The 144179-nt window shown below is 41.4% G+C and overlaps 1 protein-coding gene and 2 long non-coding RNA genes across 3 annotated transcripts; 2 read left to right on the top strand and 1 right to left on the bottom strand.

Moving 5' to 3' along the window:
* The first annotated feature begins 33854 nt into the window (after nt 1-33854).
* Nucleotides 33855-143590, top strand: LOC115334560 (phospholipid-transporting ATPase VA-like). Its single transcript, XM_029998900.2, is given in 18 exon segments — nt 33855-34545; nt 79746-79950; nt 99614-99699; nt 105419-105525; nt 105631-105762; nt 108214-108347; nt 109891-110143; nt 120235-120452; nt 121975-122169; nt 123586-124107; nt 124109-124148; nt 129684-129787; nt 129959-130085; nt 132293-132477; nt 133818-134139; nt 136087-136163; nt 139932-140057; nt 143201-143590. Coding segments are annotated over 18 exon segments (3336 nt in total). The 5' UTR covers nt 33855-34105; the 3' UTR covers nt 143264-143590.
* LOC115334561 lies at nt 45787-59740 on the bottom strand. The gene is made up of 3 exons (XR_003921153.2): nt 59626-59740; nt 58510-58615; nt 45787-46687 (listed from the first exon to the last, which is right to left on the bottom strand). It is a non-coding gene; the product is annotated as an uncharacterized LOC115334561 (long non-coding RNA).
* Nucleotides 54282-74229, top strand: LOC115334562. The gene is made up of 4 exons (XR_003921154.1): nt 54282-54293; nt 70007-70013; nt 72284-72287; nt 74068-74229. It is a non-coding gene; the product is annotated as an uncharacterized LOC115334562 (long non-coding RNA).
* Nucleotides 143591-144179: the final 589 nt, after the last annotated feature.

Genomic DNA, 144179 nt, shown 5'->3' with positions numbered 1-144179 from the left:
CTGTGACAAGATCATTCTGCCTCAAAAGGGGAAAACCAGTGGAACCAGAAGTGTTCTCAAAACAGAAAGGTTTTTAAGTCTAAGTCACTGAAGACATGACCTTTAGTTCATAACAAACCATCACAACAGGAACTGTGAGTCTGAAACCTAAAATTCAAGATTCATATATGGTGACTTAAAATAAAAAGCAAGAAACATGAGTTCACTAGGACCTCACATGTAAGGGTGTCAGCAGGTGAACAGCTGATGACCATACCCCCAAATTTTTCAAGACATTGGGTAATGACCACCTTATTTAGACAGGAGAGCTGCTGGACAAAAATTTCCTTTGTTTTGAAATTGATACATCCTCTTCTTTCCAATCTGACCCTCATGTGCACATCAGACAAGGGAAAACCAGACTTTGTAATTGTCAGAATCCACAACAAGAACAATGGACCAGTGTTCGGTCTTCTTTAGAAGGCCTTCAAAATATAGAGCAATACATCAAGACATTTTCTTGAGTATAACTTAGTTTGGACCTGGTTAATTTGACTGGCATCATTCACCCCGCTTCCACAACTTGCTGGGAAGCTGTGTTCATCCTCTTTTACCCATCCTCTGAAATTTCTCTGCTCTCTGAAGTGCAGCGCTGGTGTAGAAAGAGCATGAATACAAACGTGGGTGCCTTTTCTGCAGCTCAAGTCTGTTCTTCCTCAGGCTATGGAACCATTTCGTATATGGCAATAATAGGCTGCAAACATTACATGTACTCTGACAGCTGTAAAACCACATTTCAGAGATACAAAATTTTCGTAATTTATATATCTTTTCCCACCTCCTACATATACATGTTTTACCTTTTGATAGCAAAATGGGGCCTGCAGTCTATGTAAAAGCATTGCTCACTAATGCTCTGTGGCAGGCTAGCATATGACACATATTCAGTAAGTACACACATATCCGCTCCCCTGGTGTAGAGCAAATCAGGATTCTCAGGCAGGGATAAGGTTAAATTACTCTAATGGCAAAGGGAAAAACATCTAAAGAGAACTAATCTAAAGTGATGGTTTGTCTCTTGCACAGTGAGAGGCATATTTAATTGCTGCACACAGAACTGCATGCTTTTCTGATCCAATAAAAGGAATAACTTCCTTCTGACCAGAAAAACTCAGAAGCCCTTCCCCAGGCAAGACTCCCACTGAAGCAGACAGTTGCAGAGGGAAGATTTGGCCGTCACTGCATGAGGCAAATAACCCATCTAATTCTCTAAGCAAGGCAAGCACACATGAAGCAAGCCTCTCCCCAAGACTTAGTTGTTCTCTTAAATTTCTAGAAATGTTGATGCTTTGGCATCATGTCATAGTAGGGCATAAAGATATGCAGATTTCTGAGCAGTGTTCATGCCTAATGCTGGAAATAACTAGGAGAGCATTATAAAACACCCACATCATTGCTAATGGTTCCTCTGTATTTTAAAAGAAAGCATCTACCCATATTGTTTCAGTTCTGACTATATTGTTAATGTATCAATAGACAATGAGAGAATATACATCATTTGAAACTAGGACAATCTCTAAGAAAAAAAAGTGCTTTGCACATAACATCTCCTCACACAAAACATCTTTAATTTGTAGATCAAATGAATCAAGTTGCTTATATCACTGCCTTGAGGGCAGTGTTTACTTAAAGACATTGCTTGGGTAAAATATTAAGGTGCAACCTAGTGCAAAGGTAAATACGTAGGACTATATGGTTCTCTTCAAATTGAGGTTTTTGAACAAGTAAACATGTAGTTGATCTCACACACTCTCACTATGGTCTCCTATGGAAGTAAGAAACAAACCCTTACAAAAAAATAAGTTTCCACAGTTACAGCCATGAAAAGAATACACAGAAAAAGGAATGAGCTTCACTGATTCTACATAACAAGAGAGGAGCAGCTGAAGATTACCAGGGGTAAGACTGATAACTGGAGAACCATTACCTTAGCTGATCTTTATGAATCTATGAGTAGCATCACTCACACAGTCAGACAGAGTTCAATGCATAGAAGTATATCTGCCACAAATACCAGTGAAACACTCAATTTAAAGTATTTCTTAAGCACATGAGAACTGACAGGGTGTGGGTACTTGAGTTGTCCTGGGAGACCTAAGCATTTTATATAATATGGTCAGAGATGGATGGTTTATCTGGGCTATGCTAAGCCATAAAATTAGAGTTTAAGAATTAATTTCAGGTTTTCTCCACTTCTACCTGAGATAAGGCATTAAAAAGAACATTTTTCTATTACATTTCTGGATGCATTAGAAGTCTGAAATGTAAAAATTTGCACTACTTAGCCTCTAAGTGCCTAATCATTAGAACAGACAGATATCACAGGGGCAGCCTTCTAAATGAAGCTGCTGGCAGAGAAGGAAAAGGAGGCTGTATCAGAAATTCTCTCTGTCAACCTCCTACTGGAAGAGTGTTTCAGAGTAGGTTTTTTTTTCTTTCACCTCAGAGAAGAATGAAGGTCCATTTGCCCAGATGGTTTATCCTTCACCACAGGTAGGACACTATGTTTCTCCCAGTCCCAGAACTCTATGCTTGCTTCTTCATCCCCAGATGCTCAGGTCACAGTATCACCCAGCCACCAGGTTTCCTGGTAAATCTACCCCTTATAATAACTTGCTGAAATACACAAACCTGGAGATCAAGCTGGAAGAAATCCTGAATATTCTGCCCTGTAATAGCCACAGGGAACAGAAATTTTATTACAGTGGCGTGGAAACAACATAACTGCTTTTAGGAGCTCTAAACTTGCTATAAAAGTATTACAAGATAAAGCTGCACATGACTTGTTACCATAAGGATTTAGCACTCTTATTAAATTATCCACTAATTTAATCCAACCACCTGAAGCGAATGCTAGGACTCGTTCTGAACATCTGGGGTGAACCCAGCTATAGGATCTGACTTGCATCCAGACTTGAAGGGCCTGGGTTAGCACCACAGGAGTGCCTACCTCTGCCCACAGCAACAAAATGCATGGCTTCCAGTTGTCTGCAACAGGGGGGAATGAAAGAGTCATTTTGAAAAGTAAATACAAAAAAATCCGGTCACAAAGTGAGCAGCAAGAGGTGTGAATGAGGAGAAAGCAGCAACACTTCCCCTCCCCGTGGCACACCAGTGCCCCTCCAGGAAGGTGAGCTGGGAGCAAGGTCTCCCCCAGTCCCCATCCCCAGGCTGGCCTGGGTCCCAGCTAACATGCTGCTTTGGTGGATGGCAGGAGCCATCCCAGCCCCAGGGCTGGGAGCAGGGATAGAGTGGTGCCCCTTGTGCCCAGTGACCAGAGGCTCATTTTACAGGCAACGGGCACTTGAGGTTATGGGTTATCAGACTCTACAGGCTGCTGAATCACGCCTCAAAGACATTTTCTATCACCATGGGCCTTATAGGGCACCCGCAATGTCTGTGTTTGCTCACATAAAAACCATAGTGGAGCCCACCCCTGCCCTGGTTGTGGACTTTCTGTTTTGCATGTAAGTGACAATAGTCTTGCCAATAAAATCTTGCCAGTAACGCACCAAGTACCTCTCTCACCATCCCCATCACCCTTGCCGTGCTGTGGACAGTTCCCCAGTCTGCCACTGAGCTGTGCTTGTGTGTCCACAGACTTCTCAGAAAGGCAAGCGATCCATGTTGCAGGGACAGCTGAGGACAGCAGGGATGGAGAGGTTCAGTGAGGGTGAGAGACAGGCTTTGGTCCAGACGGTGTCCAGCAGTGAATGAAGCACACGACTGCCTGTCCGGAGAGAGGGGAGAGCTCTCCACCCTCCCCCTGACACAGAGGGCTGGTACCTGTGCCATGCGAGGGTCTGCAGGCTCATCTCAACTCAGATGTGGAATTTTAGGAAGAGCAACTTTACCCCTTAGCCCCTGTCACAATCCCCCATAGTACACTAGCACATGAAAGTAGAGCGAAGAAGAGCTGTGGGAAAGCTGGCAGAGACTGCTTGAGCAGCTATGCAGCCTTTTCTGAGAGAGCAGGGAGAAACTAATGCATTAAGATTTCCCAGCAGATAACAAAGGCAATCTGACTATAAAAAGGTTCAGTTTCTACACGTTAAAGGCATTTTACAATTGTAGGTAGTTTCACCAGCACTCCACAGATGCAAGAAGTTGCTCACATACATGAACATGTGCAGAATCAGAGCCCTCCTGCTTTTTACAAACCAAACCACATGCAGGCTGGCATATGCTTATTTTGTCAGGGTTTGCAAGAACTTGGCCAGTACCAAGACATGCTTGGCAGCAGACTTGCTCTTGTCTTCTACACTCTGCATTGGGTCCCAGTTCCTCTATAAGATTCCTTTTTTCTTGCCTTTTTCATGCAGCACAGTCCTTAATTTAGGCAAAAAGTTTTTGTAAGGAAAGAGAGGCTTTATCTGGAAAACTCAATAAAATTGGTGCCCTTTGAGCAGAGCATATGAAGTGGGCAAAGTGGTAGGGCAGGAAGGCAGGGTGGTTCCTCACCCCTGCAGAGGCACAGCAGTGAGGGGCAGGGAGGATTGGAGGGATGCTACTTGAAAGCCCTGTTGTTCCATCCATGTGGGAAACTGCTCAGCCTCCACATTCACTCCCAATTCACACCACTTTCTGTTCCCTGCTCGTGATAAATGGAGGTCTCAGGTTGTTTCCTTGCACTAAGGTGCACCATGGCAAAGCACAGGGCACAGGCAAGCTGGGGTCTGCTAAAAAAGCTGAAGGCACCAGTTCGCTGTAAAAAAGAACAAGACCATCCCTGATCAATGCTGCTAGATCCAGCTTCCCTAAAACACAACCCCCTGCATGGCCAAGCCCTCCCTCATGCAAGCACCTTCCAGTTCCTCTTCAACTTTTATTTTAATCCATGGAGGCTTTTCACACATGATTTTAAATAAACATCTGTGGCTGTATATAAGCAATCCACATCAGGTGCCTGGTAGACCGAAACAACTCCTTTGTTGCTTTTTAAAAAAATATTAAAAGCAGCAGCTCTAATGGAGCTGATTATCATAAACACTCAGGCCCTAAAATCCTAACTAAAACACTTGACAATTAAGCATCTCATGCTGTGTCACTCTATGGTCTGATTATTTTATTGGGGTTTTGTTTCATTTCTAGTGAAACTGTTCTTTGAACTGTAGATAATTTTATCTGATCTGTTATTTACTGCAAGTGCACTCTCTAGACCTAAATAAAGTCCGCCTGATACTTATTACTGGTTTCATTTGCACTTGCATATTAATACCTTGGGGACTCAATTGAAATTTTTCTTAGTAGGATATTTGCACTTATATTGTTCTGCTTAAAATTTAAAAAGTGTTTGTGATTAAACTGCCTGCCTTTTGAACTGGTTCCCCTGGAATAAAGTTCAAAGATCCTTAACAAGACTGTAAGACAGTATAAGGTTGTAAAATACTCCACTCAAGGATTAAGAATGGAGTCTGCTACCAAATCACAGTCTTCGTAATTAAAGCCAACAGCTGTGCCTTGTGTTTGCATACTGACTTAGGATAAATAAATATTTCTGTGGAGAATGACTCTTGTTCTGCTTTCCTGTGCCACTCTCCTGGGCACCAGCTCTTTCCCTCTCCTTTTAGCTAGCCTTGCACCTCCCCTTCTTGCCCTCAGCTGGACGATTTTTCAAGCAGCCACCCAGAGTGAGGAAAGTCTTTGAGCAACCACCAAGAAAGAGTAGGAGAGCCATGTCCTCTTCAGCCCGAGAGGAAAGAAGGACATTACTAAAGCATAAGGACCAGACAACAGCTAAGTGAGCTTATGCTCTCAGGAGGGGATTGGCTTCATCTAAATTTATCCTTCCAGAAATTGCTGCCTTCTCTAAAGCAGTCAGCTGGCATCCCTCCGCAGCCAGCAGGGAGAGACAAGGCACAGCAGAGAAGGATTCCTCTGCAATCCATGTCTAAGACTGGTGTGAAGGTTCCCTGCTCCCAAAGGTGTTTATCTCTCCCCAGTGATTTAGAAGAAGCCTTGTTTTATGTGTCCCAGGGTATGGCTGCGGACACAAAGCTGGGAGCATCCCTGTCATCATGCCGGGTGAGGTTCCCTTCCAGTGCCTCTGAGGTATGACACTGTGGGACATGTCCAAACATCCTCCTCAGAGGGTGGTGAAAGAACAGAGGAAGCAGGAAGGGTGGGCATTAAAACAGCAAGCAGCAGCACTGCGCTTTGCACCCATGCAGATCGCAAAAGTCACTTTGCCTGTAGCCTGCTTCAAGAGCTAAGGAAGCCAATGGGCATGCAACCATACAGCTGTAGTCTTCTCATGCACCCGTGAGTTCAGCACGGGGTGTGAATTAGCTTACAGTCACTGCTGTAAAGGCCAAAGGAAAAGCAAATTGCCCTTTGTTTCTGCACCAGTTTGTATTTCCCTTGCTCAGGATGGCGTTCCCGCAGCTGAAGGAAACAGAGCAAGTGTCCAGAGAGCAATTGTTGCTTTTCTCCTGCAAAGTACTGCCCACTCTTCCCCAGCTGACAGAGCAATTTATTACCTCCCTTGTGCTGTGGCCACTGGGCTGCATAGCTCAGGGAGAGCTTTAGCAGTCTCCTGCGAAACTGGTGGAAGCCACCTGTCAGAGGTGGCCATCTCCACCCCGCTCACCAGAGCACGGGCCTAGCAACAGTCTGTCAACTCTACGTTTTCTGACCAGCCGCAGCTCAGGCCCAAAACATGCGCTTAGTGAGAAACAAGCTTCCTCTGCATGCAACAAGACGCAGTGCTCCCACCAAAGCCAGCCCTACCAAACCCCACCAGTTAGACGCCCGGCAGCCTGAGGAGTGGGCTAGTACGTTCAGCGAGAACTTCCCTGTCTCAAGAAATGCTACCAGCCTAGCAGGGGTCCAAAGTTCAGCCCGAAACAGGCTTAAACAAACAGTGGCTAGGATGAGCTCCTGGGAGGGAAGGCCATGGCTGCTGCCAGCGTTTCAGGGCAAGCTGAAGCACTTTGAACATGCCAGCAACCCCGGCAGCACCCCACGGCTGCACGTGCCCAGCGAGTGTCTCAGGCACTTCCCCAGTGGAGCAGGAAACCCTTCTCGGTGTACTGCTAACAGCCAGCAGCATGCACAGACAACACAAGCCAGGGTGCAGGACATGTAAAGCCACCCTGAGTCATCCCAATCATGGCGCCCATTCGCTTCTGCAGCTCCTTCTCCAGAAGGACACTGCTTGTTGTGCAAGACTTTACATTCATGGGCAGAATGAAAAGCCTGAAATTTCTCTTCCAAACCACTCAAAGGCTGAAAAGGAGTCACACTTTGCCATCTAACCGTTTGGGAGCAGGAGGGCTGGCGGGCAGAGCTATCTCCTCCTACCCAGTTGTTGTCATGGGGCTGCAGAGGAAGAGTGTTCTGTGACATCCTGACCTATTGTCCCATAAATGCAAAGTTCTCCTCAGATTAACTCATTGCCCCTCCATGAAAAGTCAGTGCCATCAGTGTAAACAAAGAAGAAAGATGGTCTGATTTTCTCAGCATCAAGTTTTCTTAGAGAACAACTTGAGAAAACATCGAGGTTTTCACTCAGTAGTCCTGACAGGCATGTGCTGATGAAAATGAGTAAAACATACTTCTCCATTGAAACACTTCTGTGAAGGAGCTATTTATTCATAAGAGGTTGCAGCTCATCACAATTTAAAGGAAAAAAGGATTTGGTGCTTTACAACCAAATTGTTGTAAACATTAGGGGACCTCAGAGCCCCAGGGACACTGATGATTTGAAGGTGAGGGTGAGTGCAGAAATAATCTAAGTTTACTGAGCAACCTACAGCCTTCCTGCACTGTTTATGGCATTGTCAGTGGTGCTTTCTTTGCCCGGAAAATTACTAAGACTTAAGGAGTTGCATCCTTCTTTCCTGCATCAGCTGAGATGCTTTTTCCCAGTGAATTGCAGGGTGACTTTCCTCTCCTCCTGAGAAAGACTAGATGCGCTCCAAGAGCTGCCTTTGTCCTCACCACAGAGCAAACCACCCAAGCATAAGCAGTGCTTGGACTTACGCCTGCACTCCCAGAACAAGCCATACAGTTTGACTATGATGAATGATGATACTTAGCTGCAGGTAAGTGTGTATATGTGGATGAGCACTGCGGGCGTACCAGGGGCAGCTGGTAGCTCTGTGCGTGCTTATGTTGCACAGTGAAGTTTAGCACAGAGATCCTTAGGCACAACACAGACAGCATGAAGTGAGTAAGGTTTTTGCATGGTGCTGTGCTATGCCAGAGAGACATCACTTGGGGTAATCTTGGCTGCTCTTCTCCGTGTGGCACTACACAGTGTACACTTGCTGTCAGGCATGCCTTCACATTTCTGCCTAGCCCAGATGCTCTCACTACAGGCTTGAACAGATATTTTTATATAGTTCTGGGCTGTGTAAAGTTCCTTGTCTCAGCTCCTTCACCACCCAGAATCCAAAGAAGAGGCTGAAGAAACACAGAGGGTCATGGGTTCAAAATACAGGTAGTATCAGCTACAGTGCTTACCCTACAGAGCTATTTTAGAAGGCCACAGTGGAGCCTGTGTGCTGTTACTTTTTTTCAGGGAGCAGAAAAATCTGAAAAATGCACTTTTTCCAATATAACCAGCTCTTCAGTGCCCAAAGTGGACCACAGCTTCATGGAGACAGTGGGGTCTTCAGTGGGTGAAGCACAGGTTTGGATCTTGAAGGGAGGAGTCTGGGTTCTGTCCTTGGCTTTATCAGTGTACAACATAGGTCAAACCCTAACTTCTCTCTGATTCAGTACCTTCCGTCAGTGAAACATGGGTGATCATGGTTTTTAGCAAAACTCTTCCAAATGTACTTGTGAACAGCCTTATACTAGACCAAGGTGTTAATGTGCTAGCTCTGTTCTGGGAGAGACGTCATTCTGGTGATCTCTCTAGAAAGTGTCTTACTGGTTTAGGGGAAAGACTGCTCAGTTTAGGTTTTGTGTGGCCTATCTGAGGCAGTACACAGTGAAAAACAAGGCAAGGGCCCCAGTGCTTCTTCTGAGATAGCTCACCCAGCAGGACCACTTCCTCCTAGGGGCAACGCCGCAGCAGTGCTGAACAGGGATGGTAGGGAAGGCTTCAGTCCAATGCAGTCTGCTGCTGCTGAATGACGAGTGACAGCCAAGCGAGGACCACTACCTGGAGCAGCTGGACATGGAGTTGGAGAGAATTATGGCATCAGTTCCCTTTTTCCCCTCCTCTCCCCCAATTCTGCCATTAGTCTGTGCCTGGATGTTGAGGTTCTGGATCTGCAGGGATTTTTTTTTTTTTTTTTTTTTTAAAGAAATCTGGGTTTTGGACTCCTGCCCCTTTGTTGGCTGGTGAAGGTGGATGCAGAAGTATGGGATTCTTTGCAGCACGTCAGACAGTGCTGCAAGCCTGTGCTTGGACAGCTGTCACTTGAGGTTGACAATCTGGCAAGGACAGACTGCACAAACTTCCATATTGTGGTTAAGGCTGTGATGTATTAGAAAAGCTAGATGTTCTCATCTAGCTGGCTTCAGCTTTGCTTACATCTCTGAGATTACACAGATGGCACTGACTTGCAATCTGCTCCAGGCTGTATCTGTGAATGAGCTCCCAAAGTGGTATCTGTAGAGCTCCCTGATGACTTTGGCATCTTTGATCACCAGGTGCCATCACCTGTCTGCCTTCCCCTGAGCAGGAATGCCTTGCAAGGACAGTTGGGTTTGTTCCTTGGAGATCCCAAAAGGCCATCAGGGATACATCCACATTTAAAATTTTCAAAGCTGACTAAGATGCTCAGCCAAGCAAACACCACTCATTTCAGCTGGGAGCTGCTATTAAATCCCCAATTCACAGTGAACAGTCAGGGCTGCTTAAGTGACAAATTAATCAGAAATATACTTTAACCTACTAGGCTCCTAAAATGTTATGTGACTGCTTTTTTACTATAACAGGTCTCTGCATCTTCAGATAATTGTGTTGGAAGAAATACAGTGAATCCACACTTGCAATGCTCAGGTTATATTTCCACTCTTGGAAACTGACAGCTGTTTTAAATACACACACACACATGCACAGACACACATACACATAATATATTTTATATATATATACACATATACCCTGTCTAAAATAGGTTCATCCTGAATTGTTAACAGAATGCACTCTCAAAGGCTGCACCATAAAAAAGCAATCTCTAAGCAGACAGAGCTATAGAAATAAACCATACAGACACTTTGGAGATCAGATGGCACCAATGTGTACAAGTTAAAACTTTATGTACTAAGCAGCATCAGGAGAAAAGTGGGAATAAAAACATGAGCGACATCTGTAGTTTAAAGATAATGGTGTGTTATTCTTTGATTTTAGCAAAGTAAAGAACCAATGCCCACACAGGCAGAATGGCAAATTGATGCACTAACTTTTGGTTTCAGAAATAATTGTTTCCTCAAACAGTGCTGAAGACTTAGATATCTAAGTACTGGGAATACATGTATATATGTATATGCACCAGGAAGAATCAGTGGGCATTGTTTTTACTGTGTGCATGATTAGAATCTATATGGCAAGTCTAGCCAAAACAAAAGAAAAAAATTAAAACATTAATTTGGAGTGGGTTTGCTGTTTTGGTACTTTTTAGGGTAAGGGAAAGGTTGTGAACTGAAATCTGGGGCTCAACACAACTTAAAATGCTCCGACCCTTTTCTCCAGAGCCATGTTGGGCAGCTCAGTAATCCCTCTCCAGGCCCCAGCCAAATGGCATTGGCTATTTTACCCAGTGACTGACGCTTGAATCCTTCTGGGGATTCAAGAGAGCTGCCAAAACCCCATAGAAGGTGCCCCTTATTGCCTGGGTTTAAGAGGCATCTCATTTCCTGTGGCAGTTGTTTCGATCCCCAAGATCAATCCTCTACACTTCTGTAGGGAGCACAGGTACTCAATACAGTGAAACAGCCCACATCGCTTTGGCACTTTTCTGGATTCCCCCTTTTCCCATGCAGTCACAGCAAACAATTATCAGAGAACCATACACGCCTGCTTTGCAGGAGCAATGCTGCTCTGTCCAACAAGTAACATGCATCCTTTCCACTATGTGTTCAAAGATGCTCGCCTTTGCCACTGGAAGGATCTCACTCTGATCCCAGAGACTATGCTGTTGCCTTCAATTGCATGTTTTCTCACTCAAATCTGCATGTGGGACACAGGTCAGTGCTGTGAAGATGTTCCCGAACTTCTGGACTAGCAGAGAACTCAGAATTATTTATGTATCATTAAAAAAAAAGTGACCAAAACAGTAACGAAGCATTTTCTACAGTTTGGCTTCCCACTGCAGACCAACTCAGCAGCAACATTTGTTTCTCATTAAGTTTCTGTGGTTTGTTTTTTTTCTTTTTAGCTCAATGAATAACCAGGCGGAGGAGGGTACAGAATGGAGCTATGGTTTCTGAATGAATCACAGTCTCAGATATCAAATTCTTATACTGTACTGAGTTTTCCTGCTACCCAGACCTCTGCTATAACAAACTAAAACCATGATTTTCAATCTGCGATCCTGTCAAGGTGCAATCCCATTTAGAAATTTCCCAGACAGACTGCTTTGTAACCAGACCCCTCAGCAGTAAATCCACAAACAACAAGGACTGAGGTTTCCAAGCCGTGAACCAGAGCCAGGTGCTTCTGTGGCAGTCAGACTAAGAGGGCAGTTGGCAATCCTGTCGCCGAAGAAGCCAACAAGGCAGGAACTGGTTTTAGCGTTCATAAAAGAAAACTCCTGAAGTTGATAAGCACACAGGGCAAGCAGGCTGAACAACAGAAAATCTTCTCTTAGATGGTGTTTATTTTCAACACCATTATTCCTTCACTATACTAGCCGTGGAAAGCATCTTACACCAATGGGTATTTCCACTCACTCTATTTCCAGAGTTTTTCTACGTGCAATCTCCATACACTTACCTGGACATAAAAGTTATCTTCTTTTATCACTCGATACGGCCAACTGCATGGATCTGCAGATCTTGCCATTGACAGTTTATTGTCAAATGCATTTGAGTCTGTTTAGCCCCAGCTAGTTTGATCTAGAGTTTACTTCCTATCTACTTTAGTGCTAGCTTGCTTATCAATATCGGAAACCACTCAAAGTCATGGAGACATGCCTTAAAGGAAGGCACATACACAGTATTATATCACCCAGCCACAATGCTATTGAACTACCTACTTGGTTAGGTAGAGAGAGCTTAAGATCAGAGTTGAAAATTATATTCTTTCTTTCAGGCTCTCTTCTGGCTAAACCAACATTGTATTAAAGCACTTAACATTCCCTTCCATGCTGAAGGGAACCACCCTGTTCACTGCCTCCCTGTGTGGCTTCACTTCAAGCTACACAAATTTGCTCTTCCTTGTTTGCTTTGGAAACCCATTGGCCGGAAGCCATCTCCAACTGTACATGGCATCTGGAGCTCAGGCTTTGATTCAGTGCATTTGTCTCACACTACTCTGGATGAAAAGGGCAGCTCAGTCAAGCAGGTATTTTCTTCTTCAGTTCCCAATACCATGACAGCAGCCTCCTTCTCCTTTTGTTCAAAATATATCCTTAAAGGTGCATCTTCAGATTTCCGTGAGGATCCCAAAGGGACAGGCAGTTAAACTTAGCTTCTTTATCAAACTCCAGAACAAACAACTTAATTCAAAACACTCAAATTTGATGACATGCAGCAGCTGCACTTTTTTTAGGCGGTACTCTTAATTTTTCATTCAACCTCTAGTAACTGAATTAAAATGAAACAGAAAAATGCCAAGAATCTAGCAATAATGTTCTTTCAGAGCTTGTTCCTATCTATTTTTTTTTTCAGCCTGGTTTCTAAAGGACACAAGACTTCTGCAGTCGTCTTGTATCTGAGTGTTTGGTCCTGTGTATCCCCTTGTTCCTTACCACCCCCCACCCCCCACCCCCCACTAATTCTTGAACCACTTAGTTAATTTCAATCAGATTTGATATGAAGATCAAAACCGCAGTGATACTAAGACCCAACCAGTTTTTATGGGAATAGGCTACCACGTAAAGGGAGAGATCGTTAAAAACACACCCATCAAGGGAATGCCCCTAGCATTAGCTCAACCCATCAGTCACAAGAAATCACACATGATAGAGAGACATTATGAATAGCTCACCTGAGAGCAAAAAACTCAGATCACTCACTTTATTAGACACCTGATAATCCAGCCACGAGACACAAGTCCCTAGGCAAAGCACGCTTTGCTGCTTGTTCCACTGCTAGAGCTGTTCGTTTGAAAACAAGTGTTAAGAAAATTTCTCATTCCTTTCATCCGTGTGAGTCCTTTGACCTCACTGGATTCCAGCATCTGCATCTATCCTTCACTCTTTCAGGCTCATTTCTTTGCCTGATGCCAGCTGATAATGGTTAGGCGGGTAGCAAAGCAGATAAGGCTCATTTCTTTCCCCAGTGCTTACCGCTTAATGAGGGGCAAACCAGACAAAAAATGTACAACATAATCTTTGTTAACAAATTCTGCACTCAGATATCCTGTGTAAAGAAAAGGTGCTATATGCTTATGAAGGGTAGGTGTAGCTTTTCCCATTTAATTTCTTTTTGCAGGGTTTTTCTAAAACAGCATCTCTTTTTTGAGGAAAAAAAAAATGTTCAGGAAAATATTTCCTTTGCATTTAGCTTTTGTACACGCATTTTTAATTATTTCTGAGTAACCTACCCCCTTTTCAGCTAAGACTTGGTTTGTTACCATCTTCTGTTCTCTTGCACATTTTCTGGCTGCTTTTCATGCCTGTTATTGACATCTTGACTTCAAACCAATGCATCTGTCCCACTTTTAATTCCTGGGAAACTCCAGTGCCACAGCTGAGCTTCCCATGTAAACATTTAATTTCTGGGCAGCACCTTGCTCACGAGGCCTCAGGGGTGCATCTGTGTTAGCACTTCAAATCCAAAGTGTGCTTTTGGAGCTAATCTCCTGGCCATCCCCACCAACCATGCTTGAGGCATAGTGATGCCTCTAACAGGCATTCAGACCGTGGAACAAAGCTAGAACTAGTCCAAAGTAAAAATTCCCTGCCATGTGCCCTGAGTGGGTGTCATTTCCTCAGGACCAACTGTTTTGCTCTACAAATGCATTTTAACACCCCCTTTTCCAGTGATGGCAGACACCATTGAATGCGAGAGGAGAAATTGCCCCAGAATCTCTGAGGAGAGTTTCTATAATTTCAATGTATCAGTGTTTATAACTAACCCAAGTGCATCCTCAGCATTTTTTCTCTGCTCATTTGACTTGTTTGCTGTACATGAGGGTGAGTTTGCTGCTGCCTGAGCCCATTTTGTGACTAAACTGCTTTCCAAGTTCAAGTTCATTAATAACAGTCAGATTTGAGATTAATCCAGCTGAATGGGATCCAGTCAGGCTGGGAGGGTTAAAGCTACATTGCCTCCAGGGGAATAAAATACAGAAAGCAAAATACCAGAGAAAGTTTTCAAAATTGAGGTTAGCTCTGCAGTTTGAGGATGTAAAAATGGCACCCTTGTTCTATACATCAAATTGACTGACTGCATAAAAGATTGGGCTGAGTTCTGTTGTCTGCTTGATCTTGCGGCAACTTGGATGATCACACATGCAGTGAGTTACACAAAATAATTAAAAATGGACTGTCAGAAGACCAAGCTATGATACCGGGACACTACTTTTCTGTTACACTTGTGATACATTGAGACCTAAATTCTCTTGACTTCACTATTACTAATTCTGACACTCGTTGGACTACAGTGATACCTAAGTGAACAAAACCAATCTCAGTAATCTCTCTGGGTATTCTTGGTTTTGCTTTGTTTTTCATTTGTCAGTGCTGTGATATTTCTGTGTAATGATATTAATGAAGTTACAAGGCTGAAGACAAGATACGAAGAGACATCAGTATTCTTCAGTGCTACTGCACAGAAAACCAACAAACTCCTGAAAGCACTTACTGTGGTTCCTTCTCTGAGGTTTATTCTGGTTTAGATGGAACTAGAGTCTGTAAATAACAATTCAGCAAATCAGATTAATGACATCAAAAGGAATTACAGAGGCATCTGGGTTACACATTCATCTAACCATATATGAGTTCCCCTTAAATGGCACTTTATGTTTTTGCAAATTCAATTAGACACAATCTCATAGTGTACATTAGCAGGAACTGAATACTGCATTAGTAGCATACTGAACTAGCACCAGAGAAGCTACATCCCCAGCATGCCCTCAAACCCATTTTATTGATGAGTATGAAACAGTTTATGTAGGCTCAACAATAGTTCATGCATCTTTATTGAGATGAGTGAATTTTACATGGGAAATAAATCACAATTATAGCAAACATGAATGCTCATCATTCTCTGACCTCGTCAGCCTGACTTCCCCAGGGGCCCATGAGGTTAGCTCTGGGTTGCCACTGAGATTCACGTAATGTAAAAGCCAGACAGGAAAGAGATTTTTTTTCCTGGCTTCAATCACAACAGCATACGCTTATGGACTGTGAGCCAGGGAAATAGCTGAGAGACAGAAACGCTTACCACAGGTCCTTCTCCCTGAAGCCGTGTCTGCTCACTGTGGGGCTTATGACAGTTTGGCACAGAGTTGCTATAATTAGCTAGCACTGACTTGGAGAAGTTACTTTCTGTTGTGGCTTTTTTTTGTTTGGTTGCTTTGGGGTTGATTTTTCTTTGGTTTTGTTTTTGTTTTTTTCAGAAACCATCCATGTGCTCTATGTTTACAACCCTCAATATCCACCAGCCAAGGAGCACAGAAGGGCAAGAAGAACACAGCAGCTGGCTTCCCCTCCTGCTTTCCACCCCTCTATGCAGGTGTCATGCTCGCTATCACCACGCTCTGAAGTTTAAAAAACATACAACTCAGTTTGATAAGAATGTGGATGCACTGAAGTGAGCACCTGCCTCCCAGCAGATGGTGGCCACTGAGAGAAGGGAAGTGACCTTTTCTGTTCGGAAAGCCCCTTGGATATAACTAACATCCCCTTACATTGAAGCCCACTATGCCTCCATTCTGGTTTATTTGTTTTGCATTTGTCTGGATTATGAACAGATGACCACTGCAAGGAAATACTTAAGCTGGGAAAAGAAAGGGCAGAAGGAAAAAGGTGCTTCAGTCAAGATGTGCTAGTCAAGGCGTTAACTGAAGTGAACTGGAACTGCAAGGTAACAAGAAGCATCTGGCATTTAATGTAGCCATAGCGATTTTGTAATTAAAGGAAAATAGCTACTGTGCTGAGGCTGTAAATATCAAGGCACTCTGGCCTACTTATCGTTCTAAATCGCAGATTATTGCCAAGCTGGCAAAGCTATATGGACTTTAATGATAACAAAATAGCTTGTGTCAGCATCCACTGACTTTGTGGTAGAGGTGTCTGACAGGAGCGGAGGTGTGTTGCAGCACAGCCTCCGTACCTTGGGCAGGAGGAATTACAGCCACGGTAGAAGAAAAGACAGATGCTGATTTCTTTGCCCTAGCCATGCCCAGTGAGAATATGAGAGCTTGAGGGCTTCCTAAGTGCAACAGTTTGTTCCTTGAATGACACTTTTTCCTTCTAGTGTTTCAGGTGTGGACATAAAATATTTGAAGGAAGGGGGAATGCTAATAATGTCCCATCACACGTATTTTAAGACCAGTGTGGTCAATATTCTGCTGTTTATACCAATCTAAAGGAATTCAAATCAACACAAGGTTATAAGTAGTTATTAGCTGTCTGACAGCTTTTCCTCCCAAACCTCATTATGGGAAACTGCTCCAAATGAGGCCATTCATGCTACACTGCCTCCTATATAGACAGCCTTGAATTTTAAATGTTTCATTCTGGAGCACCTCTCCTATGAAGACAGGCTGAGAGAGTTGGGGTTGTTCAGCCTGGAGAAGAGAAGGCTCCGGGGAGACCTTATAGGTGCCTTCCAGTACCTAAAGGGGGCCTACAAGAAAGCTGGAGAAGGACTTTTTACAAGGACATGCAGTGATAGGACAAGGGGTAATGGCTTTAAACTCAAAGAGGATAGATTTAGATTAGATGTAAGGAAGAAATTCTTCCCTGTGAGGGTGGTGAGGCACTGGAACAGGTTGCCCAGAGAGGCTGTGGATGCCCCATCCCTGGCAGTGTTCAAGGCCAGGTTGGATGGGGCTTTGAGCAACCTGGTCTAGTGGAAGGTGTCCCTGCCCATGGCAGGGGGGCTGGAACTAGATGGTCTTTAAGGTCCTTTCCAACCCAAACTATTCTGTGATTCTATTCTCCTTTGTATGCCCCCACATTGCAGCCAACACCTTGCACAAAACCAGCTATATTCCTGCATTATCAAAGCAGATCCTGGGTGATGTATTGGAGGAATTCTTAGCTCTGCCCACTCTTGTCAATGGATCAGATTCATATGTACATGTCTCCTGGTGGCATTTCTCTACAAAAGTAGCTGTCTGAATGGGTTTTTCCCTATCATTGTTTGGACCACCACTGCTATACATTTCTCTGTTCTCACTGTTGTTTGCTAAATTGCCACATCCAATACATTATTACTAGTACTACTCTGAAGTCAGTGGTCCATGTGCATGCAAGAGGTGCAAAAGGGGAAAAAAAGCAGAACCTTTTTGTCTGAAGTACTTGTGGTGGCTTCTCTGGACCACTGTGTGAGGTGTGAGTTGTGATTCTCTCCAGACTTCTGCTGAGTGCTCAGCTGGCTTCTGTGCTCTCCTGTCTGTTTTCACCTTATGTTTACAGGTGACAAACCACTGGTTTGAGTGCACCAGAAACTGATTTGCTATTGTAGCTGCCTGAAGCTCTGAAGGTCTGCTGCTCCACATGCTGCCTCCAGCCTACAAACACAGCTAAAAACTATGTCATAGGGCTTAGGTACCAGCTCATGTAACAGCCAGACATAGCTACCTGGGATGCTCCCACCCCCCCTTGCCCCCAGTGCTTGTCACCACTCCTCTGCTGAGGCTGGTTAGCAGAATAAAGCACCAGGGGCTCCCCTGATGTATCAAGACAAAGGCGGCTGCTCGATTGGGGGCTGAGTTACATGACCAGGCTTCACGCTGAAGCTCACACGCACTGCTCAGCCATCTCTGCTTTGGGGCCCGTGACCTACAGCAAAGGAGCAGGGACAAGAGCAGCACAAATGTCCCAGCTGAGTGCCGTGTATGAGCATGAGCACCTACATGCTCTAGCAGCAACTATGTTTTTATATTAATCTCTCAGGTTGGTGTAATGTGGTACTGAAATACAAACGAGAGGTACCAAAGAAGATTAAGGACCCTTTATGCAACATGCTGTTACGCTCACCCACAGTGAGAGCTGGTCCCCATGTCAGGCAACACCTAAGGAGCTAATTAGGAAACCCGACGAAGTGGGTAACTGGGTGGAGCAGGGAGATGATCCAGTCCCGGGTAGACCCTGTCACTAGTGACAGAGCAAGAACATACATCCTCGAAGTGATCCATGGTGAAAAGAAAGAACAAAACTCTAATGAATTGCTCTACAAAACCTCATCCACTGCTGTGTGCAGGTGGGGTCAGGTTCAGAGCTTGAAAGGAAGAGTCCCCATTTGATCTACAGAGCAGGCAGAGGTTAAAAGCAGACTTATTGGAAACTTCCTTGACTGTAATTATCCAAACATGACCCAGAAGACTCCGTTCCTTGGCAAAGGCCGTGTTATATCCTGCTGTCCTTGAGACAGGCAGGTAGCTTGCAAAGCTTGTTCTTGAAATTGAGGCAGGCTATAAATTGAGCAAGGATTTCATTTTTTTAATTCTGTGTGCATATAACTCACTTGGTCACTAAATTGATTTTTAAAAATCACCTGCATTTTTTTCAAGTGAAGGAAATGTTGGAAAAGAAATCTCAGAAAATGAGGCATTTTTATCATGAGATCTGCCACACTGGATGCTAGAAAGATAAGGAAGCTGCACTTTCACTTCCTAGTCTAATGTCATTTGCTAATTCTATTCCAAATGCCATTTATGTTCACCTTTAGTCTTTGACAGAAAACTGGAGTGAAGCTTTAAATATTCACTATAAATTATTATTCTCTACATTACTGGTTTTCAAAATACTGTGTATTTGTAGGGATTTATTTCTAGCAGCAAATTCAATTATAACTTAAGAAATATGTGTAAGCAGTCTATCTTGTGCTAAAATAAGCATGCAGTATGCAAGAGCTAATCCTTAAAAACCTATCAAAAGTATGCTGAATTGTCCAAACTTGCAAACAATGGTGTATTGGTAGAAATGGAAACATTTTTTATTACTGAAATCTTTAAAAAGAACAGCCCGCCACAACAGACACAGGCAATGACGATGAATGAACTGTGTTGCTGGACAGAGTGCACATCTTCTATTCTGGATAGTTATTTTAAATGGAAAACAGACAATTTAGACTAATTTTGTCCCTGGTATAAATATATTAGCATTAATGGTGCTGTGACTACTTGTACCAAACTCAAATTTGTCCGTATCTCTTAAAGACAAAACCATTTAACTGTGGTTTTTAAGGCTGTTAGCTGAACTAGCTGCTTTATGAAGAAGAGGTGTACAGGTACAAGCTCTTGGGGGCTTTTTCTTCAGGATAGGGGGAACAAAGTGAACTCACTGAGTTCAAGAGAAACAGGGACTGTGAGAGAAAAAAGGAGGCTGGATCCCTGCAGCCTTCAGGGAGAAGCAAACTGACTCATGGCTTGGGTTGTATCGATGAGGATGAGTGAAGTGATTGTGGTAGATGGAAAAACAAGGGAGCTGGGAGGAAGAAATGGAAGAGAAAAAAAGACTGCTTGGGGAAGGCCGAATGTGTTCAGAGCTGGTGGCCATGCCTACAGCACTTGGGGGCCAGGATACCAGCACAGCAGAGCTGGATATCTAGGGAACAGGGAAAGGCCCTTCCATTTTGGTTCAAGGCCAAGCAGCACTTAGACCAGGCTGTGCTGGCTGAAATACAAAAATGGGTCTGCGCCTTGGCATATCAAAGGAAAGTTCTCTATTGAACATAATAGGGAGGGAAAAGTAAATTTAATACAAGCTCTTCGTTCTCCAAGAAGAGAAAAAAAATCAACCCAAAATGAGATAACCAGTTTCTGAATCTGAAACTTGCTAGGGCTGCAGAATTGGTGCTGCTTTTGGGGTCCGTGCTGTCTCCTAAGACCACAGGACAGTGAGGAGGGAGGACTCTCAGAAAGAGGAATGACACTTTTGAACAAGTATCTTTCAGCTTGACTACAGGTCTTTCAAATTGTCATATTGTGGTTGGCTGGTTTGGACATTAATGATTCAGACATTTCTAGGGCTTTCTCCTAAGAGCTTTGTCTAGCCTGTCAGAAAATTAAGAATTTGGGTATGTAGCAAAACTATGTTAGTGTGGATGAATGTTTCATTTTTAACAATGGTAAGGGAAGACCTTCAGTTAACAAACCCTTCTGGAATAGCTCTGTAACGGCCTCCTCAGCCCCATGGTTGTTAGTGGGCAGTATTTGCTCCTTAGCAAAACACTACAGGCTCTGCAGCAGTTCACTGGAGGCAACTATAAACTCTGAAATTTCTCTGCAATATTATGTGCCAATAATTCTGACAGATTTTCACAATTAACCAAAACCATTTCAGGGAACCCAGTGTTAAACTCCCATTTAGATAGCAGCAATACCACATTTCTTGCATCTGCACATTTTTCCAGTCTTCTGAGGAAATGATGTCTCGAATAAGATAAGTGTATTACCCATCATGCTGCTTACACATTTTTCCTACGCCTTTTCCTATGTATGGCTTCTGTCATAGGTAGCATGACCAGCGATAAAAGACATTTATAGTACAGCACTTTTCCATGGTAGCTTTTGGCTGCAGTTTTGCTTCCAGCCATACCGTCCGCATTGGACACCTTGCACTGCATTGAAGCAGACGAAGTGGTTGAGACTATGGGACTGGTAAACGGCAGTAGGCAGGTCTAAAGTGTACTGTTTTTAAGCAGCTCACTGCTCAGAATGAAAAATGACACTGGGTATTCAAGTGTGAGCCAAAATAAATCCATTTTTAAATGGTGATGTCTCTCACTGAATAAAAATTGAAGGACCTTACTCTGACAACAGAGTACAGCCACCTACTTATGGCATGTCAGGATAGCAATAAGTGACTCACCCGCCCACCTACACTCCAAGGACACCAGAGCCTGATGTCTCTATCACGAAGTTGTCACAACACTGAATTTAGACAAACAGTTTTTCCTACTGCCCACAGTCTGTACAGTACTCACCGCTTGTTCACTTTTCCAGGTCATCAACACCTAAAATATTTCAAGGTGAAAATGAGTGGAAGTGACATTACACAAACACTTCCCTTTATTAGTAAGCTTGTACTAATATTTGCTTTAAAATCTGTTTGTTGATAAATGCTAATTAAATACCAACTCAAAGCTTTATTTTGACCCTCTCTTGGGGTCTTTTGGACTCCTTAATTTGTGGGGCAATCAACAAATCCCACCTAATGTTTTCTGTAAGGTGATTAAAACCACCACTAGCGAAAAAAAAGATGACGATTTTATATAATGGGAAGAAAGTGGAGAGAAACATCTGGAGCAGAGAGATTATAAGAGTTCCCAGCTGTGCCATCAATTTGTTGATGATGTGAAAATGAAGCACAGCAGTGGCTTTTTCATGTGATGGTCAATGAGCTGCAGAGAATATTCCATCTGTGAAGAGATTCAAGAACTGGTTTGTCCAACAAGACATCAGCCAGTGCTTCCTGAGCTTTCTTCATCCTTTGAGGAGCAGGTATCAGCTAGGGGTTAGCGCACTACCTAATTTTGCTGTGTGTTGCATGGACATGGGAAATAGAGTGAATGTTGTCTGCAGGTAAGAAAAATTACTTTCTTGGTTCACTGTGGGGACAAAGAAAGCTAGTCAGGTGGAGAAGATAATATAAAGGGAAGAGATAAAAATAATGGGTTAAATGGAAGTGTGAAAGGACAAAATTTCAGCCTCAGAGGCTGCTTGTATACTAATAAATCAAATGGGCCAGGGCCCAATCTCTGCAGGCTATTAGGATAGTACTGTTCACATTTGAAGAGCTAAGCTATCTCCTTCACAATCCCCTCCCAAATACCTAGTACACGTTATGCTCCAAACCATTGGCCAGACATTGCCTGAAAGACTGGCAGGTGGCACAGACCAAAACAATATTGGGGACCAAAAATTGAGCTAAAAATTAAGCATTCTAGGAGAGTATATGCTGGTGCTTGTGCCCAAGGTTTGCTTCCGCTTTGCTTTTAAGAATGGAAGAGTCAAAGAAGACAGAGTTCTGCCCCAAGGATTGCATATGGGCCCCTTACCCACAGAGAAGCTTGAGGTGCGGGGGAACAATTCGACTGAACTCCGTACTATCTGCATAGTCGCTCTATCTGTTTTATCAGTCAAATTGAGTTACTCGATATTTAAATAACATATTTTCACATAAGTTCCCAGTCTCCCAGAAGAACCTCAAGGCTTTATGCACACTTGCTAAAAGACAGGATCTCAGTCCCTGCAATCAGTGACCATGGCGATACCTGAAGCCCCTTCATGAAGCATCCTTTACTTTCTGGGTTCTTAGATATTTACTCAGGAGTGATGTTAATGCCTTAGTATACCAGCACAAGTGTAACTCCCCCAGTGTCACTCTGTATGCACAGCAGAACTAGAAGCTCCTCTGTCCCTTTTATAGGGTAAGACATCTTTTCCTTCCCAAATTAGCTGCCCTGTGGTAAATGGAGTCTTAGCACTGAAGTTGAAGGGTGACCATTCAGGTCTGATGGCATTGCCTAAGTTGTTGATCATTTCAGCATAAACAGCCACCGGTGGTGGAACCGCAGCTTAGGTCTGGGCGCTTCCTTTTGCCACCCTCTCCCCCCATTGACATAGCCTGAACTCTGGGAGCTGGGGAGGGGGTTAGGTGTTTTTCACTGGTTTTAGGCAGAGAACAAAGAAGTATTGTAGGATTTGAACTAGTTTGTTCAGCAAAAGGCAGGTGATAAAAAATAATAATCCTTAAACCCCCAGATACTCAGGTTGCGTTATTGAGAATCTCAGTTTTCATGTAAAAACTAAAGCAGGAACTTAGTCCTGATTGCCTGAAAATGAGTCCCAACACTCCCAATATCAGAGGGCAAATAAAAAAGACCCAAATGTACTATTTTTCTTCTGTACATTAGAGGGGCTTAGGGAGCAAAAAGATTCATTTTTAAATGCCTTGCATTAGCAGTCTGATACAAAAATGCTCATATCTCAGTAATAGGAAGATAATTTTCTGAAGGCAGGCATGAGGTAGTAGAAAGTGTGTGGAGAATGTAACAGTGAAGATCAGACTACACAGAATAAATGGTGGTCAGGTGAAATACACGGTCTTGGATATGTTTGAGAGGAATGATACAGGGCAAAGCAGGATGATGAGTGAGGAAGTGGGCAGAGAGAGAGCCAAGGCCATGGTTTAAGTTTAGGAGATATTCTTATTAACATTGATGTCTGGAGTGCAGAAAGCCAAATTTATGCTATGAGTGCTGTATGAGGTAGCTTGGTATTGATAGGCTGCACTTCGGCAAAGTGTTTATACTCCAGTTGCAGGTTAGACTGGGAAAACTCCACTTATGCTGATAGAGTTTGTTGCAGCCTTCTTGAGAAAAAAAAGAAAGTCATCCTGTAAAAGAGCACTTTTGCTGATATGTCTTAATCCATACTAGGGGTTTCTGCTGGCACAGCTATGCTGGTTGCAGATCACACTTCAGCACTCCCCTGATTGATGTACATACCTTGCAACAGTTTGTCAGGCTCATCTGGCCAAGGTCTGGGCTAGGAGAGAGGGAGTCAGAAGACCAGGCAAGGAGGGACAGAGAGCAGAAGAGTGGAGAGGTTTTTGTGTTGCAACCAAGCAGAGTGAGTAATACTGGAAAGAAAATCAACATATTAAGAATAAACAGTACTCACCACAGTTTACTGGCTGGACTTCTAATTCCAGCCATATAAACTTGTGAGATTTTTTTGTTTAAAAAAGAAGTCTCTCTTTTTCATTGCTGTGTTAGCTGTCTGGTGCTTTGTTGAAAGAGAATTATAAGATATATCCTTTCTTAATATGAAGATATATTAGCTTCTAAACTTGAAAGGCAGCCTGTAGTTGTTGAATGCATGGGTCTTTAAAAAATCATGGGCTAGTGCTTCCTTACATGTAAAAATTGCTTTATTTTGATCAAAACATTGTGTTGCCATTGCAGTTCTCCTCCACCCTTTAAATTTATTATGCTGGCTGCTCTTCAGCTTTCTTCTAACTACTGTTGGTACATCACCCTTTCACTGGCATTCCTTCTGGTTTCCCACGTATTATTTATTTAAAACATTACTTATCATCTCAGGTCCAGTGCTTTTCTTGCAAGGCATACAGGAGCTTGAGTTGCAGTGTGAAATTACTGCTGTGGCTTAATGAATGTAATTAATTGATTTAATAGAGGCAAGCAATGACCTACTGAAATCTCTTAGATTACCATATCATTCCTACACACTGTACTACATTGCTATATACTAGGCAGAGATAGATCCAGTGTGTGTATGTACAGACTATGTGTATACACACAATGGGTGAATGTATATGTGTTTATATTCTGTACATATGGTGGGTGCTGTAGAGTATATATAGCCTATTTATGGTCACTCTCAGTCATGCAGGGATTAGCAGTGTTACCTGATAATATAAAAGCACAGACAATAAAAATCTGTTTAAACTATGGCCAGCAGGGAAGACTGGAGTAAGGAAAGAATTATGGATCACTGACACTGCTGACAAAGTAGGAGTAGCAATTTCCTGAGCCAATAGGCCAGCACAGCACCATGGAAGTACTGTTCATGGGGAACTGGTTGGAAGTTTCAGCTTCTGGACAACAGGGAGGGAAAAAATACCCATTTTTTTCCACCACTGAGAGTTATTTCCAGATCAGAAGAATGCCAGCACTCATTTTCTGTTTCTCCAAACATGGGAAAAGCTAGTCAATTATAAAAAGCCTCCCCTCCCATTTTAATATACAGTCTTTGATGTACAAGCTTCTATTTATTGCATTAGTGAATGCTGAATTAGAAATCGTCTTTCAGCTGTTTCTGTGACATACATTCCCCACTGGTACCTAGCTGTATCTGATGCTGATACACACTCCACTGCCAGACAACCTTGACTAGCTATTGCTTGCTACACAATAGAGAGGTCTACAGAACAGTAAGATGAATCAGTATACCTAGAGAATACCAATTTCACTATTACACCAGAAAAAAACAAATAACGAGTGTCTGAATCTTGATAGATTTCTAAACTGTTGAGGAATTAATGAGATCTCTTGAACTGACTTCAGTAAAAGTCAGATCAGGTCTATTTACCATTGCAGAAACACTTTGTTAGATACTGTTATTAAAAGCAGGTCTCCACTGAAGTTTATCAGCTTTAGTAGGCCAAAAGTATGACTTATTTCTTATGGTCAGTGGCATATAATATAAACACAGACAGTAAGTTTGACATATATCACAGTGTTCTTAAAGTATGTGGTCTTTTAGCAGTCTGTGCTTGGAATTTTTGAGGGAGTAGCAAGTAACTGTATAGTTGGATCTTGGCATTCAGCACTGAATTTGGGCATAGATATTAAAAGCAGAAGTAGTCAGGAGCTTGTTTTGCTCTATTACATGGAATTTTCTACTTTTTATTACATTATTTTGTAGATAGTCTGAATTGGTCCCAAACCACTCCTTGGAGTATTTTTCAGGATGCAAGTTACTAAAATACCGAATTTGACAGTTTCTCTGCTAATACGAGCAGACACTTTAAGAAGCCTGCAAGCTGCCTGAGCAGCTAGAAGGGCCCCAGCTACCAGGGATGGATGCTGTGGAGTCAGGGATTCCAGAACTTGCCACTGGGGCAAGTGGAAGAGCAGACTGGGCAAACTTCCCCATAAGCAGCATCACGAGTCTCCTGACAAACCCAGCAGGTACCACAGGGAATGCTGCCTTAATTTCAGGCAAAAGCTCTTCAGGCTGTTAGGTTTCAGACAAAGCAGTCAGGCTCACTGCACCAGAATTTCTTCCAATCAGTTCTACTTACAGATGAGTTCCCCAAAGGCGGGAAAGTCACCCTTTCACTCTCCTGCTGTTGAGGTTTTTACTTCCTTTTCTTTTCAAATCTTGCTGTTTACAGGCCATTTACACCATTTTCTACTAAGCCTGGCCATTCTGAGTCAGTGCTAGGCAGGAGACAATCAATCAGTGCTGCCCTAGACCTGCAGCAGACTGAAAGCGGCAGTCGCCTTCCCAGAAGGAGAAAGAGCCTGCAGCCACCTCTTTTCTCTGTGTACCCAGCATCCAAGCTGAATGGGAGCCTTGTTTTCACCCTGCAGAGTCACAAAATCCAAAGGCAAATCTGACCGTAGTGACTAGTCAGCAAACAAACCATGTGGTAATATTGGTTTGCACAACTTTCTCTTCAAGCAATCCTGACTAATGACCAAATAGCAGAAGAGCCCCAACTTCCCTTTGTTAATTCTCCAGTGAAGGCATAGCTCCGCTCAGACAAATCCTTGTAAAAACTCATTCAAGCAGCTCTAATTAGCCTTTTGGGGAGAAGTTTTTAAGAAACCAAAATATAGCAAAATATAAGCATGATGGCTCATTAAATATCTCTTAATTTTAAGAGACACTCAATTTGGCATTCAGGAACAATATCCTGAGACAGTATTTTCTTTTTAGAGATACATGAATCTGATTTTTTGACTCCATGTGTACAGGAAATCCTACAGAAGCTTCTATATGAGTAGAATCATTGCCAAGCACTTGGTGTTAAAAATTACTAGGATTAAAAAACCTCACAGAATTGTTTTAAGAATTACAGTGTTTTAAAAAACATAAACTTATGTCTTTTTATATTCTCCTATTTATTTTCTGCTTCTGGGCTTCCCACTTTCTAGCTTTTTCCAACCACAGTTTCTTGCCTTAGTGAGCTAAGATTGTTGCAAGATCCCATTATACAAGGATATGAAGTTTTAAGAACAGCAACAAATATTGTAAGACTCACCATAAAATAGCAAGAGTTGGCAGCACTGCAGTAAGGATATTAACTTTTGTGTCCTCCCAAACAGCAGTTCCTATAAATAGCATGTCTGCTTTTACTCCTGCAGTTAATTACATAGATTTTCCTGCATTTCCTCTTCTGCATTGTCTCTGTGAATCAGTATGTTAGCTGATGGACTGAAGCAAAGTTTACGGATGTTCCCCAGTAAACATCTTTGACATTAAGCGTTAACGCAAAAAAAAGTATTTCTGCAGGTGGGGAGGTTAAGTGGGTTAAGGAGCTGTCTCTGCTTTCCCACTGCAGAAGGGAGCAACTTGCCACTGTGTATTATATTTTTTGGCAGGTGTGCCAGGCACAGCTGAGTGGCCACAGGATCATGACATGGCTGGGGTTTCTCCTGCATGCATCTCCTATTGTACATGCCTTATCCGGTTTAACCTTGTCTTTCACAGTGGAGAGCTGGTTGTTCTGTGATCTGGACTGTCTTGGGCAAGACATTAGGGGGAAATTTAGCTCAGCCAGCTTTGGATACCACCAGGGAAACACCTTGCTCTGCACTAGTCACTTGTGACTTCTACAGTCAGTGGAAAGTGGTAAGTGCTTTTGAGCATGGGCTTCACCTGACCTGTTTACCTACTGACCCACTTTAGAATGTTCTTGGTGCCCTAGAAGTGCAGGTCTCTCTAGATCAAATGTGATGGCACTTTTTCTGTTACTTGAGATCATTAGAGGAGAGTTCCAGATTTGAAAGCTCTAAATGCTCATCAATGGCTCTATATGGTTAGTCCTTACAACTCAAATATTACTGGTCATTAAGTATCTGCGGTGTGGTATTTTCCACAAATGTCATGCCTATAAGCTAACTACAGCTACCTGAATGCTTTATTTCTTTACTTTCCAGCCTCTGCTACACCTTGACTAGTTTCTTATCTAGTTTACTGTACAGTAGTACAGATTTCCAGATCCTTTGTCACCAGTCCCTGCGACTCCACAGGGGCCAGTCGACTTATTTGCCAGGGGCGTGTATGCAAACAGGGTCATAGAGCGGACGTGGCCGTTCAGGTGGTGGAAGAAAGAACGTGGCACCTCTCTGCTTTCTGGGAAGGCTTCTTTCCACACAAGGCACTGATCAAAGGCATGTATTCCAGAGTGCTGTAGCCTCCTTACCACTCCAGTACCCCACATGCCAGACACAGCCTCTTTGTGAATCACAGATCAGGCTGAGCAGCTGGGTCAGGCTCATGGTGTGGTGGAGCAGGAGATCCTGCAACACATAGCTAGCAACATGCGAGATGCAGGTGCCCTCAGGGCACGGTAGATAGGAAAAACATTTCAGTGAAATGCATGCAGAATGTGAGAGACTTGCTAGTCCCCGTACCATTGGTCTCACTTCCGAAGGGCAGAAGCTGTTCCTCAGTAATGTCTTACCATTGCACTGAGAAGGTCTAGCAGGGCTGCTCAGGCCCTGCACAAGATCCACTTCCCTTAATGCTGCAACACTGAATGTCCCTCTTTATCTTTCACACATGGCTTCTGCTCACCTTGGGACCCAAATCTCCCCTCTCTGGCTGTTAAGAAATGAAGGAATGGGATGTGGAGGCTGCTTGTGGTACATACATATATAATACCTCTGTGCGTGCACACGCGTGTCTGTGTGTATCTATGTATCTCCTGCAGAATGGAAGGAAATGAGGATGATGCCATTTTGGCTGTTGTCCCTCCTCATCCAATTCTGGCATTTTTAGCAGGCTGTTCACACCGAAAGCTTCTTGCCTTCCTTCTGCTAGTTCAACACATGTATGCCTGTCCCCCTTACAGAGAGCCAGATGGGATATGTCTCATCTGCAAAGGGCAGAACAGATTTTGTCTGATGTGTGGTACCATGTCTTTACAGCTATTTTTATAGTTCTTAAAGTCCCAGATTCTGACTAAGGCCTCTGTGTGGTTCCATAATATTAAGCATATTAATATTAAAATAAGTCCTTTGGAACAATGGTGATTCTTTATGAGAATCAGGGGTAATTTGATAGATGTTTCTGAAAATATCCAACATAAGAAATCTTTATTTTAGGATCATAAAAATATTACAAAAGTGGCCTAGTAAATTAGACAATGTGTCAAAATTATATTTGCTTCACCTTCTGATGATAGGAAGAAGTTAATTGTTAAAATGGAATAATGATAACTCCAAGCATTCAAAAACCATGACAAGTCAAATCATGAGTTGTTATATCAGTAATATATTTGGGATCCTTTCTCCTTGCCTATGGGGTTTTCATCCTTAGGGTTCAGGTGGATACCATTTTCAAACTGTTCCATGCAGCCATCAGGCCAAAGGCATTTTTTGGTCGATGTTATGACTCTCATATACCCACAAAACCCCAAACCATAGAAAATACTTCAAATATAATCAGAGTTGATGGCTCTGAGAAGAGCAAAAAAATGGATATCTCATCTCTAAGCAACCAGCCTGCTCACATAATAATTCAATAATGATTTCAAGCTGTAGGGTGTGTGGCATCTAAAAGGCCAAGTTAATACATTATCTTGGGCCAGACAATCCCATAGTTCCTTCTAGCCTTAAAAGCAGTATCATACCTAAAGACTCAGCTTTTAATGGCCTAGGCTATCAAAGATGAGCTCCTTAGGCATATTATCAGCATAACTGATGGTTAGAACCTCTCCCTTTTTCAACTTTAGTCCTTGCTGAAGAAAATCTGTACAGTTGAAGAAAAGAGTTAGGCATCGGGAAGGGCTCTGGGGAGAGCCTGAAATTCAAGAGATATTGGGCATCAGATGCTGGATTCAGGTTAATGGCAGGAGAAATCAGAGAACAGATACCCAGCAAAATGCAGAGCGGTTTGGCCAGCAAGACGGAGGAGGGTCAGAAGCAGCCATGTGACAACGAAGGAAGAGCTCTGCACAGGAAGGAAACATCAATGCATGGCAGGGATTGCTCAATCAGGGCACGGAGTAATCCCCAGATATTCCCCAGGTTTAGTGCTTTGCTCCAATGACCCTGAAAAATAGTAATGGGCCCACATTTTAGTTCAGGTTATCCAGTAAATCTAGTCCTTGGCTCTTGGCTCCTCAGGCTTTTCCAGTTAGCTCATGTTTCTAGAGGGTGATACCTTGTAGGCACCATGCATCATCTGGACTAATTTAAAGCCAATATGTACTTCACTCTCTTTTCTCCAGAAGACCCCATAAAAAGGAGATGCATGTGTACTGCAGTTAACAACAAAAGCAACAGACTTGTCATTTTGCAACCCAAAAGCTAGGGCCAGACTTGTGCACGTGTATTTTGTACAGATTGAAAGCTGAATTTGCTGCCTGCCTCTTATTTTCAACCTCACATACTTGGACTGCGTGGGCAGGGAGAGCTCAGATACGAGTTCAGATACAAACATGTATGCTTTCTTAAACCTTATGTGCACAGCTTTGCTTAGCAAGGGAAAGGAAAGACTAAATTCTTGGGAATGTCTACATTGCCAAAATCTTTGGCTAGCAAAGCTAGGCAAACACTAGATTTTATAGGCTTTCTAAAATAAGGCTAACTCTTTTTTTATTTATCATTGATTACATGTCTTCAGGTTTTAATATAAATATCCAGGACTTAGGATTCCTCATGTGACTGAGAGGTTGTTATAGTCAGTAGAAAAATTTTCACTGCCTTGTGACACTCTAGCTTGCCTATATTAATAAAAAAGCAGTTTACTAGCAACAGAGAAAGTCCCAGTCAATGATATGAGGACAAAAGTTTTTCAGCTCTTGACCAGTGGGGTGTTGCACACTTTATACTCTTTTTTTATAGTGAAGCTTTGCAAGGGTGGCCCTTGGCTCCGGCATGCTCAAATACAAAGGCTTTAAACTGTTTTAAAATTAAGGATTTAGCAAACACAGGAGTCTTCAGAGGCTCCCACCCAACTGTTTTTTATCTTTCTGCTTCTGTATCTATTTGTAAAACTCAGCTATGTGAGCTGGGGATTACGTAAGAACTTTCAGCTTCTGTTTAATATCTTTAAGTTTCTCTCCTGTTACTCCTTTGTGGAAGAAAGCTTGTTAATGTGAACCCTGAGCACTCCAAAACAGAATGCAAGTAAAAAAGGTTTTAAAATATAGCCCACTGACTTATAGACCATTTCTCATAGTTGCGGGGTTGTAACTGACAATTTGGGGATATCTGGTGTCACAGGTTCAGCCAACATCGCTAAGTGTAAGCACAATTCATCCCAGGTTAGGCTCTCCAAACTTGCCAATACACAGGTGTTTTACTTAAACAAGTACCTTAAGGGTTATGTGAGCATTTGTCTTTTCTTACCTTGCCTTGAGCACTGTGATTGAAAGTTTAATGTTACTACATATCCAATCCTTATTTCACTTTCAGTTACTGTTTGCCGAATATGAAGTGCAAAACCTGATCTACACACCGTTTCTCATATGGCATCAGTGTGTGGTTGGGCTCGCCTGTTTCTCAGTGGCTCAGCAACTGGCTTGCCTCCCCTCCCAGCACAAGCTCACACTACACCGCAGCATTGGTGTCTGCACCATCTTTCTGCTCAGACATGCTGTACTCAAGCCACTCATGAGCCACCTGGCACTGATAAATATATGAAGAGTTTGTTCTGAGAGCTGATGTGCTTTGACATCAGAAAAGAGCAAAGATTACTGTTGCTTCTCCTCTAACCACCAACTGTTGTGTAAACAGGCTAGAGGGCCATCCAGAGAAAAGACGAAGCCTGAACGGTGCTTGAGCTCCTGGGGACCAGGGGAGAACCAGAGCCCCACAAAACAGTGGATCGCAGAGGCCAGCACGCAAGTGGCAAAAAGTCCAGCAATCCTCTTTTTGGAGTATCCACAGCTGCCTGCAAGGAGCCCTTGGGTGGCTGAAGCTTGGTTTCCAGGATCACTGCAGAGTGATACTGTGTCCTCCTTATCCCATTTCGGCATTGCCGAAGCACAGGGAAAGGATTTTTGTTCATTCCAGCTTACCCTTGAAGTTAACCCCAAGTGTAAGCAAGTTGGAAACTGGTTAACCAAGGCAAAAAATGAACACAGAAAACTAAAATCAGGAGGCTTTTTTAATTTGTCTCCTTTTTCTGTACAGGATAACTTTATACTTTTTCCCTTATCAACAAAGGAGCAGACTTAGCAAAGAAACCCAGGCCAATTCTCCCTTGTCCCCTTGCACAAAGTAAAACCTTGTTGTTTCCATATTCCAAGAGCTGGGAAACCCAGGAAATCCCTGCTAAGTTTGCAGTAGCATCAGAAGAGTTCACAGCAGCATTGGTAAAGGGTTTGCGGCTTCACACAATACCAGTATCAGGCCATGTGCTGAACTAGCACTCACCTAGTGCCTCAGGGCCTGAAAGTGGTTCATAATTATCTACACACTTTTAAAAGCAACTACAAACATATTGCAAATGGGGGAAGGAAGGATGAAGACACAACACTGCACTATAACTACAGGCTGTGAGACTCAGAGGTAGTGGCTTTCACTTCTTGGTTTTCAGGGATTTTGTCGTGGCAGCATCGGAACTGTGGGACCCAGGTACTCTCCCCAGATGATGCCCCAGTCCTGTCCTGACCTCATACCAAGACTAGATGTGTGTACTTTATGCCTATTTTCTGTGATAACAAGAAACCTGCTGACAAGTATTGGGGGCTTGCTATTGTACTCAATATGATCCCACCTTGGGATATCACAGGATCAGGACCAAGGGTCACACCACAAAATACATCTATGCTACAGCTTAGACACAGCCTGGAGTGACCTGTGGCAGCCTTTTATGCTGCTCGAGGAATCCCATATTCAAAGGGTCTGCTCTTAACTCCCAACATGAAGTGATGCTGTGAAATCTCATGTCATGCCCGGTAGCAATAATCTTCATTATTGTCATATTATTTGTTCTTTAAACATCGGCATTCATTTATTTGCTTGTGACTTTAGACGAAGTCTTTCGATCTGGATTATTCTCAAGTCTATCGATCACGCTTTCCGTCTTCACCCGCAACTGCATCTCTCTGCAGAACGTGTGGAGTGCAGACCTCAGAGCGAGGTAGGCATTTTCCATCCCTGACTGGAAAGACCTACCACAAGGGAATAGAAAAATGCACATAAAACACGTTACAGCACACCACCGCCTGGACGTGCGTGGGGCTGGCGGCGCCTAATGCCAGAAAACTCATTTTTGGTTGCCCCATTTGGGGTTGTCCCAAGCGCCGTGTCCGCCACTGACTGGAACTGGCGCACCAAACAGAAGCGGGGAGTCCGGGGACATCGCGCTGTATCGCCCGTGCTATGTGCAGACACGGCTACAATCGCGGCGCACGGTTTCGGTCAGAAAGTGGAGTATTTTGACATGAGTCGGCTGATAAACGCCCGCCGGCCGCTGCTCAGAGACCTTAGACGCAGGCCGGTGCCGAGCTGCGAACGCTTCAGTGGCGATTTTTTGCGTTCTACACCCAAACCTCCTCTTCCCCACACGTAACGTAAAGTCAAAAGCAGCCGATAAAATGTCACCCGCGGGTCTCTATCCCGGGGCGGGGGGCCCGCCCCCGAGGGTGCCGGCTGCCCGGCGCGGGGAGCGGAGCGGAGCGGGGCGGCGGCGCGGCCGCTGGGGCAGGCTGCGCGCGGAAGCGCCGGTCGCCGTTTCCCGCCCGCCGCCCCCGCCCGCGCCCCCGCGCCCCGCCAGCGGGCCGCGCCATGGCGTACGCGACGGCGGCCGCCGCATACCCCGCGCCCTGGGCCGGCCCGCAGCCCGGGCCGCCAGCGGGACGGGGCGAGGCCCGCGGGAGGAGGGCTCGGCTCGCCGCCTGCCCACGTCCCCTCCCAGGCCGAGGAGGAGGAGGAGAAACCGAGCGAGGTCCCGGCAGAGCGGCTAGGAGAGGGTTTGAGAGAGCCCTCCTCCCCCCCCCGGAGGGAAGAGGAAAGGAGAGCCGTGGCGGGCGGCGGAGGATGATAACTTAGGGCCGTCCCTGGTAGTGGGAGCTGCCCGCGCTGCCCGGGCGCGGCTGGGAGGGCGGCAGCGATGTCCCAGGGCACGGCAGGAGGAGGGGGAGCGCCCCAGGTGCTGCCGGAGGGGAAGGAGAGGCAGAGGAAGAGGAGGCGGAGGAAGAAGGAGAGTAAGACGCGGCTGGTGCGTTCCAGCTTGCTGTTACCTGAGGCTGAGGCAGAGAAGTCCAAGAGGACGGTCCTGGCCAGCAACCGCCTCAAGACCACCAAGTACACGGTGCTCTCCTTCCTGCCCAAGAACCTCTTTGAGCAGTTCCACCGCCTGGCCAACGTCTACTTTGTGTTCATCGCGCTCCTCAACTTCTTGCCGGCCGTCAGCGCCTTCCAGCCGGAGCTGGCCTTGGCCCCCGTGCTCTTCATCTTGGCGGTCACTGCCATCAAGGACCTGTGGGAGGATTACAGCCGCTACCGCTCCGACAAGGAGATCAACCACATGGAGTGCCTGGTGTACAGCAGGTGAGGCGGGACGGGTGGGTGCTGGGGACGGGGAGCACCGTGGTGGCAGCCGGCGGTGGGGCCCTATCAGGCACAAGGACTCAGGCGAGCGGAGGTGTGGACGCAGGGCAGCGAGCAGGTCTGTTGTGGAGGGCTTTCGTTTCCACTCCAAGCGCGAAGAAACTTCAGTAGCCCCTGGAGCTGGTGTCTCCCATCTCCTTACTCAGAACTGCAGGAGTTCCTACAGTCCCGTGCCTTCAGATCCGCTCTGATCGGTGGAGTCCCGCAGTAAATCACTGATTTATGAGTGAGCAACATTTTTTATAGGTCTACACATATGCTCCGGGCTTGTTAGTGTTTTATGCTTTAAAAGAAGGACAGTGCATGGCAAAGTGAATGTAAGCATCACAAGCAGTGTTTGATTCGCAAGCCTTTATGTGAACAATTCCCAGTGTGAGCGGTCAGTTACACCAGTGTATAGCTTCAGGCATTAATTTGGTTATAGCAATATGAGACCTCGCTCAAGTAATCTGCTATTAAATCTTCACTGAATGAAGGAAGGATAGAGGCCGAAGGCTTCTGCATTTGAGTTAGGTCTGTGAGGTTTCATGACATGTGAATTAGCCTAAGCTAATTGGTTTTCTAAAGAATGAGGCAGTCTTTCCACTGAACATTTACTTTTAAGTGAATGCTTTTTATTTATCATCTCAAGTGTCATCATTCCCTGTGAGTTTGCTATTTCCCATTGCTCATGGATGGAGCGTTACATCGTTTATTTCCTTCAGATTTTTTTTTTTTTTAAATTATCTGGGCTATACATTTAGAGCATAGCCTTGGTATCCGTAAATCAGACTGAAATGACTTTTGCACCAAGATTTATGTGCTCAGAATCCAGCTTTACAGAATTCTTGTTTTGCTTTTCTCTCAGTGTCAGGTAGTCATCTCATAGTAGCTAGGGCTAAGGTTTTCTGGGGACTGAGAGAAGAATATATTTTCTGAGAGAGCAGGTTTTAGTTCTGTTTCTGATGCTTCTAAGTCTAACAGAAATGAAACACATGCCAAGAAGCTTACACTCTGATTCCTCAGTCTGTCTGGGAGGGGTTCTGCAGGGTGACGTAAGCATTGAGGCAGAGAGCAACTCTCCTATTGCAATGTGAAAAAAAAAATGCTAAAAAGACCTCAGAATAGGCTGCGTTTTCAACATCAGCAGACTCAGCTTGTTATTTTACAAACTCATATCTCACAAGAAATCTCACCCTGGGATATTCCCCCACCAGCAGATATGCTTGCATGGGAACACAATTAAAATGGCCTTATTTCTATAAACTAAACTGAAGATAACCTAGCCAAATCACACATGTTGGCATCACTAAACTAAGGCTGTGCCTAGCACTGTGCTTGCCCGTAGTTGTCCTTAACTCTGAACACTTATGGCGCTGAGGGAGATGGGTGGCAGGAGGGCTAGTAAGGGACTATTCTTGCAGTAAAGTAAAATAGTGCTAATGAGGACAAACCTTTACCAAACACAGTAACTGAAACACAGTTTCCAAATACAAACTGTTTGCCGAATATGAAGTGCAAAACCTGATCTACACACCATTTCTTATATGGCATCAGCATGTGGTTTACCAAACAAAATCAGGTTAGAACTAAGCTCTCGTGCCTCCTAGGTTGAAAAGAAAGAAGTACCTGTTGCAGAAGCTGTTCAAAATATTAATGAATTCCAGTACTAGGATATTAATTCCACCATGTTTCTACCCCCTGCAATTTTCCGTCTCCCTCTCTGCTGCCAAAAAAAAGTAGACACAACTATGAGAAAAGGTGTACCTTTGGTGTTAATATCATTTGTGCTCTTTTGGGAGTCCAAGTGCATTGCCCTTTGTAATGCTTGTGCTGTTCCAGAGTAAAAGTCAGAATTGTTACTTTTTATTGCGGAGTTTAGATTACTGTTGAGTGACACACAGATTAATTTGGGAGTAGTTTGCCTTTGCATTTGCATCAAAGGTGCATGTCAGCCTAATCCCTGGGGGGCAGTGAACATGGAAGCTTAGGAGCTCTATCACCTATTCAGGCACAACTTTCCAACTGGGAGCAGAGCTGAACAATGTGTCCTTACAGCCCACCACAGAAGCCTCATCCCCGGTAGCAGCTCACCTATTTCCACCTTCCAACAGTCCCTAGGAAAATCTTCTCTCCCACAATTAAAAAATAAAAACAAAACAGGAGGTTAAAATAATTTAGTTACATGTTTTTAATGTGCCCACTTTTTCTTCTTTGTTAGCCTTTTTTAAACTTCACCAAGTCACATTTTTTAACATCCTCCAGCCCCAGTGGGTGAGATGGGACTAGAAACTTACTATTTTTGGAAATAAAAACTAAGGTTCTCACTAACTCAAGTGACAGGGAACCAAGATTGAGAGATTTGTATCAAGGTCATGAAAGTTGCTGGGCGTGAGTTCAGAAAAGCTATTTTCTCAGAAAGGTGTCATGCCAGGAGAAACACAAGCGATTGGACCTGGCTTTTACTTTGTTTCCTTAGTCTCTTCGTTTCTGGAAAAATGTTGAAGTATAAATGTCACATAAGGAAGTATTAAATGACAGTTTTTCTCCCCACACCTGTTTCATGCTACCTCTTTATCAGTTTTACCACCTTTTGACCAAGCCAGACTCTCTCTCTCCCCCCACCCCGCTCTGCTCTGTCACTTCCTTGTGGTGCTGCAGAGGCAGACTTTGATGCAAATGCTGTCCTCGATAGAGATGCTTCTGTAGGTAGGGCAGGTTAATGAACATAGCTGCAGTCACGTGCTCCCCTAGGGCTGCCAGAGAGCAGTGACTCTGCTCTTGCTGGTCAGTACTTCGTAGCTCTCAAAGAGGCCTTCTGCAAGACAGGGTGTATCCAAGTGCCAGGGTGGTCTCTTGCACCGTGGTGGGCTCCTTTCCCTGCCAGCCTCCCATGCAGCTGCAAGAGAGCCACCTCAAACATGGACTGCAGCATTGAAACAGACTACAGCAAATGACAGCGAATTATAAGTCAGCAACTTGAGACAGGGACTCTTGCTTCACAGTAGCAGAGAAAAGCCCTCTATCTCATGTTATATCATGTCTAGTGACCAAGTAAAGATTCAAGTCAGATCCTGTGTGTTCTGTCATATATCCTCCCTGTGCTTTTTTTCCTGGCTGCTGAAGTACCCGCTCTCTGTTAGATACAAGCAGCAATTAATAGTGCAGGATCTACAGGACAGAGAGAAAGCAGGGGTAGGCAGAGCCTACTGCTACTCAGGCCAGCTCCTCAGGAGGAGGGTCAACAGCATGCAAGCAGTGTCCACTGTGAGGTCTTCTGGAACAGCCTATGCAGGCTGATCATGTCAGTAATATAATCTGGGGGAAAATACTGTTCTCCTGCTATGCTGACTGCTTGACAGCTGGTGCACAGACTAGGCCACCTTCCTCCTGCCTGCACAGTGGTGTGGACTCAGATGACCCATTCTCTTACAGCCACTGCTGAATCAATGACTCAGTGGCTCATAGCTGGCAACGCTTACCAGACGATAGAACAGCAAAGGATGATGCAACCTGAAGTAAAAAGCTGAAGAGAGATGCAGCTTGTTTTCGCAGAAAGAAGACAGCTTTTGTTTAGAAATTCTGGATGTTTTGGAGAGTCTCTCAAAAGATATTGCTTTCTAGAGTCAGATGCTGGAAAGGGAAAAGACCTGATTCTTTGAGTAAATTGAAAGAAGCTGTTGAGCTTGAATTGGCAGCATATGTCGAGGAATGAAACAGGCTGGAGAATTGCAGACTTGTGTTGCTCTGTGATGGAGTTTGCAGGTCCACCTGTAAGAGCAGTCAGGGTCTTGACAGGCAGAGAGGGAAGGTTGCTTAGCTAAGAGAAGTTAACAGGGCCTCTCCCTGGAGGCCTTTAAGGGCACCTCTCCCCTTTGGCAATACAGAGGAAATTAGGCATTTATTTTGGGAGGACAGTTTCACAGGCCACCTAGAATTTAGATTCCGTGCAGGTGCTTAAGTTAGGAATGCTGTATCACAGGCAAACCTCTTTCTTAGTTGGTTTAAAAGGAGGGAAGTTACAAAGGTGTTAGAGCCCAGCCTGCAGAAAATTGTTTTGTGTGCATAACCTTTGCAAACCTGTGATCATCCTAGTCTCCTCTTTCTTCCTCTTCCTCATTTCCATCACCAGGGATGGAGGTTGAAGACCAGAGATTACAAATTTGCAATCTTAACAGTGAGATCTTGTTTGGCTAGTTACTTTTCTGCATTATTATCTTGGACTTGGAGGATGGGAGGGTGATTTTTTTCTTTGCAGTTACTGTCCTTCAGTGGTCACCAGCTCTGGCTGGAGTTGTGGATTGCACATGTAAATGTTTGCTCCAAATAATTCTAGGATTCACACGTTGCTGCCACTGTTAAATATTTGATAGAACTAAATTTGTCACTGGAGCAGAAGTGTTAAAACTCTTCTAAGCAGGGGCTTTGTTTTCGGTGTGCTGTTACAAAGTATGGTATACATTTACATGGTATGTAAATAGAAGATGAATAGTGATAACTACAATCACAACAAATAATGGCACTCATCCAGCAGGGAATTACATTTTGTTACTGACTCAGTGCTGTGTTGGTGAAATAATCCCTGCTAACATTTTTCTAGGAGCCTTATGTTCAAAACCAAAGAGCTTTGCTTTTTAAATCTCTGTAACTCTTGCTGTGTCCATTGAAGAGTATTGCTAATGGTCTCTGCATACTGATCAGAGAGTGATAACTGCTTCTTCTGTCAACCTGTGACTTAGAAAATCCATGACAAATTGGAATTTACGACCGGATATTTGTCTCCCCTGAGGTGTGGAAAATGTTTAATGGGGCACTCAGGCAGCTATCAAAGCAGGCTGTTTTACATTAAATGTTAATATCTTTCTGCAAAACTGAAGAGGAGGAAAGAAGAGCATTTGATGTGGGCAACATGTTTCATACAGTTTCCAAAATATACTCCCTTATTCCTCCCCCCCTGTCAACCCACCAGTGAAAGCAATTCCAGCCTTGGAGAAAAAAGATACAGAAGTGTTACCAAATCCTCACAAGTGCACGGCAGATCCTACTCATGGCCTCTAAAATAGCCATATGATGACTTGCCCTGCAACCACTTCACTTCTTAGGTGCCTTATTTTGCTGGCAACGCCAGTCTCTGGGGAGTTGGGAGACTTGAATAGACCAGAGTAGTTTCTTGTCCCAAAACATGCTGGCAGGGTACGACATTGCTCACCAGAAGAAATAAGCCTGTCTCATCCCTTCCAGAACACAAATGTCACTAGATGTGATTCAAAAGGAAACTACCTGGGATTACTCAGTTTCCTCTCTGAGTGAGCTTGGTGCACAGAAAGCTGAAAGCAGAAAGTAGCGGTCTGAATCTGTTGGTGAAGTCAGTGTTCCCTCCCTGAGTTTCAGAGAGGTGCAGCTCTGATCATCTTACTGTGTCTTTGCCCTTCGCTTCAGTTTGAGCCAGGTTTGCAGTGAGTAAACTCAGCGGGAGATGTAGTAGAGGCTCTTCTGTTAGACTGATAAGGAGCAATTTCATTTGGCTGTAGAGTTTATCCTCGTAGCAAGGGATGTCTGTGCTAATCTTCTGAGATGTAGCCAGCTGCAATGCACAGGAGAACCCATCTGTCTGTCCAACTGTACGTATGCAGTTTATTTGCTATTCATTGTAGGGCAAATTTTCCAAGTGCCTGAGCTTCACTACTGGAAAAGAAAAATGCTTGCCTCTTATTACTAAGCTCTTTCATTTGTATAGGATGTCATGAGAGCAGTTGTAGGCTGTTTCACATGCCTCTGGCTAACTGCCAAAGAAGATGCTGTTAATCTCCACTGAAGGACCTAGTGATGTCCCCAGATTAATTTTTGCAGATACGTGCTGCACCCTGGAGAGACACCATAGCTTGTGCTAAGCAGACCACAGCCCTGAAGTATAGGTGGCCACCCTGGGTGCAGATCTATTTGCTCTCATGTGTCAGTATTATCTTGAGACCATGGTTATTTCTAGAGGTGGCCAAAAGAATAGCAGATCTACCTGATTCTGTCAGCGTACATTTCCAAAGGAGCTATACAAGAGGAAAGAATTGCATGTATTGTTCAATTCTGCCTGATACTGTGATTCCAGATTCCACCTTCCATGTGTCATCTAGTCAGCAGAACTGGAAACCAGAATTGAAAACCCTGACAACCGTGCTATACATCAATGTTTTATGGAACTGCTTATTAGCTAGCATGGCATAACTTAGCCAGGGCATTCCTCCAGAAGTACTTAATAGAGTAGTGCTCTCAAGCCTTGCCTGGGAGGCCTTAATTTTACTGTGGGAATGTTGGAGGACACCAGGGAATGAAGAAGACTTAAATGGCTTCTTGTGGTTTTCCCTCCTCCTTCTGACTAATGTTGGCTGATAAGGAAGATGAAAATAGAGAAGGAAGGAGGGTCCCTGCCACTGACTGGGCAGGACTTACTCAGACACCTCATCCAGGCTTACACAATCCTTATGGATGGACAGGCTGCCTACCTTGATGCAGAAGCAGGAGACATCTGAGTGCCAAATCTCCCCTTGCCGTGTAATCCAGCATGCTCCCCATTTGCAGGCTAGTCACTCTGCCCAAGAGGCGTCTAAGAAGTGCCTCTCCTCTCCCCCTGCAACACTAGGCCTTTTGGGTATGTGGAGCTTTTGTGTATATACACAGTAAGGGCAAAGTAGCTGGCAAGCCAAATGCATGGCTTCAGGGTTATTCCCAATTTGCAGGATTTACGCTGTGCAGGCTTGGTTTTAGCAACCACATATATTGAGAGCAATTAAGTTCATGAAAAGCAGAACAATTTGTTTCAGTTCACATAGTTGGGAAGGCGAACCAGTTTCCCCAGCTTACCTTCAGCCTCAGTGTTTTTTCACTTGGGAGTTGGCACTAAGGCAACTGTGTTAGTGGCCAGTCATGTTTGTACCCAGAAGGGATCCGCAGCAGATACACGATCTGAACCCTGCAGCAATACACTCTGCCTCACCTTGTCTCACCAGGATGTGAAGCAAGACAGTGGGAGTCTCTACGCACTGGGCCAGGGAGAGTGCATTTCAGTGAACGGCATAATCATAAAGTGAGGAACCAACTCAATGCTAAAAGCCAGGACGCTGACCTCTTCCTGATAAATTTGCATAGGTATGGGTAGCAGCTTCCTCTGATGTAAGTCAAGCAGAAAAGCTGACCCACACCCAAAAGCAGCCACAACACAAATGTGTGAAAGATGCTAGCTTATAGCTTTTCTCAGGTAGGTGCTTGTGGTGGTGTGGAGGAGAGAGGCGGTGCAAATGGCAGTGACATCCTGTCCCAGGAGCTTGAGTGGCCCTAATATTGAGTTCAACTGAGGAAATGTACGTACATATACAAATATGTCTTTGATTCTGAAAGATTTGATAAAGCAGGCCTCGGATTTAGTTTGAGGAAGATGACCTGCATGTTTCTGAATCACTTGGTTTAATCGTTGCTGCCTGTATAGGAAGTGGGATTGAGGAGGATTCAAACTAACAGTGCCTGCAAGATGTGAGCTGAAGGGATCAACTTCCTCTCTTTTACTATTTCTAGGATATAGCTACACAGCCTGTCCATGGAAAGCTGCTAGCCACCCAGCTAATAAGGTGTTCTGTCCTGTGAACTGCTGAGGATATCTAACCCTTATGAGCTGGCAAACTACCACCTAGTTCTTTGCTCCAAGAGGAGCAATGTTTTATTCTGTTTCGAGACTGTTGCAGGTGGAGATCTCTGCCATGGTCAGTCTACATCCTTAAGGCCATGTTGGTCAAAGGATAGTCTTGAACTGGCAAGGCATGCGTTTTCAGGGGCAAGGCATGCATTTTAGTGGTAGGGAACATCTGCCATCTCCTCTGCTATTTTCTTACAATTTTATTCTTGTCTGATCACAGTTTCTCTAGAGCAACAAACAGGCCAGTCTCTCCAGTGCAGCGGCCAACATTTGCATCATGCCCAGTCATTTCATAAAACCAGACTCCGCTGGAGATTTGTTATAATAGGCATCGAGGTCACTTGTTTTGTTTTTATGTTCTGGTTGCCTGGAAATACTGACCTACTTCAAGGAAGAGTTGAAATGTTTGACAGACAACTGCACTCCAGTTCTTATGTATCTGTGCTGCTATTATATTAACCCGGAGGGTGTGAACACTATTGCAGAATATTTGGTATTTCTGTAGTTTCAATGGAGGTTTTAGTTTTGACCTTTTGGAGAGAAAGTCCATTATGAAGTGACAGCATTTGTAACTATAGCTCTTTTACCTTTGTATGTTATCTTATGCTTGCTAGGCTTTTTCTAAGTTGTACAGCCATATACCTATATGCTTGCCCCTTGTCTGTTCACCTTCCTGTCTTCCAGTAACAACCTGAATATGCCTGTTTCAGCTATATTAGCTGATTTTGTTTGTTCAGTAACAAGTCATTGGGCAAGTTGTGAAATCTCCCAAAATATTGAGGCCAACACACGAAGTGCTGAACAGCAGTCACCTAAATACAACTGTGAGCATGTTCAGGATCTCTCAAAATCCAGATATGGAGTAAGATGCCTCAGAAGAGATGCCAGTGGACAAATTTTAGCAGGCAGATTTAGCAGCCAAACCCTTAAAGGTGCAGGAAGTTCATGAAGTGCATTAGAAAGATGTAATCTATTTTGGGCAAAAGTAGATTATAAGAGATCAAATCTAATATACCTAAATCTGATCTTGCAGTTGTAGCTCATTATTTTTGTGTGGCCCCACAGTTATATTTGGGGGTTCATATGCTTTCTATATTTTCCAGCTGAAACAACGACACTCCCTTTGTAGAATTCCCATGTTCTCATTGTCAGCTTCCCCTTGCTATACTTCCCTCTTCTGTACACCTGCAAAGCTGTGAAGCAAAAGCTTGATCTTACACAGTTTACCAGAATAAAGACATACATTGTTTTTATCTCTATACTTGAGAGCATTTTGATCTTCCTTCCTTTGCTATCATATGTTCATATTTTATCAGAGATGCTTGGATAGCGGTGCCTATCTCCTGATAGACAGGTTGATTTGCGTCTTAACTCTTCTGTATATGTCATTAGTTGTCTTCCCTGTAAACAGCAGTGAGCTGCTGATTGTATCTGGCTGGCAGGAAACCTTCTCAAGCGCTAATTAGGTTCTCTCTGGCCTGACAAGGGTATTTCCTGAAGGAGTTTGTCAGGTTCTTTCTGGCACATGAGGTGAGATTTATTTCATGTTTCTTTTAGCTAAAAGGTATATGTCCAGTCTAACCAAGTCATCTACACTTGTGCCACAGTCAGTGGAGTGCATTGAATGGTTTAGAGGGGAGGAGGAAATCCATTTTATTTGAGACACTTACCTTAGGTTAGTTTGAATCAGGAGGTCCTTACCTCTCTCCAGTGATGATACAGGTGAAGCTGAACTAGATGACTTGCTTATACAGCTAAGTTCAGGTACGATGAATCCTGTTAGTAAACTCAGAGGGGATAGATTTTAATTTTAATTCCTGTTAATGCTTCATATGATTTTTGGACTGTAGAAGAGTAGCCTGTCCTGCTTAATATATTTAATGATTTATTTAAGAACTACGCTTTGAGAATCACAGATGCAAGTATGTTCACTTGCTAGGTGAAGGGGATAACACAGTATACACTTTTTCATCTCCTGCCGCATTCTGCCTTCAGCATTAGCCATTAACATATTGTTTGTACTTGTGAAATATATTTATATAATTTATCTCAGTGCTGAGAAACAATGTGAAAGATGAGTTGTTAGCAATAAATAATTTTCCTCTTTGAATAACTGATTATATTTGCATTTCTGTGGAGTTTTTCAGGCTGCCCACATAATGCGAGGAATCTTGGTATTTTGGGATGTTATTTGCTCTTTAACCTCAGATGCAGCTTTTGGGGAGGAGTGTTGAAACATAAGGTAGGAAGTTCCTAATTCTGCTTTCTTCAGTTCGTCTGGATATATCTTTCTCTCCAAAAGGTCTGGATAAATATTAGGTCAACTAAAACCACTTTGCAGCTGTGTCTCTTAAAATGCAGAGGGCAGTTATGTGTTTGACATAATCATGGCTGTTACAAGAGTGAAAAGGGGGCTTGTCAGGCGTCTTACAAATATCACATATGGCTATTGGGCTTATGTTTTATGTCCAGTAGGATCAGATGTTAAAACCTGCAAGCGATATTGCTAGGTGATCAGGGATTGAATCAGAGGCATCAATGGTGAAATTATTCTGCTAATTTTGAGTATCACTGATTTACCCATGGTTGCCAATTTCTATGCTGGAATTTTAGTGCCTGTCCATATGGGAGCACAGGCACATGCAGACATACCATGTAGCCGTGTAAGAGGTATTGCACCATAAGATGTCATGCCACTGTTTGCCATCTTGAAAGTCCTAAATTCTGTTCATCTGATTGCAGCGTTTGACACTCTGCTCTTCCTTATTGTTCAGGCTTAAATGTACTGTCTCCTATCAGGTTTTTCTTACATATGTCTCATTTATTTTCAGTGCAGTTCGCTGTGCTTGTCTGCTCTTTGTGACGGGATCATGGCTGTGTGGGGGAGCTCCTATTTCTGTCAGATCCTGTGGTACAGCTTTCCAAAATGCAAGTTCAACAGAAAAGCTGTACCACAGCTGAGCCAGCCATCAGTCTAGTAGTGCTGATGTTTAATCTGTGGCACCCATTTTCCAGGAGTCCAATTTAAAGTCCATAATAGCCCTTGTCATGGACTGAACAATCCATGATATCCCTTCAATTTGAGGAATACTACAGTGGACTCCATTTTTTAAGTGCTGCCATGTTATATAATAAACGTGACCTATTAGCAGTGAAATAGCTTTTCTTCCTGGAGTGCCAGCTCATGCCAGAAAAATGTGTGTTAAGACCAGTAAGACCCATCTGCCAAAGAATATTGCAGCATAGGATCCCCAGCCTGACAGCGTATCGCTATATGTAGAGCTAGCAAAGCTAGCACTGAAATATAGTCTAGGATGAAAAGTCAACAACCAGTGGATTTTGTGTATTTGCCAAGTGTTTGGTTGTTGATGTGTTTTTTAGTTTGGGGTTGTTGTGTGTTTGGTTTTTCTTCCAGTTAATAAGTCAGGTAGAAATTATCCGTTACTACCCCATTTTCAAAACTGTTAAAGAATCAGTCTGATCATTACCAATGTCACTAAAGATAAAACTCATAAGAAAACTTAAGTCCAAAACATTTATTTCTTTTTCAAACAGAAGTACTGAAGAAGAATCTAGCATGATGAAGAAAGAAATAGCGTTTTTGAAGCACATATAGTGTCTCTACCTTTTAAAGCCTTTGTTCAGCATTTTAGTCTAAGATTTCTCTAAAATTCCCCATGGTTATTCTAAATTCAATCCTCCTTGGAATGCAGGGAGCAGAAGAGGAGGAGGAGAGTGCCTGAGTTTATTTTCAATGGCATTTGGTTTGGCTTGGAGGATTTTTATAACGCTAATTTGCTCCTTGCTTATTAATTCATGTTCTTCCTCTGCTGCTCCTAAATTGGAAACTTTCCATTTTACATCTGGCAATCTTGTCCTCCATTGTTTAACCTTTATGCTTTATCACTAGAAATAGCTGTTTTGTGCAGTGAATCCAGCCTCTTAGTCATAATAACATTCCCTTCAGCTGTCCTATCTGGCAACTTCTAGGAAGGTTTTGGGGTTTGTTTTTTTGTTTTGTTTTTTTAACCACTATCCACATTTACAGAAAGCATGCCTGAGTTGATGGTGCTGCACCTTCCAAAAAGTTTTAAGCAAGAAAAATATAGTACCTGTTCTTTACCACCGGAAGAAAGTTTAGAAACACAACCACATCTACAGAAGTGGCTAAGACCAATGGTGCATTGCCCCAGCTAGTTGAGCAGTATTGAAACAACATGCAGACCCCGATTGCTGATCATCTGGGAGCAGAGTTCTTACTTTTCCAATTACTGAATATACATCCAGATGTCCAACACTTCTGTGGGATGTCTTCTCATCCACGTCTAACTCTTTTCTGACCTGGTTTTGTAACTCCTTAGTTACAGTTAGATTCCACAGCAGTTTGGTCCACAGAGGTCATACACAATATGAAAATATCGTCTGCAAAGTAAGGGTCCCCAGTCAGTGTTCCCTGTAACTTTTATTACTGTGCTACACACCTGTACATACTCAGTGGAAGCTCTAAGGTGGTATGCAGTACACAGTGAGAAACTATGCGCTTTGTATTTAAAAAGTTTAGTCTGTTCATCTTGTTGCCCAAGTATAACTCAAATAAGAGGCAAAGACCAGAAAAAAAGAGAGATTTTTTTGACTGTGATTTCCTGTGCAGTTGGTTACATGAATGCTAGTCCTTAAAACTCTCAGCTGTACAAAGTGTGTTTACATGGCACACATTGAGCATGAAGCAGCGCTGTCCCAGCTGGTATATCTAAACACCTTCAGAGCACCATGCAGAGGTGCTTGCTGCTCTGGAAGCAATATGGGCCATTACTGCTGTGCTGTCTCTTGGCAGGGCTTGTCGGCTCAAACATGGCCAAGTTCACATGACTAACAGTTTTCTGTTTGTGGATGGGGCACAGCAGGTGGGAGTTTACGACCCTGCACCCTGCTCTAATTTATTGCCCTTAGACTGAAAAAAGCCAGTAAGAATGGTCAGTAAGTGCAGATGCAAATTGCATGACTATGCTTAATTTTGGGGGGTTATTTCAGTTTAACTGAGACCAAATGCATGGTAAACCATGATTCTCATTACTGGCAGTTAATGCAGCAGTGTTTCCAGAGTAACTTTGGATGAGGAAGTAAATTGTGAAAAATGGAACCCTGTCAAAACACTTTTTTTTTTTTTTTAACAGACATGTATATAGTAGGTGTGATTTACCACATCAGCACAGATCAAATTACCAGAAGACTCATGATTCAGGCTTGAAAAGCAAATTAAACAAGCTGGATATAGGCTTAAGATACTCAAGTGAAACAGATGTAAACAAGTGCTACTGCAAGTTGTTATCCTTCTACCGTATTTCTCCCATCTGAATCCATTTTTACTGAGAACTTAAATGAAGTGAAAAAGCTGCTTTTGAATCCTTAGTAAGGGAGCACAACATTCTTAGGAGTTTTCCAAAGTTTCAAAAAAGTAACCTGTCAGTACCACAGCAGCATAGGCAGTTCATGTTCCAGAGTAATGTTTACCCTGCTTGAAGTCAGCAGGAGGACTCTCTTTGAGCCATGAGCTTTCCCCTGGCTTTCTAGAATAAGATCCTTTTTGCAAGTCGGACCTTCCTTTGGTCAATCTGACACCCTCAGTATGATGTACGGGATCACCTCCCATGGCCTTAAACTTCACTGGCTTTCATACTTGACATCTGTCCGCATCTGTCCCTGTCGTAAGGCCAATCCCTGGTGATTTGTGTAGGGAACTCAAAGGTACATTTATGCCGCCCAGCAAGGAGGTCTGTGTTGGCACTGCGGCAGGCTGGTGTGTTGGTATGGGCAGAGCCCAACATAGCATTACTCAGATTAGTGTCTTCAAGCTGCTCTGCAAGGCTTGTTAGCTAGTCTGCATGAGGCACGTAATGCTTTGTTACGGTCATACTGCTTTGAGAGAAAAGTTGGCTTTACAGCAGTTGTTTCAAATGTCTCCAACTTGAGTTTCAAGATTATTTTGCACCTCAGAGGGCTCTCTGAGCCTGATTTACATACACGTTCTAATCAAGAAGAAATATTGAGGTTAAAATGCTTACAGCTGTAGATGGCACCATCAAATGTTCAATCCTTCAACTGGGAAAGTATTAAAAAGATGATTGGGAGCTTAATAAGTCTTAAAATGTATACGAGTGGAGTCATAGCTGTTCCTCTGTAAGGAAGCAGAGGGCATTTTGTAAACAACAGTTGGTTCGCTTTACAACAGGGTGGCTACAAGGAGAAAATGGCCAGGGTGACAGTTTTGCTGTCTTGTCAAGAGAAAGTGTGACTTCACACTTAGTAAGTTAGCAGTTTGTATGCTGGGAGAGCTGTCTTATTTTGCATAGCTGTGCTGTTTATCAAGAAACCTCTGAATAATAGACAGCAAACAGCCACCAAATGGGTAGCCATTACAAAAGCAGAGGTAGGTCTTCTTCTGCAGGCCTCCAAAGAGTCCAGAAACTGGTGGCCAAAATAACCACAGTGTTTTCATGGTACTGAAAGCAGGCAATGCACAATAGCCAAGAAAGTAGAAATACGGTCTTTTCACCGTGACTTGGGATTACGCTTTGGCCAGTTTAGACTTTTGGTCCTGGTTTTACATTTCCAGGAGAGGCGCTTCACCTGTGAAGTTGTGCTTTAAACTCTCCTGGCACAGAGAGGGCTGATGGTTGACAAAGAGATCAGGCTGCAAGGGTGGGACAAGCAGTCGTTAATTCAGCGTGCTAGGAGAGGGAAGAACAGAGCCAGACTTCATGCATCAGTAGCACTGGCTCTGTCTCCTGTTTCAAATTATTAAAATAACACTTCAGTGGTTTTTTAAAAGGCATTTTCCTAAATGCTCTCTAATGCCCATAACAATTTTAGATGCTGGGAAGTAAATATTTTTCTTCTACCGGTGTGTTATGGGTTTTTTTCCCACTTGGCAAGCACTGGTATTTGGAGGTTTTGTGTTTTGTTTTGGTTATTCTTCTACAATATTTAGGATGAAGTAGAAATTAGCTTTGCTACCAACACCTTGCAGATACACACACACACACACACAAAATACTTGAACTTGCCAAAACAAGTTATTTTTTGCATCAGCATTCTTATTTTCTGCTTGTATGTTTTCAGAAAAGGAGTGCTTCTTACCAGCTGCTGTGAACAAAACATTGTGTCTGCAAGATTGATAAACTGATGGCTTTTTAGTTAGTACTGTAGAGGTCAGCTATGGGAAAGACAGTTGGAGAAAAATAAAATTTGATTATTAGAAGGCCACTTAAGATAAGACCAATGTTAAGATAAATTAAAAACTAAGGCAAAAGACAAATGTGGTTCTGACCTCTAATGTCAGAAAAATGAACTGTTAGTGCTTATAACTGGGCCTTGAAATGAGCCATGGGAGTAGACGAGGGCTCTGTGATGGTTTTGATTTACATCCAGCCCTTGATTTCTTTTTTTGATAGACAGTTTTCTATATCATGACAGACTAATTTTGCTTCACAAGCACATGAACTCTCCTTGCAGCAAGATGGGAACATCACCTGTAAGAGAAAGTCAGCAGTCCCAAGGCAAGCTATATCATATCTTCCCCAAGTCAGGGCTTTAAGGGAGTCAGTGAATAAAGATGTGCTTACCGTATTATTCCTGTTTATCCAGAGCACTATTAAATATCCCATCTACGCTAGAGTCATGTTCGTTCCTCCCCCCTTTTTTCTTTTCTTGTTTGGTCTAGTGTCTTGTTGAATTGCTGAAAGTCCTCCAAGCATTTTGGGAAAGAGGATGGCGTTGAATCTTAAACACACTTATGGGGAGTCAGCAGATCTCCACTAGGGTCTTCAATGGGATCTTGAGCAAGTTGCAGAGCCCTTTCTATGAGTCAAAGTTATAGTCTACAAAATGGTAACAGCATGATTTATCTCACAGAGTTTTTGAGGTTTGAAATAGGTCTTGTGATTTGATTCCCCTTAAAACTGAATGGAGTTCAGTGTCTTGATTTTCTCATTTCAGGGATTTTCAAAGCAGCTCTCTGATGTGGAAAAGCTTGATTTCTTACTTTTTTCCTTGGATTTTGGGGTTATTAGTGATCTGATTTCAAAATGTCTTTAAATAGGTTATGGAAAAACTACAGTCCCAGTTTTAAAGAAATCTGTATATACCATCTGTAAGGACCTGATTAGTCCCAATACCACTGTGGTAAATGGATTATAATTACTCTACTTCTCCTATGATTCTCAGGGAAACTCTGAAATAAAAAAAACATTTAAAGGGGCATTGTCAAGCACCCCAGAAAAAAGGTGGGCATTTAGTTAAGACAAAGCAGAACATTTGGAGGTGCCATGTTCAGAAATAACCACTTTCAGAAATGCCTCCTTACTGAAAAAATGTTACTGTATAGTAACAGTTGCCAGCTGGTAGAGGTGCAAGAATTTAGAAGTAAAGGAACAATGCAGAATAAAAATGTATCTACAGTAACAAATTATGGGCAGAAAGAGAGAATATTTCAAGTTCTTCATCATGTTCCTTAGCTACAAATAATCCTGTGAAATATTTGTTCCAAAGGTCAAATAAAAAAAGACTTCAAAGCAAAAAAGGCTAATACTGAAACTGTCTCTAGCAGGTTTATTCTGAAAATATTTCAGAAGGTGAGAATCTTTTCTCGTACAACAGTCTCACAGCTTTTTGCTATAGGTAATGAGGAGTTCTGCAAACACCTAGACATGAGGATCACTTACGTCATCAGACTAAAACCAGGGTGTGTGTTTTTGGAAAACTTGTTTGGAGTAAGTGCTCATAAGCGAGGGAAACATTAAGCCCAATTCTGTGTTCACTTACCTTCCCTAGGACTGGACTATGCAACGGTTTTAAACTCAAAGATTTAGATTGCACATTTAGAAGAAATTTTTTACGATGAGGGTGGTGAGGCACTGGAGCAGCTAACCCAGAGAAGTTGTGGATGCCCCATCCCTGGAGGTGTTAAAGGCCAGGTTCATGGGGCTTTGAGCAACCTGATCTAATGAAAAATGTCCCTGCCTATGGCTGAGGGGTTGGACTAGATAATCTTTGAAGGTTCCTTCCAGCCTAAACCATTCTGTGATTCTATGCAGCAAAATAAAGGACTTCCACATGAATATCTGATCAGACGGAAAGCTGGGATTCCCAGAACGGGTGAGAGTAAGGCATTAATTACCCTCTGTATCCACCAGCCAAACTTCCTTTAAACTGCTGAAGTTGCTTGGTGTTCTCTGAAACCTTCTAAGAGCAGCATGAGATTTGTCTTGCTTGGCTTCAGCTATTTGGATATTAGGCATTCAGTCCCACCAAACTCTTAGACCTCCTCACTAGCCTGGCAGAAAGATAGGCATCTCCAGAGAGCTGTTGGTCCCATCCATCTTCTGCTGGGAAGAATCACCCACCAGAAGTGCCCTCATCCCCCCCCCTTGCCATCTGCTGTGGAGACCTCTAGGCAAGTGGAGCAGATAAGATCCCTCACACCTGGATAGCTGAAATAAGGTGAAATGAAAACCTGGTCTCACCAGGAGGGTGGATGTGGATGTGCGTAAAGGTGGTCTTAACCAGGAAAGTATTTTACCTTTGTACTGATGGTAATTGAATCATACTAACAGACCTGTCACCTGCTTGTTTGACTTTGTTGTAAATATCAAACTTTGTTACGAATTTTAGCCTAATGTTATCGAGTTTTAGGCCTAATTACTGCTGTTCTATTGCTTTATACAAGCCAGGGATTTGCTCTTTCAAAAGCAGCTCTTCTCATCATGCTCTGTGTATCACTAAGCTGCTCATCAACACGAAATCCTGTGCTCCATTATAGGCCCAGTTTTGTCAAAAACTCCTGTAATTTTATTGGTGCATCTGCTGTTTTTCTAACAATTGCCATGCTTCATTTCTTGAGAGACTTTGCTTTTCGTGTCAAGTGTGATTGCAGCTAGAAAACCCAGCAGCAAGCCAGATGCCCAGCCCTGCGCCAGCATGGGGCCGAGGAAGCCCTCTAATGTCAACCTAGCGTTGCCAGTGGATGGAGCCTTTCCGCCCAGGTACCTCTGCCACCACTCTCACCCAAGAAACACAAGCTTTCAAAACCTGTGGGCATATCTGTGTCCACTCAGATCACAAGCAAATGTTAGGTTAACCCTTTATGGTATCCTTTTAAAAAATGGCTTGGGGGACCGTCTTACATGTCCTGAATAGTACTCAGGTTTTCTTACATAAACTGGGATATCAAAATGCTATTTATGGTTATCCATAATTAAGAAGTTGAAATTTATAAAGAGTCAGTGCTAAAGTCTTCCTGGTGAAGACTTTGATGATGCTACAGGAAGCATTCCCTTATCAGATATATAGGCTTTTTAAATGCTTTTCCATTTTCAATAGCATTGACATCTCTGCAGAATGGTATCCTCCATAAAATGGGGAAATGTCTGAAAATTTCACATACTTCTAAGAGTATGCCCATTGCCCCTGCTGTCTTCTGTACCTCTATAATTAAATTTTGTAAACATTAGGCCACTTCGAGCAATACAGTTGTGCTTTATGTGGAAGGGAAAGAGAGATTGCTGAAGCGCTGATAGAGATATATTGTTTTGTGAAGAAATACAGAAATGGAAAATTTGCATCCAGTGTGACTTTCTCTAGATTCTTTTGGTTATAGTGGCACATCTTTTTGCCTCTTTCCAAGCCTTCAGTTTTCTCCTTCTGTTTGCTCTTCATGGGACAAGGCAGGGAAAGGAGGGCAAGTTTATAAATAAGATGGGAAAATAAGCAATTTTCTTTTTTAGAACTGAGTATGCATGTTATTCACTGACCCAGAAAAACGAGCTACATGTACAAGAGTTAAACTTTAAAAATGAAGGACATCTTTCCTACCAGGCCTATAGAAGAGCTGTGGACTATAGCAATTCAGGTATAGGAGTGAATGCTGGGACTCAGCAGTGTTGGAGCCTGTTCCCTTCCCCAGCTCTGACAGTCTGCCTATGTGCTCTTGGATATTTTCTCCTGAAATGCACCCAGCAGTAGTTTTCCACCTGCATCTACAAATCCCAGGAGATGCGGGAGGCATTACGTGTAGGTTCTGTGAAAGGTAAAAACAAGCTTATTGTCAGTAGGTTTAAAATGCTGGATCTGTACTTCACTAGAAAAATTCTTGCACATAAAAAATAAGACAAATCTCAAAAACCTCTGCTGACATTTACGCAAAGTGAAATGGTAGATTTTCTGATGTCTAGTGTATGGGACTGAAGCCTGCTTCAGACTGCAAAGACTATGAGACAGTCTGCTTATTTGAACCTATCCAGTTCAGCTATTTTGATCCATCTCAGCTGAGTTGTTGCCCCAGCACCTTTTTGTGCAATTTTGGAACATTACAAATATAACAAGTGGACAAAATCTAATTTAGTGCACTCTACTGAAAAAAACCCAATGTACTCAACCATTCTGTTATCAAACTTAATGCTGTCACCCTATTGTTTACTTCCAGACGGTGCAGTGATGAACAAAAGAGGTTTTTGGTGTTTCTTCAGGGTGACAAGCTGTAAGTTTATTCTGTAAATACAACCTGAGCAGACTTGTAGGAAGGGCTGAGGTGCGTGTTTTCTTTGAGGAGGGCTGTGCAGCATGCCTCAAATAGAGAGATCCTTACTCAACAGGTAAAGATGACGAGTAAAGCCTCTTTCCTCCAAAGAATACTTAATTGCTTTCTCTTGGGGGGGAAAAAAAGACACCAAACAAACAAACAGAAAATGGAAGTGTTCCAACTATCTGTAAAAGTTTTGTTTTCACACTGTGCTTCAATCTCATTACAGCTTTTGAGGAATAACAGTGATAGTCAGACATGCCTCAGATGGGAAGTGATTAGGGTGTGAATTGCTGTAGAAAAACACTATTTCCAGTAATAACATGGCAGGTGTTTTGAAAGAAAGCTGCTCTAACCTTTCAGATTGCAGAGACATCCCAGCAATTCTAAGAATCACAATCTACAAATGCCTAATTTCACTATTGCTTTCATAATTAAGAGGGGAAAAAAGATGTGAGGAAGCTGAATTTCAAAAGACATTCTCCTACAAATTAGCAGCTTCCTATTTCTGATCTGTCACGAGAAATAAGAAGGTCATTTACATGTAGTTTTGGGACCTTCGTGCCAGAGCATAGTGTTGCTAGCATTGATGGGCACTCCAGGTACAAAAAATTATGCTTTGATCAAAGCCTAAAAAATTTAAAGGCACCATGGAAAATAGATTACAGTTAGTGATACGAAGATAATTGTTGTCTGATTATTACGTTGTCTTCATGGCACAGTATGCAACTTCTTTAAAAGATTCTGCATCATGTTGCTGTTCGATGCACAAAATCTTGTCTTAAAGATTTCATCTGAATGCAAATCCACCACATCCCTTTTGAAATTGTCCTGATGGTACAATGAAAAACTTGCACATCATTTTCAATCTCAACTTTGTTTAGATTTAGTTCTCAGGGCAATGAATCTTGTTCTTTCCTTTCCTGATCACCTCTCTCAGAAAGCCTTGCCCTGAGTAGCTGTTAACAAATTTTGATCAGGTCACTTCTCATCCTTCTCTTTCTTTAATTAATTAAATTGACCCATGGTATAGAAACCCAGTATTATCCCAGTCATTCACGGTACACCGCAAGCTCAAGATTTGTTTAGATTTTCCTCCTACATATTTCTACATTATCTATTCAGTTTACAAAGCAAAGTTCTTCATTTAAATGTCAATCCATTCTTGACAACCCAAATTATGAATAGCATCAAAAGAATCTAGGGTCTTCTCCTACTTGGACTAAATAGCACAAGTCCCATTATTTCTAGCAGATGCAAAATTAGTTCCCTCTTTTTGCATGGTAAAGGTATAAGAATCAGAAGTAATGTGGACAGTTAGAGTAAATAAGAGTAATCTATTTGTCATATTTTCAGACCATAGATTACATGTTGCTTTATTACTTTAGCACAGTATTCTGTTTTTCACTACTCACTGAGGGCTATATTTTGCCTTTAGTTCTCATGCAAATCAGTTATTAATATAGGGGGAAATTTGCAGTGTCAAACTTGTGCAAGATATTCTGAGCACAGTGAAAATCAAATCCATTCCCACCCATTCTAGTACAGGAGCGTAGGGGTTAGTTCAGAGCCTTTTGCTTGGCAGAAATCTGAAGGCACCAAAGACCTCTTCTAAAGCACACGGAAGTCACTACAAAAAACCTTGGTGACTTCAGTAAGTTTAGGATAAAGCACTGGGACTTTCCTGAAAGGAAAAAATGGCAAATATTTCTCATTGTAAGTAGTTTTAAAGCAGACCGCTTTGTTCTCCAAAATCACTTTTAAGGAGCTGCTAGAGACCAAAAACATGTACTATTTGATTAGTTTGACGTCTAGGATATATTTTTCCCTGCTTACTCTTTTTAGCTGATGGAAAAAAAAGGTGTTTTCTTATAAACTTACCCAACATTGATCACAGATAAATTAAAGAGCTTTGATGTGGCCAGCAAAGCATACTTACTGATGTAATAACAAATACAAGTGCTCTTGGAAAAAAACTCTCGGGCGTATACTGAAATTTCATGTTTGTTTTTCTCCCCTTTTTTGAATAATAAAAAAATGAAACCCATTTATTTTTTTTTAGGAATGTTTCCTCAAGCTGATTGTTCTTCTTCAGCTAAGCACACACTCTACAGCAGAATGGATAAACAAGTACAGCTTTGTACTTGGTCCAGAACAAGAGACCCTACATTCAAAACTCTTATCATAAAAGCTGCTGGAAACTTAACCTGACTTACGTTGCTGTTGCTTGGCTTTTGTTGCGTGTAAGGCTTACTGATAGCAGGCCTATTTGCTCTTACAATTGCCAGTATTAAGACAGAATATATAGAGGTTAGAAAATTATTGTTTGTCCTAAAATTCAAGGGTAAAAGATCATATTTCCATTTCTCTGGTTGTTGTTAGCCTTTCTTCTTTAGAGGGGGGAGCTGTGAATTACAGTAATGCCTGATGATAAGATGCTACGTGCTCTTTTAACTGACTGTATGATGGTGCATTTTCAAATTGCTGGTGCTCAGCATATTGAAAATAAGGACACTTGCTTAGTACCTGTGCTGCTTCTCCAGACTACTGCTGTGAGAAGGGTGCCCTACTGTACCTTTCTCCAGTCCTTAGAAATCCCATTCTTTCCAGCCTTAGTTTTTCATGGACAGTTTTATACCTACTTGGTCTTGTCCAAGGACTTCCCTCATGGTTAAATAGCCATTCTGTCATGTTTGCTCTCATCAAAGCAATCAAGCCAGTCTCTGAGCATTGTTGTGTATGCCAAGAAAACCAAGCAGAGGTAGGTGAAAAGGAATGTTTCTTTCATTTAGCTTTAGATCATTTTAAAAGCTCAAAATGAAACCAAAAGCTTTTGGATGGACACAAAATGATCTTTTTTTCCTATAATTTGATCACTGAAAACCTTGAAGCTGTTCTTCATTCTGGATGAAATACTTTTAAATTCTAAAATCATTAGGGAACAACAGTTTGAAACAAAAATTGTTGTAAACCAGGAAAACATCAAACTTCTGAAAATGGCGATCTGTCTGCCATCAGGCATCTTTAAGATTCAGTGCTTAGTGTGGAATAGCCCTCCCTTTAATTTTTCTTTCTAAATTAATCCCTGTTGCCCTTCTCTAATAGTTTGACACCTGTTCTCTGGGCTCTGTCCTGAGCCCGGGTGACAATGCCATATACAGCAGGGGCTTGTGCCGTGGATATAATGCTTCTCTCCCTGCCTTTGACACACCAGCCTTTTGGAGCCCTGGGCTTTGGAAGGATAAGGCCTCTCTAATACTCAATTTCTAAGAAATTATCGGTTGTTTTTGAAAATGCAAACTCCTGCCTTGCAGTGGTTAAGTTCCATTTGGAGATTTCTTGGGTTTAGTTTGTTCCAGTGGTTATTTTTGTTGGGGAAATAACTTACCTTAAAATGTGTGCTGTGCCTAGGTGCTGAGTTAACAGAGGCTGGTTCTATTGAAAACTAGAAGCCCAAGGGGTTTTTTTTGTTCTTTTGGTGTTTCTTTTTTTTAATCCCCTGAAGCTATCTGATAGATTCCTGTCGTGGCTGACTCCAGAACTCCTAATGAAAACCAGAACTGAACAAAGTTGTTGGGAGACACATAAACCTAATATTAGTTTGGAAGGAGTAAATATTTATCCAGGGAGAAGGAGATGACTTATTTAAAGACTGACCTAATTTATTATTTAGGAAAACCACCTTTCGGTATCCACCCTGCAGCCAAGAATTGTCCTTCTTTTTCCTAGGGAATATTATAGTTTAAGAAATGAACCACACAACCCAGAATATACTGGCAGAGGCAGTCTCCCAGAATGGAACTACTCATTAAACTCATTTATCCTCCTAACAAACCATTCTGAAGGTATTGCAGCGCATTAGGGATAAAGCTGGATCACTGAAAGGTCATGGCTTTCAGAGGCAGTAGCTGTAGTGGGACACACTCTGGTCAGGTTTGGGTTTGTACTAGCAGTTTCACAGGATGCTTGTGCATGACAGACATCTTCACTCAGCAGTTCTGTTTAATACATTATTTTTAAGCTATGTGCCAAGTAAACCCCCAGAAAAATAAGTCTTGGAGAACATGAAGGGGTCAGGGAAGTTGTTTCTGTTTTCCTAATTTCATACTTGGTTAAGGTAAAATACTGAATGAGGGAGAGGATCATAAACATGGTAGTTTCTTATCTGAGGTTGATTTTTTTAATTAATTTTTTTTTAATCCTGTGCAGACTAGTAACAATAAGGAACATTTCGTATTTGCCAATAGCGGTTGGAGTGTCAGATAGTTTGTGGTCCTAGCTTAGTGGGCAGGGGACAGGCTGCCACAATTATTGGCAACTGTGATGCTTTCTCAGCCGAGAGGGCTTGAACAGGCTTGGAGAAAGAACTGCTTTTCTACAGCAGAAACACCCTCTCCAACATAGACCAGGGGACAGCAGTGTGGTTACACATCCTGTTCTAGCTGCAGTTGAGCTGTGCAGATGTGGTTATCCCCCGGACCCTCTTCCACCCCCTCAGCTGCTCAGCTTAACTGCTTTTAAGGTCTCTTCCTAGCTAAGTTCAGTCAAACTGATCCAGATGAGCTCCAGCACTTTTAATAGTGGGCTGCTTTTTTTTTTTTTTTTAACTGACCTGGCCTAAGAAGCAGCCACACCAGCAGTTGTGCCAGTAATTGGAGTGATCAGTTACCTGTTACAGGAAGACAGTGGTGAGCCGTCTGTGGTGAGCTGCAGAGGGTAACCATTCAACTTGGCCCAGCAGTACTCAGAACAGGCGAAGCCGCTGCAGTGTCTTCCTAGAGCAGCGCAGGGAAAACATGAAGTACCACTGCCTCTGCTGTGCTAGTGCTCAGGATGAGCCACGGGGCTATCCACCCCTTCCCTTCCTCAAGTGTGAATAAAATACTCTATCTACACACGTTTCTATCAACATGTGTGCGTGTTGTGCTGCTTGGGCACAACAGTAGTCCTGGTCTAGTAGTCCCAGTCTAGTAGTCTATGTTAGTGTATTTGCTGCCCACATGTAAAACACGTGATAGATTTTCATTCTTTTGCTCTGTCTGCACCCCTTTGTACCACACTAAATATGCTTTCCCTCTTTGATGTAACAGCTCCCACTATTTGTAAGGTTATCACATCTCTGCAGATGATTTGAATGCTCTGTACAACATAGTTATTTTTATATTTCCTCATAAAGACCTTTCCATGTTTGTGTTCTCTGAACTCTGCCCAGATTCTCATCCCTTTCATTCCACTGTTGAGGTCCCTGGCAATATTTCAAACTTCAGAGCGGTAAGAGGAGTAGAAATCCCTGCTAGATAATGGGATCATCTCTGTGTTTAGCTACAAATTGTGCTGCCTTTCAGCTGTTGCGTTTCAAGATAGCATTGCCATCCACACCCTCATCTAGCACAAGTGGGACTTGTGCTTCAGTGTGTTGTCACGTCCTGATCTCTGTCACCTAGATCTGTGACTTGACCAGAGGATATCACAGCCCTCTTCCACCCACGCTGTACAAGCCCATGCTTATGTATTGTATGTAGGAGCTCACTTCGTTTCTTCTTCATACACATAATTTCCAGAGGGTTTTCAGGAGAGGGGTTCTTCAGCGCTGCTTACAGTGATAAGAAGTCTTACACTTAACCTGAGTATCTTGTGTCTTGCCGCAAGCACTGAATTAGGAATCTCTGTCTGAAATGAGGAGCTGTCTTAAAAACTGACTGAATACAGCCTAGTGCTAATAAAACCATCAGTTTAATTTAACATGGCTATGCCTGTATAATAAAGCAGATATGAGATAACTTACCTCAGTAGGTTCTGTACTCTATGTACTTGATGTGTCTAGTTTACCACGATGCGTACCACTGCCTACAGATCATTAACTTTGATGGTGACTAAAACTGGAGTTAATCAAGCGCTCCTCTGTGACTCTCACTACCTGGAGTTAATCAAGCGCTCCTCTGTGACTCTCACTACCTCATCTGCTGTCGTTTATTATTAACCTATGTCAACAGCCCTTCCAGTAATTTACAAGCCATATTACACTGCTCTGTACACCTGATACTATTAAAAGTAACATTTCCAGAAAGCTTTTGTGAAGTACTATATTGATGACAGCACTTACAGTCAGACTTTTATGTACTCTCTTTTCTTCTTGTACTTTTAAGCTTTTGGAAATGCAATCACGTTTAGAATTACGTCCTTGTAGGTGTTTTTCTGCAGCTGCTTATTGCCAGAGAGGCCAGTCAAGAATCTGCAATTATCATCAGTGAGACTTTTGACACGTAACTCTTTGAGAGGTCTGTGATTCTTTTGTCATGTTATTCATTCTAGCGCTCAATGTATTTTTTCACATATTACACCATCACCCTAAAAGTGTGATTGCAAGTTTTGAAACTCATTGTACCCAATTCTTTTTTAAAGATTAAAAAAAAAAGTGACGATTTTTGAGTGTATCTGTATAATCCCCAGTTACACTGGTGAAACAATCCAGACTCATGTCTCTCATCATGTCACTTCAATTAAGAAACCACCATAACAGTCCACATCTTTCCATAAACTCCAGAATTTCTCATAGACTGCAATAGAATATTTTTTTTTAGTTAAAAATTGGCTAAATACTATCAAGTAATAATCAGTACAATACAATCAGTGGTTTTATTTACAGAGAGTTATTCCTCCATACAAAGACATATGCAGTGACCTTGGTAAGTGATCTACTTTAGGCATAGAGTTGAATGAGGCACATCAGCAGTTAAAATAGTCACGGTCCCCAGTTACATATTTTCTCATTTTTCCACTAAGCTATTTTAGAAAAATACAAAAGCATGTGATTCTGCTTGAAGAAAGAAGTGCTTGTCTTTGCATGAAAAGAACCCATAGGTTTTTACCATAAAGGAATTGGAGAATTCACCTCCATAGATAGTAGACATTATTGTTGGACTTTAACTTTGGCTTATTTCTTAGCTTTGCTCAAAGTAATTGATTAACCTTAGAGAAACACCTTTTTGTATTTTCTAATCCATATGCAATAGGTTGTGTTAGACCAGGAGCAATAGATTTAGTGATACTTAGAGATGGTATTCCATCTTCTATTGAAATACGGACATTATGTCTATCCTGAGGCCTTAAGACAAGTTTCCATTGAAAGCAAAATGATGGCAACATCATTAAAATGTCCCAGCTTTTTTGAGATAGGGAGGTCTGACACTTAGTGAGAATATGCAAACCAACTACCTACTCCTGCAGATTTCTTAAAAGTGGGATTACATGATTTTAAAAAACTTTATTTCAGTGTTTTATGATCTGGCAACTTTGTTTTCTACTATTTCATACTTTTTTCCTTTTAGAAAACAAGGAGTCATCGTTGGTCATTTTCTCTGGATTTCAGATGATGATGGTGGTGACCTCATGCCAGACACAACTTACTTTGGTTTAGGCTGACCGGTCAGTTCTAACCAGCAGTCTGTCACTAGTTTGACACTTAGCATTTGGGTAAATTTGTAGCTGGTACATGCTGGAATTTGGCTAAGGCTCTCAGTTTCAGTGCCTTGCTGGACAGATTCACAGTCTGTGGTAAACCTGGTATTGCCTGACTCCCACACTCATACTTAAAACTTTTCATTTTGAAGCTGTACTGTGCATGCTAGCTCAAATAAATAATCACTTGATAAAACAGGTCTTGAAGTCCAGTCTGGGCTTCCATGGCTTGAAATATCTTGTAATGTTTTGCTGGATTCCTGCTTTCCCATTTGCTGCCATGCTTCACTTACCTCTCTGTTAAGAGTTGAAGGAGACACAAAGACTACTGTACCTGGGTTGACCAGTTAGAATGATACAGTCTGCTCTTTAGTTTTCAATTGCTGGATTTCCTTACATAAAATTCACTCTAATAAGAAATAGAAAGGGTCTATTGATAAACCATACTAACCATAAAATCCCAATCTATGGATTATATCATGTGACTTTTATCCTTCAGGAAGACTTTTCAGTCTCACCATCCTCAGTTTCCAGATTGATTAAAAAAAAAACAAAAAACCAAAAAAACAAAAATTTCGAATTAATTCTAAATCAAAGCAGGAAAAACGGATCTGTGCAGTTTCTGTAATGTTTCCCAAATGAACTGATGTGGAAGCAAAGTGTGATTGATAACAAAGTGTAAAAGGATGTATTGTACATATCGTACATACAAAAATATTACTGGTTCCTTTAGTTTTATGTCGTTAGATGTACAGAACTCAAGATGCTTACAAGTGAATTAAGGCTGGCTGTGAAAGACACAAAGAAGGAAATTTGTTTTCCCTCCCTAGGTTTCTTGGGAGAAACTGAGGAAGTCTTGCTGTTCTGGGGTGGATCTTTGCAACACTGACAATAAAATACAACTTTGCTGTAGCCTCTCTCTGAAAACTAGTATGCCCCTTGTATGAAACTGAATGTTAACAGTCCATTGAGATTCTCTTTAGTGTCTCCTGTCTGCTTTGCTGAAAGTCACTTCAAGAGTGCAGCCTTCAACATATATTCAGCATATGAATTTATTTCACGGTCTACATCTCCAAAGACCATTGTGGCCCACAAACTGGTAGGGTCTCAAAACTAATGTGGCAGATCCAGAAGACAGAGCTGCACAGTTCTGCCCTGTTTTGCAGTCTTAGCAATAAAGCTTCGGAGTCCCCAGCAAAAGTGGTCACAGAAGCAGCAACCTTTTATTACCACTCAGCCTTAGTTTCTCCCCATTTTCAAATTGCAGACTGGATTTTTCCAAAAGCAGAACTTCTGCTCTCTGGCTTCAGTTAAAGGAAGTTTTCCTTAACAGCCCTCGCTCTATGTTTTCAAACGGCCATTAGTTCCCTTTCTCTGCTTTTAATCTTTACAAGCTTTCCTCCATGTATACTTCACACTTTCCTTTTCTGTATGTATGTCTCTCGTGTACGTCTTCTCATATCTTATGTACTTCTTTTCAGCTCTCTGTCCCCATCCAGTAGACTCTTCTGCTGTCTGTATCTTCATCAGTGTCTGAGACATATGTGTAAAATTGGGGTTCTCCTAAAAGGTTGTAAACCCAGCCTGGAAGGGATCTGCTTACTGATACAAAGATGGTAAGAATGGAGATAAATTTTTCATATTCCTTGTCAAAAATGAATTTCTAGACTGGCAAATGCTTAGGGTTAGAAGCCCTGTTTTAGTCTGAATTGAAAATCAGTTGCGTTGTAACTAAGCTGGTTTGATTCCACAGGTACTTTTCCCAAATGTAGCTCCATTGCACAAAGCGCTCAATAGAGTTTCTTGCCGGAGTCTCATTTGGTGCTGCCTCAGACTAAGGCAGATGAACCGTGTGTTACAAACAGTGGCCTGGTCTTCTCCAGTGGGTTGCCAGCATATGAGCAGTAGCATAGGCTGTAGAAACCTGTTTGCTAGAGAATGCCACCCTTTCTCATGGTTCATTTGACAGTCTCCAGAGACTAAATATTCACATCATTAATATGTCATAGTAAACTGTATGTTAGAAATTAATATGTATGTGACAGACACTTTTACCCTTGCAGAACACAGTGGTTTCCATTTATTTTTAGAATTTATCAGGTTGGGTTTTTTGAAGGCATGCTCTGTAGTCACAGGAAGAGTTTGGAGCTGCCTACAGCATTGCCTCTCAGATTAAGATCACATCACTGTTTCTGATGCGTCCTGTTGTTTGAAAAGATGAAGAAAAATGATGCTTTGTACATAGAGTTCTCAAGGGTTTGGGCCAATAGCAGGTTTTTTCCTCATCTTAAACAAAAAATGACTGAAGATGCCTTCCTGTTCTCCATAAAACATTCTGCTTATTTTTATGCAGAATAGATGAATATAAGTCTAAAAATGTCAAGGAAACATATTTGTTTGGATTACACTAAAAAAAAAAAATTACAATATTTAGTTTAACCTTGAAGAATTTCTACATCTTTGTCATACTGTTCTCATGCTCTAGTACCACAGCTCAACTAGCAGAGTAGCTCAGGGGGTTCTCAAAGTGCCAGTGGTGCATGGCTTTTATCTCCATAGACAGACCAAGCTGTAAGCAGCACACAAGCCGGCAGCATGCTAATGGAGTGACCTGCTTGCTATATGTTGGAAGGCATCTAGACTGAATTTCTGTCCTGGTGACAGAAGTAAGTCTTGACATATGTTTACAGAAGAAACTGATTGTTTTGAGGATAGTCGGGAAAGCGTTTTCAGGATTTGTACTATGTGTTTACAAAGCAGCTTGGTCTAAATTAGTGCCTGCAGATAAAAGACTATTTTCCTTTCATGAGTAAGACCCACATCACAGGGGGATTGCAACCATGACTTTCGGTTTTAGGAGTATTACAAGCTGGGGTGTCTTCCTTACAAAGAATTCTCCTTAGTTAACCTCACAGTTATGGAACTAAATGCAATCCATTTAATGTCTGGAAAAGTGTTTTATCCGTTAGAGGAGTCCTAAAAAAAGATACATAATCAATCATGAGATGCCAACAAAAAAGATCACCATCTACAGAGGTGTAGCAAAAGCTAGATAGAGAGGAAGAAGGTGCTTTGGAGAGGATTTAGCTTTCAACTGGATGTAGCAAAGAGGAGCCATTGGGTTCAAAGTCATTAATTGCTGAGGATAGAGAAGGAAAGTGATTGTAGCTAAACCAGTGTGGAAAAATGATGGAGGCAAGACGGGAAATGAGTATCTTGATAAGAGTTTGGCATGAAGGAGGGAAAGAAAGACACACATTTAAGATGTGGTGGGTTTTTATGATGGAGAGAGGAGGAATGAAAAATAACCCTTAGTTACGGTTTTGAGTAATAGAGATGAAAATGGTGATGTACAAGGGAGAGAGAAAAGTCTGCAAAGGAAGTTTAAGAATTGAACTTTGTGTTAAAGTTCAGCTAATTTGAAGACCTGTGTGCTCTGTAAAAAGCTGCAATTCATTTTTTTTTTTATTTCTTTTTAAATTTCTTACAGACTTGTGGAAGAAGGGTTCAGGGTAAAAAATTCATTTGTTAGGTCTGCAATTTTTATCTGTGGGACTAGATTAATTTAATTTGGAATAGCACATTGAGAGATCAGATTGAAGTTCAGTTTTAAAACTGATGTTCCTGCCTTTCTAAGCTAGCTTCCGCCTAGAGCTTGTGACACAAACGTTTTAGTCTCAGTATATGCCAGTCTGCTGAGTGCTGCTTTTTCTGCCCATGACCAGGGTGGCCTGCCACTTGCTGAGGTGTTTCAGATCTCACAAGCTCTTTTAGGCTGTTTGTTCCCCCGCCATGATTCAAACCCTTTCAATAAATAGTCTTTTTGTAATTGCTTTCTCTAAGCTTAGTTTCTGGGCATTTCAAAAGCGGAGTTGTTTGCATCCAGTCACTTTCTTCTTTCGGCTGCAGTAAAGACCTTGACATTTATTTTTTTCTAGGGTATTGATTTTTAATGTTTTATCATTTTTCCCCAAGGAAGGTATGAATGTGAACTACAGAGAAGTTTTCTTTCTGGAATTTGGCCAGAAACAGTGCTTTTCTGCCTGAATTTAGACATATATTTAGGTATCTTGCTGAATTTGGGCCAAGATTTGTAGCCTCGTTTGGGAGTTCAGTGAACAATAAGTGAAAATCATGCATGAACATTTTTTTCTAATTGTGAGAATAATATTTGAAAATAATTTATTTAGTAATTACAAAGAAAGACTGAGCTTGATGAGGTAAACCTTTCATGTAAAAAGAATCAAAGCACAATATCCATTGCTATTAGTTGGCCTGCTTACATTTTAAATTCTTCAAAATGAATTAAAAAAGAGTTTCCACAAAACAGTGTTCACAAATGACACTATTTTCTTTATAATAGGGCAATAGTGAAGAAGAGTTTAAATTTGTAAGTGTGCATGTTTTTGATTAAATATGTACAAATATGTACACATCTGACAACCGACAAGCTTGTGAAAATATTCAGGTTATAACTGCCTCAATGATTTTTTAAAAGTGTGGATAATTATTATGGAAATTATTATGGAAATATATACTTTGTTGTGAAAACGTATTGTCTAGTAAACTGATGGAAACAGGCTACCAAAATTTATATTAATGGTGTGTCGTTCTTTATAAATTGCCCTTTTTATTGATGATAGTTTGGTAGTTGAGGACAAGTGGCGAAGATGACTTGCTTCCCTGCAGAGCTCTTCAATTACAAGGTCTTTGAATAACTATGTTAACAGGTTGAGATGTACTGGCTGCATTAGCTGACTGGATCTCATAATTCCATTGGGCTGACTGTAATTCATAGTAATTTTGATTGTAAATCAGTGAGACAGGAAAGGATTGCATTTATCTGTGTGAAAACAAAAGTATTATTCTAGCTTAGTATTTCATATTCAACTACACTCATTGACTGGCTCCAGTAAGTTTGGAATATTAATGAGATGAAGACTAACATCTTGAATTCAGGGGAAGCAACAGTTAGTGTGAAAACAGGAGCTTTCGGTATAGTCAAATTGACATTGAAAACATTAAATGAATTGTTATCCTGAATTTTTTATATGTAAGTACCAACAGTAGTCAAGTTGTTGAATCTGAACTACTCAAATCTTACTAAAGAAACATTTCCTTTAAATAGTAGAATTTTGCATTTTGTGGTTCTCACTTCTTCAGTATGGATCTCTATTATTTACTTTCACTGAGAATTTTGATTATAAAATTTGCATCTGTAGACATACTTGTTTTGACTCAAACCTTCAAAGATTCATATCACTGCATATGATTTGCATGGAGTTTGGTCTTATAATTCTTGTCTGATGGAAGTGAGGAACAGTTTTATATTTTGTGATTTTCTGTAAAACAGCCTTATATAAGGCTGAATTCAAACTGCATCAGGACCTAGAGCATAGCAAATTGAGGCTTACGCACACCCTGGTTTCAATCTAATGCAGGATCCAACCCAGTGTGTGTACTCAGTCATGAATATTGGGAAGTACTCCCAGGTCCAAGTTTAGTCTTATTGATCTTCATTAAGAAAGCATTCTTGGGAAACACTTTGTTACTATTTTATACCAGAATTTTAGAGATTTTCAGATTTTTATTTCATTTTGAGAACAGTATGGTAATTTAAACATCTCTTAGTACTAAGATATAGCCTGAGGCTGTTTGCTTTTCCTCGCATTAGTATTCTTGTCTTGTTGGGGCAAGCAGTGATCCAGAAACATAAAGACAGGCTACATAACCTATGAGAGCAGATAAATATAGAGAAATCGGCTACATAGAACCTAAGATAAGTCACTGTGTTTAAAACTTCAGCTGTGCTTTTCAGATCAGCCTGAAGTACAAGTTAAGGCCTGTTCTCCTGCCAGCTACATGGAAGAATTAGGATTCTTCTGAGTCGTAATGCCTTTTACTGCTCCTTCACTCTTGGGGATGTACTGATGTTGGAGATAGATGTTTATGCTTGAGATCAGGGGCTCCCCAGGGGTTTATACTGATACTGCTTCTCACAAAGTGACTTTGTAGATCTAAATTAAAAATGTCAGGCAATTCTTCCACTCTGGCTACCAGTACAAGCATTAGTGAGAGCACTGCAGCAACCTCCAGCTCTTCTGTGTTTGGCTCAGTTACTGTGATAGAGATGTCCTTCTCCATAGCTCTTGTGTTTAAGAAACTGCATGGAGAAATAGCAACAAAGAAGAAATAATAATAATAAATACAAAAAAAAGGCTTCAAATAGAAAGATCTTTATGTTCCTATTTCTGGCCCTTAGCTGACCCTTCTGTTCCTCCAGATTAGGAAGAAACTTCTGAGAACCCAGTTACCCCCAAATTGCTGACCGCCTTTCTGCTGAACCATAGACAGTTAGGAAGACAAATGTGATGGGGTCCGAGCAGTGGCTCACAAGTGAAGTGTTATCTCACCTCACTGGGAATTTGTATCAGGGTGCAGGGCAGCCAGTCATACCAGTGACAGGGCTCTAAAAGCAGCATACAGCATCTGATCAACAAAAGTTTGCCAGATGCTACTGTGATACACATTTTGGCCAACTCTTGAATATTCTGGGGCCTCTTTTTATTCGCAAGTTGGCATTCAAGGTAAGGTCAATGTTTGCATACAAATCCTGCCAAACCTTTCTTCTATCACCATCACAAAAGCACATGGATGTGTCCAATTTTCTTTGCGTGCTAGCCAGTAGGCATGCATGACTGCCATGTAAAACTGCCCACTTTGCTGTACCTGCCTGGGGATGTTTGGTGCAGGCATCTAACTGGATAGATGTGGAGACAGACTACAGTTTTATCCAGGATAGCACCTTAAATCCCCCTTTGTACCTCTCAGTGTCAACAGAGGTGTGCCTGAGTGTGCCCGAGTTTGAGGTTTCCCTGTTTATGCAATCTCTGTTGAATGCATGTCCTCAGACAGAGAGGAAAGTAATTCCTTTCTAACTCTAGACTTAACTAAAATTCATCAGAATTGACAAATGAGTACAACAAAACATGCTTCCAATATCCTTGCAAATCAGTTACCCACATATTACACAGTTTTGCACCTTACTTTCAGAGTAGAAAGAACTGTTAACATGTTCTGCAAATATATAGTAGCATCCAGCTTTGTTTTCTTCTGCAAGATTCTTCCAATAATATTACAGCCAAAAGGTTTTTTTCTACTTCTTTTTTTTTTTAAATCATTACCAGTTCTTTAAGCAGTTTAGTTTTGTGTGGCACTGGAAGTAGCAAAGTCAGGTGTATGGGCTAAAACTAATTTCTGGAATTGCAGCCAGAAGAAATTTAGAGACAACAGCATTCAAAACATCATCTCGGTTGTTCCGAGTGCGAGCACTGCACCCTGAGACCCACTGAGATCTCAGCTGGTATTCGGATAGGTAAATGTTTTTCCTGTCCTCAACCTGAACTTTAGATTGTCCAGATAAGAACAGATGAGAACATCCAGATGAGATGGATGTCATGGTTGGTTGTTACCCAGACAAGAACAGAAATGGAAGGAAAATGTAAAACTTTATAATTTTCAGGAAGAACTGGAGAAGATCGAACACTTATACTTCAGTCTGAGACGTTGATTTTGCCTGTAAAATGTGAAAGTGGTAAATTATTAATATTCTTTTCACTAATTGTCTTGTTAACATAAAATAGCTGAACTACGTTAACTTCTAGAGTGCTTTTGTGCAGTGATTAGATAACATGTGAGGTTTAGAGCTTTAAAGGAGATGTGTTTGTATGGCACAGTTATGTGGAGAAAAATAGTCTCCCAAACTGAGTATCAGTGAACAACTCCATCAGGGCTGTACATATAATTAGCAGTAAATACCTTACCTGATAAAAATTCTTTCAACTGTTAACATGTTTAGCTAAAAGAACTGGAAGGAGTTTTCAAATAAAAACTGTTGCACTTAGGAAGCACCTTTCTTTAGTTGTTCTTTACAAATGGCTTTTTGTGTACATGTAGTGAATATATTAATGCATTTTTATGGCCTGGGTCTGGTAGTCCTGAGATCAAATGAGGCAGGAGTGTAGAACCAGAAGAATGAGAAGGAAAAAAATTTCCATTGAAGTGTCTGAATCTGTTAAAGAATGGGATTTTCCTAATTAACTCTGCAGGGCTATGCTAAATTTACCTTTTAAGATGTACTGTTAAGATACAAAGAGCTCCCTTGGAATGGTCACCTGATTGCACTGGCTTAAATGCAGTGGGAGAGCACTGAATGGAGGATTTAGTCCACTGGATTTATGCATCTAAGCTCACACCTGAATTTTGGGCACTCAGTTTTCCTAAGTGTCCTCATGCCATTAATTATTGGTTTAGAGGACAAGAACCCTGGAAGGCTTCTACATAAAGCTCATGCCTTAGTAAAATTTGGCACCTAATATCTCCCTTCAAGAGTTCCTGCTTTTTCTTTGATTGTTTAGGAAGCATGCACAGATAGGGAGATTTGTGTCATTAGGTATCTATTATTTGAGTGGGTTCCCTTCAGGCAGGGGATTGTTTCTCCTTCCATGTTTGCAGAGCACCAAGCTCAGCTGAATCTTTCTCTAGTGGCTTGGAGCAGCACTGTAATGTAAATATTCAATCTTAGTATCTGTGATGGCTCTGAAATTCAGGATGAGAATCTTACCTGGCTGTGGGCCCTCTGCTGAGGTAGCTGTCTCCTTTGCATCTGTGTTTTTATGCTCTAGGTACCAGTAAGCACTGTTGTCAAGTGCAAGGGTTCTGTTTGGTGATGCTCAGAAGACACCATTGGAAGACGAGCACTTCTTGCATTACTTTGTTCAGAAAAGAAATTCTGACACCTCAAACTATTAAAAGCTTTGTGGCTTTAATATGGAGGTGACTGACTCTTGAGTTTTAATGTCTGCAGGACTGGATGCAAATTACATCCAGGCTGTTCTTCCACTTCTTCCACCTCCTTGTGTGATACCCATTTAGGAAGCCTCAATACTAACCATCACCTATCCATCCTGCTAAGTGTAAGCAACTGATAGTCTTCTCTCCCAGTATATCTGTTTATTGGAAGAGTGATAGGAGTTTATTAGCATTTTTGGCAGTAAACATAGGAGTGTCGAGAATCATACCACTTAAAAAAAAATTAATACTAGATGTCTCTCTGAAACAGTCTTAGAGTTCTAAAATCAAGTTCTAGAAGACAGCTTTTTCTTTCTTCAGTTTGTGTAAAGTTTCATTACATGTTCTGCTTTTATGTTTCATGTTGTTATCACAACAAGTTTCTTGGCTGAAAAATCATTTATTCCGGGTAGCAAATGTTTCATTATAGTGAACAATAGTGAGGTTTCTTTCAACATGAGGTATAATGGAGATAACACTGCCAAGAGACGTTAAATTATTACTTCCACATTATAAACCTGAATCACTGAGGTTTCCTGGGTACATTTTTTTCACAACAAGTTTGACTTGTAACAGAAAAATTAACAGTTTTCAGAAAGCATGAATTTAATAAAAGGCACCTTTATGCCTTGTCATTGCTATACACACATATTTGTTTCTAGCAACTGTAACATAATTTGCACTTGCTAATCCTCAAAAAAAGAAAAAAAGAATATTTGAAGTCCACAAAAACAAGAAAACTTTTAAGTCCCCTTAAAATAATGTGAAGATTAAGGGGTCTATTTAGAAACTTCGGTCATAGAGAGATTTTGTTCTCTTCAGCATTTCTCAAGAACACACTCTGTTAATCTGTTTTGTCTGATTAATATCAGATTCAGAGCCTCTTCATGATTTATTTTCATAGAAACAGATGTTATCGTTTGTGGTGGAATGGAGACATATTCTGGGCATTATGTAACCTCCTTTGGCATTACCTTATGCTACATGTTTTTCCTTCATTCTGCCACAACATTGTAATTGTACCCAAATGGTTCTCAACACGTTTCCATAGATATTTAGCATGTTCAGACTTTGTGTAATATATGCCTTGGTCTCAGAGATAGCTCTTGTTTTTAAACTCTGAGATCTGCTATACCTGTAGTTTTCAAATCATAATCGGTACTAGTTATAACACAGCAGTTTTGTCCACATATTTCAGTGCTGTCCACCAGCTCTGCTTTTGTAGCCTGTGATGAGTTATGCAAAATCTCTGCTGGCCCCTGGAGTTTTAACAGAGTGCTGTGGGCTCAGTTAGTGCGAACCCTCTCCATGTCTGCAGGAGTGTTGGGAGGAAAGGTGGAGGATTGAAGGCGAGGGCTCCAGCCCAGGCGAGGGAAAGAACAGACAGTTTAGGAAAACTGTATGAGCTTGAAGACCTGTTGAGAAACAGCTAGATGCTGGATCTTCCCTGAAGATAGTTTGGCCTGAAGTGACACTTCTGTGTTTGCATTACAGTTTTGAGGTTCTCCTTCAGGAGTTGCTGCTCTGCTTAGGCCCTGCCAATTAGCCTCAAGTTTTTTTAGTTAGCTTGGTCCTAACCAGGAGACTTATCATGGCACCTGAAGCCAACTGATTTGAACATGTTTTAAGTCACTGGGAGCAGAGATGTACCTGATACGTTCTTTTGTGCTACCCCACTCTATTTCTGCCTCCTGAGATGGAAAGGAAGGACCCGGCTGACATCAAGAACAGCTCCTTGTACATACACAACAAGTCTGTGACCTGTCTTTTGTGGAGGGTTTTTCCTCTTTCACAGACTTCATTTCTTGCTGTGTTTCTTTTAAAGCCTACTGGTTCAATGACCAACCTCAGCTGGCAGGGAAGGCAAAGGAGTGTGATTTCTTTTGAAGTGAAGACGATTGTTACTTCAAAAGCAGGTCAGCGGATGGGCTTGGACTGGGAAACATTTTATTTGGATGTTTTGAGAGGATTAAAAACCTCTGGGTTGCAGCTGCAACCTGTGTAGAAAGTGGTATGCTGTGTAAGCCAGCCTGAACACCCAAAAAGGTAAAAGAGAACATCCTCTGTCTTCTGCTAAATGTATTTTACAAGCCCTGCTGAGATGAATATAGGAGCTTATGGTGGGACTAAGCTAGGGCAGTGTTACATAAAAGCACAGGTGCCCTAACCAGTCACTGGATTTGGTGGAGCAAATATGCATCAGTCATTCCCACTCATTAACTGTAATTTTTGTCAGTGGAGAAGTATAGAAAGTAAGAAATGATTACCTAGTAGTCCCATCTTCTCAATTTAACGTATATAATTTTTAGCATGCAGGCCTTGCACAAGTGGAACAGATTACAGCTGCATGGCCTTCACATTTCCTTACCAAGTGTTGCTTATGATATTCTCCCCAGACTTTAAAAAAACAAAAAGAGAAGAGGAAAGATTCCTCTCAATGTGTGTGTAGTTTTGTTATCACCCTTTAAGTAATTTTGAACAATTCCTTATTATACCAAAACAGTTAAAAGCTATTCAAAAGAAGGAAACAATTATTTTTGTAATGTTTAAATAGAGACAGTTTGAAATCTTCAGCCTTTTGTAGATATAAACAGATGTCTACATGGCCAGAAAAGCAAAATTATGGGCATGATCTTTATCAGCTAATGCTGAAAGGAGACCAGAAGAGGGAAAAGCGTGGTTAATAGGAAAAGAAACTGTAATTTCTGAGTTTCTGTGTTTCTAAATTTAAAACTGACATTTAAAGAAAAAAACATCACCAATATTTTTGTTTTGTTTAGTTTTTGCTGTTAACCAAAGCCAATCTCAAATTTAGCACAAACCTGCAGGCTATTCTGCTTCAAAACAGAGCATGGGCCAAATATATGCAGTAGGTAGACTTTACAAATTTTTAATAGTAATTAAAGTCGTTTTCTCTATGTTCATACACTTGAAAGGTTGTTGCAGAATTTCCCTTGTATGTTTGAAAACAGATATGCTGGGATAATTGCACTTCGTTGTTGCAAAAGAATATTAACCTCTAGAAGAGTTTGACTAGAGCCACATTTGCTGTTGGCTAACAATAGCGTTGATGTTGATGCAGCTGCACCAGCTGACTTTTTAGTCATCTATCTTTAGATTTCAGTCAATGTCTACCTGTAGAGATATGCTCAGAGAAGTGAAAGCACTGGCAAGTTCTGCTTCTGATTGTGGCAGAGAGGAGCATGAAGATTTACGTGACTATGGGTTTAAACCACAGCTGACAGACACATTCCTTGCATGCAAATGTGTTGATAAAGATTAGGTTGTATGCAGGAGGATGGATATTTTTAATATGTGAGCCCAACACAACACGTTACAGTAGCTGGGCATAGCTGTTTGAAATTAATAGTTCATCATGGTGATTTAACTAGAGAGTAACAACAGTATCTGTCTATTCTGTTTGCAGAAAATCAGTAGTTCATGAGAGCATATTGATTTGGAAGACTTTTATCTAACTCTCCAGGTTTGAAAGATAAGAATTAGTATCTCTGACCTCTTCCTGTGGTTCATCATGGTTCGTAGCTTTGGTTTCTTGCAGCATCAACCTTAAGTTTATTATCAGTACTAAAATATATCTTCAGGCTTGTGATAAGTGAGGGCAGGTAGAACTAGAGTTGTGGGGTGTTAGCTTCTGGGCTAAATATCCATGTCAGTGTTTCCTGCGATCATGGGACGGGGCTGGATCCATGTATTGTGTTTGCATGGCAAGGTTTTGGTAGTGGGGGGCTACAGGGGTGGCTTCTTGAGAAGCTGCCAGAAACTTCCCCCATGTCTGACAGAGCCAATGCCAGCCGGTTCCAAGATGGACCCGCCACTGGCCAAGGCCAAGCCCAAGCCCATCAGCGATAGTGGTAGTGCCTCTGGGATAATGTATTTAAGAAGGAGAAAAAAACCCAAGCAGCAGCTGCAGCTGGAGAGGGGAGTGAGAATATGTGAGAAATAGCCCTGCAGACTCCCAGGTCCATGAAGAAGGAGGAGGAGGAGATGCTCCAGACGCCGGAGCAGAGATTCCCCTGCAGCCCGTGGGGAAGACCATGGTGAGGCAGGCTGTCCCCCTGCAGCCCAGGGAGGTCCACGCGGGAGCAGATCTCCACCTGCAGCCCGGGGAGGACCCCACACCGGAGCAGGCGGGTGCCTGAAGGAGGCTGTGACCCCGTGGGAAGGACCCACGCTGGAGCAGGCTCCTGGCAGGACCTGCGGATCTGTGGACAGAGGAGCCCACACTGGAGCAGGTTTTCTGGCCGGACTTGTGACCCCGCGGGGGACCCACGCTGGAGCAGTCTGGGCCTGAGGGACTGCAGCCCGTGGGAGGGACCCACGCTGGAGCAGTTTGTGAAGAACTGCAGCCTGTGGGAAGGACTCACATTGGAGAAGTTCATGGAGGACTGTCTCCTGAGGGAGGGACCACACACTGGAGCAGGGGATGAGTGAGGAGTCCTCCCCCTGAGGAGGAAGGAGTGGCAGAGACAACATGTGATGAACTGACCCCAACCCCCATTCCCTGTCCCCCTGTGCCACTGCAGGGGAGGAGGACTGGGAGAGAAATTGAGCCTGGGAAGGAGGGAGACGTGGGGGGAAGGTGTTTTTACAATTTGGATTTATTTCTCATTATCCTACTCTGATCTGATTGGTAATAAATTTAATTAAATTTTTCCCAAGTCAAGTCTGTTTTGCCCATGACAGTAATTGGCTGAGTGATCTCTCCCTGTCCTTATCTCGACCCACGAGCCTTTTGTTATATTTTCTCTCCCCTGTCCAGCTGAGGAGGGCAGTGATAGAGCAGCTTTGGTGGGCACCTGGCGTCCAGCCAGGGTCAACCCACCACAACCCACTAACTGAGATGCTGCCTCCCAGTTCTGTGTTCCTGCCAGAATTCTTCGAGCCCTTCAACAAAATATTCCAGGAGGTTGGGTGATATTTACTTAAACTTGCTGAAAGCTTTTGCTGAAGAGTCCCTTGCAAGCAGCGCCTGAAGCCCTGTGCTGAGACTGCAGAGGACTGTCATCGACCACACAGTAGTGATGGAGTCAGGACAAAGCAAGAATAAATGGCAAGGTCTCAGAGAAATAGAGCAAGGCATCTGTGTTTGAAACATTTATTTCTCAGCTGGGTGATTATGAAAGGAAAGACAGCAAAATTTGCAGATGATTTTAGGACATTAAGGAACAGAGACGGGAAGGCTTTTCAGAAGCACCTACAAGGTAAATGGAGAGACAGGACTCTGCCAGGAAAAATCATGCTGACTGTTGGATGAGTATCATAGAATCATAAAATCACAGAATGGTTTGGGTTGGAAGGGACTTTCAAAGGTCATCTAGTTCCAGCCCCCCTGCCATGGGCAGGGACACCTTCCACTAGACCAGGTTGCTCAAAGCCCCATCCAACCTGGCCTTGAACACTGCCAGGGATGGGGCATCCACAGCCTCTCTGGGCAACCTGTTCCAGAGTTTCACCACCCTCATCATAAAAAAAATTCTTCCTTATATCTAGTCTGAATCTACCCTCTCTTAGTTTAAAACCACTACCCCTTGTCCCATCGCAACAGGCCCTACTAAAAAGTCTGTCCCCATCTTTCTTATAACCCCCCTTTAGGTACTGGAAGGCCACAATAAGGTCTCCCCGGAGCCTTCTGTTCTCCAGGCTGAACAACCCCAACTCTCTCAGCCTGTCCTCATAGGAGAGGTGCTCCAGCCCTCTGATCATCTTCATGGCCCTCCTCTGGACCTATTCGAGCAGGTCCATGTCTTTCTTATGCTGGGACCCCCAGAGCTGAACACAGCACTGCAGGTGGGGTCTCACCAGAGCGGAGCAGGGGGGCAGAATCCCCTCCCTCGACCTGCTGGCCGTGCTGCTACTGATGCAGCCCAGGATACGGTTGGCCTTCTGGGCTGCAAGTGCACATTGCCAGGTCATGTCCAGCTTTTCATCCAGCATGTGAGTAACAATTACCCACATTGCTACAGTTTGTGGATGTTCTGTAAGAGTGCATAGGGTGTGGTCTAGATTATCTAAATACCTGCAGGTGCAAGGAGGTGGTCCCTGGGATCTGGTATTCATTCCAGTTGTGTGTGTCGAACTCTTGGTATCCTCCAAGCCTGGCCATTTTTGTGAATTGCTCAGCTGAAGCATCTGCTTAAATGTTATGTTTGCTCTGAAGTTGAAAAGTGTACTGAACCATTTGAAAACAATACCAAATACGTAATGATGCACACATGCCCACCCATGGATATACTGTGTTTAATTCAGGTTTTCTATCACAGCAGGCCAATGCAATGTACATCATTAGAGATGTGGAAGGGGCCCCTTCTGAAGAGGGACTGGAAGAATAATGTCTGTGAGGACACATTGAGGGAAAACTGCTCAAATCCCTGAACTTCAAATAAAATTTAAATCAAGCATTCTTGTGTGCCACACCTTACAAACAGAAAGGAGAGGCATAAATTTTAAAGGCAGCCTTTCTCTTATAAGAAGTCTGGCATTCCTTACTCTATACCATATAACTTCTGCAATTCACTGGCACAATATAACAGCAAGAATAAACATTTCGTAGGTGATATAAAACTTGGATGATGAAGTTGTGTCTCTGCAGAAGTCAGTGGTGAAATTGCAACTGTATCAACAGGGTCACTTGGTGTGTTTTTAGTGGCTAGAGGTATGACAGTTGTCTCGAGGTGAGCTAACCTGCGTGTTCAAGGCTAAGCATGTTAAAGGAATGCTCCTAAAGGACTGATGTATGTATAGTGCATCTAGTATCTGAACTGCCCCATCTGAAGACAGTATCATGCCATACTCTGCAGAGAATACTTCCAGTGACCACTCACTGGCTGCAATGAGACAAGTCTGAGTTCAGAGCTGTGCTAGAGGGCATAGAGCAACCCTGGCTGAAGAGGATTAGAAAGTAATTTTCCATGCAGACTGTAATTTTACATCCACTACTTGTTAACAGAGAGCTGATCAAGTGGAATACCGGGCCAAATTGTTCCCGTGTGTCTGATGAAGGGGGCTCTGCCCTGGGGCCCTGGTGCATGTGCAGGAGGTCTTGCATTCATAGATCCACTGAATCACAGAATGCTTTGCACTTGAAGGGACCTTTAAAGACTACCTAGTCCAATCCCTATGCCATGGGCAGGGACATCCTTCACTACACAAGATTGCTCAAAGCCCCGTCCAACCTGGCCTTGAACACTTCCAGTGCTGGGGCATCCACAACTTCTCTGGGCAACCTGTTCCAGTATCCCACCACCCTCATCATAAAAAATTTATTCCTTATGTCTCATCTAAACCTACGCTCTTTCAGTTTAAAGCCATTACCCCTTGTCCTGTCATTTTAGGCCCTGGTAAATGTCTTTGTCTTTCTTATACACCCCCTTAGTATATTAAAAGGCCGCAAGAAAATCTCCTGGCAGCCTTCTCTTCTCCAGGCTGAACAACTTCATTTATGCCAGCAGAGCCATTTGGCCTTGTGTTGCTTGATACCCACCCTTCCTGCCACAGTGTATATAGTTGTGGCAGTTGCTAAGCATGTGAGCGATGAGGAAATGCTAAAATAGCAATGCTTTTCAAACAATAGAAGTTAAATAAAAAATTGTAGTGCTTATAGCATAATATGGGACTACTTGCTATTTTTAGCCTGATCATACTTCTATACTGGTACTCATTGTACATGCATTTGAACATCACGCAGTTTCACAGTTAAATTAAAAAGGATGAAGAGCAACAGCCACTTGTGAAGGGATTTGGAGTTACAGATTGCACGGCTCACAAACCCTTCAGATCTGCGGTGCAGTGGTTTGTACTACATTATGGCACACTGGGTTTCAAAGTAATTCATACTTATTAGCAGGAAAAGTTAAATGTTGGTTTTAGCCTGAATGTGAAGGGAATGGGTAATTTCAGCACCTAGGATGTATATTAGCTGCCTTTGTTGCACTATCATGTTTTATACTTGGCTCTTATTAATCCTTTTCAGGCTTTATCAAAATAGAAATCACAGCCATAATTTTCATTGCACTCCTTATTAACTGGATGTTTGGAAAGGACAATGAAGAAATTCTGGGAGGTAAAACCTGATCTGATACATTTTTGTGCTACCTGACACATTATTGTTCAGGATTTAGGCTAAATACATGAATAAAAGCCAGTTAAGTTACTAATTCCTGTAACACCAGTGAAGGCATGATAAGAATGAATTAGACATGGCATGACTATCGGTAACTCCAAAGTAACATTGGCAGGACTTGCGTGTTTCCACTTGGTTACAAATCTATTCACATTACTACTGAAAGTGATGTATTTTAAAATAATATACTTTAAAGAACATGAAATAGCCACCACCACTCCCCACCCCCCATCAGAATCCCATTCTGCCAGTTAAAGTGCTGTCACAGGAGACTGTCTCTGGTGACAGTGACAGTGCTGACAGCCATCGTGATGCTTACATGGCAAAAGGCCTTCTGACAGCTTAGAAAAGTGTCAGAATAGCAGTTTCCCATTTTCAGGAGGTATTTTACCAAGTAAACATTGTGGCTGTTTTGAAATTAATTTCTTTCAAAAACACAACAGAAGAAAGCAATTTACACAAATGCCAAAAAAACACGAGTCTGTGAGTGTCATGAAAATAAAACCTTAAATTTTGTCTAGAATTAATTAAACAATCACCTGTTTCTTTTTTCTGTTGCTGTCAAGAAAAAGTTAAAAAAGAAAAAAATATCAAACTAGCATGACCTTTAAAACTAGAGAGGTTTAGTGGCTGTATCTAAATGAACAACACACACATCAGTGTTTCATGTGGGTAAGTCTTTGAAGTACACTCCAAAATAAAAGGCTCAGCGTTAACTAAGCAGAAATTAGCTATGTAACAGACAGCGCTATGGCTAGAACGGAAATACTGCAGAAATATTTAAAAGAAATTAGTGTCTTTTCCCAGTAGAGGAGTTGGGACTGTGTTTTTCCACATGACACGTCCTTGTAATTCTAGGTTTAGTGATGAATAGTGAAAATTCCTTTCAGTTAGGGACTTTTGGTTCCTTCATCCAAATACCACGTGCAGCACTATGTAACCTTTGTCCCTGTTGGAAAGAGGGAACAAGGGGAAGCTATCTGCGGGTGTATCAGAGGATGGTACGTGATGGAGGACGTTCAGGAGCCGTGCCAAGCAGGTGTCCTGTGCCCAAGCCTGTTCTCAGTTCCCCCTGTGCCCTGAAAGTGACTCCTTTTCACCCGCTATGAACAGCAGCCCCCTCTCCTTCATGGGGTCAGACAGATGGCTTGGAGCATGGAGGGAGGGAAAGAAGAGTGCGTGAAGCTCCTGCTTAACCTGCTTAAGCTAGGTTGAACATCAACATATTGTCCTCTGGGCCTTAAAAGAGTGTCTTGGGGACTCAGACCTGGTTCTGAGTCAGTGGGAAGTGGCCTCCTGGCACTCTGCATTGCCTTCCCCTGAAGTAACTTGAGAGTACCTGAGGACCTTCCAAAGGCACGGTACTCCTGTTACAAATCAAACCAGATCTTATCAGAAGCACCCCAGTCTGTGCAATTTTTTTTTATATATGTCCTGTAAATGTCTTTTTTTTCCAGAAATGAGAAGAAATATATAAGCAGATACTGGAAAGAAGTGAAAGTTGGAGACTTTGTGCAGCTTCGCTGTAATGAAATTATACCTGCTGACATATTGCTGCTCTCCTCAAGTGATCCTGATGGGCTGTGCCATATAGAAACAGCTAACCTGGATGGTGAAACTAACTTAAAACAAAGACAGGTGGTGAGGAGGTTCTTAGAGCTGGTAAGTCACCATTTGTAACTCTCATTTAAGATAAGAATTTGTTTCAGGTAAGTAAAATGTTCACCAATCCACTCCACACCAGCTAAATCTGCTTGTTCTAGTAGTGCTAATGAATTACTGTTATGGTTGTCATTAAAATACTAGCTCTTGCCAACAGCTGACCTCATCATAGTATCAGAAGTTTTACCATAATTTTCCCCTGAATTTGAATAGGAATTATTTGGGGCAATTGTGTGCGGTTGGAAAATGTTGGGGGTTTTTAATGGCTTCTATTGTAGCTTGATTTTTGAAAACACATTTGAACTGCCCAGTGAGAAGATATTTAAATATAAACAACTACTTTTCCTGCCTGCAAACCGGATCAGTTTCAATTAGGAATTTTGCCTGAAACTCTGTGTTGCAGAATATCCCTCCAGCACTTGGAGCATTAAAGCTTGTAAGATTTAAAAGGACAGCATACATGCATTCTGGAGGTGTCTGTGCTGAAAAACTGGGTTTTTTACTGCTCTCTCACTGTGCCTATCTCTCCCCAACAGCACTATTTTGAAACAAAACAAAACCCAGATCAGTTACTGTCAGCAGAATTAGAGGAAATTACCTGAAGTTTTACTTGCTTTAATAATCTTACTGAAATAGTATTCATTTCTATGCCCTCCTCTCCCACCCCTCTTGCCAGCTAACCCCAGTTTCCTGTATTTTGTCAGGAAAAAAAGAAATTATTTTCTAGAACTCAGCTACGTCTATTTTCCTAGTAGCTCTTCTCATTTGAGAGATTTTGCAAACTATGGGAGCTGCTGCCCTGAACCACTGTCATTAAAGGTAACTACAGAAGCCTATAGTTGTACAGAGGTAGATCAGCATTAATGAAGTTGCATTCCAACTGACAGGATAAAAATCAGTGATGTGCCTTCCAAATAATTCTTTATGGTAGATAGAGCCTTTCTCTGAATAGCTTGTAAAAATGAGAGATAAAGACTTGTTTAATCATCAGCGATTTCCACGTAGAATTTAGACATGACACGGCAGCTACTGCCACGACAAGAAGCTTAATCAGCTACAGGTCAAATGCTTCAAAAACTCGGACTGTTTCAAAGAAGCTAATTGAATCGCTTCTCAAACGTCCCATCCTGTTCCCACTGAGAGGAAATTTCTCCCAGTGGGTAGAGCTCCAGGGAGGTACTCAGACGATGTATCGCATTTCTCTGCCAGCGTAGACTTCCTACATGAGCTCAGGCGCATTTTGTAGGACAAAAACTATAGATTGCATATAAGCTACTGAATACAGGGATGCTTTTGTGTTTGTGGGTACAGTTATAAGCTAAGGGCATGTCCCAGCTCTATATCAAAGGAAGACCCAGGAAGGCATCAGTTCCTCTGCTCATCCACAGCAGATGGTTGGAGTTCTGTGATCCAAGACCATCTGACACACAGCAGGAGGTGTTGGTAAACACAGTGAAAAGAACTGATGTGTCCAAGTACAGATCATCACAAGACTGGCTTTCAAGAGCCTTGCTGCTCAGAGGAGTCCCTTATACTGCATCAGGATCCACAGCTTCCTGGCAGCAGAGTCACAATTCAGCACTGGGAGTGTGATTCCTGGAAGCTGACGGGATGAGAGGGGACCTGCTGACACTACAAACTCCCTTGCTCCTGGGAGCTGTGAAGCCTAGATGTGTGCCTGAGCCATCAGTTGTGGAGTCACTCTTCTGTCTTTAACCAGTGAACACATGCATGCATTAATACAGCAGGAAAACCGAGAGGAAGTACCCCTGCAATCTCATGTTTGACATACTTACTGAGGTTTAAATTGCTGATCCAAACCAGGCAGCTAAAGACTTAAAGTCTGGGTTTTGTACAGTTTGGGAAGACCTGTAACTTTTAGACTGTTATGTGGAAGTGAGTGGCAGTGCCATTTCCTCCTCAAACAGGTTAAAGGTTATCAGAGACTGAACTGGGCCCTATTAGGGAAGAAGTCTGAGGAAACAGTGCCTACCTAGGGAATTAAAGCTAGGTTTATGTGCGAAGCAGCTCAGCACTTCAGGGTACACGTGGCATGACTTGCTTAGTATAGCCACCTTTACTGAGCAAATCAGTTATCATATAGATACTTACAGTCAGCTTTGTAGACACCTAACACACTTTGCATTTCCAGCCCATCCTCCTTCCATATCTTAGTTCTCTTTATTACAAGATGATTATGGAACTTTTCTATCTCAGAAGTTTTCTCCAAAATATGTGGATAAATAATTTTTAAAAATAAATTTTAGATCACAAGATGCCTAGCTACAATAGCAGTGAGGTCCATAATAAATTGTCAGGGGTTAAACTGGGGTCAGTGACAGAAAGCTCATTCATTCCAAGGAAAACAGGACTGGGCCCCAAGAAGTCAAGTATTGAAAGAGAGCTTGTAAGGGAACCACATGTGACTACCTCCCCTCTCTTAAAATAGCTGAGAAAGCAGGAAATATCCAAGCCCAGGTTCCTGTGTCAACTAAGTTGTAGGCAAAGTGCACACCTGCAAGTACCAAGTCCTCAGCAGCTGCAGCATCACAGAGCCTCTCTGTAACAGCATCCCGTAAATTATCCCGCAGAATACTTGCCATCCTCATTAAAGTCCTGGCCAAAACTTGTCTGAGCATGCTGTTAATTCATGCAGCAGCATTAGCTTCCTCACCCCAGACTAGCAGGGATAGACTCTTACTGGTTCTTGAAGGTGTTGCCCTGCTGAGAGACATTCAGCAGTGGGATAGAGAGAGCTGCTTGGGAAATGTTGAATGAATAGCAGGCCCACAGCCAAGTAGCATGGAATAGCAAGGTGATGCCTGTTTTTTGGACTGAAGTTCAGTTCTTATCTGGGTATGTCTTAGGTTTCCACAACTGGAGAGAGCTTATTGTTAGATCTCGTAAAATACTTTGGAAGACCAAAATTTTCTTGCACCAAATGCTGTCCATCCTGTTACCAAACCTCAGAGAAGTTCATTCCCAAATCTCTTATAGGACCTGCATCCCAACCTGTGTATGCATTGGACAAGAATGCTTTGACATTTTTATATTACCATTGTACTCAGTAGAACAACTCTCAGTTATGTTTATAGCTGTTTGGTTCTGTGTCATTCTGCAGCCCTGTTGTTCAAGCAGGAAAACAAACAAATAGATTATGTAGTCCTGACCCTCTCTTTCCCACACTGCTAAACTCTTCCCCCACCCCCCTTACAGAATGACATGCCTGGTCATGTGGCTTATCATAGGACAAGAAACACAGATTTTTTGGAATCTTCTTCTTAAAATATCAGCTGCCCATAGCTGTCTTTGAATAATGTCTCTGTAGCAGTATCTCAAACATTTAAAAGAAGCTGTGTTACAAAGCTCGGCATTTCTGTGTTTCTTACATGAACTGATAACTTCTGAGCACATGCCTGTGAAGCAGATCAATGAAGGATAGCTATTTCTATACCCATCACTCTGCTGGGCGTGGGAAAGGAGCAGGGGTGGGGGTAAGAACAGTTGTTTTAAGCCACTTTTATGCTTTCCTTATTCTGTCCCTGCCCTGTGCCCACCCATGCAATTTACAGTCCCACAGGTCTGCACTGAGCTGCTTGCCATAGAGAGCCTGGTTGCCAATTTGGAGTCACTGAAGTGGGGTGTGTGCTAGGCAGTCTTCTTGCAACCACAGCACTCTCTCCAAATCCTCTCCAGAGGCCAGCAAGCCCAGCACTGTTACACTGAATAGACCAGTCCTCTGGAAGGGCAGCCATTCTGCCCGCATGCTCTGAACGATCTTTCTGTGTCTCTCTTCAGCATTAACAGCATATAAGGTGCATAGTCTCAGAGAGTAAAAGGTCTTATACTTTCCTTCTTCCAAATCTTTATTCAGAAAAGTACCATTCTGATCTCTTTTTAGCCCAACTCCTGAAGCAGCAATGAGCAATTATAGAAGCAGTTCTGTATTGTTGTCTCCAGTGCTTTGCAGGCATTATTATACTCTAAACATATGCTCAGAAGATCCAAGATCAGCATTTGTGGGCTTGGATTGGACCTCTCTGCTTGTGAATTCCAAGAAACCGTGTTCCTTTATAGTGCAAGTGACCAGAAATATTGCTTATTTTAGTGCTGCTTTCATTTGTCTGAGCAATTTATAGTAGACTGGGAACATACTGCTTCTTAGCTTTGTGTGTTTGTTAACGAATGTGATCTATCTGACACAAACCTGTGCTTTCTGTACATGATTCTACAACCTATCCTTAGACAAGCTGTGAGAAGTCACGGATATATTCGTCTGTGGCTTGTACGTCTGAACATACCAGTTTTAATGTATACCTTGTTGTTGTACGCTCACAACAGTCAGTCAAGAAAAAAAGAAATCACTCGGTGAGTAGATTAAAAAAGAAAAAAAGGAAACAGGAGATTTTTCAAAGGCCTTGACATATTTTCCTCTGAGACTTTAAATACTGTGGTCTTGTTATCCAGCTACTACAGCAACAGGATGTGCTGGAAATGTTTAAAATAGTCAGAAATGTACTTCTGCATGCTTTGTCTTTAAAGTCAAAAGGATAGTGGACTGTCTTCACACTGAAACATGGATCAGATCCATGTGTGCAGCATGACACGCTGGCGAACGCAGCTGGGAGAAAGCACTGTGCTAAATCCCACTGTGAGTGATCTAACGGTGTTAGCAGTGACCAGTAAGCATCACTTGGAAAAAACAAGTGTTTCTTGGTATTCCACCAGTTTCCTTCTAATTTGTAACCCACCCTCGCTGCTGCCGAGTCACAGCAGCCATTTCTGGTGTGCTGGATCTAATAGGCAGGACACAGTAGGCAGGAGGAATCAATGTGTTTTCTGTGCTACTCTGCAGGCTGCTGTGCCACCACACCCTCTGCAGTTGCTTATGGAATGTTTTCAGTGTCAGCCGCTCTTCAGAGAGTGGATAAGCAGATACAACTTGGGCTGCAAAAGCTCAAAACTCCCTTTCAGGTTTCATAAACTTGATTTAGGATATTTTGATAGTATGAATCTAGACTCATGAAAAACATTTACATTTTCTTGCTGCCTTGTAGTATGAAACAAACAAAATACTCCACTGTTTTTACTCAGTATGCCTTTTAACAAAATCCACAAAGACTCTCTGTGGATTCTGGAGCAGCTTATGGTTTATTAACCACTGGCCATGTCCTGGATGTTTATGTGGAAAGCTTCAGTTCAGCTGAAAGCTAAGCTAAATCTAGCAGCTGCCATCCCCTGTGAGAAGGTGCATGTATCCCTCTGAGAGCTGGTAGGCGTAGGGGATAGATATTTTTCCCCTCTCATTTTCTCCTAAGAGTAGACCTTTGTTCAAAACAAGCTTGTACTAGCATGATTAAACAGCTTTAGGTAAGTCTTGCAAGTGACTTTGTGGCTCCTTATTTACTTTGTCTAAAAAGCACGTCTGAATTTGGTGTCTGCCTGTTTGGGAGGGTTCATCTGAATGGAGACTAGCATCAAAATAACTCATTGGTCTGATTTCCTCACAAGTCAGTATGTGAACCCTTCTGGAATATGTATAAACTCAGAGCCTTTGCTTACTGCAGGCACATTTGCTCATCTGTCCCAGCCTGGAAGCTGGGCTGAATTGACAGATCCAGCTTGCATTCCAGCCCTACCTGTTCTTGCACAGTGCTGGAAGCATACTGGGTACAGCTGGACTTAGAGGAACAGTCCCACAGCTTCCTGTTCCAAGCATTAAGCCGTTTATACCATCTCTTTCTTGCCCTGTGAGTCCTAGGCAGAAACTGAACCAGAAGAGAAGACAAGACAGCTTTCTGGAAGGGCTGCACTGTAAGCCTGACTGTTGGTGGCTGCAGGCTGCTCTATGTATGAGGTACTTTGGGAAGGGCATCTCATGCTAACTGCATGAAAACAACTCAAAGGGCAGCCATGGTATCTTAATGTAGGTGTTCCTTTTGCATTCACATTTTCTCCCTCAAAAAATTAAAAAAAAAAAAAAAGAAAGCAATTTTCAAATTTTGGTTTAGCCTAAACTGAGCTAAGATTTCCTGTGCAGCCATCTGCATTGGTTAAACTAGCCCAGTTTGAGAGAAGAGCTGAAGTTAAACCACCACAACTCCCAGGCGGACTGAGTTTTCAACTCATCTGCTGATAGGAGCTTCTCACCTCAGAAAGTCTGATGGAGTCTTCTAAAGCAACACATAAATGGGCATAGGTATACTCTCCCTGTTGCTCCTTGTCCCACTAATACTCTCAGGCTATCACACCCCGAAATTAGTGGGAATTCTGCACTATTATAATCAAGTAGATGTGAACTAGTCAGCATATTTAGTGTTGTTTAGACTGTACAGGGTAGAATCAGGCCACAAGAACAGTGAATGTCTCTCTAGCATCTTTTGGGGCTTATCCCTTGTGCCTTTCTTTTTTGCAGTGTTTTGAGAAGGTTCACAAGGCTAGGAAAAGTGGCTCGAAAATTCCAGATACGCACATGTTAAAACAGCAGATTAGTGCTCCATCCCACACATGTTGCCAAAATTAGATTTCCCTGAGGGAAAAGAGAGTTAAAAAAACCAATCAAACAAGCAAAAGAAAACAATGCTTTTCCCTATGCACTACCAGAATTTTAAATTAAAAACTATTTTTTTAGTTTTAGAGTTTAACTGAAGATTTTAGGGAAACAAGTCTTGTAAGAAGCCTTGTGTTTGTCAGTGCAAAATGCAAGCTTGTCACACCCTGTGAAGACCTTTGTCTGAGGTCTTGAACATTCAGTAGATTTCTTTGATGAGCATTGAATCATTACGAAAAGCTCTACACCTATATTGTTGTATCTTTTTTGGATAGTACCACGTTCAGAGATGACTTGTGTAGAAACCGTGGACATGTCTATTTAAAGAGGAAGCAACTACCGTCTCTCTAACAGAGAAACAAACATACAGAAGCTGCGTGCAGAACAGCCTGGTGCAGAGCAGGACCCAAGTCAGTGCTGTGGCAAACTCTTATGCGAGCTAGAAGTCCTAAAGAAAGGCTGAAAACAATTTTTCACTCTATTATTTTACCATGGCATTTAGTCAGCAGTCTCACACTGGGAGATACGGGGAAATAAAAAACTCAAGAATGAGGGTTCACTTCCTCCTTGGTCAGCTTTAAGCAAGGTAATCTCTTTCTAGTTTCCATTGTGCAGGTGTCCAGGCCGCAAGTTTGACTGTCGAGAGAGCTTCATTAGAGGGACAAAGAATTTGAATAACTGTAAGAGAAAATTTTGGTTATCTTAATCTAAACGTGGGGGCGGGGAGGTGGGAAGGGGCAGAGAAGGGGTCCAGTTCTGAAGAGTGCTGAGTACTTGACTTTTGCCATTGGCTTTGGCTGTTTGGTTTTGTGTTTAAATATAGGTTAAAGGGGCTAAATTGATGAATCTAAGTTTGCATGTCTTGGCTGTGAAGGACCTCCCATCCCTAGGGTAATCCTTCCAGCACCGGTGGAACAGTGGTACATCCATGTAAGGAAATGTATTATGCTAGTGCTTGTGGTGTGTCTGACCTCTAGACAGGCAGGACATTTCATTCTCTGTATCAATAGTCCAGCATCTTTCCGTTGTGCTGTTTCTCTGAAAAAGCATTAGAAAACAAGAGAGCATTTCAGGTCCGTAGAGAAAATAAAATGCTATACTGCTTTCCTGTTACAGAGAAGTAAACATTTACATTTAAAGCAAGTTAAGAAGGGATTTTCCAATTAATTTTTTTTCTTTTTTTTTTTGTCATGACTTTTCTGATCTCCTAGCCTAATTCAGTTTTACTGAACAAAAGTTTATTTCTGGAACTGTTTATTCCTTAGCCATACATTGGCCTGTCAGCTGGGAACAGGAAATATCTGGAATATCTGTTCTCAGAAATGAGATTTTGTAATACAATGCTGAGAACTTCTGATTTCAGGGCCAGGATTTCTGAGCTGGAAACACATCATGCTACACTTGTCTCTGATACCATAACCCCAGTTGGCAGTATCACTGGTTAGGAAAGGATGGAAGGGACTTCTTTTCCAGAGTGGGAGGGTTCACAGTATTAAGCCACGTGTAACCCCAGCTGTGATGGTATGGTCTCACTTTCCTTTGGAAGCACTGAGGTAGAGAAGGGGTCTGCTTTTCTGCCAGAGAACACAGAGCATCAGAATGAGGAACTCCTGTATTTATCTCAGCATCCAGGATGTGAACCCTCATCCCACTTCTCTTTTCTCCACCTGCCCCCCTCCAAGTCTTTTACACATTTTAGTACTGATAAGGAAGGCCATGGAAGCCAGTAGAAATTTGCATTAAAATGTTACTTACATGGGAAGTTGCTGGCTGTATGTCTCAAAACTGTTATTTCAATAAACTCATGAAAATTTCCATTCATTGGTTATACTCGGGTTCATACTTTCAAGTTCTGCTATGACTCTGTGATGGTCAGACACTTTACATATGTGTATGTGCTTGTGAGAGAGAAAGCTATGATTGTCCTGTAGGTACGTGTCTGGAGAAGATACTGTTATCCACACAGAACTATAGCCCTTATACTTCCATTTGGTTTTGAATTAAAAACATCAGCAGTCCATGGAGGTTTATAGACAACAGTGCTAATACACTAATTCAGCTTTCTTAATGACAAATGGGCTGGTTTACATCAAAGCAGGAAACACTTAGCCTTTTGGCTTCTAAGAGAAAGAGAAAGTCTAACATACAGCATGGTTAGAAAGCACATATAGTTTGTCATAAGCATTTACCAGCCTCTACTTAACTTTTCCAAGCTTGCTTGCTCATTATATTTTTGGCCTGACTTGATTAAATACCAGATTCAAAACCATGCCCCAGATGGCTAAGTATTCTCATATACCTGTATAGCAATGTGGCCTGCATGGCTGAGATCACAGGGATCTGACTTACAGGCTGCTGCAGTATTACAGGAGGGGATAAAAATGACTTTGTACTGCTATTAACTACATGGAGGTGGGTCATGTCAGCTATTAAGAAACAAAAAGCGATGGAGTATCTCCTGGTGCTCCACCAGAAGCTGTTTCAGCTGTCTTTGATTAAAGTAGATAACTGATAATGACATGGAAGAAAAATTACACAAACTGTTTCATTAAATGATGTTCTCCCTGTTGGTCTTATTGCTGACATTTGTTCTCATTGGTTGCACTTCCACATCTCATATTTATTGAATGCTTATAATAATGAATATTTGCATAAGAATCATATAATCATAGAATAGAATGGAAGGGAACCTTTAAAGACCATCTAATCCAACACCCCTGCCATAGGCAGGGACACCTTTCATTAGATCAGGGTGTTGAAAGCCCCATCCAACCTGACTTTGAACACTTCAGTGATGGGGCATCGACAACTTTCTGGGCAACCTGTTCAAGTGTCTTACCACCCTCATAGTAAAAAATTAGTCCTTATATCCAATCTAAATCTACTCTCTTTCAGTTTAAGACTGTTGCCCCTTGTCCTGTCAGTGCAGGCCTTGGTAAAAAGTCCCTCTCCAGGTTTCCTGTAGGCCCCCTTTAGGTACTGGAAGGCTGCTAGAAGGTCTTCCCGGAGCCTTCTCTTCTCCAGGCTGAACCCCAACTCTCTCAACCTTTCTTCACAGGAGAGGTGTTCCAGCCCTCGGATCATTTTCATGACCCTCCTCTGGACCCATTCTGACCAAGTCCATATCTTTCTTATACCAGGGACCCCAGGGTTGGATGCAGTACTCCAGGTGGGGTCTTGCGAGAGCAGAGTAGAGGGGGAGAATCACCTCCCTCGATCTACTGGCCATGGTTCTTTTGATACAGCCCAGGATACGGTTGGCTGTCTGGGCTGCAAGGGCACATTGCGGGCACGTATCCAATTTTTCATCCACCAGTATCCCCAAGTCCTGCTCCACGGGGCTGCTCTCAATCCATTCATCCCCCCAGTCTGTATTGATACTGGGGATTGCCCCGACCCAAGTACAGGACCTTGCACTTGGGCTTGTTGAACTTCATGAAGTTCACATAGGTCCATTCCTCACGACTGTCTCAGGGTCCCCCTGGATGGCATCCCTTCCCTCAAGTGTATCAGCTGCACCACTCAGTTTGGTGTCATCTGCAAACTTGCTGAGGGTGCGCTCAATCCCACTGTCTACATCACTCATGAATAGTACTGGTCCCAGTACAGACCCTTGAGGGACACCACTCATTACTGTTTTCCACTTGGACATCAAACCATTGACTGTAACTCTTTGGACATGGCCATCCAGCCAATTCCTTATCCATCTAACAGTCCATCCACCAAACCCATATCTCCCTGATTTAGCGGCAAGAATGTTGTGGAGGAACGTATCAAAGGCCTTGCAGAAATTCCAAGTAGATGACATCTGCCCAAGAGGATGATAAAGCTGGTGAGGGAAGCCTGCACAAGAGTAGTAGACTCTGCTGTTCTGTGTCCTGATTCAACAGGTCATATTCGTGTATGTTTTAATTCTTCACTTACCTGAACAAAGCATACAGATTACTGAAGACAAGACTATGCAGGAACTTTGTAACCATTGTGCATGCCTGAAACTTGAGGCTGGCTAGAGCATGGAACAGGGAAGCACACTTCAATCCGTACCTCAGCGATACGTGTTCGTCCCCCTCAGCCCATTTCCCAGCTCTGCTGTCCAGTTTTGGAAGTGGCAAGGCCATCGTGAATTTCTTTTCATAAGATCTATGCAATCATCTGGTGTCTGAAAAAAATCACCCTTGAATTCCTTGAGTTTTTGAAAAGATGTTTTTCACTTTGCCACCAGAGTCTTTAGCCTGCTGATTGAAAAGGAACTTTTTCAGTAAAATAGGTAGTAGATGAGAATCAACAGACCTGAGAGCGAAGCTCTTAGCCAAAGTGTTCTGCAGCCATCGCAACTTCCCCCATGCACCATGCACGCCAACCACAGCCCTGCTGACCTCAGACTGACTGTTAATGTTCACAGCTGCCCCTCCGCCCTCTCCACAAAGCTATGAGGGAAGAACAGAAACAGCTGGGCTTAAGCGGAGAAGGTGCAGACAAATGCCGCGTTTGCCTTAGAAGCCTTAGTAGGGCAGGCACGTGATGGTGAATGTTGATTCAAGATACAATTCCAAGTGAAGACGGTGTGCGAGTATCCAGCTCGGGGAGTTTTTACTTGGTTATATAGCCTTCTCACGCTGGAGATGCATGTGGAAAGGCTGACAAACCTGTGATCGTGCTGATATGAATGCTGCCCAGTAGTATTTGGAATAAAAGGTGCCTTTTCGTTAGGACTGCTGCTCTCCCTCTGTGCTTTCCTGCAGCTGGCAGTGGCTGGAGTCTCTCAGTTCCTTGGGTGGTTGCTGTATGTTACAAGTTTCCCTCACATCCTAGAAATGTTTCTTAAATGTAATGTAATGCCTTGCAAGGTAAAGCTGCTTTTATCCAGATTCCCCATCTTCACATTGAGGTGGGCTCATCAAGCTTTGCTGTGTTTTACTGCGTCCTAAGACTACAGCTGCTACCGTTAGGTTTTACCGTTCATAAGGAAAACCCTTCATTACCAGCCACTCTCTCTCCTGTCAGGACTCTGATGTTCTGGTTTGTGTCCGTGGGATGGTGTAAGAGAGGTGCTTGGCGTTTCCCTTTTCTCGTTGAAGGGTCTTAGGTCTTCCCATTCCCATTTCTTCTGGCAGAACTTCATCCCACAAGAAGTCAGACTGGCCAGCAGCCCGGACTAGAGCAGGAGTAGGCCAAGGTATATTCGGAAGCTGACTTGAGCTGTTGTGCTACCAAATTAAAATGACTGTGCAATGCTACTGCCACTAATCAAGTGAAGTTTTCTTCCAGCAGTTACAAAATGCAGCAGAAAGACTGCTAGAAATCTTTCCAGAAAGGGGAAAGCACTGGAGAGTGGGGAGGGTTACATCTTACCGCATGTCTGTGTGCATGAAGCCAAAAGCCTCTGGAGGAGCAGTGCGGGTTGTATGCAGAGTTTTGTGAGGCCTTGAGAGGCTTGGTTTGTGGTTTAGTTAAAGCACTGAGCCAATGCTGAGGTTGGTTCTTACAGAATATGAACCCCTTCATTTATTTCAGTGGCTGACTTTTGGAACAGGCAGATACCACTTTTTTAATTGCGCGGGTCTGGGTCCATATTTCAGCCTTGACATACTCTGTTCCCTTACCACTCTCCAGCGCTACTATAGTCCATGAACGAATTCACTCACAGCACTGTAATTTTCAGTGCTTTGCTAAGGATGGCCATCATCCCAAGGGACATTAGAACTTGCATATGTGTATTTTCAGCGTTGCTAACATTTTTTTTTTTTTTTTTTGTATTTTTCTCCCATGATTGACTAACAGCAGTTTCTTCAGCTGGCTGTCATAGAATTAGTGAGGTCTTCCTAGGCGTTGCAAGCAACACATTTCTTTTCCTGCAGGCTGGATATTGCGCTGTTCCCTCATATTATTTTCTACAAAGGGGAAAACTTTTACTTAGGTCAGCCAGAGGAAGATCAGCCCCCTAACATGTATTTGGCTTGTTCAGCTGTTCCAGTGTTCCTGAATACTGAACATCTCTGTTCCATTTAAACAAACAGTACTGAAAAAAATCCAATTATAGTAGTAGTAGTCAGTGTGGAAAACAAAGCTATTAAACTCTGATGTATGGCTGGATCTGTTTAGTTCCTAAATAGCATAGATCAAACTGTTTCTTCCTTTACTTGTGAATTAGTAGCACAGATAAATTCTGCCAGAGAGACTAATGCAGTTTAGACATTAAAACATTTCACTCTTTTCATATACAAACAGTCTGCATGCTTTGGATACATAAAATCGATATGCAATTCCAGTTGCACATTAATAAAAGGTCAGTTTCATTTTCTATGGTAAATGCAGGGTACTGCTATATAAAGCAATAATGGGATGGACCAATGCATTAGGAGGATGCGTTCTTATTGCACTTAAAAGCTTTTAAACTGGAAAGCTATTTTTCTGGCTGAGGCAGGGTTTTGTCTATTAAATATTTCCTTGGAGTTGTCCCCATGACTCCAGTTCTCCCTTTTTGTTTCCTCCAGACATACATGCCAAAACAAATCCCAGAGCCTTCATCCAGCAATTGTACGGCAGGGAGAAATCTGGATAAGATTCCCAGCACAGCCAGTGAACACAATGCGATAAGTGGGTAACTGTCACTGTCACCTAAGGGCAGCCTGGGATACTCATGCTGTCCTATTGGAAGGAAGGACTGAACATGAAACTCAGGTTTCTGCAGCAGTAAAGTAGGACAGATGAATAAATGAAAACATGTTAATAACTATGCATTATTAATATCACTAGCAGGCCATTAAATCACCCATACGACACGCATTTAATGAAGGGGAATGTGTTGTTTGAACACTGTAATTGTCAGACTAACTCATCTGGCAGAGCAGCATGCTTTGCTTTCTGAGCTATGACAGTTTTGTGAGGTTGCCAGCAGAGTCAAAAAGGTTGGCATTTCACTGTAGAGATTCAGAATGATCTTACAGCTGAAGCTCCAAAGTCATGTTGGAGAGAGCTAAATGCAGTCTTCTTTTTTTTGACAGATCTCTATAGTTCCTTCATCCCTCTACCTGTTGGTTTCCAACTCTGTAGAAGCATTGTAACATTTTTTTCCCCTCAACACTTTGCCTTTTTAGGATATAAGTTTTTCAGATGGTGATACATCAATCGTCACCTGAGAGATAAGGGACAGTGGTTTATTTTGAGGAAAATTTTGAAGACAACACCTTTCCATTATGTTTTCTTCTCCTGTGTAACGTTTGTGCTTCCCCCAGAAGCACAGCCCAATTACTGCAGACCTAAGTTATTGTTTTAAATTGAACTCTCTATCAGGTTTAATAGGTAGAGCATTGTTAAAGCCTATTCACAAAACCCTTTACATCTGCAATTTAACTTTAATTTGAAATTCAGCTTTGAAGGAATCAATATTTAGCAGGGTTTTGCAATCTGACTAAGTCTGCTTACATAAGGAAAATAAGCCTTCCCATTGCTGCATTTAGAGTAAGAATGAGTTTCCTTAAGTTTTAAGAAATTGGAAGAAGTAGGATTTATGGATAGGATGTTAAACATTTTCCTGGCAAGAAGACTCCTGAAGAAATGAAATACATTCTGTGGAATCGCCGAGTACATAAAATACCTAATATAAGTATCACTGTGTGTCATCTGATAAATTTCAAGCTTTCAGAAATACCTATGAGTTCCTAAAAAGTCAGCAGTTTTTTCAGAGGAAGGCAGTGAACTAAGGCTATTTTGGCAAAATGGAAATGTGAAGTCAGGTATTTGAGGAAAGTCAGTTTCTTATGATTGAATTAAATCCCTCCTTTTTTTTTCTCTTTTTTTTTTTTTTCTTTTTTTCATTTTGTTATGACATGATATGGCAGAAGAGTGAAGCAAGAAGTAGTTTTCACTCCTCCGATGTTTCTTGTGTATCATTTCATACATGCAGAAACCTTCAAGACCTGTTTCTAATATTATATTGGTAAGAAAGAATTCTTACTGCTAGAGTGAAGTGGATAACATTTAGTCACTGAAGGCTTCTGAATGCAGGGTGTGAGCAACCCCGATGTGAGGATGTACCTGAATGTTTCTATGCATTCATGGTTGACAAAGTGATGTATTTCTTTATTTCTGTATTTCCGAAACTCTCAAACCATATGGGAAGAAATGACTGAAACAGAGGTTTCACATCTTTTAAGACCTTGTTATGACTTACCCACTGAAAAAGAACCGTGTTGTGCCATGGTGGTCACAGCAACAGGTTCCTGGTGTCTTGATAGGCCAGGCAGCACTGGATAAGGCATGCCACCAGTTTTACCTTCTCATCCCCTGTGTGCAGGTCTGTGGTCATTCAGTTTTTCAGGCAGTGCTTACCAACCATCCAACCATTCCCTACATTCTCCAGAGCAAAGGCAACGAGATAAATTTTGTGGTTTTACTCTCTGAAGTAACTTGCATCCTATTGCCAGAGTGCGGACAGTACAACTTGGGAGCCCTGTTGCAGAGTGGCACTGCTGTGATACCATGATGGTGATGTGAAATTCAAACCCAACAGGAAGAACGGCATCCATCTGAAAGACCAGCAGAGAACCAAATTGGCGCCCGTATGGATGATGCTTATATCCATGCTTACTGTGTCAAAAAAGCGGGGGCAAGACCTAACATTAGGAAAAGAATGAAAGTCCTAAACTTTTAGAGCCTGCAAGTGCTAAGATAGTGTGAATAGCATGGGCAGAGGGGTTTACACTAGTCCCATTTGCTCAAGACAAAGGGAAACAAGGATTCAGTTCTATTTTCAGCCTCATGGAAGCAAATCTGCATTTCTTGACTGCTAAATATCATCCATATCTCATACTGTTGCTCTTTCACTGTTTCAAAGAGAATTCAAGATTGATTGGCCTGAAGGGAGAGAAGCACAAGTGGTAATATGATTGTGTGCAGCCTTAGAGTGTTAATGCAGGAGTAAAAACTTTTGAGTTATGGTTGCTGTTTCTTTTTATCTGTTAAAATAATTGAATGTGCTTGACTTTGCTTAGACTTTGACATATGTGGTGCTCATGTTGACTTTTTTCAAAGTCAGCACTCACTGAAACTAGTAGAATAATTTCTGGCCCTTCTCTTAGATTTCTTGTTTCTCCAAGTGACCTTCAAGTATCCTTTCAAGCACGGTTTTTCTGTAACGTCTCTTACAATGACCAGTCTGTGCTCCAAATTAGGCACTACGTCGTAGCAAGACATCTGCCTTAAGCATAAGCAAGGTATTTTGCAGGTAAATGTACACTGTAGCAAAAGGAGAACAGGTTGTTTAACAGGAATATTTGACTGACATGAACAGAATTTAGTCCTGGCCTTTGCCATCCAACAGTTTTGTGAAATACTCTGGGGAACTTATTTGCAATCAGTGAATCTCTCCCAGGTTTGTATCAACCAGAAGGTCATTTGTTAAAGTTAGTGGTGCACAAGGCACAAGTTTGGGACACATGCAGAGGTACCTTGTAAACAAATATGACACATAACTTTCAGAAAATTAAAAAAAATGCCTCCAGCTGCTTTTTGTGAGTGACCTGGCCTTGTTGGTGTGCACTGGGAGACCATGAGAGCACCAAATAAGTCAAGTTTTCAGGGAAATTAGGCACTGGAAAGCCTAACAGAGATTGCAGTCTGTCTAGGCATGGAGCTTTCAATCCCTCTTGAGGCTGGGACGGCTTTAATGCCCAGCAGTTCTGTAAGGGGAAAGTAAGACACTGAAAATCAGGCACATCAGATAACTGCTGCACAAAGGTCTGGGTAAGTGCTATTTTTGACTATATTTTGATCTTGTTTTCTGTGTCTTAACAGTGATGCAGAAATTCACTGTAAGAGAAAAATTAAAGGTAGTGGTGGAGAATTTAATTTTTTCATGGACTTTCACCCAGAAAACAGCACAAATCATGATTTATGCACTGTAAAAGCAACACTTTGGGCTTGAACATCTATTTAGCCGCAGCTAAACATGTTACATGAGACCATCATCACAGTTCACGTTTCATTTGCTGCGGAAGTGTAGGTATCAGCATAAAAAGGAACAAAACTTTGATCATTGTGAAATCTTATGTTAACTTTGTGCTTCTTTATAACCACTGAAAGCAGTTACACGCAGGCAGTGTTTAACGTATTTGTTCATTCATTTACCAAAAGGCATCTTCACATCAAAACGGTGTCATCAGCTGTAATATACAGTGTATATCTACCCTTCCATTTTACAGGAAAGAGATGGAGTTATTTGGTTTATTAATAAACCAAAGAGCTTTTGCCATAAATCACAATTCAGCAGCTTCATTTCCTTACGTAAACTACTATTCTAATTGGATTTTCTCTCCTCCCAGATATTATCTGGTTAAAGACCATAATCACATATTTCAAGTTAATTGTAACAGAACACAAATACACAGACGGTTAGCTTCAACAATAAAGGACTTTTAGTTCCAAAACTGAGTCATAAATGAAAAGAATCCAAAAAACGAAGGAGGGAGAAAGACTATGTTGCATGGTAGTGATGGGGAGGTTGGGTAGGTTTAGTCCTCTCTTATTTGACAAGATCTTTCTTTTTTGTGAAGACTTTAGCTCTAGATTTTAAGTAGATTTTTTCTTAATTGTAAAGTCGCTGGCTTTGCTGGCAGGCTTTCTTAGCAGAAAGGGGATTCAGTCTGCAAACTTCGAATTGCTCTAGAAGTTGATGTGTCCGTACAGCACTGAAACCATGCTCTCTCTGCTGAGTTCAGCAGCCATAGAAAACCTGCATTTGATTACAATGGGTTTTATTATTAGGTGTCTCTAGGGTTCCCTCAGGGGCATTCATCAAAGATGTTAAGATTTCTTTCTTTTCTTTTTTTAAGACCACTGAATGAAAATTTGTGCTAAATTAACTGTATTATATATAGTATGTTATAATAAAAAGACAAGTAATGTTTCCCATTCCAGTCTTTTCCCTCCAATTTACAAATGCAATTTAAGCTACAGTGGTGACTCTTCTTTAGCACAATCCTTAGGCAGACAGACAGTATATTATCGAAACACCTTGAACAATGTTTACAGATTATTTTCCCTGTACCTTTTTTTTTTTTTTTTTTGCCAAGGAACATACCAGGACAAGGAAATGATCATGTTCTGGGGCAGCAGAGCAGGTGTTCCGTAGACAGCACAAGGTTTCCCAGCACAACAAGTTTTGGCATGACTTGGGAGAACTTCACCTTCTCCAACAAGCTTAAGTAAAGCCAGCTGCCAGGTAGCACTGGCTACTAGTGTAGTGTCTCTGTAACGTGAACCTTTGACTGCTGGAGGCAAGGACACGGGCAGAGTGTGTATAGTTTAGGAGCTGTAGTAACAGATTTCAGATGCCAAGGCCAGAAAGCTTCATGATGTCTGTTCTAGCCAGTGATTCCTTCCTCGTGACTGCTGGTGTCTGTGCCTGTCTGAAGTGAGCAGCTGAGGAACGAGGGCCAAAGGGGGTGACCGTGTGGCTTTACCGTATCTGTCCCATTCTACAGCCTAATGATGTCTTAGGTGCTGCTGAAGAACTAAGTACTTCCAAGCATTCCCAGCATCAAACTTGAGTCACCTAGAGAAGCTTAAGGCTAACCAGGAGAAATATCTAATGAGCTTAAATACCAACAGTATTTGTGGTGCTGAGAAGATCATCTGGGTTTCTTGCTGAGGCTCAGGTACTTGACTGCCAAATTTGACCTAATTTAGGGAGTCTGATTCTCAGCATAGCAATCTTCTTCTTTGCTCAGAGCTGTCCTTTGCTGTAGTCCTTTTTCTCCCCCTTTGTTTACAAGCTAAATTCTGCATATAAACCTGATTTTTTTCCTCCAGTGGGCTGTCGCTGTCTCTAAGTGACAGCCCATCTTTGCCATTCTCTTTATCATCTCTTGTTTCTCAAAAATACAGGAAAGGTTCCCAAAAGTGTCAGGCGTGGGTGGTTTGAATTGTCTCCTATATACTGTAAGCCTGTCTTTCTTCCAGGTGTAACTGGCAGAAAAATGAAGGAGGGTGTTGATGGTGATGCTGACATATCCTCTAGTTTCTTTTATCCCTCATTTAAAATCTAGTTTCTTTCACCTCTTCTGAGTAGAGTCAGTATAAAAAAACCAGACACACCTGTGTGTTTCAGAGAAGCTGGCAATAAGATTGTGTCTGTCCTTTGGTTACTGATTCTCAGTTGGCTATTCCCATAGTGTGTTCTAAAAAGTAGTGGTTGGGGTCTACAGCTGCTCAGCAAAACCATTACAAAACATAACATTTGCAGTGCTGAAACTTAATAATATGATAATTCACAATTGGTTCTTTCATTCAAATGGTGTGCAAAGCAGTTTTCTAAAGGTCGTCCTCATTGATGGAGACAAACAGCCTTCTTAGCAGCACCAGGACTGGGTATCTCTGATTTCAGTGCACAGTTTGTTTGGTCTGGCAAAGGAGGGAGAACCTTGATTTTTATTTAACAAAATCAAGTAATTACACTGTGATAGGATGTTTTTCCTCAGACACAACAAGGTGCTAACTACAGGCAAACATACATAGTCGGCAAAAATACCAGCTTCAGACTAATGAGCTAGAGAACCAAGAAGGTTTTTAAGTGTCAATTAGGAAAAAGTTATTCTGCTATATGTGTGTAATTTACTGTAGTAGATTAATTTATCTGTGTTGGCATAAAGCAATTAAGTCTTGCTCATATTTCAAAAGCTCATATTAGCTTTTTCATAACTGGCAGTATATTGACTTATGTTGTCCTAGATTTTCAGTAGCTTCACTGAACATGAAGTATAGTGATACTATTGAATATTTTGAGCCTTCCCAGCTAAATTTCATTTTTCCACTCCAGACCAAAGTCATTTGACTTCTCAGCTCGGCATCTTTTATCTAATGCTTTTAGAAACTCACATTCTTCCACTTGCAGAACAGAAAAGTCATCCTTGTAAGGGAGATTTTGGAAGGTATCTAAGGAATTTTGGTGCCCAGGTCCCTTTGATTTTCAGTGCCAGTGGTCAGTGTCATTCATTTTATTGCCTTTGAAAAAAAAAATGGACTTTAATACATTATGAAAGCTAGAAAAGAAAGTGATTTTAGCTATAATTTTCAGGTCTTTGCCCTAAGTAATTAACACTTTTATTATTCCAGGACTCAGAATTTGACCCCTTGAAGTTCACCAGTGTCATTGAATGCGAGAAGCCAAACAATGACTTAAGTAGGTTTCAAGGCTACATGTGAGTATTTCATATAATATCCTTCAGTATACACTCCTTTTCTCTAATACAGAATAAATTAAATGCTGGTTTGTTTTGGGCTGTGTTCTGTAAGTTGCAGCTGCATATTTAAGACTCTTTTAGAGGATCCTCACTTCAGGGTGAGATGGGAGCCTCACATTTCCATTCCTTAGGATGGATTTAGTTGTTAGCTTTGATCTGTTTACACTCCAGAAATGAATGCATGAAGCAGTGCAGTTACAGACACCGTTCTCCCTTTCCTTCCCTCCATGGGTCAAAAAAGCCCATCTAGAAATGGCAGGAAATGGAAGACCGGTCCAAGAGAGCCAACAAACAAACACAATCTGTTGTACACTGCTTTTATGAAGATGGGTCTGTTTGATGTTTCTTTTAATGTAAGTGTCATTGAGGAAAATCAGAAGGCAAAACTGATATTTCTACAGCTATGACAGTATTCCTTTCCTCTCATTCAGACAAAATAAAACAATTGGCTGACACGATGGGTGTGCTTGTACATTATTACCATGCAGAATCACCTATGGCCTTTTGACTTAATTCTAAACAAACAGAACTGCATTAACAGGGTGCTCATCTCTGGCCAATCAGTCCTGCTCAGAAGCAAATGTTTTAGTATGTGCAAAGCACTTTGCTTCTAACATAGCCAGGACTGTGGTGTGTAGTCGTGCCGATAGTGGTGACTTAGGAGATGCACTCTTGCACGACTTATTTTTCTACAGTCTGTAACCACATGCAGAGTGAGACCCCAGGTTATTTGATTTTTGTCTACATTTTAATGAAGAGAGTTTAAACAGACACTAATTCTGTTTAGAATACAATGATTTATCACCCACAGTAATTAGGAGTGATAAGCAATATTGAATTGCGTAAATGGCACAAGGTAAATTACTGGAGCTTGGGGAGTTTTTTATAGTGATGCTATTTACCACCTCACTTACTACTCTCAGATGTCACAGATTGTGTAGGATGTACTGTCAACTGGTGTAAATCAGGACAGTTTTTTTGAAACTACATCAGGTTGTAGTGTGGGAAAATGTATTCCTTTATGTAGCAGCACAAAGCCCTACAGTTCATTTAAAGATAAAAGTTTAGTATTAGACATTACTGCAAGAGGGCGTGTGACTGTCTACATTAATAGAGAGCCTGCTCTACTGCAGAAATGACATTTCCCGATATGGAAATGCAAGGCTTGGCAGCTTTTCTAGCACACTTCATGTGTGTGAATCTTAGTCCCCAAAATATTGAGCAGAGGTTGAATACTGTAGAAGATATGCATAAATTTGTCTTTCATTATATATTTACTTACATACTCCATGTGGAAAATGTCTGTAGCTTGTAAGTTACAGACCCATTCAGATTATGTAGCAGAAAACATGGTAGTACTTTTTGGAAGACTGTTGTTCAATATTGATTCTATTTAATCTTCTTTATACTTCAGTGTTTCACAAACAATGTGAATATATTTTGACACAGCAAAAAGCCGAGACATCAGTTTTGAATCTGGCAGAAAGCATCAGGTGATTTCCAGGTCTCATCAGCTATGCTGCAAGAGGTTTACAACTAAAGGACCACGGGGTGTTTGAAGTAAAGAGCAGGAACCAGCCCCTCAACAAGTAAACTCTCAGTCTCCTAATTTATCATGGGAGAAGGCTTTTTCTCCCCTCTTTTTAGATTTCCTTCATTAGTATCATGAAATCATGGGTCTATTTCAAATCATGCATTAGCAAGATGAATAGTAATTAGCACATCTGAATTGAAACATGTCATTGCCATGTCAAACTCAAATCTTAACTCTTGTTCAAAATCTTACCAGTAGTCACTGCTTGAAAGAAAGGTTCAGGTAGCTCCCAGCTGATACTAGCTCAACTGAAAAGAAATGTTACTGAGATATTTAAATGGGGATGGTATGAAGTAATAGACTTTCAAGAGATCCATATGTAAAAGCTGTGCTGAGACATTACTGTCAAAGTGTAGTTGAAGTTTGGACCACTTGGTAGGTTTCCGGTTTTGATTAGGACTACTTTTCTCTGTTTGAAATACGAAGAGCTCCTTTGGTTCTAATGTCTGGGCTGACAAATCTTTCGGGTAATAGAAATATTTGTGTGTGTCTGTGTGTGTTGTAAACATGTAAAAATTCTGTTCCCCACAGTTATTCTGAAACGTGATCACTACAGGTAACCAACGTAGCACAGGCAGGTCAGGGTAAAAGGAAACATGATCATAAAAAAATCACAAAAATAGTGCAAAATGCATTGAGGGGCCTGGCCCTATGATTCTATGTTTCTATATCTGCAAAAGTGTAGTGTACACATTACTACATATGACTTCTTCCGTTACTTTGGCACAGTCTGCATTGAACACGCTCTGGATGTGCAGACAGACAGGCAGACTACTGGTTCTACTCAGGTGCTTGCTTTAATAGTGTTTTGCAGTTTCTGTATCCTCAGATATCCCAAGCATATTTCCTCATTTTTATTTCCCCTATAAGAAGTCTTCTATGTAAAAAGAATAGAACAAAACCTAACATGCCCCCTGCCTGTATGGGTCTAGGCAGATTATGTACAGTATGCATGGCAAACATTCAAAAATCCCATGCTAGGTTCCAAAAATAAAAAAAAATGGCTTTAAAATCTTGTTTCTAGTTTTTTTCTGTGTGTATGGGCAGGGGAAGAGGAGTAGTAGTAGTAGTAGTTGGCATTCTGGCTTTTCAGCTTTTCTCTAAAAATAAAAATTTTACTATTGGACAAGAACAGAAAGCTTTATCTGATCGTACCAAAATAAGTATCGCAAGGAATTATAATAATAATAATAATATGAATACATGACTGTATTTCTATTTCAAAGCTCTTCATAAGATAACAAAACCAAATAAATATAAAATCATGTTACAATTTTTTTAAGAAAAAAAAATTTAAAATCTATACAGTGATGCCTCTTTAATGTGCTATAGTGACACCACTTATCCTGGGGGGAAAAAAAACACAACAACCTAGACTAAGTTGCATCAGAATTGAGAGTCAGGAAGATTCTGACTGATGATGTGCACTGAGACTATGTTTAAGATTGTTGAATATTTTCTTTGGGAGTGTCAAGCCTTGGAAAGTAATGCTAGCTCTATAATTTGCTTTGTAAGACACTTGAGAAACCAGACAGTGAAAGAAAATACTCTTTTGAATACAGTTTTGATACGTCACATTGTTACGTAATGCTGGCAAACACGTAACAAGGAAAAATATAATAAAAGGCTGAAGTGAGCTACCGTCGGACTTATTTTTGCTTTGCTGTATTGAACCAGGAGGCTTATTTCTACACAAACACTTTCAGAGTGCTGTAGCGAAGTAGTAGCTAACTGCATCTGGTCTGCCCATTTCTCCTAATTCGTGGTGCATGTATGTTTTAGATGTTTAGATAGCGCATATTTGCGGTGTCATCCGTGTGAGAAATTGCAGAGAAAAAGAACATTGCACCTGCACTTGCCAGTGCGTTTCCTCGTGGGCTAGCCTTCGCGTTCCAGGCGTCTGAGTGGCTTCAGCCAGCCACTGTTTTAAATACTGACAGAGAAAAGTTTCCTTCTTTGCCTCCAAAGTTATAGTGGCCTGAATCCAGAAAGGGGAAAAACAGACTGTTCAGCCTCTGTAAGAAGCTTAGGGTTTGTAACTCTGCAGGGCTAGAAATGGGATCTAAGCCATCTCTCCACCTGGACATAAAGTTATAGCCTTGGCAGGTTTTTTTATCAAAGTGAGCAGTTTTATTTAACTCTAGTTTTCATTATTTTTTAATCCAGACCTTTATGTCTCTAATTTTTTCTGCCTTTTATCATCAGTGCCCAATTGCCTTACATGTATGTTCTGTTAGTGAGTCACTGGGAGTGAGTGCAGACATGAAGGAAACAGTGAGTTTCCTCCAGCCCCTGCCAGCTTCTTTCTCCCAGATTTTGATTTCATCCATGTTTTCTAAAGGTCTGGTGAGCAGCAGGTGAGTTGATTGACTTCATTTAGATATGGAAAAGTAAAAAGCGGTACCAAACGCATGTAAGGATGAGTTGTGGTGAGAAGGCTCAGGCTGTGGGTGAGGGCAGTAGGTTGGGGTCTTGGAACCTACAGGTTAACTTCCGATGTTGCACCATTGCTTTGGAGCAGTTGTGTAAGCTAAGATAGTAAGAAGTCGTATTCTACTCTTAACTAAGAGCATTGACTACATAGCGTGTCCAGCATAACAGCATAATCTGCAAGTAGTCCTGCTAGACTGGGGAAGAGTACAAAGGATTCACCAATGTGAACCTTTTCTTCTTGCAGATCTCAGGATATTTGATATAGTTCTTCAGGCCTGAGATCCTAGAAGCATGTGCTAAAGTTAGAATTTTGGTCCTCATTTAGAAAAAGATAAGATTCTAACAATCAGAAAAGCATGAAGATATAACCCAGGTGTGAAGGCTTAGAAAATAGGAAGCAAAGAAGAAGAACTCCACCTTTATAAAAGGCACAATTTTAAGCCAGTTTGCAGATTTCAGGGGACACAGGATTTTAAATGCTCAAATCCAGGTAGCCATAAAATTTGATGTTGCAACAGCACAATGTTGGTTTTAGTATAGTGCATGTGCTTTTCCAGGATTTCTCTTGAACTCCCAGCTTTTACCAGTTTCCTATTGCAGTCCGTTTTTTAGACTTTGGAAGTGCGATAGTTTTGATGCTCTGAAAGTGAAGGCAGAGCATTTAAACATTTCAGACTTTGCTTTAATATTCTCTGAGGCATTGGGATACTACAGCTGATTAAATTAAATTTTATTTATTTAGAAAAGGTTTGAAATTATTATTTGGTTTGTCTTTTTTGCCTAATAAAACATTCTAATGTTGTTTTTAAATTGTTGTTATTATTGTTTAGCATTTCCCTGATGACTGTTAATTCTCATAAGGCTGTTTTCTGTATTTCTGTCAGCTGAAATTTGAGTCAGTCCATACACAGCAGACAATAACTTGTAGTGGAAACTTACTTTGTTCCGTTGTTCTCATGTGTTTTGGTGGTACTCAACAAGAATCATCAGGGCGCAGACCATTTCGTCTTTCTTAGAGAGTCAGTGAGACGCTTCTGAAAGGAATTTCTCTTGTTCTCACTGATGAACACATGGTATTTTTTTCCTTTCTTTTTCACTGAACTGATGCATAATATCCCTGGCACATCTTCCGTAGTATCACTGCTTCTGAAACACAGTCCTTTCCCAATTTCACCGTATTTCTTTCTAGGATTTATTTGATAAGAACATGTGAATAGTGGGTTGATCATATGCACTACACAGCTGCTCTTAGGGGGGCTGGGTTAACTGTGACTGCACAGTCAATTTGCACATGCGCAGAAAGTCCAATTCATTTCAAAGCATTAGATAGGCTGCACACATGCTGTAGATTTGGCCTGCATATCTCTAGTGAGCATTTGTCCAGTACCTTTGTATATCCAACAGCAACTGGTACTGCTCCAGCTGGGCTGCTGCATGTCTGGGATTCTTGGGTAGGTATTCTCAGTTTTCAAAGTCTGGCAGAGAATCTTCCCAGGAGGAAGATCTAAGGACCTATTTCCCCATCAGGTTGACAAAACTTCTTAAACTTTGAAGATGTTTCCTGGGCTTGTTATATTACAGAGTACTATGATTTAAGAAGCCTAATGTTTTGTCATGCCGTGCTTTGTTCTGTTTTTAAATTTTCTGCAGCGTACATAAAAGTGGAAAAAAGGATGGACTGTTCAAAGAAAATCTTTTGTTACGTGGATGTACCATTAGAAATACAGAAGAGGTTGCAGGAATAGTAATCTATGCAGGTAAAAGCTGGTTTTCTGTCTGACGAGGCACACTGCCTTTTTAAGGTTTCCTTAAAATAATAACAAAAATCCATATGACATCATTTGATGTAATTGCTTCTGCAGGGCATGAGACCAAAGCTTTGTTAAATAATAATGGACCCCGTTACAAACGCAGTAAGCTTGAAAGGCAGATGAATGCCGATGTCCTTTGGTGTGTCCTCATACTTCTAATCATGTGTCTGTTTTCTGCCATCGGTAAGTGCTCTTTCAAAGTAGAAACTTAAGTATCAGACTGTCTTGGGATTCATGCACTTAGCTTTATCAAAAACATACGTGCCTGCCAAAAGATGAAATCCATAAAGCTGCCTCCATACTGTCTAGTTTTTGTTGTGTTTTCTTCTTTGAAATCAAGATGTCTTGATACTTAAGGTCATCTAAACAGCTTCTTAGTATCAATCAAATATACGCTATTAGATACCAGGGATCTGAAGGCTTAGATTCTACTACCCTTGATAGCATCCAAAAATGTCCAGTCCAAAAGAAGCCACTTTATATGTAGTCCCCTCAAAATTACAGGTGGTGGAGTGTAACATGCCATTAATCAGTCAACAAAGTAATTTATGAGGAGAGAAAAAACATAATTAGCACAGTGCTATTCCCCAGTACTATTTATTAAATCAAGGGCACAGTGCACAACATTGATGCACTGTCCCTAAGGCTGCAGCTTTGACATAGAAGAAATAAATGAAAGTCTAAATCTGCATAAATCCAAGCAGAAGACTCTCTAGACTTCATGGAGCGTTTAAGGAAATGCTGAGGTTCAGGTTAATACTCTTCAGGCTTTTTTTCTGTTCATTTGTGAGAAAGAATTGAGTTTTATGTTTGGCGCCCAAAATGATTCTTTATATATGGCATATGAATTCCGTATCCTTAATGTTTGTGTGTTCCGTAATGTTTGTGTGTGAGTCATACGGCATACGCACCAGAATGTTTCCTAACAACCATGGTGTAGTTTAATAACACTCCTATGCCATTTTAATAAGTCTCTGTGTGCCTTTTTCCAGTATTGTTAAATGCTGCTTGAAGATGAGTATTTCCAGCTGTGAATCAGCCAGCATACTTGTTTCCACGGAGTTCATGACACTCTTTTATAGTGTCTCAGTGTTGGGGAACCCAGTCCTCAGGGCTGAAGTGCCATGGAAGGCTTAATTGCAAGGAGTCACTGCCTGCAGCTGTCCCCTCTGCCACTGCATCTGAGGTGTTGCCCCTAGAGCAGCAGCAGCGGGGTGTGCACTGCAGTGGCTTCAGTTCAGCTGAAACTCCTGAGATGCATGAATGTAAACAGGAGGAGGTGGCACACAGTAGGTGACACATGCGCCTTCCCTTCTGTCACTTCTGCTACAAGGCTAGAAACCACCAGCAGAGGGACAGAGCAAACTGCTGGAGGCGGTAACAACCAAAAAGAGCTGGAAAGAAATTTGCTTGAGCCCTTGGAAAGCAGAGGGGCCTGGTGCTTCAAGACGTGCAAAGCTGTGTTCTGTGAGAGTCAGGCAATTTTGGTACCTTCTGTCAAGAAAGTGGAAGTATGACACTTAACTAATTCTTTTGAAAATCTGAGTCAGGATATTTACAGAACAAGTCTTGATGTAGGTCATTCTGAGTGTGGGGCTTCCAATTTTTGCTCTCAAGAATAAAAATACAGACGTCAGTAAAGACATCAGTATGGTGATATGCTCATATTGGTAGTATAGGGACAAAATAATTTTCTCACTCGACTTAAGTATTGTTTTTATTTTCCAAGAGTTCAAGGCTGAGTTTATGTATCAAGATGTAAAGGACTGTGTTAGATGTGGCTTACGAAAGATTACTTTTAAAGTAGACCTTTGTCCTTTTTTTCTGATTTCTGACATATAGTGAAGATAGTTTGAATGCTTCTTATCGTGGGGGAATTCTTCCTTGTTTTTAACCTTAAAAACATCAGGCATACCATTTTAGGACTTTTAGGACTGCAAATCCTAGCACTGTACTTAAAAAGGCAACTTTCCATCTCTTTAACAAGAATGTCATTTTCCCAAAATAATAATAATAATAACAACTACTTTATTTAGTTATCAGCACAATCAATGAAAGAAACACTCTGAGCAAGGCTTAGAATTTCTTCTGTTCTTAGTTCCTCAGCTTCCATGCTGTTGACTCTGCTGATACTATCATTTCATTAGTTCTGTAGGCATGGTGGTGAAGATTCACACAGTAAGATTAAAGTCTCTTCTGACTTTATCTAGCTGAAACTAGTTTAGTTTAGTAATAGCTGGCTAGTGATATACCCAGTGCAGTCAATGGAGTTCTTTCATTTTAACACATCAAATATTATTGAAATGAATGACTTTCTGAAGAAGTCTGGTTTTCTCTGCTGATTACAGAATGAGCCTAAACTACCAATTTAGACTAGCCAGCTCACTTTATTTGGATACAGTTATGCGAAATGACACTTGCATGCTGTCCTTGAGGCCAGACAAACCCCTTTCTCAAACCCCAAATCCGAAGGCAGAAAAAAACATGGGTTTAGGGCCTCTTTCAAAAGTCATGCAGAATAGTTGAGAACAAATACCACTTTCCCAGCTAACTCAACTCTAAGAACAATTTCATACCATAAGCATTTTTCCTTGGACTTAATTTGCATTTTTCTCTCTTTCAACTCTTCTGCAGGTCATGGCCTATGGGTATGGCAATATGCTGAGAAGAAGAAACCAATCTTTGATGTTCCAGGACCTAATGGCAAATACTTGTCTCCTGTTTTAGCTTCAGTATATTTATTTCTGACAGTGATCATAGTTTTCCAGGTAATCAAGTTGTACATGCTGTCACCTGTTCATAGTTTGCTGTAATAAAGCTATAAATGCGCAGTATGTGTAGTACCCCTTCTACCACTAAGGCATGTAAGCAGCTAAACAAGCACTAAAAAGGAGTAAATTTAGTCTCTTTAAAATTAAATTTTAACTATAGGGACTGTGATAATATATTACCAGAAAGCTAAATTAAATAAACGAAGTGGTCTATCCAGTGGTAAAAAGATGATAACTTCTCCGAAAAAAATAAACAAACTGATGCACAGAGTAAGCTGTCAGAGCTCCCTTGGTGTTGGAGAAGATAATTGTCTGAGAACCTTCCCCGGAAGACTCAGGTATTTTATTTCATTTTAAACAAGTAGGAAGAGGTGGGATGCTGGGAGAAAACAAGCTTTATGCTTCATATCCATCCACTGTGGAACAACACCTCAAAGACTCTGGGTGCCACTTTGGGTACAGTGTCCTGGTATGAACATAAGTTGTATACTCTTTTAACCACTTTCCAAAGATACTGCTCTTAACTCCATATCTCAGCTAGATAACAAACTCTGCTAAAGGTTTTTTGGTCCTGAAGAGAAATGTATTGAGTGGTGAAGGTGACAGTAAGTTAAGAGAAGTAACAGAGACTCGTGTCAGTGGGACATGTGGAAGTATGCCCAGTGGGACGTGGAGGCAGCAACTCCTTTAAAAACAGGAATGAAAACTTTTTACTCTAAAGTATTGGGTTATGATATTGGTTAAAAAAATTCACCACAGAATTCTTTAAACGCCAAACTTTAACTGTAGCTTTTGTTTAAATAACCACATTTGCCACTTATATACATGCTATAATTTATCCCTCATATCTAATTCAGCAAGCTAGATAATGTATGCAGTCAGGAATTTCTGTCCTGAAAAACATCTGCAGAGAAAAACTCAGGTACAAATTAGGTATTTCACGGAGTTTTGACAATCCTGAAGAAACAGTTGAAAATCTTTTCTGGAGAAACTTCTTCTCACATCTCTTTCTTCAGCAATTATAAAATGTGTTCTTCATTCAAATAATCTGCAGTGCAAAAGCCGAGGCCACAAAGATTGTACCTGTGGAGAGGTGAATGCTTCTGATTTTGTTTCTCGTATTCCTGCAAAGTGAATTTGCAAACAGTCTATTATTTGTGCAGAATAAATATATCCTATTCTTTCACATTTACAGGGTTCTGACTATACTGTCTGTTTTTGGGTTGGTTTTTTTAATTTTCCTTTCCCAGTTAGTTTCAAGCTCGCCTTATTAGCCTAAAAAAGATTTGCTTCTGTCCTAGCTTTGATAATCACCCTTCTAGACACAATAATGCATTTCAGCTCTGCAATTCACCATAGGTTTCCCTCACCTAACACAGTACATAAACTCTTTTCAAACATGATAATAACTTTACGGTAAATTCTTAAAGTACATAGCCTCTCTATGTTCTAGTCTAGTACCAAGTTAACTAGATTTTACTAAGTCACTGTATCCTTGCTTCTGTTTTCTCCTAATTCTCTTTCCTTTTGTGTATTCTAGGTTATGATTCCAATTTCTTTGTATGTATCCATTGAAATAGTTAAAATCTGCCAAGTATACTTTATTCATCAAGATAAAGATTTATATGATGAAGAAACAGACTCTCAGCTGCAGTGCCGAGCTTTAAATATCACAGAAGACTTGGGTCAGGTGCAGTTTATCTTTTCAGACAAGACTGGGACACTTACTGAAAACAAGATGGTTTTCCGAAGATGCACTGTTTCTGGAATAGAGTATTCCCATGATGATAATGGTGAGCTCATGATCTTTTTTTCTGTCTAACAATTGTGCTGTGGACAATCTGAAGTAGATATAAAAATTACTGTAATCTTAAATCAAGAAGAAAAACCAAAGAAATTGCATGTATCCACTCAGCAAACTCCATAATAGCTGTTTTCAGATTAGCATAATTTGATGGCTGTGTTCAGCTAGCAATGACAGTCTTATCAAAGTGTTCTGTAACATCTACAGTATGTTGTCAAGACAGTGAAAGCTCCTGGCTTTAGCTCCTGATATAGTAAAGCACTTGAGCACATGGCTAATTTAAGCAAATTGAAAAGTGCTGCTGGTATCACAATTGTTTGGTGTGTTTCAAGTATACTATGTAAAATGTCGGTTTTAAGCATACAGCCAGACTAGTGTCTGATTGAATACCTCGAATGACATTATCCTTTTGTGCTGCAAAATAAATGTAAACAAAGATGCTGATTTTCATATTAGCAAGAAACATAATCTGATCTAATAGCATATTTTATGTTCCCTTTGTCAGATTCTTTTCAGTGCTCCTGTGTGACAGGTGTCTGTGTTAAGGTATCTTCACTGCTATATGAACATTGCAGTTGAGAGAATGTCCCCAAGTATCAGGTTCTGGAAACACTAAAAAGTCACTCTTTGTCACAAGGGAATGTGAGGGTTGTCATCCCTGTGTCATCTCATCACCCTTTTAAAATTATGAAGTGATTTCCTGTTTTGTGATTTTTTTGTAATTTGTGTGATTTTCCTCTAACATTTTGTTGTTACCATTTTTGACATAACAGATCTTAACTCTTCAAATCATTGTCTGTGTGTGGGAAAATATTGATAGCTGGAGTATTGCATTCCGGTTTGCAAAAAATAAGTTTCTTAATCTACATAACATACAAAGATCACTGATTAGAAAGTTTTCTCAAAGACCATTACAGAAGGTCAGCTTATGAATAAGATACAGGGTAAGAGAAATAATCAAAATAGACTGGAAAATCTAAAACATGCTTTAGAGAGTTCATAAGATTCCAAATTGGAAAAAGATATTTTGAAGTTTGGGATTATGCAAGGATTGTTCTTTTTTTCTTCTACTTTAAAGTAGTACTGAGACCTTACATTTAAGGCACTCTTTTTCAAGAAACAAGGTGTTTGGGTAGTGTTATTATCCCAGTGTTACAGAAAGAAGAACTTAAACAGGGAGAAGCTGTGACTTCCTACCTCTGTACTATAGGTAAGAAAGAGAGAAGATGATGCTACTGCCGACTAAAACTGTGCAGAAAGGGTATTTTTATGAGCTTGGTATCATCAGCTAATATGTAGGCTGAACTCAGGCTCTGGAATTTGAGTATTGAGTTTCAGATATTTTTTCTTCAAATGTAATGTGTTTAACAGAAATCTAAGTTTGTGCATGCTTTCCTCTTAGGATTTCAGATTACAATATAAATGTTAATGAAAGCAGAGTGAATTTCACTACAAACAAAAGTGTCGAATACGTAAAATAAACTCATTTTTTCCCCGTCATTCTTTTCATGTATGGCTGTGGTTGGGCTTTGTTGTAATTTTAGTCAATATAAAATTTCTGACAAATGTAATTCTTAAATTGACACAAAATTTATACACAATATTTTATACACAGTATGTTATTCTTTTTCTTTTCTCCTCTACAGAAAATAGGTCTTTCTCCGTCATTCAATATATAAATGGTGATAGTTTCTATTTATTTTGTTCCCTATAATCAGGATTAATAACACAGTAAAAACTATTCTTCATTCAAGTCTTTTGTTAGGTCTATTCTCCAGTCTGATTTTCTAACCATCTCTTATCTTTTCTGCTGCTGAAACCTGCTTGTTTATGTGTGGTAAAATGTCTATCACAGCTCTTTCTGGGTTTAGGGAGTGCATCAGCAACATTTCATTGCTGTGCGCTTACTTGCAAATGATTTGTCAGCCGCTTTTCTATGTCTTATACCAGAGTATCTGAATTCCCCTCAGAGGTTTTGGGGCATATGTTATAACTGATACCATCCTGCTCTGCACCTCAAGTTTTGCTGAAGATTTCATGAATTAGAAAATTCTAAAATCTTTCACTTGGCAAGTGATCTGAGGCTGCCGTATATGCAAGAAAACCAAGTAAAATGCATCTGCCTTATCTATTTCAAAGATGGTCTGTGTCTTTCTTCACTTATCTGAGTAACTTTTCAGGCATAGAGGTTTGTTACTTGGAATCATCGAGTAGCACTTTAGAGGAAAAAATGAATTTAAAATTGTTGTACACGAGTCAAGATTCAAAAGCTGAAGATAACAGGTCATTTTCTACTGTAAAAGCAGATAGCTCACGCTGGAAGAATCCTTGTTCTGAGCTCTTTGGCCTGAGTTTGTTACTCTGCTGTGGCTGGGTAGCAGTGCCTGTTATTCCAGTTGCTTGACCCTTCTCATGATAAGATCCTGTTTTCAGTTACGGATAGTTTTACAAAACTTTTAACTATTTGGTTCCAAGTTTTCCATGCCAGATGTTTGCCTCAGGCGTGAATTCTGGGGGCGAAATTTCAGTCAGAACAGCTCCATTCAGCCGTATCCAAGAACAAGGCTAAGATGTAACACTTTTTCCCATGCTAAGAAGTTTTGGCAAATTTTCCTCTGAAGTCATCTAGAGGCCCTACATTCTGGGGCTCAGCCATGCAAACAGACAGAGTGGGGAAGTTATGCCTACAGTGGCAGATTAAGGTCTGAAATTTCCTCACTTTGGAACTTTAATTTTCTGTTGAAGCATTTTTTCTGCACAATCTAGGACTGCTGCATATCTGTTAATTACTCAATCAACAGATTGTGCATAGCCTTCACAAATGTTCTCTATGCTGCATTACAAGCTTTTCTCCCTAAAATTTGTTCACAGTTATGAGCAGTTATCCCATTCTTTTCTGTTCTACAGGGATTGTTATACTGCATTTGTCATCATCATATCTGAGTTCCTTCCACTAGTGCATTAAGCAATGCGTGTGACTTTCCTTATGCGTAGCTTGGTCTTTCCCCTTCCTCCTCTCCCTGTGTGTGCAGTGCACAATTTGTTTGGGTTTGGGGGCTGCTTAAAAGCCGTACGCTACGCTGTGTTAGGTTTGGCATATTTGAGGAGCGTGTCTTTTTATTGAGTGGTGGGATTGTCCTTATTTTCTGTGGAAGTTTGTTCCACAAAGCCATGTAAATTCCTCATGTGAAAGGTGAGCTTTATGATTACGATGGAGAGTTCTGTTTTGTATCAGATGTGGACATGTTCATCATGGTTTTCATCACAGAGGCTTGTGTGGACCTTAAGCAGGGTTGAAGCAATTAAATGCTTCTAAAAGAAAAACTGAAACCCTGAACAAGACTTAATACTTTTTTTAGGTAGTATAGGGAACAAGGGGCAGTTTTCATTAATTTGCTGGAGAAAACATTTTCCTCCAGAATTCTCTATTAGCTCTAAGTTTCTCATGAGGCTGATGGCGCTACGCCCAGGAGTACTGCATTGTTTTAGTCTAGACAAGAGGTGACAAAAACATGAATAATAGAGGCCAATAAATTGCACCAGCACGGGTCAGAATCTCTTGGCCAACTGGAGGTAGTACAAAGTATTACTCATGGGTACTGCTGTGTGAGAGCTTAGCACTGAAGATGAATCCAGGAACGCTTGTGAAGGCGGTGAGGGAAAGTGTAAGAGTACTCAGCAGCAGTTCCATGATGCAAGCTCTATCAAGTATTCGTCATTGTTGAGGTCACCTGTAATATTTTGGTGATGGATTATGCAGTGATTGGGATCAAACTACAGGAATTCGCACTGCCTGTTTGGACCTTGTGGAGACTATGTTGATAGGGAAGGGATTGTTGTTACCTAATTTTAGATATTTGTATCGAAGATAGTCAGAGAACTCCCACCTCATGTCTGTGACCTGCGTTCTTAAATCTGTTCCGTTGTCTCCTTCAAATATTCTTCTTGATTCGCAGAATGTTAATCCAGGAGCAGGGTATGTCATGGACCACTCCAAGTGGAAGAATGATTGTCCCATTCATAAATGTCCTGGGCATTTATGAAATACCCATTGGCACTGTACTCTGGTTAAATCCCAGAATTATTCTTCCAATCAGTACTTCCTCCTAGCCCAAAAGAATCTTAACACCAAAAAAAAAGGAATTGTATGTAAAATTACGTTGCCATACCACAGCTCTTCCCTTCAGGCTAGTAGCCAGCTTCTAACAATTCTTGGAACTGGCCATGCACCAAGTCTGTCTGCTAATCCCAGAGATAGTAGGTGCCCAAAAGCTGACTATGCTTCTGAAAGTCATTATATGATTTAGCTACAACCAGATGCTCTTGGCCTGACATTTGTCCTAGTTGTTTTCCAAATGCCGAATTAATTGCACTCTTGCCTACAGGGTGTGATGTCTGTTTTTCTAGTTTTAGCCACCCATTGGATGGAACTTTTGACAAAACACGAGTTGAATCTCCACGAATGCAACCACACAAATCTGAAAAATCTGCATTTTTCATTCTTTGCATTCCTCCCTCTTCCTTCCAATGACTGTGAAAAAAAATCTAGACAACATAAAAATAAGAGATGTTTATGGGGGTGAAGGCAGATGATGAAAACCTCAGTGATTTTCTCTTGCTTAGCAAAGTTTCTTAATCACTAGATCTGAGAAAGAAGGAGTTTCTTTCTGCTTTCTATTTTTTCTTGCTGAAGAATAGCCAGCAACTACTTTTCATAGGAAAGTGCATTATATTAAAAAAAAAAACTCTTTCTTAGTTTGTGGGGCTGCTTCCTAGTGGGACTTTCTTACTCTTTTTGTATGTAGTCAAGAGAACATAGACTGCACATTCCAGCCATGTTGGAGAATTGGATTTATTTAAAAAAAAAAAAAAAAAAAGGCATAAAAATCAATAAAACTTTTCTGTAAATTCAGCTGTTGCTTCCAAAGGGACTTCTCATCTGCCACCTTTACAATTGGACAATCTTCAGAAATCAGGATAGTCCATGGAGGCCTTCCCCAGAAAGATCACAACCTTAGCAGAACTGGGTGCTTCAGGCCCTCTGTGTAGCTTGTCTGTAGTTTCTCTTTACATTTGTTATTGCCTTTTGAAGAATTTTAATTGGTAACTGAGGAAAGAACCAGTGCCAGCAGATGTAGAACTCAGTACGTTGGGAGTGCCCCATTTTAAGTCCTATAGAAGACAGAATAACTCATATTTAGACACAGGTATTACTTTTTTCTAAGCATATACCTACACTCAGAATTGCTCTGGAAAATCTCCAGAAAAGTAGGAATGATCTCCATTTCTAAGTGGAGTAAAGAGTTCTTAATGAAGGACTTAAGGTTATTCATTGTAAGCCCCTGGGGACGCCAAGAGAGGAGAGGAAGGAAAACCTTGGTGTTTTCTAGTCTCAAGACTTGTCCTTATGGGGAAGTTCTTGCAAAATAAATTAAGATTATGTTAGCACACTTGTACAAATTTATAGCATGCTAGCTGCTCTACTGACTCTTTATGCAGACACTAGAGTGCTCTTCAAAGTGAAATAAGCTTGCACTCATAGTAAGGAAAGAAGGTGCTGTGGTGGTGTGAGTAAGTACTGCACATCTAGATTTACTTCATGATAGTTCAGTAACAGCCTTATTCAATGGTTTGGGGCGAAATGGAGTTATTCCATGGTGAAATCGGGGCACACACACTGACAGCTGAGTTATTCTGGTTTAGGGGTTCTGCAGTTTTATTCTGCTTGAAGGGAAGTTCTTTAGGGTTTCCTGATCCCACTTTTCTAGTTAGCGGAATATCTAGCTGTGTGGCAGCAGTGTCTCTGCCAGCCTGCAAAATGGATGCCTCATCATAGAACATAGGTAGCATGGAAAGTAAAACAAAAACAAGCAAAACCAAAAAATAATGAGATAAAAGCTTTTTTAAAGTAAAAGAATGTCTCTTCAAATACTTAGCAGCTACTACAGGAGTTTTATTTATAGCTTACTGGTGTCTTCTGAAAGATGGAAGAGAGCTCATAGAATAAGTATTAATTATTGTTTCTTCTTTGTGCCATAAATATAAAATGAACTAGAGGATAGTGCAATTTGACTTTCATGAATTGCATTGCTGTGTTTCTCAAAGTTGATTGTGTCTTTGCCCTTAACAAAACTCCTTCTATCAGACAAAAGATCAAGGCCATCAATTTTCAGTGCTGAAACTGAAAAGCATCCCGCAACAATGTCTTTCAGGTTATAATGTTCACAGGAAAAGGTTCTGAATTGGAGAGAGCTGAGTGGGTGGAGAGAACAGCATGTTCCCGAAGAAGCACGCTTTGCACAGCTGAAGCGTTGTGAACCTTAGCCATAACATAACGATTGAACCGGGGTTCATTATTTCTTCAAAATTCTTAATTCTTGCTGCATAATACGTAAGACTGCACTTGAGAAAATGCTGAAAGGTGCTAAGGCCTGTTTTTTTATTATCAAGCTTACCTTGGTATAAACTGAAATAACACCATTTGTACCAAAAGAATTACATTTGACTTGGTTAAGTGAGATTCTAGTCTTGTATTTACTTTCTCCTTTTCTCCTTTTTCTCAGTGGCAGAAACAATTAAATGAATGTGCTACAATGAAAACGTGTATAGAGAGCAAGAGACAGCTATATTACATAGACTAGAAAGGACTGCGCTGTTGGTATAATACTAATAAATAAGCTGAGTGCTGCATTAGGAAACAGCTTTTGCTATGTTGAATAAAAAAAAATATTTTTTTGATGTAACGTAAGAAAGAACAAAGAGCAGTAAAGAATACAGAGATATGGTACGCAAGCATAACTGTGTATTGTGCATGAAATATATTCTCTGCTTAACCATAGAGTTTTTATACATGGAATAAAATGATAATCAGTTCAGGGTCTTTGGAGTCATGTATTTCAAGATGTATTGTCAGAGCAGAAGCTTAAATTAGGTATGATTATTAAAGAAAATGTGTCCTTTTTTTAAAAACTCTGCTCGGAAGGGAGTTGGACCAACTGGGTAGCACATTTTGCAAAGCTGAAAAGAATAATTGTAGAATAATTGTAGCCAGTCCTTTCCCTGTCAAGGAATATTACCTGTTACGAGAAGAAGTGCAGTGTTCTGTCAGTCTACATTCAAATGCCCAGCATCCACAGTGAGGAAGATTATCCCTATGGCAAATCCAAGCCTTTCTTATGCTTTTCCTGAGAGAGGCTGTGTCCACATGTTGTGCCAACTCTCCTTGAGACTGGGTTTGCTGCTAAGTGCCTTAGTGAAGATGAGGCACAAAAACGTGCTTCTTATGATTGATTTAAGTCTTAAACATTGGTAAAGTGCAGAAAACCTTACTAGAGTGTCATCTTGAGCAATGTTTTTTCAACCTGCGGTTTCCAGCACGTAACTAGGAGCCTGCAGAAGATAATTAAGGCAGAGCTTGAACTGTCAGGCTGGGCACTGGCCTCCACAGGCCTCATCGCAGGATGTGCACTCCGTCATACCCCCCCAGATGTGCACTCCATCATACCTCCCCAAGTGCAGAGAAGGACAGAAGTCCTTCCGTCAGTGTGCTGCTCCGTTCTGGTACTTGAGGCATCCTCTTAAAGTGACACACTGTGATGTCCACATGGCTCCTTCCTTCCTCGCATCCCTGGGTTTCCTTTGGAAGGAAACGGGGATGCTGGGGTGGAACAGTGAGCAGCCTGGCTCACATCTTGATCGAGGGCCTGGATCAGTGCTTTGACATACTGCAGATCACTTTGGGCCCTCAGTGTAGACTCCCTCTGACACAGACAAACCTATGATCAGTTGAATTAAGTTCACAGTATAGGGGTCTGCACTTCCACTGGGAAAATGCATAGAGGCTTACAGAGCAGAAGAGAGTGGGAATTAGTGGGCAAGAGTGATGGGACAGCTTAGAACTGTGCTGTCCCAAAGCATGTGCAACAAGTTGCAGGAAGCAGCCTGTGCAGATGAAGTGAACTTTATTTCCTTGCAACTCGTTACCATGCAACAGAAGGGCCAAGGTGACCAGGGACCTCCATGATTTTTTGAGCTGTCTTCTAGGTTCTGTCATGAATCAAAGGGCAAGGTAGGCACTGAAAGGAGAAGGCAACGGTGCTGTGCTCTTCTGTTTGCAGCTGTGTGACTCAAGGAGCAGCTGCCCTCAGAGCGCTGAACGTGCCGTTGCTCAACCTCTTTCCCACCACATAACACAGAGCGTGAATCACACCAAATAATGCTAATGAAGGAAGCTCCTCAGTCATCCACAGTTAGTCTACATCAGCCTCAGGGCCTGGGCTGCAGGTCTGTATTCTGGCTATTGGGCAGAAGTGATCTGCAGTGTGCCCTGCAGTCTCTTCTCCGTGTCTCCAAACGCACTGTGGCACCTTCTACCTCCATGGCCTGAATTTTCTTCAAGCAGGAGCCAGAGTGCAGCACAGGATGTTGCCTACCTGGGCATGCAATTAGACCAAGGACCAGGTGTGCATTCACAGCCAGAACTGGGAAGCTCTCCCAGCTCCCACATTTCAGACAGAGCCTATACGTGTTCCAAAGGAAGTTGAAAAAAAAACCTCTGATGTATGATACTGTACTGATAGAGCTAGCACCATGTACTGTGTGTGGTCTGATTTCAACTCCTCTGACTGTTTTCTGACAGCTAAAACATGTTTGAAAATTGCAGCGGATGGCGAGGATGGGTTTTTCTTTGATCGTAAAGCTAGCTACGTTAAAAGTGATCCCATGCCAAACTCACTATATGTAATGTACGATTTTTCCCAGGAAGTATTTTGGAAGAAAAATCACCTTCTTTTTTTTTTTTTTTTCTAAATGCCTGAGTGATTAACTTACATGCTAGTGATTTATCATTTGACATTAGGAAAATCTGATCTCTTACACCAGAGAACCGAAACAAAGCCAAGCCACAAGTATGTAACTTGTATTGTATATCTGGATAGTGTGGATTATTTTGAGAGTATAAAGAAAAGCCTTTCAATGAATACCTAATGAAGGAATAAATAGATACCTGTTAGAGTGGCATCTGCCTGCCTAATGAATAACCCAGGTTATTAAATGCCCAGGGTCTTTAGGAGTGGAATAATATATTATACATCAGTTAGAGCCTGCCATTAGAAGGGCCGGATTCCACAGCTGTTTCACACCTCTTCTTTCCCTTTCCTTTTTAACTTCAGTATATCAAACTGCCAGGATTGGTTTCTAACATTAGTTGTTGTAGTTGGATTCTTGACTGGGGAAGCATTTATCTAAAATATATCATTTGGAAAAACTCTTTCATGCTGTGTAAACTAGGTATTGCTCACTGCAGCAAATACTGAGAGAAACAAGTGTTGCAGCAGGTGAGGGTACCCTGGTTGCGATACTGCATGCTGCATTGTCCTGCCTATCGTGCTGTCCAGAGAGGAGGTGACGGACTCCAGGGTGGTTTTAGCACTAGGCTAGGAGTCAGGAATCGGGGTTCATGTCTCCACTCTGCAGCAGATGGCCCTGACCTTGAGCAAGGCTTTTATGCTGTCTGTACCTCATCTCTGTATATAAAATACAGGCAGTAGTGCTCTGTAGGTGTGTCGTTCTGAGAACATTTCAGATGTCAGTTAACCGGTGCTGGGTAGATGTGACATTTTTGCTGTGAAATGTCTGTATTCTGCATACTTTTCTGTGAAATTTCTGTATTCTGTTGGAAATGACAAGAAAATTTTCTGGATTGTTTATTTCCTTCTCAAACTGCAAGTGAAGACCAAATTATTTGGTTGATTTCATCAGGCTGAGCTGCAGAATAGTCTTCAGGAATGCAGTGAGTTACTGCAGAGTCTAACTGCCTTTCAGAGAGCGTGTGATGATGAGGGAGGCAGTGTATTGCATTACATTTCTAATTATGTTATCTGCATCCTCCGTTAGATACTACCATTCAATTAAGATGAGACTTTGTTATCTATCTCCTGATAATGGAATCATTCATTATTACCGTGAAAGCACAGTATAATATTAAAACCAGATCACTTTAACAAACTCACCATGTCCCTCTCCCTCTCTCAGCCACATTTAACATATGCAACATTTCTCCCTCTGTATTTTTACTGATAGCCAAACGCTTAGCGATGTACCAAGAACCTGATTCTGAGGAAGACGAGGCAGCCCCAAAAGGAGGAACTCTATCCCAGCGTGATAGTATCTGCAGCCATCAGAGTATCAAAGTAATCCACAGAAGCCAGAGCACCAAAACCCACCGACGCACAGGTAGCAGAGCTGAAGCAAAAAGAGCAAGCATACTCTCGAAGCACACTGCGTTCAGTAGCCCAATGGTAAGTCATGAGAACTAATGCACAGTGTCTTGTATCTTTTAATAGAACAATGTCCTGAAAAGGGAAAGGTAGAGAAATCTATAGCACATTGTGTACCTCTTATAGACTGCGTCGTGGCATTTTTTCTTCTGTAGTCACAGCTGTGTGTACAAAAATAATCAAGTGTTGGCATAGATCTTATCTAAATATCTTCTTGTGGGAACAAGCTAAAGGTAAAGACAATCCGAAACCTTTGTTTTAGTTATACCTTGATTTTGAAAAGAAAATGTATGCCTTCTGTTTATCTACAGAAGGCGAAAGTAGCATAAGGTTTGAGGTCAAAGATTCTAATTGCTCTGCATATGCCTCTTCTTTTCTTTTTTGTCAGAGGATTTTAAACTAACAAGTGCTGGGCTGGACAGTGTGTATTCCAATTCTTAGACACTGTTGACATACACCGTAGCATAATTTTAGTGTGGTTGAAGGTTATCAGTGGATTGCATGTGTTTTATTTTAAAAAAAATAAAAAACTTTACTTCGAAATGTTGGTGAATTTATGTTGTTACAACTTTGCTTTGTTTAGTTTATTTTATACTATTGTAATTCAGTGGAAGTTTCACATGAGCTGATTGATAATAGAAGAGCAGAGAAGCCAAGTCTTGTCTATCTAGGGATTTTGTGTTGTTGCACTGTTGACACAAATTCACCCTTAAAACAAATTGCAAATATAGGCACAAAGATGCTGTTTGCACTGGTGGAACTTCTTGATTTCAGTCAAGAGCAAGCTCTTTTGGTACAATTCCAAGGTGCAGTTTTTACACATGGAGTTCTGTGGTTTCTCAGATTCATCAGCTGCTGAGCATCAGCAGATAAAATTCTATTGAAGAAAGAGCCTTAGATCAGTTTATCTTTTAATCTTTTGTATCCTTGCATCCTCCTATCTTAAGAAATACCAGAGCTTGCTGTGACAAGCAATAGATTAAGTAAGTGGAAAGTACTGATGAAATAGAGTGGAAAGTGCTCTGTGTTTCAGTGTAAAAAACCACATGAATTACCTTCAAATGTGTGGATGGTTGTTGTTCTCTAATAAACAATCCAAGATGGTTTCATTTTATTCTGCTGATGTAAGGCCGAGCTTTGAATGTCATTGTTGTCTAATTTTTCCACTCTTTTGGTCTCTGTAGTGTACCACCCTTTAGTAATAGATAATGAATGTCTTGAACTAGACAGGAGAGAGGGAGGAATATTAGTATGTAACTCTTCTCCCATCCACTGCACCCAAAGTAGATTAATATTGCCGCTATAAATATCTCTAATGAAATAGTTGATAACAGTTACTCACCTTTCCATTTCTATCGGTAGACTCGTTGTTAACTGTTTATTGTCTAGAATGAGTTTCTTACAGTCCTCTCCACCTCCATTCCGTGGTGTAAGGCCACCATAAAACTCTTGATATTGACACTGCTTTGGATGCTTTGATTGCTTCTTGCCGCTCTGGAAATTTGCAGAATCACAGATATTAATCACTGCTGTTTATTACTAGGAGAAGGACATCACACCTGACCCGAGCTTGTTGGAAAAGGTGAATGAATGTGCAAAGCATCTGGAGGTCATGAGGAGCCACGAACAGCCATTATCCCATCTGAGTCCAGAACTATGTGACATTTTTGACTTCTTCATCGCTTTGACTATATGTAATACAGTTGTGGTAACTGCACCAAATCAGCCCCGACAGAAGGTGGGTTAAAGAAACAGCAAAACCGAGTTTAAGACCCCTTTTGCGTTGATGCTAATTTATCTTGTAAATTGGAGAAATGAAAAACCTCCTGTTCTAGTGAGAAACAAGTAGACTAGTTATAAGACAACTCTTAGAACCGCTGTGTGATTGAGCGGGTTTAGTTAAGCATTAGTTAAATGGAGTATGTCAACTATTTCACTTACCTTCAAGGTAAGATATGCTTTCATTGACAATTTCAAGATACTTCTGAAACTTTCCCGATTTCTTGCACTGTAACTTATTCATTTAATAAATGTAAATATGCGTGTATGTGTGGGAACTAATTTGCAAACGTGCAAGACTTTCCAGAAAAGAATATAAGCTGTCTGTGGATATTTTGAACGTATGGATTAAATTAAGAAAAGGCTGAGACATTTTTTAAAAGTTCAAAATGAGAATATACTTGAAAAGCATCGCTTAAAACTTTCAAATTGTGTAAAAGATGCATCTTAAGCTCATTATGAGAAATAATGATCATTACTGCTTAAAATCGGCCTAAACCAGTGTCACTGACAAACGAGAATTTCAAAAAATGCAATCCCAAGATGATCTGTAAGACGAAAATATGATGGAATGTAGTATTAAAGCTAGCCAGCAGCTGGAATTCCCATTCTGGAGAAAATTCTGAGAGTTCTTTCTGTTCCAGATTGGAATAAAAAGTGAACTAGTCTGCAAAATCACATGGTTTTGTGCCAGGGAGACATTTGGAGAATGCTCAGTTCTGCTGTTTCAGGAATGCTGCACTGTTATACAGTAATTTAATATATATCACTATGAGTATGCTATTACTATTAATAACATTGTATCTGTAAAAAGATTTAAGTAAACAGAGATGAGTGATAAAACTGAAGCAAAATGCTTTGATGCTGAAAGAGAAGAGAGCGGAAATTATTTATTTCAACATGTTCCTATTGAGACTGTTGTTGACATTGGCATATTCTCATGAAACTTTTCTGATACCACATTCTCGATAGAAAGCTCTTCCATCAACTTTCTTTTACTACCTTCACTGAATATGCACAAAGAATGCCAATGTTTCCTACTAACGATAGGTTTTAGAATGCACTACTGACGGTGGTGCAACATTGATAGTCTATCCATTAGTCATATCTGAGGAGGTGAAAGAAGAAAAAATGTTTTTAATACAAACATACGTGCTTTCACACAGAGGCACAATTCTAAAGTTCCGGTAAGTTTTTTGCTGTTGAGTCAGTTTTGTCCATATACTTCCTTTCTCAAAATACAAATGCCATTACTTTTTGTTCTCAAAGAAATACTCCTCTTTAGTTGGAGCTGCTTAGGCTGAATATCAACGTCAGAATTCCCGTACGTCTTTTCTTTGGTTTTTGTTCATTGGTTTGTTTTTTACTTCTCAAGGTTAGAGATCGATTTGAACTAAGATCTCCAGTAAAAACCATAGAAGACTTCATACGAAGATTCACTCCAAGTCGCTTGACCTCTGGATCTAACAGCAGCAGTTCATCTAGTCTAGCTACAAGCAAATCAATGCACAGATTTGGTTTAAGTGTGCTTTCACCTACATCTACGGATAGCACTTTATTAAAACTGGAAGAGAAGCTGACATACTCTGCGCAGATGAATAACAATGGCTACAGCTCCCAGCAAGGCCGAACAGCTGTGGGGAGTGGACCTGCGGAAGGCGAACTCCGTTATGAAGCAGAGAGTCCAGATGAAGCTGCTCTCGTCTATGCAGCAAGGGCATATAACTGTTCTCTGGTTGGAAGGCTGTCTGACCAGGTATCAGTGGAGCTACCTCACCTGGGAACATTAAGCTTTGAAGTATTACATACATTGGGCTTTGATTCTGTCAGGAAGAGGATGTCGGTAGTCGTTAGACATCCTCTCACAGATGAAATAAATGTTTACACTAAAGGAGCCAGATTCAGTTATTATGGATCTTCTTCTACCCTGCTCTTCAGGTACACCTCTTACTTACCTTTGTGGGATTGGGGGTGGGAGTTCTGGTTAACTGCTGAAAAACTCATCATATCTTATTGCCTTCTCTAGCAAGTAGACCTGCCTGCTTTTGTCCTGAATATAGGGAATGGTAGAATGGCAGTCGTCTCTCTTCTTTTATAATACTTTGTTATTATAGCAAATTTTCCGTAACAAATGACTGGTTCCTCACCTTGCAAGAATGAGTTAAATTAATTTCTGTATAAGATCTTCTACTACCAAACTTTATTTGAAGGAATTTCTTGAAACTCTGCCAAGCAATTTACATTTCTTCATGAAAAACTGCCTCGCGGTGCTTAGCTATTTGAGTATTTTATATGAAACCCAAGCACTTCCTATTGCAGCTCCCCTCTCTGTTTCATTTGTGAATCTTTACGTCCTTTATCGCTGCAATACATTTGCATAAATCAAACGCATTTATGTTGGTTTGACTATGACGCTACAAGGCCACTGTGAATCGATCAGCCATCAGAACAGAAAGGTTGTTGGCAAAAGAAGGAGAGATGCTGTTCAGACAAGAAATCTTGGCTTCAAATATGTAGTTGACTAGCAGGGAACAGACATGTAGCTGTGAACATGGGGTACTTCCCTAAAAGCATGGAGAACTTCTCCAGCACCCAGATGTCTCATGAAACAGGGACAACTTTAAATAGCTGCTAATTGTAATCAGTTGGATTCAAGAAGAACCCTGTAAGCTTTCAGAAGTTAGACGAGACAACACAGGTTTCAGTTGCATGAATCAGTTTGCATCTAATTTACTGTATTTTCAAACACTGAATTTAAATCCAGTGTTTAAAGGTTCTGCCAGTATGAATGGACAGAGCCCGAAAGTGCGAGAGGTACTTCCCATGTTTCACTAATGCATTGACTTTGTGGTTACTTTGACATTAGTTGGAGTAAACATTGTGAAAGGCTTATACTATGTAATTTTAGTTTAATGAAATACAGAAAATGTAGGCATTAGTTTTCTGTTTACCAGCCATATAATCAAAGCTGAGCCAAAAAAATTAAGAACAACTTGTCCTTAACTAACAACAAAGTATTCATGAATAATTTTCTAGTAAAGATCTGATATCACAGAAGGTATGTAGAGCATCTGTGGAAACTTGTTTCCTTCCGAAGTACTAACAGAGAATTTGTAGTACTGAGAATTTCTAATAAAGTACCTAGAAAATAATGTTTGGAAATGAGTTCTCAGAATGAGAACTGAGCATTAAAAAGAAAAGATTATTTTATGCCAAGTCTCAAATATTTGTCACCAGATAACAGACTATGTTTGCAGCTGCTATGTCTTTTCACAGTACACTCAACGGATCCAGGAATTTTCAGGCAAATTCCAGGCAGCATCTAGACCCACCTAGGTAAAACCAACAAGGCCAGTTAGAAACCAAACAGCAACATTACGAAAGGTGGTATATATCAGCGAAGGGGGAGTGAAGTTCTGAGGATCCGGCGCTGGCAGTGAGCAGATTCTGTAGCTGGACAAATATAAGCCATTCCACCATCTTTACAGGCAGTCAGATTGAAAGTGGCTTTGAAATTGTGCCTTTTTTTTTTTTAAATTTTTTTAGCCCAAATTGAACTATGATTTTAGTATATTTTGCTTTTGGCAAGAAATTTAAAGTGCAGCCCTAGAACCTCATAAGCAGTTTCCCTTGTTTTCTAGCCCTCTAAGCCACTGCTGGCTTCAGTAATTCTGTATGTTTCAGCGGATCTGTCTGAAAAAGTTTGACATTTCTCGTGAGCGGCTTCACTCCTGGAACTGAATTCGTGGTCTCTGCCTGCAGTATCCTAATGTCAGTGGATATGTTGTCAATTCCTGAGGGAATGGCAGCTTTTTCCCATTACAGGGAGGTATTCCCCAGGTAGAGGGAGCCTCAGAAGATTCGTGCGTGGCTGTTATCTATACTGCAGGACCTGTTGGTGGTTTCATCCTGTTCTCTGGTGATAGTGGAACATGACTGTGAGAGGAGATGTAATACTACAAGAATTCAGGCATTTATCATTTCAAGGAATTGACCAATAAGTGAATCGACATGACAGCTAATCCCAGTGCTTGCTCTTTGTTATCTTAGCGCCTCAGGGACATGTAAATTGTACACCAGTCAAGCGTGCATCTTGAGACTTTGTGGTACTTGTGCTCTTAGACTGAAAGACTAAGTAAGGCAACACTGTGTCCCTAATCTCCCAACAATAACATCACATTGCATGACTGGGTCCTATCAGACACGAATGTCCTGTTTGTTTGGGAGGAAGAGCATTTTAGAATATGACATGAGGAGGAGCCAGAAGCAAATGTATTATGTTGTAGCTTCAGTTGTGTCTTGTAGAAAATCAGAAATCGCCATAAGCTTCAAAACTTAAAAAGTTTCTGAATTGACTCAATTTGTTCTGCCTGTATATCTAGTTGAGACTGTGAAACGCGACGTTTTCTGATAGCTTTACAGATATTTCCAAAAGCCTTGAAATTATTCCCGAGAGTGTATTGTTTTTACTTTATCTCAAGAGTCACCATGTTCATAAATAAAGTCACTGTTTGAGTCAATAACCAACTCACACAGGAACTGTGAACATAAGTCATTGAGAAAACAATGACTGGGCTGGCTTTCTGCAGCTTGCGATTATGGAAGGAAGTGAAGCAAGCAGAACACGACTAGCACTCTATCATTCTTCTGGAGAAGACTTATTTGCTGATTTTCACTTCCATGGTGCACATGGTCACGCTGCTCAGCATAGACACTGCATCCCAGCTAAAAAGAATCTCCACAACTGAGTTTTGTCTGCAAGAGATTGCTTTCCTCCTTTTAACTTCTGAGCACAAGATGAATCTCAGGGCAAGACTGATGAGGCACATGAAGAGCTAGGAGGGGTTTAGCTCTCATTGATGTGCTGGTGGAGGAAGGAGATACAGTTTTCCACGCGGGAATTGAGAATTCATGTGGAAAATGGCGTGCACATCTCTGCTTGTAGAGAATTACTGTCTTTGTTCATTGGAGGTGGTATAAGCATTTAACATTGTGATCACTGCATTAGTGCCCGTGGCACTCAGACAGATCTGAAGTGATTAACAACACTTAAAGTGATAGGAATGACTTTTGGTGTGTTTAAGCACCTGTTCAAGTTTGCACCATTTGAAATCAGTGGGTGAAAAATAGCCACTCCCATAACACAGTTTTGTGGGGGATATGCAAGAAATATGGCATTTCTCTCTGGAATAGTAATGTACAACAATAAATTAGGAAGAGTGCTTGCCTACTTTATTCTTCTAAAGTTAAAAAAGCTGACTCCCTAATACCAGAAGCCTACAAGAAGGTTTGCTGCAGTATTTGTCCCAGAAAAAAATTTCTTATATTACACAGCCAAGTCACATATGCCGAAAAGATTATCATGCACAAATAGAAAGGAAGCTAAATGAAACTATTAGGTTGCCAGCTTAGTATATGCACATTTCTACTTCATGTTGCAGCTGAATCTTGTTGTGAGCTGGTTTAATAGCTTCTGAAGGAACCTTGTGGTGTTTTTGTCGGAGCCACAAGCTATAGTGTAAGAAGGGGCTTTCCAGTTGCAAATAATATTTGTAGGGATATTCTTCTGCAATAACATATCTGTACTGACGCTTTGAGGAAATCTATAGTGATAGCATAGGTAGCATTAACAGATAGGTGGACAGGCCCACCAGAATATCCCTACCAGTATTCACCACATGACCTTAATCAGAGATAGAACTAAAATGAAGGAATGCTTGAAATACCACTGTCTTTATGCATTCCTTTAGGAACAACTGGGTCTGTACACTCCCAGCTTTACAGACCTAGAGAGGATAGGACAGTCTTTAAAGGTGAGAAAATAGCCATACAGTGAGTAAAATGTGCCGATACATGGTTGAGATAACAGGAACAAAAACCAGAATATTGGGATTCCAAGCTCCCAGCTCCTTCCTTCCTACAACATCAATACTTGTACATGTTTGTGCTGGAGCCTGTGAACGCCTGGTTAGACACTGTGCTGCTGTACAAATATGAAAGTGCTGAATGCTCTGTGAGTTTATAGACAGACAGATAGACATGTATATACGTGGTCACACATAGCAAGATCAAATTGGGTATGAATGCACACTGGGAAAATGGGCAGCAAAAAGTATAAACAGTAAGCTATCTGTGTCATCTAATTTAGATACCTGTATTAAGTGCTTAATATAAGGGTATAGTGCCTGTAGTTTCTCAGTATGGTCAGTTGAGAGATGTGAGCACATCCAATGGTGAACTGAGATCATACGTAGTAGGCCTCTTCAGGTGGTCAGACTTCTGGTGATGAGTGGTGTTCACCTGACTTTCTGACTGGTTACTGTGCAAGTACCAGTAACACAAATATTGCATTAAGGAACAGCTCCAATTACAAAATTATAATTCTGAAATTATTCTACACTCCCAAAAAAACATGCAGACTTTAGAAAAAAATTATATAACATCAGGGAATAGGAAAACCTGCCACAAGGTACTGGTCATTCTCACTCAATGGTTCCAATCTAAAAACTTACCAGCTTGTACATTTACTTTAGTACTAACCCTGCAATTCATATTATTTAAGAGTGCTACTACAGTACATTGTACATGAACCTGTCTTGATCCTAGATGATAAAAAAAGATGCGTATCACCTGTTTTTAACTTTTGAAGACATCATTTCAGGTAAAGAGATGGAACAAAATGTGTTATCGTCATATTCATTACTCTTTTTTGAACACAGTGTGAGCACATTGAACCAATCCCAGCTAAAAAGAGAAAAGGAACAGATGCTCAGTCCTGATTTTGACTTCTTACACATGGCTTTAAGTGAAGAGTAAAGCTAAGTGGAAATTGTGCTGCTGCCTTCAAGGTAGAAACTAGCTGTGAGGTCTTCACAAGTGTAAATTGTCTTCTAAATGAAGTCACAGTCATACCCAGAACTTCTTGCATTGACTCAGGCCAATAGGTAGTATCAGTACAGCAGTAACAGAAGTACCTTCATACACTTAGACATACAAAGCAGAGCACTGTTTCTGGTTCTTCTGAGATATTAACCTTGGGGGGAAAATGAAGTGCTATATTTAAGTGTCGTTTTTTCTGCACATGATGAGATGTGGAGAAGCATTTGTTAGTAGTGTATTTGAAATCATACTTCTCTTTCTGAGATTATTGTTTGCTGTGAAGATTATCATGATTTCTTAAAGCATTCAGGCCAAATAAATACTTAAGGAGTAAGAAAAAGAAGGTCTTTCTAACGTACTTTCATAATGACTTTTGAAGAGAGAAGACAGAAAAGAGAGAACAAAAAGACAAGATTTTTTTTTTTTTCTAAATGGAATGTTTTACTTGAGTTTCCCAGGAAACATCAGCAGCTCTTTAAAAGTATCAGTTAGAAAGTGTTGGTACAGTGAGTACTGTAGAGAAGTTTTATTCTCTGAGGCCATTCAGCTGCTGTTAGTTTTCAATCACTAATTTCTTTTTTTACTCTTATCTAGATGACCCTCGGGGCAAACATCAAAAAAAAATCCAAAGCAAAACCCAGAATTACCTTAATCTGTATGCTGTAGATGGGCTGCGGACCCTCTGTATTGCAAAAAGAGTAAGTAAATGCAAACTCTTAGTTTGCTTTTAAGGAGCGTCTCGACAAAGATTACTGAAGGCATTTATTAATTTGTTGTTCTTGATTCATAACTTCTTTTTCATTTTATTCAATAAAGTATGAATGCCTCTGCATCACGTTGACTGTGTCCTCACATACTCTTTTTAATAGGTACTCAGCAAGGAAGAGTATGCCTGTTGGTTAAAAAGTCATTTAGAAGCAGAATCCTCTATTGAAAATCGTGAAGAACTTCTGTTTCAGTCAGCACTGCGGATCGAGAGGAATCTGCATCTGCTAGGTAATGAAATGAGAGCTGGACATGAAATTAAAATGTGTTAAAAATTCTGAACGCTTGGCTATGAAATCCGTTCTTTCCCTTAAATGGTTTCTGACAGTACAGAAATTGGCTTCTTTTGGACTTTGTCATGGCTGTCATGTGCAGCACCACAAAGGAATGGGATATAATTAACATAACAGATATACCCTGTTTTCCTTGCTCCTGCCATCATTTTATCACTAGTGAAATGAGTGGAGTGATACCAGGGATGAATTTGACACAATATCATAAATGGGAACTGCTGCTCTAAATAGGAGGAGGAGTTGGCCCAAACTGTCTACAGAATTTCATTAGCTTAGTGCCACTTCAACATGTCAGAGACTTCCATGACTCCAGGGGCACCAGAGACACCCATAAAGCAAAGCTCATAAACTGCATTTGTGAGAGGCATCAACTCTCATATGCATCAGGTTCAGCACATGCACTCAGGGCCTGTGTATTCTGTGGAAGGAGATTGCAGTACTTCATAATGATGCAGTTCAAATCAGTGTACGTAAAATGTATTCCCAGAGCTAAGTCATATTCTTCCTCTGCTGAGTTGAGATGTTGAAAGCACTGAGATCCTAAAATGTATATATATTCAGTATTACTCCAAGCATCTAACTGCTTTCTCTGGCAAAGAAACTGGGACAGCCATAACGCTATTGGAGATAACAACCTTCACTAACTGCCAACATGCCTGTCTCTGGGAGATGAGATCCACCTCACCCAGCTTCTGATTTATCTACTACAGATCTCTAAGGCTCCCCATATAACCAATGGAGAGACAAAAAAGGAAAGTGCAGGTCATTTGGTCTGTCTTAGATACCCACTTTAGGATTAGATGAATGATGCCCTTGAAGTGTCTGTTTCTCTCCTCTGACTTAAAGGAGAGCATGAGGTGACTGATTTGGACCACATTAATCAGGAAGATTCCACCATGGTTGTGCCTGTTGGCTCTGGCTGCACTCCCGGGGGGAGAAAAAAAGAAAGTGAAATTGAACAGCTGGACAAATAAGTGAGCTCTAGCTAGAAGTAAACTACCCGTTCAGTCATTCTCCAAGAACCTCATGCCATGGTTTGTATCTTGCAGTTATCAGTTTTGATTAGGTTATGGGAATAAAAAAGTGAGTCTGGAAAAGGAATATAATTTCCTTTGTACACTTTTTGGATAATAATAGCTTTCCTGACATTGCCCTAAGAATGTGTTTCCACCTACGTGACTGGTGCTCAGACTTCAGGTGGACTTCTATTGCTAAAATGTTTTTTTCAAGGAACAACCATAGGAATAACAAATAACTGAGGAAAGTTTACTTTGCTTTCCCTGTTGTTCAGGTAACTTGCATGTCACCTCCTCATTCTCTAGTAGTGAGGGCTCACATTTCCTCACATTGAAGCCTCTCTGAAACTCAGTGGAGCCCTGATGTATCAGTGGTGACACTGAACTTGGTCCTGAGTGGCTTTTGCTCCAGTATTTGAAAATCTTGTCTCTCTCTATTGATTTATGAAAGCATAGAAAAGATACTCAGTCTCCTATAGAGAGGTAGAAAGATACATTGAAAGCGTGAAAAAGCCACATTTTACTTTCACATCATAGCCAACAGATTTATGATTTATTCTCTGCTATATCTCATTTGGCAACCAGTGTCTTTCTGCAAGAGCAAAAAGCAGCAACAAGGCAGGAGAAGGTTTATGTCTGCAGCCTAATGTGCTGTTGCCAAGCTGCAGTCCTGCTGTCATTCCCCTTCAAAAGGGAGAAATCTCTAGTGACCCAGCATCTTCTAGTTGAGGAAAGGCAGTTAAGACCCTTAAGAACTGAAACGATCTCCTAGAAGCAACAATATCTTCTCTAGCAAGATTCAGAAGAAACGGTGAAGATACAGAGGGGAGACAATAAGCAAAGATAGATCAGCATTGTGGACTTCTGAGACTAGAAGTGTCATCAGATTGCTGTTGAAGTTTTGAATTCTGGATTTGTTGTTGGCTGTTGATGCAGATGTTTACTCCATCTACTTTCCGCTCGTCTTTCTCGATACCCCAAAAAGGCTGCCCAAATCTTGCAACCATTGGTAGTTTAGCTAATTCCCAATAAAACTTCTGGGTTTTTTTGAAAAATCCAAGCTTACAATTTCAGGTGAACCCTAAGTGTTCATTTAATGTGGAATATTTTGCTTTTTCTATGTGCTTAGGTGTAACTGGCATTGAAGACCGTTTGCAGGATGGTGTTCCGGAAACCATTGCAAACCTGCGCAAAGCTGGGTTGCAGATTTGGGTTCTTACTGGAGACAAGCAAGAAACAGCTGTTAATATTGCATATGCCTGCAAGCTACTAGATCACGATGAAGAAATCATCACTTTGAATGCTGAATCACCAGTAAGCAGATCCAATACACAAGTTTACTTGTGAACTAGCTTTGCTTTATTTTCAACTTGTACAATTAAATGTTTGATGGCTTTTTTTTTCCTTTCCCTCTCTTTTGTTTCTTCTTTTCCTGCTTCCTCCATAATTTTCAGGTAGGACATGTCTTTGAATACTTTTCAGTGAATCATGCTTCTAAGTCATAGTGTCATGTATCATAAACTTACTGAAGATATGTAACTGTCTGTAGTGGGCTCCATGAGTGAAAATATGCCATAGCAGGATAAATGCCTTTCTTTGGTATGCATTCTCAAAACATCCCTAGTTTTGCTTATTGGCACTAGTGGGTCTCCAAAAGCAACCTGTTATTAAACATGTGTTGAGGAAGAAAACAATTGATTACCTATTGAGAATTTGTGCTTTATGTTACACCACTGAAATGTAGTATTTAGATAACGCAGTCATTCATGTTTTCTCAGGTGGCTTTTTCTCTGGCGGTAGAAGCAATACTTAAATTTCGATGCTAACACTGAGAGTCCGAAAACCACATCTAAAGTAATGCCTTGCTTCCTAACAGACCTTTTCTAATTCTTCTGAATTACTGATCTTTCCTGTGCTCAACTTGTTGCAAGCAGTCACAAAGAGTTTACTGACACGGTCTAACATACAAGGAACCAGACTGATAGTGCTATAGTCCTTTAATGGGTTGATAAAATTGGACTTCAGATCAGCAGAGGAGAGGTAGGCCAGCAGTATCCAGCTCCAGTTTCTTTTGAAAAGGAAGAAAAGATAACAGCATTTTCCGTTCTTGAGTGTATCAACTGAACTGGTAAATTGATTTTTCCATGATCTTTCTTTTTTGTCATACTTTGCTGTAAGACTAACGACATTTCATTTTAAAAGTTCATATATTACATCTTTCAGTTGAGTATGGCTAGAGAGAGAATTCAGCTTAAATAACCTTTAATTGGCCTTTAACAATGCATAACTATTTGATCTGAGTTGTAGGCGTGTACATGGTGTTCATCACCATACTTAACTTGGTACTGATACTGATTATCATTTCCCAGCACTGTTATTCTGAGAAGGAGCTAAAAGAAATTAGTTTAGCATACAATACTGCGTGTTAAAGAGGAATTAGATTTTTAAGTCTTTTGAGACCTCATTGCTGTCATATCTTCTGCAAGAATTAAGTGTTTAGAGCAAATAGAAAAGATTATTAGAAACTAAAACTTTAACAGTGCAGCAAATGTAACACATTCCCCATATTCTTTATGCCTAAGTATACAGCAAACACAAATGTTTGAATACATGTTCTTTTCTCTCAAGAATATTTATTTTGCATTTTTTTTCAGGAGACATGTGCTGTCTTGCTGGAACAGTGTCTGCAATGTGTAGAGTCTAAATTTTCAAACACCACAATAGACGAAGCTGCTGGAAACATGACTGTTGGGTTCACCCCTCTCTATCCACCCTCTTTGCCTGTGCTTTCCAGCTTGGGCCTAGTGATTGATGGAAGGACTCTAGCTTATGCCCTGGAACCTACACTAGAAGATAAATTTCTGGCGCTAGCAAAGCGATGCCGTTCAGTACTGTGTTGTCGCTCTACCCCACTCCAAAAGAGCATGGTAGTGAAACTAGTCAGAGACAAACTCAAAGCAATGACCTTGGCAATAGGTAAATATCTCAGTTTAAACTAGCCTGCTTTGATATATACTGTGCCTTGAGAATTTTGATTTTTTGACTTGCAATGGGACCCTTCCAGCCGCCTGACAACTCAAGTAGCCTTCCAGTTTTGCCTGAAAATGTGTCGGACAGCTCTAACATATTTACTCTAACATATTTATTCAAAACCAAGATAGAACTCTGGAGTAGTATTTGGGATTTCTTCCTGCAGAAGTTAGGTAATCAGGACCCAGGTATGCTATGAGGTTTTGGCATGTCCGAACACAGCTGTGAAGAATTGGGCTCGCTGATGCTGTGCAGAACACCATTTTCCAATCACTGTATTACACAGAACAACATTGTGCTTGGTGTTGTTTCGTCCAATCATGTTTAAACTCAAGGTTCTGCGTTTTTCATCACAAGTCCGCCATACAGCGGATATGAGTTGGCCTTGTCAGTATAGAGAATGGGTTTATGACTGGCATTGTGCCACTGCTTTCACTTCTTCCCAGCTAATCGCTTAGTTGGCAAAGGGGAGATTTTGTCAGTCACCCTGTTTTAAACCTGGCAGCCTCTTCCATGTTTGCATGGTTTTTACATAGGAAAAGTCAACCAGCTGTTCTTTCCCTATCTCAGGTTTAGGCTCACGTTGCATTACAAGACATGATTGCAGCATATTTTGTCACAAACACACTTTCATCTACTTGTCTTGGTTAATCATAGCAGCAACACATGTGGGTTGGACATACCCCATGAGAAACCCTAAGTACATATAATAATTGCCAGACTCCTGTGACGTCCACATCACCAAATGTGTGCTGATTATAGTAATGCTCATGCTCACTATATTATATCAGCTCAAATATGCCTTCCTCGTACTGAATCTTTGGCTGACTGACTGTGGACATAATCGTTTGCATGTGTTGTCAAAAATGTCTGGGTGGTTAGTGTGAATTATCCAGAATGCTTAAAAGCACTAGTGGAGACTGGGCTGCTTGTGTTTTCATTTCTTTCTGAGCATCTCAAGCCTGTGAGTTGAACTCGAGCTCCTGCTCTGCCTTAAAAGCCTAGCTGTATACATCCTCCCTTTTAATCAACATGAGCTAACTTGGGGTTGTGTCGCACAGTCACAAAAACATCAGCTTTGTCAGGTAAGCAGATATGTGCTCTTATATGTGCCAACAGCAGGGAAACTGGAGTGAGGTGTGAATGTATGCCGTAGCCACTGAAGTTTAAAACCAAGTGTATTGTCGTCGGCTAATACAGTTTCCTTTTCCACTAGCACTCTGGCTGCAATTTAAGAGGTTAAGAAGTAGATACATGTCCCATTCTGGTATCCTTTCTATGGCACCTATCATTTGTGGTGTCACGATTGGAAGCAGAGCAAGGGATGGTGACTGTGCAACCGTTCCAGTTAAATCTGCCTGTGATGGGTGTATTAAAGATCTCGGACAGGTCAACCCGAGTCAAGAATTCATCTGCTTTTTAACTTTATTGTATTTTTTACTCTGTAGACATTCTCCTTGGCTTTAGGCCTCCTTGCACATTTCATTCTTAGTCATACCTGATTGCAGGCAGAGAGTTAATCAGGAAGCAGAAGTATTGGGAAGCTCATTCTCAGCCTTCCAGTGTTTTAGCGTTTGTGCACTTCAGGCCAGATAGTTGGAATTTTAGGTCTTTCTTAAAAAAGAGGGGTTTGTTTTATTTTTACTTTTCCGATAAAAAAAGTCTACAAAGATATGAATGTCTTGGCAGCTTTGCCAAGCTTTGAACCTTATATTCCAAAGATGGATCCTTCCCTACCCCACATCTCCCTTGCTATACTCACCCAACACTCAGTACACATCTCCTTTACTATACTCAGCCAACACTCAGTAACAACGGGCTTTCCTTTGCTTTGCTGCTGCTAACTGTTCCTGGTCTACTAGTGACAATACAACTGTGTCTTGTCATCTTTAGGTGATGGTGCTAATGATGTCAGCATGATCCAAGTGGCAGATGTTGGTGTGGGGATCTCTGGTCAAGAAGGCATGCAGGTAATGTTGCTCGTTCACTGAAAAGCACTGCCGTGAAAGGGTGAAACAGGTATTTCCCATATGTCAGCTTGACCAAGCTGCCTTTGGATAGCCAACACAAATAAAAGAAGTGGCAAGTTGTGCTCAGGAGTGCCAGTTGTGTGTCGTAAGGATGCTTTCGACTTGAGTTTGAGCTTGTGTTTGTTCTCAGATCTGTGGTAAGTATAAACACGCTACCTTCTCAGAAAATTCAACTTATCAGATCCCTCTAAGCGATATGTTTTAAGAAGTCATTTGTTAAATACTGGTTTAAAGGATGAAAAAAGCTCAGCTATGCATTATTTAGGAAATAAAGGTTTACCTTATTCTGGCTTTTATTCTCCTCTCTCCTGGATTGCTTGGGTATACTTCTCCTGTGGAGGAGCTGCACAAGCCCATCCAGCTGATGCAGCTTATTTGCATGGTGTGGTGGTGACCCCTAGCCCAGCCACCCACATCTCACTCACTCAGCCTATTCAGACAGAAGAACAGTGAAGAAAGAGAAAATTGCAGCCCTTTGCTCTCTACACACTCTTCCAAGTCTTGGTTTTCTCCCCATTTCCTGCCACAGGGAACAGCAAGATAACGGGACTTGCCCTGTAGTCTTTTGGATGTGTTCAGCCTGTCATTACTGTATTTACGACTGTATAAGAGAAACTTCTCCCATCCCCGGAAGAGAAGATGTATATGTATAGGATGTATTACCTACTGTATTACCTATTACTCTACTGCTAGTGCAGTTCAGTTGCATTGTTAGCATCAGACGTGGCAGTAAGACAGAGAGAATGAGGAAGATACCTCGTTTTCATAACCTACCATGTATTTGGGGTGGGTGCAGACTGATTGTGTGAGATAATAGAGTAGCTGAGTATATGTCAAAGAGCTTTTCAGAGAAGATGGGAAGTGTTTCCATCCTGAGGACCTGAGCAGATGAGCATGCTCCTTAACTTAGTTACTGGTGCGTGGTTCTCTGACCCACTTGCATTTTTTGCAACACTGGCTGGAAGTTTTGCTTGAAAGGGAAGAAGGGCCTCCTTCACACGGTGTGCAAGTTGGCTATAGAATATTATTCCATGGGATTTCATGAATGCTGTAATTTATTTGGGTCAACACACAAATTTATGAAACAAAAATTTAACTGAGCTATGAAATCAGATGTCAACTTTGTGCATGTTCTGACATGCAGATCACCAGAAGCTAGGACAGTACTCTGGAGAAAAGTCAGTAGATGTTTTTCTTATTTATTCATATACTCTTCTGAAGGCATGCTCTCTTGGCCATTGTTGGAGGCAGGATACTAGGGAAGAAGGGCTTCAGCCTGACCCAGCGGAGCTATTACACTTGTTCTCCTTCTTGTAATCATCCAGTGGGTTCAGTCAAAGTAATCTCCAGGGCAAATGGATGTCCATCGGTGCTCTTCAAACAGACAGATTGCAGGCCCGCAATCCGTTAAAATGCTTCTCCAAGCTGTTAGCAGCTGTAAATTAGACTGGAAAGAAGCTACCACAAAAATATTCAGCTATTTATTGTGCATATGGCATCCCAGCCATAGACCCTATGAGTGTGACTTTGATGGCCGGACAGGGCAGGAGAAAAGGAAGTCTTGGATTAAGCTGATACCGAGTGCATTTGTTGTTCCACAGCCTTCACCAGGCTCCGAGAGCTTTGCATAACTTCTGCAGTATCACTCTGCAGGCAGTCCAGGCTCAAGCCCAGAGGAGACTGTTTTTGTGGGGTCCCCTCCGAGCCTATCAGTTCAAAAAAGTCTGCCCCAAACTCCTTAGGTCTTACTATCTCTTATGAATTTACCAGCTCCTATCATTGATGTATTAATTCAGATCACTTTTTTTCCTAATGCAGGCATATAGTGCTTATAGCACTTTTTTTACTCCTCTCCCAATTATGCCACTTTCAGTTGAGCTCATACACTTCCAATAACCAGTCCTCAAATGCCCCTGGCTTTTGCAGGTGTATTCAAATCTGAAAGCTATTTGATCATTAACCCATTAAACTACCTGGGTTTTTTCTAAATAAAAGTTCAACAGAGTGGAAAATGGTTATAGATTCCTTCCTTGGCTGCAGGGTCCTAAGGAACCGTGCAGGCCTCTCTACTGTAAACAACTGTCAGAATCTTACACATGCAGGTACTCAGAAGGCGTTGAGCATTTAGATGTCTAAAACAGCAATACTTTCTGATTTATTTTCTTTCCACATTCTGTGGAAGCATGTGGAGCATGAATCACTTTTTCCTGTGAAAAAGCTGGAGGAAAAAATAAAAATGTGAAAATCAAGGGGATATTTTGAGGTGAAATAAACATGCAAATGTAATTGGATAACACTATCTTCCTCGCTGTGTTCCTCACTGTAATCAAAATGGAATAAAAAAAAAAAACCCCTACACTTATCACAATGTGTTGTGAAGTACTATGTTAGAAGCACAGCTGAAAAGAAGCTAACGGTTTTGTTTTAACGTTGGAATAGTCTGAGATGGGGTGGAGGACAAGAAAGCAGACATAGCACAGCCCTATTCCCCTCAAACTGCAAGGTAGCTGTATGTCTGCAAGACAAGTCAGACTATCCTGTGCAGGGAGGTTATAACAAGTATATCTCAGTACCTGAGAAATCCCAGGATGTGGCAACATATTAAAAAATATCCCAGTGCTTATACACATCCACTGCTTAAATTACATTATTACACCTTCTCTTGCATACTGTTTTAGAGTTTATTTTAATAGCTTCTACAAGCACTTACTTGGGAAAATTGAGCCCTTTTGATGATTTACCGAGAAAGGGAATTACGAAAAATTAAAAGGAAAGATGTCTCTCATTTTAAAATACAGCCAAAATACACCCTGCAGAGTGTAAAGAAGACAGTGCTCCTTTGGAGGTTTTCACCTTTCCTCATGTTTTTGCTGAACTGTGAGAAGAAAGGTGATACCAAAATAGGAGAGGAAATGTAAAATAATATTAAATGAAATCTTAGTGTGATCCTAAGAATAAGGAAAACCATGAAACAACTGTGATAACACCATCATTTACAAGAAGGTCTCATCTAGATGTAGAGTACCCTGAATTTTAGTCAGAAGTAGAGAGAAACTGGGTGATTTGTCAGTCTGCACAGTCCCAGAGGAGTCTCATCTAGTGTGATATTTTCATAGGCAGTTTTTGGAAACATGCGTTTTTAAAAATCCCTCAAAATACTGATATCTCAGGCAGCTCAGTAAACTTTATAAGCCAGGATTGCAAATGTAATTAAAACTAATCTTTTCATTGTTTTGTCTTTCAAAGTCCAGTAATTATGATGCAACCACTTAATTGTGCTTTTCTTATTTTATTCTGTGGAAATTCATTTTGCCCTGTAAGTACCCTGTAGTTTTTACAGAGAAAGCTGTTACAGCCACCAAGATGTTCACACGCAGGCCCTGAGCCTTCATGCTCATGCAACTGCAATTGCCAGCCATTCTCCCACCTCTCACTTTTTGCTGCTGCTTGTCACCATCTGGAACGCAGACTGTAATCTCCTTTGGGCGAGGACCGGGTCACCTTGCATGTTCTGCCAAGCTGCTGGGTTTGCTCACGGGTATTCCAAATCAGTGCAGCAATTGTTGCATTTCAGATTCACTGTAATGGATTTCATTCTTCATCAGTACAATTTCCATTGACTGTATGAGTTGAGAAGATGACTAGATTCACTGTTGGTGTTGAAAGTGACACTTTACAATAATGATGCCAACTTTTCTTTCATTAAAGGCGGTGATGGCAAGTGACTTTGCAATCCCAAGGTTCCGGCATTTGGAGAAGCTCTTGCTTGTTCATGGCCACTGGTGTTATTCCCGACTCGCCAACATGGTGCTGTATTTCTTCTACAAAAATGCAGTAAGTGTTTGACTTGGCAGCTTTATGCCACCACATGTTTCCAGGGTTTATTTTGTGCTAAGTGAGCATTAGGTCAGCCTTCAAATGGTATATAAATAAGCTGCAAAGAAATTTGCAGAGTTGAAAGGCAGCTGGCTGCCATTTGCAGAAATACAGGACCTGCTCCATAACAGCTACAGTGTGCTGCTGAATGTGCAAATTAGGTAACAGAAATAACAAGCACTGCTTAAGAAAAGTTTCTTTATAGAGCGGTTTTGCAGAATTCAGCTGGCTAGACACAGCAGCCTAATGCCAAAGCCATCCAGCATTGGCCCAAAGTAGCTGTTGAGCGTTGTTTTCTCTTCCTGACCCTATCTCGTCATTGTTTATGAATCACTGTACATATTCCCTAGTCACCTGAGATAATTTGAGTCCTCTCTGTGTCTCAGATGCAGAGATTGGGAAGGTTTTTTCTTCATTCATCTTACTACTCCCAACTAACCAAAAGAGTTCATTAGAAAGGAAGCACACCGTAGTAAAGAACAAACTATGGGTCTGCATTTCCTCCCTGGTGTATGAAATGGGACTTGGTCCAGTAGTGGGCAATGACCCAGTAGCCGCTCGACTCCTTGGCCCTAACAAAGGCCCTTTGCATTGATCTTGGAGTGCAAAAATTATTGATTGATGTGGGGGGTTGACCCTGGCTGAACGCCAGGTGCCCACCAAAGCTGTTCTATCACTCCCCCACCTCAGCTGGACAGGGGAGAAAAACATACAACAAAGGGCTCGTGGGTTGAAATAAGGACAGGAGAGATCACTCACCAGTTACCATCACGGGCAAAAACAGACTCAACTTGGGAAAATTAACTCAATTTATTACCAATCAACCAGAGTAGGGTAATGAGAAATAAAACCACATCTCAAAACACCTTCCCTCCACCCCTCCCTTCTTCCCAGGCACAACTTCACTCCCAGATTCTCTACCTACCCCCCCCCACAGCGGCGCAGGGGACGGGGAATGGGGTTTACGGTCAGTTCATCACACATTGTCTCTGCCACTTCATCCTCCTCAGGGGCAAGACTCATCACACTCTTCCCCTGCTCCAGCATGGGGTCCCTCCCACAGGAGGCAGTTCTCCACAAACTTCTCCAAGGTGTGAATCCTTCCCACAGGCTGCAGTTCTTCACACGAACTGCTCCAGCGTGGGTCCCTCCCATGGGCTGCAGTCCTTCAGGCCCAGACTGCTCCAGCGTGGGTCCCCCCGCGGGTCACAAGTCCTGCCAGAAAACCTGCTCCAGTGTGGGCTCCTCTCTCCATGGGTCTGCAGGTCCTGCCAGGAGCCTGCTCCAGCGTGGGTCCTTCCCACAGGGTCACAGCCTCCTTTGGGCACCCGCCTGCTCCGGCGTGGGCTCCTCCCTGGGCTGCAGGTGGAGATCTGCTCCCGCGTGGACCTCCCTGGGCTGCAGGGGGACAGCCTGCCTCACCATGGTCTTCCCCACGGGCTGCAGGGGAATCTCTGCTCCGGCGCCTGGAGCATCTCCTCCCCCTCCTTCTGCACTGACCTGGGGGTCTGCAGGGCTGTTTCTCTTACATGTTCTCACTCTCTCTCTCCGGCTGCCGTTTCCGTGTCTCCCAACTTTTTTGCCTTCTTAAATCTGTTATCACAGAGGCACTACCACTATCTCTGATGCGCTCGGCCTTGGCTGGCGGCGGGTCCATCTTAGAGCCGGCTGGTATTGGCTCTGTTGGACACAGGGGAAGCTTCCAGCAGCTTCTCACTGAAGCCACCCCTGTAACCCCCCCCGCTACCAAAACCTTGCCACACAAACCCAATACAATCGAAAACTGCCTAACAAGACAACCAAGAATTCCATCAGCTGGGTGGGAGTCACTGGCAGGCACAGAGATGTGCTCACTTGCGACACCTACAAATCACCTTGGGAGCAAGGGATATGAAGAAGCAGGAAAAAGAGGAGAGCCAAAGCTCTCAGACCCCTGTTTGCTCCAGAGGGCAATGTGTGAACTGTGAGCAGGGGACTGGATTTTATCCTCAATATCAGAAAAAAAAGTAGCTCTCAATTTTGTAAAAGTTGCTTTCCAGATTTAATCTAACCCTCAATGTTTTTAATCAGTGGCAACTTTTTAATGCAAATTCCTCTTGGCCTGACTAATCCCCATCTGATCTCAGTCTGAAAGTAGGTATTTTGTCAGGAGAAGACCATCATTTGCTCAAAATTTTGAACGTCGTAGGAATACCTAAGGGAGCTAAAGAATTAATAAAGCGTCTTTGTGTTAAGACAAGCATGTTAAAATACCTTCTGTGGTCTGATCAGAAGCTGCATGCAAGCACCCTTCCAGACACAAAAGAAAGAAGGAACTTGGACAGTCTGAACTGCTGCCTGAGCCTGAAATAGCAAGCAGATTTAAATAATGCTGCACTGAGTGGAGTACCACCTGTTGAAGCACAACAGTGAAACGTGCTGGTGTTCAAATGCCTGAGTTTGCAGGCTGGATCCTGAATGACGCTGAACATCTGTACTCCCACCCCCAGTGCTGTATGTTTCCAAGATATGCTTTGGCTTGACAGTATCGAATCTGAACTTCCAAGAAGTGTATGCAGAGCCATCTTATATTAAAATAAATAAAAAAAAATGAAGTAATACACGTAAGACATTCCAGCAATCAGCAGCCAGAGATGTTGTTTATACATCTACATTTTTGTTCAGCTCTTGCAAAATCTTCCATTTCCTTTGGTACAACTACCCTTGATTACGAGTATTATTTCTTATGCCATTTTTAGTAAGACATTTTCAGAAGCTGCTGCCTCAAGGCTAGAATATAACTGAAAAAATCTCTTTGTGTTGGCTCTGCTTTGGCAGCCTTGAGAGCTTTCTGAGCAATACTTGTTGCTACTGACTCTAAAACTGTAGTGGGGTATCCAGCGTATACACACGAATATGTCTGACACGGTGCCTGCCCTTAAGGAAAGAATATTCAAAAATGAAAGATGTGAGCACCTGATCCTTTTGCAAGGAGACTGTTCTAGATGATTCTCTGCGGAGAGTCAAGATAGCTACCCTGCAGATGTTCTGTAAGTTTTCTGTTTCCTCAAGTGTTTTTTTCCTCATTTGCTCATATTATGAAATTTTCCATTCTCCACTAGAACCTCTCTAACTCAAAGTCTAAACTCCAAATTGCTGCAGAAGCCATTTGTAAATTCAGATGACTTATCGAAGAAGATGTTTGGCTTGGTGGAGATAATAAGAATACAAGTAAAATATCAACTAAAACATGAGTGGAAATATCGGAGCTTGATGAAAAAGGGATTTCATGTAAACAAAATTCTACCTGCACAAGCATGCACTGCTTCTTCCCCTTTATGCATTATCTCTGCAAGACAGCACTGGACATTTTTTGACATATACTTCATTCGCTGAGGAATTCTGTCTGGGGCCACATTCATAAAACAGTCTCGTCGGGGGGAAAAAAAGGAAACCTTTTTTATTTAAAATCTAATACAATTTTTATGTAAGTTTGGTTTTACTTCTTCAGGGGGGTAATTCACAGAAGCAAGAGGGGGCATTATATTTGAAATTAAATTAAACACTTGTTTAATCCAAATAAAATTTCAGGGGAAAAAGTCTGATTTAAGCTTGGTTACTGAAATGTCATTTATTTGTACAGCTTGCTTTGACAGCACTGCTGAGACCCATACTTGAGGTGGTAGGAAAATTTTCAGCTGACTGTATTTCCATCAAACTACCCATTTTTGTCAGAGCCAGACTGTTTCCAAGATAGGTGAATTATAGCAAGGCTCTAGAGAGGACAATTTCTTAGGTCCAGGATTAGCTGGATTTTGTTTATTTCAAATGAGTGAGAGAAAAGTGTCTAAATTCACATAATTATTGCAATTCCATTTTGAGAAAAGACTCAGGAAGTTTTGTTGTTTTTTCGGTGTGGAAAGGAAATAAATTTCAAAATCTCTTCAGTTTTGAAATGAAACTGCCATCTCCCAGCCAACTGTACTGAAGAGGGTAAGCTCTGGTAACTCAGTCTTGTTTTGGCCAGAGGAAGATATTTTTCCTGAAATGTATTTACAGAAACATTTCTAGAGGTGATCCTTAAAAAAATACTACCATTTA

This window comes from Aquila chrysaetos, chromosome 23 (genome assembly GCF_900496995.4).
Source record: "Aquila chrysaetos chrysaetos chromosome 23, bAquChr1.4, whole genome shotgun sequence".
Lineage (NCBI taxonomy): Eukaryota > Metazoa > Chordata > Aves > Accipitriformes > Accipitridae > Aquila > Aquila chrysaetos.
This window is presented reverse-complemented; position numbering and strand designations above follow the sequence as displayed.